Source organism: Culicoides brevitarsis, chromosome 1 (genome assembly GCF_036172545.1).
Source record: "Culicoides brevitarsis isolate CSIRO-B50_1 chromosome 1, AGI_CSIRO_Cbre_v1, whole genome shotgun sequence".
NCBI lineage: Eukaryota > Metazoa > Arthropoda > Insecta > Diptera > Ceratopogonidae > Culicoides > Culicoides brevitarsis.
In genome coordinates, this window is record NC_087085.1 from 20145928 (window position 1) to 20270515 (window position 124588).

The 124588-nt window shown below is 33.9% G+C and overlaps 21 protein-coding genes across 30 annotated transcripts; 10 read left to right on the forward strand and 11 right to left on the reverse strand.

The window, feature by feature from the left end:
• Positions 1-453: 453 nt before the first annotated feature.
• On the reverse strand, positions 454-6022 carry LOC134827455 (neuronal membrane glycoprotein M6-a). Of its 2 annotated transcripts, XM_063840091.1 has the most exons (4): positions 5903-6022; positions 5710-5807; positions 1159-1632; positions 454-1102 (listed from the first exon to the last, which is right to left on the reverse strand). In XM_063840091.1, exons 2-4 carry the CDS (start codon positions 5711-5713, stop codon positions 828-830), a joined length of 753 nt encoding a protein of 250 aa, XP_063696161.1. In that variant the 5' UTR covers positions 5714-5807; positions 5903-6022; the 3' UTR covers positions 454-827. The 2 variants fall into 2 exon arrangements, with proteins under 2 accessions (XP_063696161.1, XP_063696160.1); XM_063840090.1 differs by lacking the exons at positions 5710-5807; positions 5903-6022 and adding an exon at positions 3218-3621.
• A 42-nt stretch (positions 6023-6064) lies between these two features.
• Positions 6065-7777, forward strand: LOC134827454 (protein LTV1 homolog). Its single transcript, XM_063840089.1, has 3 exons — positions 6065-6156; positions 6217-7394; positions 7457-7777. Exons 1-3 carry the CDS (start codon positions 6154-6156, stop codon positions 7713-7715), a joined length of 1440 nt encoding a protein of 479 aa, XP_063696159.1. The 5' UTR covers positions 6065-6153; the 3' UTR covers positions 7716-7777.
• A 1320-nt stretch (positions 7778-9097) lies between these two features.
• LOC134837028 (NADH-cytochrome b5 reductase 3) lies at positions 9098-10868 on the forward strand. 2 transcript variants are annotated; one of them, XM_063852336.1, is made up of 3 exons: positions 9098-9193; positions 9891-10219; positions 10273-10868. In XM_063852336.1, the coding sequence occupies exons 1-3, from the start codon at positions 9122-9124 to the stop codon at positions 10865-10867; spliced, it is 996 nt and encodes a 331-aa protein (XP_063708406.1). In that variant the 5' UTR covers positions 9098-9121; the 3' UTR covers position 10868. The 2 variants fall into 2 exon arrangements, with proteins under 2 accessions (XP_063708406.1, XP_063708407.1); XM_063852337.1 differs by lacking the exon at positions 9098-9193 and adding an exon at positions 9433-9591.
• A 1965-nt stretch (positions 10869-12833) lies between these two features.
• LOC134836841 (calponin homology domain-containing protein DDB_G0272472-like) lies at positions 12834-20112 on the reverse strand. The gene is made up of 8 exons (XM_063852083.1): positions 19838-20112; positions 17318-17922; positions 17013-17261; positions 16785-16951; positions 15820-16138; positions 15610-15758; positions 15426-15545; positions 12834-15313 (listed from the first exon to the last, which is right to left on the reverse strand). The coding sequence occupies exons 2-8, from the start codon at positions 17718-17720 to the stop codon at positions 13472-13474; spliced, it is 3249 nt and encodes a 1082-aa protein (XP_063708153.1). The 5' UTR covers positions 17721-17922; positions 19838-20112; the 3' UTR covers positions 12834-13471.
• A 260-nt stretch (positions 20113-20372) lies between these two features.
• On the forward strand, positions 20373-24395 carry LOC134827839 (cap-specific mRNA (nucleoside-2'-O-)-methyltransferase 1). Of its 2 annotated transcripts, none has more exons than XM_063840684.1 (3): positions 20373-20640; positions 20703-23019; positions 24016-24395. In XM_063840684.1, exons 1-3 carry the CDS (start codon positions 20480-20482, stop codon positions 24172-24174), a joined length of 2637 nt encoding a protein of 878 aa, XP_063696754.1. In that variant the 5' UTR covers positions 20373-20479; the 3' UTR covers positions 24175-24395. The 2 variants fall into 2 exon arrangements, with proteins under 2 accessions (XP_063696754.1, XP_063696756.1); XM_063840686.1 differs by having other exon boundaries at positions 20706-23019.
• On the reverse strand, positions 24228-25652 carry LOC134827840 (uncharacterized). The gene is made up of 3 exons (XM_063840687.1): positions 25428-25652; positions 25233-25361; positions 24228-25174 (listed from the first exon to the last, which is right to left on the reverse strand). Exons 1-3 carry the CDS (start codon positions 25433-25435, stop codon positions 24277-24279), a joined length of 1035 nt encoding a protein of 344 aa, XP_063696757.1. The 5' UTR covers positions 25436-25652; the 3' UTR covers positions 24228-24276.
• Positions 25653-26697: 1045 nt separating this feature from the next.
• On the reverse strand, positions 26698-27701 carry LOC134838101 (protein Gemin2). The gene is made up of 3 exons (XM_063853557.1): positions 27510-27701; positions 27395-27456; positions 26698-27339 (listed from the first exon to the last, which is right to left on the reverse strand). The coding sequence occupies exons 1-3, from the start codon at positions 27533-27535 to the stop codon at positions 26717-26719; spliced, it is 711 nt and encodes a 236-aa protein (XP_063709627.1). The 5' UTR covers positions 27536-27701; the 3' UTR covers positions 26698-26716.
• A 533-nt stretch (positions 27702-28234) lies between these two features.
• On the forward strand, positions 28235-40092 carry LOC134838240 (uncharacterized). 2 transcript variants are annotated; one of them, XM_063853738.1, is made up of 7 exons: positions 28235-28375; positions 31350-32632; positions 32705-33662; positions 34626-35204; positions 35265-39165; positions 39233-39446; positions 39514-40092. In XM_063853738.1, exons 2-7 carry the CDS (start codon positions 31759-31761, stop codon positions 39792-39794), a joined length of 6807 nt encoding a protein of 2268 aa, XP_063709808.1. In that variant the 5' UTR covers positions 28235-28375; positions 31350-31758; the 3' UTR covers positions 39795-40092. The 2 variants fall into 2 exon arrangements, with proteins under 2 accessions (XP_063709808.1, XP_063709800.1); XM_063853730.1 differs by having other exon boundaries at positions 31350-33662.
• A 7441-nt stretch (positions 40093-47533) lies between these two features.
• LOC134838277 (dual specificity protein phosphatase Mpk3) lies at positions 47534-52669 on the reverse strand. Its single transcript, XM_063853777.1, has 6 exons — positions 51452-52669; positions 50983-51268; positions 50565-50664; positions 48709-48892; positions 48236-48365; positions 47534-48176 (listed from the first exon to the last, which is right to left on the reverse strand). The coding sequence occupies exons 1-6, from the start codon at positions 51563-51565 to the stop codon at positions 47743-47745; spliced, it is 1248 nt and encodes a 415-aa protein (XP_063709847.1). The 5' UTR covers positions 51566-52669; the 3' UTR covers positions 47534-47742.
• Positions 52670-55206: 2537 nt separating this feature from the next.
• LOC134833118 (cationic amino acid transporter 2) lies at positions 55207-59016 on the reverse strand. Its single transcript, XM_063847339.1, has 5 exons — positions 58899-59016; positions 58428-58785; positions 56715-56870; positions 55613-56649; positions 55207-55558 (listed from the first exon to the last, which is right to left on the reverse strand). The coding sequence occupies exons 1-5, from the start codon at positions 58917-58919 to the stop codon at positions 55340-55342; spliced, it is 1791 nt and encodes a 596-aa protein (XP_063703409.1). The 5' UTR covers positions 58920-59016; the 3' UTR covers positions 55207-55339.
• Positions 59017-61203: 2187 nt separating this feature from the next.
• LOC134837418 (cationic amino acid transporter 2-like) lies at positions 61204-66974 on the forward strand. Its single transcript, XM_063852793.1, has 7 exons — positions 61204-61550; positions 63244-63420; positions 63479-63841; positions 63899-64003; positions 64070-64201; positions 64258-65223; positions 65271-66974. Exons 2-7 carry the CDS (start codon positions 63261-63263, stop codon positions 66851-66853), a joined length of 3309 nt encoding a protein of 1102 aa, XP_063708863.1. The 5' UTR covers positions 61204-61550; positions 63244-63260; the 3' UTR covers positions 66854-66974.
• Positions 66975-67346: 372 nt separating this feature from the next.
• Positions 67347-69040, reverse strand: LOC134827597 (uncharacterized). Its single transcript, XM_063840315.1, has 2 exons — positions 68947-69040; positions 67347-68883 (listed from the first exon to the last, which is right to left on the reverse strand). Exons 1-2 carry the CDS (start codon positions 68974-68976, stop codon positions 67522-67524), a joined length of 1392 nt encoding a protein of 463 aa, XP_063696385.1. The 5' UTR covers positions 68977-69040; the 3' UTR covers positions 67347-67521.
• A 1416-nt stretch (positions 69041-70456) lies between these two features.
• LOC134827595 (zinc finger matrin-type protein CG9776) lies at positions 70457-74199 on the reverse strand. 2 transcript variants are annotated; one of them, XM_063840313.1, is made up of 2 exons: positions 74124-74199; positions 70457-73484 (listed from the first exon to the last, which is right to left on the reverse strand). In XM_063840313.1, the coding sequence occupies exon 2, from the start codon at positions 73446-73448 to the stop codon at positions 70587-70589; it is 2862 nt and encodes a 953-aa protein (XP_063696383.1). In that variant the 5' UTR covers positions 73449-73484; positions 74124-74199; the 3' UTR covers positions 70457-70586. The 2 variants fall into 2 exon arrangements, with proteins under 2 accessions (XP_063696383.1, XP_063696384.1); XM_063840314.1 differs by lacking the exon at positions 74124-74199 and adding an exon at positions 73548-74117.
• A 756-nt stretch (positions 74200-74955) lies between these two features.
• On the reverse strand, positions 74956-76091 carry LOC134829443 (acyl carrier protein, mitochondrial). Of its 3 annotated transcripts, XM_063842513.1 has the most exons (4): positions 75825-76091; positions 75730-75741; positions 75460-75582; positions 74956-75392 (listed from the first exon to the last, which is right to left on the reverse strand). In XM_063842513.1, the coding sequence occupies exons 1-4, from the start codon at positions 75978-75980 to the stop codon at positions 75213-75215; spliced, it is 471 nt and encodes a 156-aa protein (XP_063698583.1). In that variant the 5' UTR covers positions 75981-76091; the 3' UTR covers positions 74956-75212. The 3 variants fall into 3 exon arrangements, with proteins under 3 accessions (XP_063698583.1, XP_063698591.1, XP_063698599.1); XM_063842521.1 differs by lacking the exon at positions 75730-75741; XM_063842529.1 differs by lacking the exon at positions 75460-75582 and having other exon boundaries at positions 75628-75741.
• A 288-nt stretch (positions 76092-76379) lies between these two features.
• LOC134827427 (ATP-dependent helicase brm) lies at positions 76380-86006 on the forward strand. Its single transcript, XM_063840047.1, has 6 exons — positions 76380-76774; positions 76834-77057; positions 80729-80910; positions 80968-81212; positions 81825-85505; positions 85567-86006. Exons 1-6 carry the CDS (start codon positions 76669-76671, stop codon positions 85722-85724), a joined length of 4596 nt encoding a protein of 1531 aa, XP_063696117.1. The 5' UTR covers positions 76380-76668; the 3' UTR covers positions 85725-86006.
• On the reverse strand, positions 77065-78084 carry LOC134827428 (inositol monophosphatase 1-like). The gene is made up of 3 exons (XM_063840048.1): positions 77844-78084; positions 77524-77788; positions 77065-77466 (listed from the first exon to the last, which is right to left on the reverse strand). The coding sequence occupies exons 1-3, from the start codon at positions 78041-78043 to the stop codon at positions 77092-77094; spliced, it is 840 nt and encodes a 279-aa protein (XP_063696118.1). The 5' UTR covers positions 78044-78084; the 3' UTR covers positions 77065-77091.
• On the reverse strand, positions 79403-80433 carry LOC134827429 (inositol monophosphatase 2-like). The gene is made up of 2 exons (XM_063840049.1): positions 80195-80433; positions 79403-80140 (listed from the first exon to the last, which is right to left on the reverse strand). Exons 1-2 carry the CDS (start codon positions 80392-80394, stop codon positions 79519-79521), a joined length of 822 nt encoding a protein of 273 aa, XP_063696119.1. The 5' UTR covers positions 80395-80433; the 3' UTR covers positions 79403-79518.
• A 2226-nt stretch (positions 86007-88232) lies between the features above and the next one.
• On the forward strand, positions 88233-90332 carry LOC134832707 (maltase A1-like). Its single transcript, XM_063846830.1, has 4 exons — positions 88233-89029; positions 89090-89613; positions 89681-90055; positions 90115-90332. The coding sequence occupies exons 1-4, from the start codon at positions 88277-88279 to the stop codon at positions 90260-90262; spliced, it is 1800 nt and encodes a 599-aa protein (XP_063702900.1). The 5' UTR covers positions 88233-88276; the 3' UTR covers positions 90263-90332.
• Positions 90333-90344: 12 nt separating this feature from the next.
• Positions 90345-93387, forward strand: LOC134832716 (maltase A1-like). Its single transcript, XM_063846842.1, has 3 exons — positions 90345-91229; positions 92243-93138; positions 93188-93387. The coding sequence occupies exons 1-3, from the start codon at positions 90471-90473 to the stop codon at positions 93327-93329; spliced, it is 1797 nt and encodes a 598-aa protein (XP_063702912.1). The 5' UTR covers positions 90345-90470; the 3' UTR covers positions 93330-93387.
• A 10191-nt stretch (positions 93388-103578) lies between these two features.
• On the forward strand, positions 103579-105951 carry LOC134827220 (T-related protein). Its single transcript, XM_063839801.1, is given in 4 exon segments — positions 103579-103787; positions 104290-105322; positions 105379-105554; positions 105617-105951. Coding segments are annotated over 4 exon segments (1632 nt in total). The 3' UTR covers positions 105831-105951.
• A 1726-nt stretch (positions 105952-107677) lies between these two features.
• On the forward strand, positions 107678-120101 carry LOC134831348 (patatin-like phospholipase domain-containing protein 2). Of its 3 annotated transcripts, none has more exons than XM_063845068.1 (7): positions 107678-108422; positions 117399-118281; positions 118414-118566; positions 118694-118918; positions 118982-119141; positions 119199-119316; positions 119395-120101. In XM_063845068.1, the coding sequence occupies exons 1-7, from the start codon at positions 108263-108265 to the stop codon at positions 119682-119684; spliced, it is 1989 nt and encodes a 662-aa protein (XP_063701138.1). In that variant the 5' UTR covers positions 107678-108262; the 3' UTR covers positions 119685-120101. The 3 variants fall into 3 exon arrangements, with proteins under 3 accessions (XP_063701138.1, XP_063701154.1, XP_063701146.1); XM_063845084.1 differs by having other exon boundaries at positions 119199-119320; positions 119395-119566; XM_063845076.1 differs by lacking the exon at positions 118414-118566.
• The last annotated feature ends 4487 nt before the right edge of the window (positions 120102-124588 follow it).

Genomic DNA, 124588 nt, shown 5'->3' on the forward strand with positions numbered 1-124588 from the left:
AGAAGATGTTTTTGTTTCATTTACGTTTAAAACAATTGAATGGAAGGTGATTGTGAGAGGTGAAACGAAGGAAAAATAGTAATTGGGTGAGTTAAGAAATTTTTTTAACGGTTCAAAATATAGCAAATTAAATATTTTTTTGTTTGAATGCCAGTTTTTGAACATTTTGAAATATTTCTGATGATTTTTCATTCAAAAATTACAAAATTCGATAAAAATTTGCTCAAAAATTAAATTTTTCGTCAAAATTTGTTACAAACATTTGTTAAAATTTAGATTTTTAAGAGTTTTTTAAAAAAATTTTGTTAAAAAAAAATCAAAATGTTCAAAAAGTTTCATTTTTCTAAAAAAAAAAATTATTTGAAACGTCATAATTTGAATTGTTAAAAAATTGTTTCAACTCACCCGTTAAAGAGTTGCAACTTAACGATCTAACTAACTAAACGGACGGAGAACAAATTTTCTTGTAAACTTATTATTATCAACTTTATCTCAAGGATTCTTACGTTCTAAGGCAATTTTTCTATATTTTAGTCGGCAGTGAGTGATTTTCACTTACATGTCTTTTTTTCAGTTTCTCTCAAAAAAAAATTTAACGAAAAAATATACGAAGCTCTAACTTAACAACGAATCTCAATGAAAATTAACTAATTTTAACGCAAAACGTCACCATTACACACTTACACTTAAATTTAGTATCGCATCTCGATTTTTTTTTAGACATCAACCATTTTTCGATTGTTGTAGTAGCGTTGCTGCTGTTGTTCGATCCTTATGCGGGATGCCGACGGATGCGGATACTGATACATCTTCTGGTCAAACTTATTCTAGAAACGTTCCTTGGACGACTGGAACTCGAGTTCGGTCAAGTTGTGCATCTCCTGGAGCTCCTGGAATTTCTCGTGGTCCCGAATGTGCGCATAATTGGCTGCCAGACACATGAGATAATGCACGAGAGACAAAATGATCAAGAGACAAGCCATAAGTGCCAAAATGAACATCGGGACAGCTGCTTCAACGCCGTCTTTGCAAAAAGCTTTCACTTCGTGCGCTTGACATACTTTCATGTCTTCTTCGCGTTGTCCAGCCGGGAAGAGGAAATCTACGGAAAAACTCATGAAAGACTTTTTTCAATAAAAAAATTTAAAAAAAACTTACAGAATTGATTCAACTCAATGCAATTCGAGTGTTTTTCAGCTACATCCGGATTGCTACACATATTCCAGAAAATGACAAAGATAAACACAACAATCGCCATGACGCACAATATCACGATCCAAATCAACTTCAAAATGTACGTAATGCCCATGAACACAGCACAAGAAATCCTTCCGCCGACACGGGAGCCCCATGCCCGATAAACCTTGTGTCGCGTGGCGCCAGTCGCCAAACATCCAACGAACAATATCATGAAACCCAAGGCAGCCATCGAGGCGCCCACAATCACGAAGATGATCTGGATGGCATCAATCCACGCAAGACGCAGCCGGAAGACGGTGTCGAACATGATGATGGTCAGGGAGGTGCCGCGATACATTGTCCCGCAGAAAATGCCGACACCGATGAGACACATCACAGTTGCGATTAGCGTGGCGTACGGTATTCGCGTAACACATGACTGACAACAATTTCCTGCGAAAAAAAAAAAAAAAAAGTTAGAAATTTTGTTTAATTTTTTATGGATTTTAGTGAAAAAAGTGGTTTTTGTGTGTTATTTACATGGCATGACTTATTCACGGAGCGATAAAAACGAGATGAAAGTGAATTGGCTTGCAAAGTGATTTGCATAAAAAAATTTGCAGTAGAACAAAACAAATAAAGTAGTTTAGCATAAACGAGGTACATTTAAGTGGTCGGAATAAAAAAATCACGTAAGCGCATTTATTTTTTTTTTAAAGTTTAATTGAAGAGAAATTAATTTCCAAAATTTTCTTGAATTTTTGAATTTTTAAAAAAAAATTTGTCTTATTTTTTTTCTCTAAATCACTAGTTTTTAGAAAATTATTGTAAAAATTTAGATTTTCCTCGATAATAAATATTAGGAAGAAGAAGAAAAAATTTTTTTCGGTCAATTAATTTTTTTTTTTAATTTTGGCTTTCGCTCGGTATTAAAACAATTTTAAAAAATAAAAAAAAATATTTTTTTTTAAATGTTTCTTAGATTTTCATTTAAAATTAAAATTAAGGAAATATTTTTTTAGACAACTATATTAAATTTTGGTTTCAATTTTATGGTATTTTCAATTTTCGAAAATTAGAGAAAAATTAAAAATTTTCGCCATAAAATTTTAATTTTATTTTTTTTTTTTTTTATTAAAAATTTTTTTTTTTTTTAATTTTTTTAATTTCTAATTTTTTAAAAATCAAAAATTTTTTAATTTAAAAATGCTAAAAATTTTAAAAAATAATTTTTAAAAATTTTTTTAATATTTGGAGCGGCCTTATAAAAAATGTTTTTTTTAACAAAAAAAAATAAAAATGAAAAATTTTTTAATTTTTGAAGATTTTTTTCAAAAATTAATTCACAGACAGACTTAAAAACGTCTAAAATACCAATTTTCTCAAAATTCTTCAAAATCAGGTTTAAAAATGAAACAAAACAATAAATGCGGTTTATCATCCACGTTTATCGTCAGCGATGCAATAAGTAGACTCAATTATTTTAATAAATGCACAAAAACACAATAGAAGCAGCAAGAATGTCGTGATGAGCAACAATTATTTTCAGAGTTTCAGTGATCAGATGACAATGAACAAAGGCGACGGCACGTTAAATATGAGGAAAAATGGTAAACAAGTGATATCTCGAATTATTTTGTTATCTTTTGAAATCAGATTTCTTCAGAATTTCATAATTTTTTGATATATTTGACACTTTTGGCCTTATAATTTGACTTTTATGCATCCAAATTATCAATTTTTGAGCAAATTTGATTAAAATAATTCTCAAAATAATTTTTAATTTATAAATTTTAATCGTTTACATTAAAATCTTCAATTTTTAAGCACTTCAATACCACTTTAACATGTAATTTTTACGATTTTTGTTCACTCTATCACTGATAGATAAGCCAATTACACACAAAAAACTTATCAAAAAATGTGCTTCGATGAATATTTGTTGATGATGATGATTAATTCTTATTATTTTCACGTGAATTACAACAACAACAGTGAGTCACATTGAGAAAACACGGATTTTTGTGCATTTTTTCACCTGAGCTACGAACACCGTGCAACGTCGTATCGGAATATCTGTCCACGGACATGTTCGAACGGTAAGTAATGCGATTTCGCATATCACTTGCGGCACTCAAGTCGGTGGCATTCGCACGATTGCCATGTGTGTGAACCGTCGTCAGAGCACCATCTTCGTCGAAATTCGTTTCCAGCAGGAAATTGTCACGTAATCTCTGCTGTTCGTGCATTGTTTGCCACTTTTGGTCCGTTGTTGCCTTAACTGTAATTCTCTTTATTTTTTTTTAAATTCTGTTCTGTTTCTTTTATGACGAAATCCAATCAATTTAATCACTGAACTATGACATCATCACCGTTACCGATAATTATCACATTGGTAGTTGGTTGCTGCAAAAGCGAAAAACCAGTGCGTTTGTCTCAATGAATGAATCGTAACTGAGCTTAACGGAGAGAATGAGGCTCGCGCGTTACTATTTTACGGTGTGAGTGTGTGTGCTTGTTATCTATAACAATAAATAATAACAAGCCAGATGATAAAAAAGAGAGCTATTGGCGGCATATGGAACGTTAATAGCAGAAGGTGTGTGAATAATGTTCAATTTTTTTCGTTTATTGGGGAGACGTATCGATTTAACAACAGAAAGTTCAATGTTTTGTCTGTCAATAAAGAACTTCTTGATGAACTTGTAGATCATCGTTACTAGAAAAGTTTTTTTAAGATGAATATTTAATTTTTTTTTTCAAATTAGGATGATACAATTAGAAAAAATGTTTCGAATTTCATATTTAATCAATTAATTTAATCAATGTAGATCAAAAAGTGAAAAAATTAATGAAAACTTGTGAAAATAATTACATATTATTTTTTTAATTTGCAAAATTTTTGACACATTTGAAAAAAAATTCGTAACTGTTAATTCAAAAAATGACCTTTTAGATATAAAAAAAATCTGAAAGTCTAAAATTTATGACAATTTTTTTTAAAAATCAATTTAACAAAAAAAAAATTATTTTAAACAATAAAAAAAATTAATTTAAATTTTAAATGAGGTTTAATTTGTTAAAAAAAATGGTTTTTGACCTCTATCAAATCAATTTCAATCAAAAAAATTTTTACTAAATAATAATATTATTATTATTAAATTGATTTCTTTATTTCCTCGATTTTTAAAATTATGTATTGTTTGAAAATTAAACTTTTAAATTTATTGCTGATCAAAAAAATGTCAAAAAAGTCAAATTCAAGAGTTCTAACAGGAATTTTGCTCTTTTTAGATCAATTCTATTAAGGCCGTTCCAAACAAAAATCAAAAATAAAGTGCGATGTCCCATTTTAAAAGTCAAAAATCCAATGGGGCAAAATAAAAAAAAAGTTAAAAATTGATCGTTTTTTGTTGTATTTTCATAATTTTTCAAGACATTTTCAAAAAAAATTATAAAAATTTTTCAATTATTTTAATTTTTGTTTTGAAAATCGTATTTTAACTTGAATTTTCTTCTCTAAAAATAATTTTCATAAAATTACTGAATTTTTTTTTCAAATTTTTTTGACAGTTATTTTTTATGAAATTTTAATTTTTCAATTTTTAATTTGAAAGTTTCAAAGAAGATTATTAAAAAACAACAAAAATGTTGATCAACGATCAAAAATTGCTAAAATTTTGTCATTTTGTATGAGAATAAGTATTTCAAAAATTTTGCCCCCCCCCCCCATTTTATTTTCAAAAATTTTGGACTTTATTTTTGATTTTCATTTGGAGCGTCCTAAAAACTTTAAAAATTGGGCAACATTTTAAAAATCTTTCATAAACATTTCTTCCTCTTTGATAAAACATTTCGAATTTCAAAACTATTAATGACAAAAATTGAAAAAAAAAATTATAAATGACAGCTACTTTTAATTAAATAAAAAAAAAACTTTTTCCTTAATTGCTCAAAACTAAAAAGAATCCAATTATTTTAAGAATTTCCAAGAAATTTTCAACAAATTGCCTCGTTAACGCGCTGTTCGAGCAGTTAAGCAGGTCAAATTCATTGCTAACGAACGTGACTTTACGCAATTAATTTCTTTTCTTGCACTTTGCTTCGACAAACGACACTCCACCCATTAATAACCATATAAATTCTAATTAGATTCGCACTTTCCGATTAGATAAACAACAACACTCTCCTACACGGAAATTCACGTAATTTAACCACTTCTTTACTATTTTTTAACAAGTAGTTGCGTTCCATTCATCGCTTCCATTCGCGTAGAGTAGTATTTAGTAAAAAGAGACAAACAGCGTGTCGAGACAAAAAATAGTAACAATCCATTTGTAAACAAGTTTGTGCATTCCGTACGCGAGTAGTTCATGTCCACATCTCACATACGTCTCGTTTATTGTTTCGAAACCTATTTTTTTCTTCTTTTTACAAATGGCCCCACCTTGGAAGTTGCATGTTTTGATTGATTTTTGGGCACTTTTGGGGTCAATTTTGTAAATCTTGGAGAAAAGTTGTCTTTCTTACCCATTTTGGAGGTCCTTAAAACAGGATTTTGTCAGAAAAACTGCAGATTTGCCGATGAAATGATGTAAATAATCCGATGTCACGACTTTGATGGTTGTCTGGAAATGTTTTGAGGAATTTATGAGTAAAATTCAGCGATCCAGGGGGAATTTTGAGTGATTCCGGTGATAGAACACTTGAATTTTGCACTTACGAGCTTGTTTAATTGATAAATTTACACTTTTTTATGTAAAATTGAAAATAAATGCAGACGATTGAGATTGGAAAGGCAATCCCTAGCAACTTGTAGCACTATGGCACATTCAAAAATTTCTATCAAACGGTCCCACGACACTTTTTTCGTTCTTTTACGTTTCTGCAAAGGGTGAACACGTTTGTTTATTTTTTTGCAGCAAACATTTTTCATCAATTTCGAGGCTTTTTTGAGGATTTTTCGACTTAAATATGGTAAATTTCAATAAACTCTTGAAAAAAGATCAAAATTAATTCAAAATTTTGTCGTTTTAGGGCAAGAAAAAGAAGTTTATCGACAAAAAGAAGGCCGTCACCTTCCACTTGGTGCATAGAAGTCAACAGGATCCCCTAATTTGCGACGAAAATGCTCCTCAACACGTTCTGGTGCCCGCTGATGGGGCAACTCCCGGTCCAAGTACCTCAAAATCACAAAATAAACTCGATCCAGCAAAACGCAAGGAAGAACAAAAGAAATTTGGCATTTTCTTCGACGATGACTACGATTATTTGCAACATTTGCGCGATGTTGGACAACAAGTTGTCAGCTGGGAGCCCGTTGAGCCACGACAAAAGAACAAATCCGGTGAAGAACCAAAAGCGGCAAAAATTCAACTGCCATCATCGGTGTTCGCTTCAGAATTTGAAGAAGATGAAGGCTTGCTGAGACGTGCAATTCCCGTCAAAGGTCCCCGTCCCGACTGGGATCCCGATGTCGTTGCAGCTCTCGACGAGGATTTCAACTTTGACGATCCCGAAAATCAACTCGAAGACAATTTCATGGAACTGGCGATGCAAGAAGGCGAAGAATACGACGAAGATGACGAGAAAAATTGGAGCGATTATGATTCCAATGCGGCAGACGAGAGTGGAAATGAGTACGATGACGAGGAATATGACGATTTAGGTCCCTTGCGTGGTTTCGGAAACGAAGAAACAAAATCCCGCTTCACCGAATACTCGATGTCGAGTAGCGTGATTCGTCGAAATGAGCAACTTACCTTGCTGGACGACAAATTTGAGAAGTTTTACGAGCAATATGACGACATGGAGGTTGGTGCTTTGGATTGTGATGAAATTGAGGGCACAATGGATCCGAATGACGAGATGCTTTTGCGATTCGCCACGGAATTCAAGAAGGAACACAAAAGTATACCGTATGAAAAGTCCTACGACATTTGTCGCATGGTAAAAATGCAGATGAAAGACGAGTCGAGTGAAGAGGAAATGGTGGAACTTGAAGTCTCAGACGACGAAGAGAAGAAATGGGATTGTCAGAGTATCCTTTCGACATATTCCAACTTGTATAATCACCCAAAACTCATCCAGGAACCGTCGAAACGCAAGAAAAAGATTGAAATTGACCCGAAAACGGGAGTTCCGAAGAACGTTTTTTCCGAAAATACCTCAAAACTCACGGCAAAAGCTTTATCGAAGCTGAACACAAATTCAAGGTAAGAAAAATCCATTAAAATTTTTGATTTTAAGCGATTTTAACAATAAAAATTATTTTTAGTGAACCATCCTCCAGTCAAGCTGGTCCAAAATCGCTGTGTGCTCAAAGTGTCATCTCAACATTGAGCGTCCTTTCAATCCGCCCAAAGGATGAAACCCCCGAGGAAAAGAAGGAACGCAAAAAACTCCTCAAAGATTACCGCGCTGAACGACGAATTGAACGAAAAGCCAACACTTTAGCATTTAAAGAGGAGAAACGACGACAAGATCAGATCAAAGCCAATAATCGGAATAACATCCAAGGCAATAGAATACTGTAAAAGAGGAAAATTTTTCCTGCGAATGTTGAATTTTGAATAAACTGAAGTAAATTTCCATTAAAAAATGCAATTTTCGAGTTTTTTTTTTCTTTTTTTGTTAAAAATTTCATAAAGAGAGAAAATAATAAATCTATCAAATCTCTCATGTCATGAAAACATAAAAGTTATATAACTCAGACACAGTATAGGAGGATTTCTATTATTAAAAGAGACACAATGAGGGAAATGAAGAGAAAAATTTTTGCATTAAAAGAGGAAATATGAGCAAAAAATCTTAATAGACTATTAGGCAATTTGACGTTGAGTTGTAGTCAGGTGCAATTTACGAGAAAATTTTAAAAAATTATTAGAATTATGAAAAAATCAAGAATTATTTGAATTTCACTGAAAATCTGAATGTTTGATTTTTTTTCAGTTTTTGACCTAATTTAATTTTTTTTTTATTCGACCTAAATTTTATTTTTCATACATTTTTCGGTTCTTTTTCTAAATGTTAATCAGTTTTCAGCTCTTTTCCTAATTTTGAAAATTTTCTTAGATTTTCATTAACAGTTGAGGAATTTTCAACTCTTTGTCTAAATTAGAATTTTTTCAGCTCTCGATCTAAATTTGTTTAGCTCTTTACCTAGTTTTTAATAAAAACTCAGTTTTTACTCTTATTTTGTCAATTTTCTCAGTTTAAAAAAAAAAGATAATATATTCAGCTCTTGGCCTAATTTAGATTTAAAAATTAAAAAAAAAATCAACTTTTTAAAAATTATACATTTTTTTCAGCTCTTTTTCGAAATCTTAAAATTTTCTTAGCTCTTGAACTGATTTAAAAAAAAAACTCAGCTTTTACTCTAATTTTGTCAATTTCCTCAGTTTTTTTTTATAAAAGTTTGATGATATTTTCAGCTCTTGGCCTAATTTAGAAATTTTTCCAGCTCTCGACCTAAATTTAAAATTTTTTCAGCTCTCGACCTAAATTTAAAATTTTTTTCAGCTCTCGTTTAAAAGTTGAAAATTTTTCAAACAAATTTCAGCTTTTGACAATTCATTAGATTCTAATCAAAATTTGACAAAAATTCAGCTTTTGGCCTAAATTTAAAATTTCTTCAGCTTTTCTCCTATTTTTAAATAAAATTTTAGCTCCTGACCTAATTTTAATTAAATTTTCAGCTCTTGTCTAAAATCTGAAATTTTTATCATTTCATTTAATTTTTTTTTAAAATCCTTGCTAAAAATTTTCTCAGTTTTTGCTTAATTTTTCCTAGTTTTTCACGACATATTCTCCAAAAATGTGAAAAACGAAAAATTTTCCTCCGCAATTCCTGCCTAATTTCAACACATGCTCCTTTCTCAGCTGTTCTACGCACCGACAGACCAAATGCACACAACACACCTCGACCATCTACTTGATTTTCATGTTGTGTCAGTTCACCGGAGAAAAGAGAAGGGAACGAAGGCGAAAAATCATGGTAATCAGCACAAATACTGTAAGTTCCAATAAGTTTCTTCTATAATTAAAATACAGTAAAAGTGATGTACCGAACACTGATAACGTTTTTCGCGTTACGACTGAACAACTCCACTAAAAATAAGACAATGGAACAAAACTCGGCACACAACGGGGACCATTCAGCGATGATTCGGTGTCAATAATTAGCTAAAAACACAAAAATTACTCATATTTCGTGATAATTTGAGACGTGCGGTACCTGAACGAACCCTTTAGTAGAGCAAAATATGCATGTTCGGCATGAAATATTTTATTTATCAAGGTTCCGTCTACGCTAAGGTTGATATACGATTTCACACAATAGTAAATCAGTAGACGTTTGATCATCTAGACGCGTTGTCGGACCTTAAAACAAAAAATTAAATGGAGTTCGATGTAAGTTTTTATCGATTAGAGCATTGATTTGCTGCAGTCAACGCGTGTTTTCCACATTTTCTGGTCATTACGCAATCGGAGCGAGCATTTTCCTTTGTTTTTCTTCAAATTTTCTCTCGAGAGCGAAAACGAGTTAGCCGGTTTCACGTTTTTACGTCGAATTTCGAAATATTTTACGTGACTTGAGAAAGCGAACAGCGACTATCTCGCTACTGACCTTGAACTTTGAATATTTTTTCATCAAATCTCGCATGTTTTGTTTGCGCAACACACTCTAAACGAGTTTTAATCGTTTTCAGATAGTGCCCATCGCAATAAGTGCCGCCGTAATTTTGGTCGGTGCCGTTGTTCTGAACTTGTTCCTCAACAAAAACAAGAACAAAAGTGGAAATGGCAAACAAACGTCCAAAAAATTGCGAACTCTCGTGGAGCCGAACGAAAAATACCTGTTGCCATTAGTGGAAAAGGAGGAAATTTCACATGACACGCGTCGTTTCCGCTTCGGATTGCCATCGGAGAAGCATGTGCTCGGTCTGCCAGTCGGACAACACATCCAATTGAGTGCCATGATCAATGATGAGCTCGTTATTCGGTCATATACGCCCGTGACAAGTGACGACGATGAAGGGTGAGTGCAATTTTTTTCAATTAAAATCAATTTTTTGACGATTTTTCTTCCAGTTACGTCGATTTGGTCATCAAGGTGTACCAAAAAGGCGTTCATCCCAAATTCCCGGATGGCGGAAAGATGTCTCAACACTTGGATTCCTTGAAAATCGGCGACACAATGGGATTCCGTGGTCCCAGCGGACGTCTCGTGTACATGAGCAACGGAAAATTCAGCATCAAGAAGTTGCGTAAGGATCCCCCGAATATCGTGCAAGCGAAACGTGTCAATTTAATCGCTGGCGGCACAGGAATCACGCCCATGTTGCAACTAATTCGTGATGTTTTGAAACATTCGGACGACCCGACGCAATTAAAATTGTTGTTTGCGAACCAATCGGAGCGCGATATCCTTTTGCGGCCCGAAATTGAGGAACAAGCGAAGAAATATCCCGATCGTTTCCAATTCTGGTACACGCTCGACACAGTTTCCGACGATTGGAAGTACAGCAAGGGATTTATCAATGAAGACATGATTAAGGAACATCTTTTTGACGCTGCCGACGATACGTTGACCTTGATGTGCGGTCCACCGCCAATGGTCAATTACGCCTGTATTCCTGCCTTGGAGAAACTCGGCCATAAGCCAGAACGGTATTTCGCCTACTAAGTGCACACTAGAACAAAAAATTAGAAATTAAGATGCCCACAAATTGTACCAGTCTACATACAAATTTATCAAGTGTTGTTACCTTTAGATGTCAGCTTGCTTAAAAAATGGTGCTCTACCAAAAAAATAAAAAAAAGACAATAGATCCTCATTCCTCTAACAAATTTATCAGATAACAATCAATGAATCAGCAATAGATTACGACACACGCGTAGTATTATCGTTTATGGAAACGAGTAAAAAAAAGCATTTTTGGAAGCAAAATTTCATTCATTCAAATTGTGATTGTTAAATTTCAAACTTAACTTAAAATTTAATTATTATTGATTAATAAAAATCTTTATAGATGTATTTTGAATGTTTTTTTATCATTTTTAGTTGGTTTTAGTGAAATTCTAAGATTTTTCTAACCGTAATGTAATTATTAAACGGTTTGATTAAAATTTGGTTTGCAGTTTAAAATTTATTATAAAATTGATTTTTTTTTATTTTTAAAAATTTATTTTTTTTTAAGTAATTATTTTTTTAAATCGTAAATATTGAATAAGTTTTTCTATTAAACTTTTGATAGATTTCAAAGCTAAAATTGAATAAACATTAATTCTAAAGATGGTTTCCATCAAAATCTCCTTGATTTTTAAATAAATAGTAAGGCCGCTCCAAATTTATTTCGAACTTTTTGTCCCAAACACTTTTTTTCAAAATGGGGGGGGTCAGCATAAAAAAAAAAATTAAATACTTTTTCATACAAATGACAAAATTTTAACAAATAACTGTCATAACTGTAAAAATAACTGTCAAAAAATTTAAAAAAAAAATTTTTTTTGAAAAAAATTTTAAAGAAGAAAATTCATGTTAAAATACGATTTTTAATAAAAAATTCTTAAAAACTGAAAATTTCATAAAAATTTTGTGAAAATATAAAAAAAGAACGGTCAATTTTGATGAAATTTTTAACTTTTTTTTTATTTTGCCCCATTGGATTTTCGACTTTTTAAATGGGGCATGGGACAAAAAGTTCAAAAAAAATTTGAAGCGGCCTTAAAAGTATTAAATTCATTATTTTAAAAATTTTTTGATGAAATTTTAAAACTTTTTTCCAAATAGATTTTCGTTTTTTTTTAATTAGGCAAGAGACAAAAGCTTCATTAAAAAAATTGATCGTCCCAATATATTTTTCCAAAATTTATATCAGAATATTTTTTAGAATTTTCATAAAAAATTGAAAATAACGATTTTTTATCAAAAAAATTTTTTTTTACATTTTTTTTCTATTTAAAAAAAATCCTTTTTTTAAAGAATTTTGATATAAAATATAATCTCAAAGAATTCAGAAACAAAAAAAAAATTAAAAAGTTCAAAAGCAATACAAAATTTTTCATATTAAAAAGTTTTTGTATCAATAATGTATTACTGTATTTTTACCAATGCAAAAAAATAACTCACCTATTAGATTTTTTCCAAAATCAGTATCGCATGTGATTAATTGTTTTAATTTTTTTTTATATAAGGCAAGTTTTCATTGAATTTTAAGTCACTTTTTATATTTATCAATGAGAAATTCTACACTTCAAAGACAATATGTCACCAAACCGATCACATGTGTCCCTAATATTTCATGAATGGCATCACATTACAGGAAATCTCATGCTGTGTCGATGCAAAAATCTTCCAAAATTACTATGTTAATGAGAATTTGACAAAAAAAAAATTATCAGCAATTAAAAAACGAACAGATTAAAATTTCGAAAAGAAGAAAAAAAACTCAAATTGAAAAACCTTCAACTAATTTTTTATTATTTTTTTTAAATTTATTGAATCAATTCTCCTAAATATTCAATTTTTTAACAATTTTTTGTTTTATTTAAATTTACTTATTAATTAAAGCATTTCTCTTCAACAACATGTTTTTTTTAATGTTTAATCAATCAACGTTTTTATTGCAATTATTTTCATCTTCGTACATTTTTTTACGTACTTTTTTAATTATTTTTTTTTATCATATTCTTATATAAAATGGAGCATAATAATTAACACCTAAAGTTCTTATGAAATATTTTTTTTTTCATTATTATTATTAATAATTATTGCAAACGAATAGCAAAAAATCTTGTGTAAACTTCAAAATGTGACAAGTATTTTTTTATGGGGGCTTTTAAGTAATAAAAAAGAGATTACATGATGTTAAAAATCTACTCTAAGATGTTTCAGTGATTTTTTTTAGTAAATAATATTGATAAGAGAGATATTTCAAAACGAATTAAAAAAAGTGGGACAATCCAGGAACAAACTTCAACTTTGTTAAAAACGGTTAAAAGCTATGTATGAGTGATTAACGCTACAACGCTATGATATAAATGTTAAAAAAACTTCAAACTGGGCATAGGACGATGGCTTGTTACAAATTTTTGGTTATTTCATGTTTTTTTTTGGCTCTAAAAGTCTTAAACGCTAATTCAGTGAAAATTGTAACTAAACGTAGGTTATTAATTATTTCATCGGAGTCGTTTCTCATCAGTGACTGAGTGTGTGATATGAAATTCTGGTTCTTTGGTGACAAACACAGAAAACATAAAATGTAAAAAAAAATGATTCAAAAATTTTCTACATAATTTCACAACCAAAATATTTTTTAAGTGCTTTTTTGTGTGTGCTTCTAGCATTTTGTGAGGTATCGTCTTCGTCCTCGATGTCGTAGTCGCCGTCGGTAATATCACTTAGTAAGGAACTTAAACTACTAGCTGCACTCATGTGTGAATCGTAGCGGAAATTTTCGTTGATGAACGTGTCGAGACGTTGCAGTTCGTCGTCCGCGAAATACTGCGAAATTTCCGTGCAATGCTTCATTTTCTCGACGAAATCCGGACTCAGTGGAATTGTGAAGAGTGATTGTAGGTCGTTGTTGTTGAACGTGCTGAGCCACTTGTGCACCGCCGTTGTCAGAGAATACTTTGGAGGCTCATTGATTTCGAGGATGGCAGCGTCGGACGTCTCTTCCGGGCATTTTTCAACTTTTTCCGGGAGCGTTTCGCACGTGACATGATTCAATTTAGCACAAATTTCCTCTTTTACGGCAGTTTCAGTCTCAGTTGGTTCTTCGACGACGACGGCGATATGATTGGTAATTCCGTTTGCGAGTTTCGGCGATGATTTTTCTTCGGTGATTATTAGCGATTCCACAATTTCAATGGTCTTGTCAGTTTTTTGAAAATAAGTTTGGGATTTGTCCTCTTCAGGAACGACGACGACGACTTTCTCTTCGATTTCGTCCTGAACCGGCCTTGAGCAATTCGTGTCAGCTGCGATTTCCGCGACTTCAAGTACTTCAGCCTTCGTTTGGTCCAAAATTCGTTCGTGCATTGGTTCTTCATCACATGTTGGTTCCTGTTTTTGATCGTTTTGTGAGCAGTCTGTTGTTTGTTCGGGTTCAGTCTCGTTGATTTCCGTGTTATTTACAATGATGGAGGTCGAAGCTGACGATGCCTCGCTCAAATCCGATAATTTCTCGTCGGAAACGGCGTCACCGATATCTGCTTCGGTCCACGGGATGGCTTCGATTTGCGCTGCTTCGAGTAATTCCTCGGCGTCGCTTTCATTATCGTCGCCATTCGTTTGTGGAACTTGCGTTTTTTGCTCGACACTCGTAAATGTGGGTTCTTCGATTACGAATCCTTGCAGTTTTGTGTTTTTGCCTTGTTGTGCATTGCGTTTGTGCTGCGGTTTGTTCTTTTGTTTGGCTTTTCGACTGGGTTTTTTTGCTTGACCATTGTTTGTGGTAGTTACGACAGCTGGCAAAGACGGCGAAACATCGATGGAATTCGTTTCTGGCTCATTTTTTGTCTCTTCCTTCGTTTTTTCACGTTCAATTGGGATTTCTTCCTGGATCATTTTGCGTTTGCCGCCGACGACAACCCACGTGGTCTCGATGCGAACATCGTTGCGTGTCAGCGTTTCGATTTTGCTCTTCATGAGATCGATATTTTGCATTTCAATGTTCTTGGTGGATTCAATGAGGATCTTTTTTTCGAGCACCGGATTGGTTGGACGTTTCTTAATGCTAGGTTTTGTTGAATTGCCATTGTTTACGTTGTTAACGGTATTTTCTACGACTACGGGTATTTCGCTACTTTGAAGCTTTTTGTCCGCTAGTGGCTTCCTAACACTAATATTTGACTTTGTTTGCTTTGTTTTTTCCTCGACTAGCTGCGTTGAGGGTGTTTTTGTTGATTTTTCGCGCGTTGTCTCCCTATTGCTATGGTACCATGTCTTTTTGTTGTTGTTGTAGTAGTTGTGCTTATTGTACGACGAAGTATTGTAGAAACCGTTCGTTATCGGTTGTGACTGTTTTGGCCGAAATTCCGGAACTTCCACGTTCAGGGTGCTTTGGTGCGCGATTATTTCGTTAATACTTAATTCCGGAGTACATGGAGCCATTGGATGTTTCTCCTAAAAAACAAAATAAAAAAAAATTCCATTCAAGATTTCTAATCGAAAAAGCGCTAATTGCCTCATCACACACACATTGGTGATATATTTTCGAAATTAACACCTAACTTACCGCCGGCAATTCATTTTTCGTCGCTGTGGCATCCGTGAAACCCGAATCGCCCGAACCTGAATTCGTCATTGCCTCGTGCTGTCCCATCGATTCGTCCTCAGAATAGTCCGTGATGCTTGTCTAAAAAAATTTACGAGTTTCATTAGTCGAGCTACTACGTATTTTTTCGACAACGGAAACTTACACCAGACGAGCTTAGTGTCTTGCGATAACGCTTTTTGCGTTTCGGATATTTGTTGTAGCGACCATTCTCGACGCCGCCGCCGAATCCATTGGCACCGGCAACTACTTCGGGACTTTGGTAGAATTCATTTGGGCTGTAAGGACCCATTGCTAAAATAAGGAAACCGAAATTAATATAAAATTTTAATAAAAATTTGGGAAAATTACTCACGTGGCACAGGATAAAATGGCATCGGGTAATAGTAAACGGGAGTATAGGGGTTCAAATATGGATTTAACGAATCGTATCCGTTTTCAAAGCATCCTGGAGAGACATTAGTTACGACTTCTTCGGGATTTTCTTCGGTTTTTGGTGTTTCCTGGTCCTCAACTGTCTTTTCGACAGACGTTTCCTCAGGATTTTGTGCGGTCTCTGTTTCCTTTTCAGGCGCAGAGATCTCTGTGGAAGCTTCTGTTGGTTCAGTGGCTGTTGTTACGACTTCTTCCGAGCTTTCGCTTTCGTCGGAACAATTTGTGCTAGTGGCGGATGTCTGAAAAACGTAATTTTAGTATCAAATTTTTCATTTCGGACGTTTAAATTTTTTTTCTAACTTTTTTTACCAAGAGATTTTTTCGAAAGGCAAAATATTTTTTTATCGATACAAAAAAGTCATCGTTTTTTGGTCTTTTTTATAATTTTTCAACAAATTTTTATTTTTTTTTATTTTATTTTTTGTTTATGGAAAAAAAAATCGAAATTAATTTAAAAAGAAATAATTTTTTGATTGAAAAATATTTTAATAAAAATAATAAAATAAAATAATAATTTTTTATTTAAATATTTAAAATTAATGAAATCACTTTTTTATCTTTTTTCAATTTTTTATGTGCTTTTGATAATTTTAAATTAAAACTTATTCAAAAATTCTTTTTAAAAAACTAAAAAGTTTTACAAAAATGTGTATCTTATTTTGTTAAAAAAAATATTTTTTTATTTTTTTAAAAAAAATTTATGCAGTTTTCAAAAATGAAATTTTCTCGAAAAATTAAGAAAAATAAATATAAAACCAAAATTTTTGATAAAAATTTGTAACTTTTTTTCATTTTGCTCTATTAAACTTTCGAATTTTTAAATAGAAGAAGACACAAAAATTTAAAAATAAATTCAAAGCGGTCTCAAAAGAAAAAAAAACTTACCACTGGCTGCGAAACACTTCCGTCTTGCTCCTCCAAGAGCGGCGGTGAGTATAAATTATTATTGTACATGTTGTATGTATCACCAATTTCAAGGTCAGATGGCGGATAAAAGATATCCTGATGATAAGGCATAAAAAATACGGGATTACCATAGACGTTGTTTAAAGCTGCAACAAAAAAAATAATTTATTTAACAAAAATTCGATAAAAAAATCAAACGATGCTTACCGTCACTCATAAAAGCACCATGTCCAGCAGGAATAAATGGATAATCAGCACCATTGGGGGGAGTAAGGGCACCATTGATGGCAAGTGGGGGCGAATCGGCGGTAATATACGCGCCAGGGTAGAAGCCATCTACGGGAACGTTGTTGTAGGGCTGATGTGTGGGCGTCACGGGTTGTGTCTTTGGACGGGAAAGGTATCCTTTCTTAAAGAGAACATCCTGTCGCGGTGTGGTGATGCGAGTATATTCGTCTAAAACGATAAATGTTAGATTTTAGCACTTTTTTTGGGGCAATCAGGGCACTCACCTTCATTAAACTGTACTTTCTTTGGAAAATCTTTGTGACTTTGATGTTCTTGTTTACCGAGTTTATTATCACTATTACCACCCGTAGTGTTGTTGAACGAGTAGTCGTTCGTGTGATGCGATTTAGAATATGATTTAGAGGCACGTTTATCAAAGCGCTGCTGATGAGGATGATTATTGTTGTTGTTGTTGTAATTGTGATGCGATGCGGAATTTGCGTTACTACTACTAAGATTATTTCGATAATAATTATTTTCACCGTTGTGATTTATTTTCCACTCCATCTTGAAGGGAATCGACGCAGACTTGGCGTCATCCACTTTGCCCTCTTCGCCGTCTTTTGTGCCAGCAGCCAACGACAATGGATGCCACTTTGTCTTTTTCTTCAATTTCTTATTCACCATTTTTCTTCTTCTTCTTCCTTTTTACTTCACAAAATGAAAATAAAAATAAACAAAGAACTAAAAAAAAGTCTCTCTCGTTTTCTTTTTTCGCAAAAAAAGAAAAAAATCTACGCGAACGGTCCCTCTATTCCCCTGTAGATAAACGGAAAATACGGTCGTGCGCTCGCTTTCTCGATTCTCGTTAACTTATATTCTAAAAAATCTGCAAATAGAAGAAGTGAGAAAACAAAAATTAGCATATATGTACAGGAGATAATCGCGCGTTGATAGAGGAAAAAAAAGTGCAATCAACTAATTAACATGATGAAATTGTTGCGAGTGTGCTGCGTGTGTGTGCGATAAATAACAATGCAATTGATTACTGTTCTATCCGTTGGCCTGTCGTCGTTTTGATAGGTCAGAGTTCGACTTTTTCATTTATTTAATTAAGGAAATGCGAATTTGATTTTTCTTCCAAGGGGAATTGAGATTTTCATCTAATTTTTTGTATGTTGGTTTTTACATGAATTTTATGCCGAAAAATTTTAGATTTATCAAAAATTGTCAGATTTTTGATTTTATGCTAAATTTAGCATGTAAAAATAAAAAATTTAAATATTGTTGAAAAAATTTAGAAATTTATCATTTTTAGGCCATAATTAATGTTTTCATTTATTTCTTCGATTTTAACTTTCAATCTTAAAAAAATCCAGATTTTAGTATCAAAATTTGTCAGATTTAATTTTTTAGCCTTAGTTTTTAATTTTCTGACTAAAAAGTTAAAAAATTTGGTCGAAAATTCAGATTTTTTGAATATTAGGCCAATAAATTCAATTTATCGTTTTGTGGATTTTACGGCGATTTGTCACCAAAATTCGTCAGATTAAAAGTTTTTTACTTGATTTTTCACTTTTAGACCTGAATGATGTTAATTTGTCTTAAATTTAATATTTTTTATAATTTTTAGGTCAATAAAATTAAAAATTCTTTTTAAATATTTCAAAGAATTTTAGTTAAAATTATCACTTTTTGAGTTTTTTCTTCACTTATTATCAAAAAATTCAATTTTCTAAAATAATTTCATAAAATCAAAATTTTTTGCATGATTTTCTGAACGAAAACTAAAGAAAATGCTCGTTAAATAAGGTTTTTTCACACTTTGCAACGGCCTTAATAATTGTTTTGTTACTATTGTTTGCTCTCTTGTTATTATTTGCGTGAAAGTATATAAATACTGTCCACCTTAACGTAGAGCAGAACGAACGAGCGAGCATAGAACGACCATTATATAACTATAAATATATAATTGCTCACTGCTCGTTCGCTCTTCGTAGGCACCACCAAACAAAATTCGTCACTAATTGTTGTTTTTCTATTTTTTCATCCACCGTTAACTTTTCGCACACAATTTTCAACCAAAAATTTCGTTACAATGTGTCCCATGGAACGAATCGAGCTCGCGCACGTTCTAAAAATGTAAATCACGTGCTTCTAAAAAGTTCGCTTTACAATATTTTAAAATAACTTTCGAGCATATATGTGTGTGTCTCCCGAATGTGTGTGACGGATGGCAGCTTAGAACAATAATTTGTCGTCACATTAAAAAAAAAGTACAAAAAAAAATCATGGAAGCCGGTTTAATCAAATATTTGCTCCGAGATTTCTTTGTTTCTGTGTCGTTCGCATATCCTGTGTGTGTGTTCCCGTATCGGCAGCAGCATCACATGTAAAATGTAACACCTTACTCAATATGCTTTTATATAAGAACGAGAATTTTTCGGTCACACAAAATGGAGTCGCGTGGATTCTCCGGCATTTTTTCAGGCAATGCACCCGGAAGACATCCTTATCAGCTGAATTCGGGTGCTGTCACACACACGAAGCGCCGTAGCCATGGTATGCCTCGTACATATTTTACTCCAGTTACATAATAGAGAGACCTCGTTGTTGCCTTTTCTACGGCAACTGTTGTTCGTGTTATATGCCGTGTGCCGTGTGCATATAGAGTGCACAACGAAAGAAAATCAATTTTCCCGATTTTCGCATTAAGCATTCCACTTCACTTGCGGTTAATTTGATTCCCCGATTTTTAATTTCACCGGCATGCAGGTGGACAGGTGCAATCATATGGAAATTACCTGAGTAAATGGAGGTCAATTTTATTATATTTTTTCTGTGTTCACACACACACTGTTCAAAAAAAAATTTTTTTTCTGCTTGACTCGCTTATGACATCGTTATGCGGCGTATTTTGTCGTCCTGCGTTGCCTGCCGTCACGCGTTCGATGATTCGATGATGCAAGTGGGAATTTATTCGCGAAATTGGCCAATTTATTTGTTATGAAATGATTTTTTTTGCATGGAAATGTTCGCCGAGCGAGAGGTCCAAAAAACGACCGTCGGGAAACGCGGTTCAATCTTAACTGCGACTTGGGCACGAGAAATTTCTCGTGCTGCCAGAATTGAAACTGGGAATGGGGCTCTTCAGGGATTATTTTTCCTTATTTTTGACTAAAAATTAATATTTCTTTGAAATTTTAATAAATTTTGTCTTTAAAAATTATTTAAATTATTAAATTTTCAGAAAAAATTAGAAAAATTTAATTTTAATTAAAAAATTTGTATTTTTAAAAATAATTTGACGTTTAATGCGTGAACGTTCCCTGAGCCCTATTGATTGTTTTGGTTTCCGAAGAAGAAAAACAAAGTCTAAAAATAAAAATTGCTGGCGAAAATTTGGATTTTTCAGGATTAAGCTGAAATTCTGACTTCCGGAAGTCATGTATCGCACGTACAGCGGCAGCGATACGGAAGAGGGCACGCCGGCAAAGCAATTTAAGAGCAACAATTATTCGTCGAGTGCGAGTTACAGTGCCCAATCCGAGAGTGATGCCTCAAATCATGCCACATACCAAGAGGAATCCAATCGAAGTAGTTCAGAGTGAGTTTTTCCGTGTCTCCAGCTCAGATTTTTAATTAATTCGCGCTTTTTTTCCGTTTCAGCAGTGAGAGTGAGACCCCTTCCGCTACATTTCGTTCCTTCCAACAAAGCTCAAATGCGTCGGGCAGCAGCGACGACGAAGCCACGGCATCCACGAGTGCCGCAACCGGCACCCACTCAACTGCCAAGATGCCCCAGTACTCGGATTACGCGATGCGAATGATGCAAAAAATGGGTTACCAAGAAAACAAGGGTCTCGGTAAGCTGGGACAAGGTCGTTTGGAGCCCGTTGAGGCATCAGCGCAAAAAGGACGTCGTGGTCTCGGATTGCGTCTCGATGACTTGGATTTGGCGGCCCTCAAATGGGACCAATCCATGGAACCAGACTTGAAAATTCCCGAAGAAGTGAATTGGATCGAGAGTGCGAACGAGAATCCGAGCGAAGATGACTTGCTGATGTACGATGCCGACATGTTGTGGTCCTGGGTGAAGGAGGGACGTCGCAAACTCACAATCGATGACGAAACAAACTTTTGTGATCCGAATACAATCAACAATGTGCTGAAATCCAAGTCAATTTTCGACAAATTGGGCTCGATGGACATGATGAAGGCACGAACGCGCGCCAATCCCTTCGAAACGATCAAACACAACGTTTTCCAGAATCGTGCCGCAGTGAAAATGGCAAATATGGATCAAATGTTCGACTTTATGTTCACGGATCCGCGCGATATTAACGGGCAACCGCTTGTGCGGGACGATGATTTGTTGTATTTTGCGGATGTGTGTGCGGGACCCGGCGGATTTTCCGAATATATCCTGTTTCGGCGTGGATGGACAGCAAAGGGCTTCGGATTTACGCTGAAATCCGAGAACGATTTCAAGTTGCATGAATTTTACGCGGGCTCTCCAGAGACCTTTGATGCATATTATGGCGTGAATGACGACGGAAACGTCTTTGATCCGGAAAATATTGCGTCGCTCAAGGATTATGTGCTCAAACAGACAAAAGACGGCGTTCACATAATGATGGCTGATGGCGGATTTTCCGTGGAGGGCCAGGAAAACATTCAGGAAATCCTGTCGAAGCAACTTTATTTGTGTCAATGTTTGGTGGCGTTGTCGCTGGTGCGCGTTCAAGGTCACTTTGTCGTCAAATTGTTTGATCTCTTTACACCGTTCAGTGTCGGCCTTATTTACTTGATGTACAAATGTTTCCACAGTGTTTGCATTTGCAAGCCAAATACGTCGCGACCCGCAAATTCCGAGCGGTATCTCGTGTGTCGCTGGAAGAAATCCTGCACGGATGTCATCGAAAAGCATCTTTTCCGCGTCAACGAGTTCCTGTGGGAAAATAAATCCAGTCAAAATGACTTGTTGGAACTCGTGCCCATGGAAATCCTGCAAAGTGACACGAAATTCTTCGAATACATTTACGAAAGCAACAATACCTTAGGAAATCGTCAAGTTGACGCACTTCTCAAAATTGCCGCGTTCTGCAAAAATCTCGATATCGTCGACGATCGACAAGCTGACGTCAAACGCAGATGCCTGGATTTGTGGCGCCTCGATGACAAAATGCGCAAGGCACCGCCAAAAGTCTCCAATGACTATTACCTGAGTGAACTCTTGGGAAATTGGTCGGACAAGGAACAACGACAATTCATCGACTCGCAACCGCGCATCCTGACGTACCAGGAACTCAAAAAGGTCTTTCTTTCGGTGCACGATTGGTATTTCGTGCCATTGGAGACGCGCCAGAACTCCATAAGGCATTTGCGGACCTTTTTCATGGGCAAGGGGGGACGCAATGTGCTCGCCTACAACTTTCAAACGCATTCGTGGCAACAACTAAATGACCTGTGCTTGGAATTGTCGCCGCGAACGCTGATTTACGGCGAAATTGTGAAGGAGTACATTGGGGAGAGCAAGAAACAACGGAGTATTTCGGCGTTGCATATTATCGACGCGATTTGTCTCGGCGGCACGGATATCCGGAAGATGAATTTGGTCGATCGGAATAAAATGTGTTGGAAATTCGCGAGAGCACTGAATAAACCGTTGAAGACTCTTGTGGCAGATAACAATTGTCGTATGAGTGTGCCCGTGAGATGTAAGAGATTGTACTCGTTGTTGGATTTTTCGCGATTTGTTGATGGCTTGCAGACGTTCAGACTCAAAAATGGATGCACGCGATACGGGATTACGCTTCCGAATGAATGTAATGATGAGGAAAGGTATTATATACCGGAAGGGCTTTTGTTCCTGAACAGCACAAATGAGGCTTTTATGAAATGTTTTTCGAAATCTGCACGGAACTTTTACTATTTTGATAAGAGACATCGAGAATCGAAACCAGCGACGCCAGAAATCTTAGCCGTAAGTAATTTTTTAAACAAATTTTTTGATAAGAGTGAATTTGATATCTAATGAGACCCCAAGAGGTTAATTTTGGACCTCAAGAAGAAAATTTGAAGCCTTTAGACTCTAAATTAAGACCTCAAAGAGACATATTCAGACCTTAAAATTAATGTTGAATTTCAAGATACAATTTTGAGACCTTAAGAATTAATTTTGAGACCTTAAGAATTAATTTTGAGACCCCTACAGACATGTTTAAGGCCTTTATAGATTTAAGAATGAATCTTAGACCTCATGATATGCGATAAGGACCTCAAGAAATAAACTAGACCCCAAAAAGAAAATTTGGGACCTCAAAAGACATAAGTTTAAGACCTCATTAGATAAATTTTGAAGCTATCGAGTCAAATCATAGCTTTAGAAAAAAAATTAAGACTTTGAATGAAAAATTTTAGACCTCAAGGGAAACTTAGGACCTTGAGAAGTAAATTAGGAACCGAACTTAGACCTCAAATAGAAAATTTGGGACCCTTAAAAAAGTTTGAGACTTTATGAAGTAAATTTTAAAGCTTACAAGTCTTAATTTTGAGCTTTAGAAAAAAGTTTAAGACCTCAAAAGGAGAACTTAAGACCTCAAGAGGTGAAATTTAGACCTCAAAATAAAAATTTAAGGCCTTAAAATAGCCAAAGGTTAACGGAAAATTTAAGACCTCAAAAGAATAACTTAAGACCTCAAGCAGTGAATTTTAGACCTCGAAATGATAATTTAAAGCCTCAAAATAGCCATAGGTCCTTAAGAAGAGACGAACTTTAAGCCTAAGGGATAAAAAAAGGAAATTAGGGACCCCTAGAAACAACTTTAATACCTTTGAGAGACCAACTTTGAAGCTTACGAGTCAAATTGAAGCTCTAAAGGAAAATTTGAGACCTCAAGAGACAAATTCATTCCTTCTTAAATACTTTTTAATTCATAGAAACTCGAAAAAATGCTAAAATCTTAATTTTTCATTGTAGGTAGCAATCGCTTCCATGCGCAACACCTTCACAAATCGACACATTTGGCTTTGGAACGACGATCAATCGAATCTCGATGAACGAAATGACAGTGGCGAAGAGGATAATCAAGTTTATCGTCAGCACATCGATGATTTCCTGGCTCTCGTCACTAAATAAACTTGTAAAAACATTGCTTTTAACATAAAAAATTGTAAAAAAAAATTATAAAATATAATTTTGTCCAAAAAAGAAAACTTTATTAACAGCGTGGAAGCGTGTCTAACAAGCGAAATCTGGTTTGCCTTCGAAAGTGCATCCAGACCTTTGAATAATTTGCTTTGCAGCCCAAATGCCGCACTTGACACACACATCCATGGGTTTCTTTTGCACAAAACATGCAAGAAAGCCTCCCACGAACGCGTCTCCGGCGCCATTTGTGTCCGTAATTTGATGCGGCTCCAATTTCTCCACCGGATATTCCGTCAATGTGTCATTGTGCACCACCAAAACGGGCAAATAGCCCTGCGTGATAATCACGATGCGTTTCTTGTTGGCATTCGTCTTCGGGAGTTGCGCAATTTTCATGGCGATCTCCTTGAGATCTTCCGTTTCGAGTCCCATGCAGTGTTTCGCAAAGGTGAGTGCTTCGGATTCGTTGCCGAAGAGGAAATCCACGTAGGGAATGGCTTCTTTCAGCGGGTCCTTGAAGAACTCGCAGATGAAGGGAGCACTGAGATTCATCATGAAGTAACGATCCTTCTCGGCGGCATATTTCGCCACGTGCATGATCGTTGGCGGACTTACGGTAATGAAGAATCCCGAAATGTAGTAATATTCCGCATTTTCGACAAATTTAAAGTTTTCCTCGTTCTTCGTGATGTGGTCCGGCGTGAACAAGTTCGCTGCTGCCAAATTGGCGCACAAACTACGCTTCGTTCCTGTCACCAAAACGCCACACGTGCCAGTTGCTTCCTTCTCCGAGACCTGATAACGCACATTGACACCGTCTCCGCGCGCCTTATTCTCCAAAATTTTCGCATAATCGTCATTTCCGACGCATCCGAAGAACGTCGTCACATTCGGCCGCTGCAAAACCCACTGACACACGCGCAACGAGTTCTGTACGGATCCGCCAGCAATGAATTCAGCATTGTGAGTATCCACGAGTTCCTTGTACCTACAACAAAATTGCATTTTAAATTTATTGATTTGACATTGAAAGTTACGAAACTTACATCGGAATATGTTTCTCTTCGGCCAGAATTGCGTTGTCCGGTTTCATGTCGTACTTCTTGAGGAAGGCATCGTCCACGACGGCGGAAATATCGAGCAATGGATTCCCGAATCCACACAAAAGACCATCTCTGGAAGGTATTTTCATGTTACAAAGCACATTGCGAGAAAATAAGAAAAGAAAAAAAAATTCTTACCTTGACATTTTTTGGCTTGCTTGATTAGACAATCGGAAGAACTACGACTTGAATTGCTTTTGTACTGATGCTCCGACTAGCAGAACATAACAATGACTGGAATTAATTTAATTTAATAAAAAACTATGTTAGATTAGAGGAGATTCATTGAGCGAATTGACGGAAAAAAATAAATATTGCCAAAAGGTTATCACGTCTTCGCAACACAATGTGTGACAGTGTGCGCGAAATGTAAAAATTTGTCGTGAATTGAAAGGATCGATTGACGTAAGCGTATTTTTGTAATTTGATTTGATTTTTTTATATGATTTTTTTTATTTTTTGAATTATTTTTTTTAATTTTCTAAAATTTTACAACTTTTAATTCATAAATACTTCATTGTAATTTTTTTTCTTTTTTTTTAATTTTGGCATGCTATTTCGCCGATAACAAAAACATTCGCCGCACTAAACATTTGGTTCTATGCCCAGTCCCTAATTTTGTCTTAACATGCTCGAAGCTGCGTTGAATCAATTTTCCGGTTCGGACTACAAAAGGATAAGAGAGATTCACTGATCAGAGATATAACGTCACAGTTTCCCCAAATTTTCAATTCAATTAAGATTTAAAGGCTTTCGGCTTTTTATACTTATGTTAGTCCTACTTAAGCACTTAGATGTGATCCAGAGACAGTTTATGACGGTGTTGGAATATTCCTCTGTCATATCAACAACGGCTTTAGATACGAAGAAGGAAAACAAGGTATTCCAATTTTCGGATGCTGAAGATATCGATGAATTTATGATTGAGAAAATTGATTGGCAGGATTGCTAAATTATTTGAAGGATTAACAAAACTAGACTAAAATTACAAATAGGTATAAAGAGAAAAACTAAAAAAAAAATAAATATGTTAAATGTTGAATGTCAAAAATTATGAATTTAGGAATTTCTAATTTTTCTATTTTTTTTAAATTTCTTACAAAATGTTTTTGATGATAAGTCTTAATTTTTTTATGATGTAAGAAATTTAAAAATTTTGTAAAATTTTAAAACTTTTGGACATATGTATTTAATATTTTTCAAAATAAATATATTTTTGAAATTTTATTTAATTTTTAAATTTTTCCGAAAAATTGCAATAAAATTTTTTTTAAAAATTCAAACTTGGAAAAAAATTACGGACAGACATTATCTCCACTAAAAAATTCAATTTTTTATTGAAAATGCATTACAAAACACTAAATGTCTTGTTGACACTTTCCAGCAATTCAAAAAAACACAAAAAATGTTAAAAAAATTATTTATTATCAATTAAAAGTATCACTCAAATCCAACTGTCGAAAATACGTCGAAATGAGACAAATTAACAAACTATACGAGATATTTTCCTCCGTCTCTGTCGTATTTTCTCCGCGCAACGCGCGACAAGTCTTTGCAATTTCCCGTAAGACACTGCACGAATTCGGCTCTAATGGCGTAAACAAACACGAAAGACATCCATAAATCCACAAAGTAATCCACGACTTGGTCGCGATCTCCTCCTCCTTTAACCACGTCTCCAAATATTCGAGCAAAATTTCAATTTCGCGCATTCGAATGGACGTGATGATCTTCAGCAGCGGTTGATTCGTTTGGCAATACGTTTTCCAGCTCTCTGGCTCCTCGATATCTGGCAGTTCTTGTGGCGGCTCGGAAACGGAAAGTTCTTTGAGTTTCGTGATGCGATCGCGAAGTTGTGTGAAATTTTCCATTTGAATTTGTTGCCATTCGATGGTGCTCTGTTTCTGGCTCGGCGGTACGCGATTTGTGTCGTCGTTGAAAACTTTCAGAATACTTTTGCATGGCAGCTTTTTGGAGGGGGCGGGAACGTGAACGATGTCGGCGCACTTTTTTGTTCGCTCGTAAAGGACTTGTTGCAAATATTGCTCGCCTGGAAAGAGGTTTTTGATGAAAAATTGATTGAAATAAAAACTTCAGACTCTTACCCGACTCTGGTTGCACATCTGGATTAAAATTCGGTGGAAGGGGCGGAACGGGAAGAGCTTGTCTGTCAAAAATTAAAAATTAAAGACGAATTTTTGAGAAAATTTTAAAAATTACCTTTGAAAACTGTAATCTTCATCCATGACTTTCTTTGTTTAATTTGACGATCCTTTTGAATTTGCGTAATTTCAAGTGTTTCGAGTCCAAAAGTACCTTTTATGCACTAAATTAACATCTAAAAGGCCTAAAATCGCTTAAAATTACTGAAAAAGTCCCGAAATTGACCAATGTTATTGTGATGATGAAAGTGATAAGTCGCCAGATGGCGCTACAGGCACGTTGTCAATATCCTGGTTGGAGCCACCAAAACGGATGTGCGTCAAAAATTGGAACTAATTTTGAGACGAATGAAATTGATAAAGACGCCAGCGCCATCTGTGCTTCATTTATCACTTTCATTCGTCTCAATTTTCTACAAGTACTGTCATCCGGCGATCACAGCATACACGGCGGAGTTTATACGTCGCTGTGATACAGTACCCATTGCCTTTTGAGTCGGCTGAAAATGATAACACCCCAGTTCACAATCCAATTTTTAATTGTGCAATAGGACAAGCGGTTTGTGGCATCGGCTTGAGCCGCTTTAGTGAGCGGTTTGCGACAGCCATGCTGAAACTGGGCACCAACATTTCGACCAATCAGCGTGAAAGTTCACACAAATTCGGGCGTTTTGATTGGCTCTTATCGAGGATTGGTGGGAATCTTTAATTTTTGACAAATTGGAGGAAAAGAGGGTTCGTGAATTATGGCCTGGGCCTATGCCATTCTCGGGTGTTATTTTATTTAAGAGAAAAACCTTCTAAAAAAAATTGAATTTAGTGGTGAAAAAAGACGCAAAAAATCCCAAAAATATCCGCAAATTGGGAAACTGCAAGCGCACCAAGTGAAAACCATTGAAAATACCGCATACGTGTTACCTGCAGGTGAGTAATTGCGAATTTTACATATTTTGTGTGTATACACGATTGTCTTGCTTCTCCATTTTTTTCAATAATACGAACGAAAAAAATGTCAAAGCGCGTTGTGGATGCCCCGAAATTGCGTTTGCGGCAGGCAAAGTGTCGCGTTGCCGTGCCACACGGACCACTTCTGACACAAATCCGACAAAAGTCTCAAGGCCAAGTGTCGGAGATGCCGTCGAACAACAATATTATTATTTTCTACGCACCAATCTCTTTGCTACAACTCGACCAAAAAAAATTTTTTTTTCTCCCTCAAACATTTCGTAGCATCATTCGAGCCCATCGGCAATATTATGCAATGACATTTCCGTGTTGCGCCTCCCGAAATTTCCTGCCACGGGCGCCATCGAGCATCTCGCATAAGGATTAATTAATTTAACGCGATCCAATATTATGATGCTTAAAAATGGCTATGTAAAAATTTTAGTGAGCAATTTGCTTTTACATGTAGTACACATACACACATGAGCGTGTGTGTGTGTAAAACGCTCGTCAATGTGTGTATGGAGCAGGAAAAAAATTTTTTTCGTCTTCGAAGCAACGTTTCAACCTCAACAACGCAATTAATTGAATGATTATGGCTGATTTGCCTTCTGGAATGCTCGAGACCTCAGCGGCTCGTGTGCCGGAAAATTGTGCAACGCAACTTTTTCGCGGAAAATGTCGCCAAAGACCCAGAAAGCTCGATGTTTGTGTGTGGAAAATCTAGAAAAAAGATGGCGAAGGGCTGTCGTAGTGTTGGTAATACGTTTACATACGTCGATATTCGCGCTCCTCACTAACACACATGCACACTCGAGTCGACTCGACGACGATTGGCTGCAAATTTCAACGCCACACACCAACACTCGTCGGATGGATTTCCCGAAACCAAAAGGGAAAAATGAAAGCGGAAAATACATCGAGACCGAGGGGTTCAGAGTTCACTGTCTCGCAAGGCAAGCAGGAGCTTCGGTGTGAATTGATTGAGTGACGACGACGATGATCCAATTTTATCGTAAAATCGAATTTATTTAAAATTCGAAGTCGTTTGCATTTTAGAATCGAATCTAAATAATTAATTCTTTGTTTTTTTTTACTATTATTTAAGTTTGTTCGCGATTCATCGTCGTCGTCGTGCATTATAATGAAATGAATGTAAAATAAGACAACACAATATTATTTAATAGAGTACGAATAAAAATAAAACACACAGCGGATGTACAATTTGTGCAAGATATGTAGAGCCCTGTGGCTAAATAATGATGGAATTTTCAAAGTTGTCAAAAATTTTCATATTTTGAAAAAAAATTATGCTCTATGAAATTTTTGCTAAGAAGGACGAGTTCAAAGAAAAATATTTTTTTTATCAAAATTTTTTTTCAATTTTTTTGATCTTATAAAAAAATTGGTACAAGATATTGCCCTAGAAAAACTAGATTCCCAAAGTATTTACCTAAAAATTTTAACAAGTTTCGTAAAATCGAACTTTCTGATAAATTTTATTATAAAATTAAATTTTTTTTTTCCTAAAAGTTTTCAAAAATCATCAAAAAAAAAATTTTTTTTAAATTAAACTTGGACCATTTTACTTTTATTTATATTTTTGAGCGATTTTTTCTTTTAAAATAATTTTTTAAATAATTTAAATTTTTAAATAATTTTAATATTACGAAATTTAAAACGTCAACTTTTCCAAAGACTTTTTGCTCCAGATTTGAGTTTTTTTTTATATTGCGTAAAATTTACAAAAATTAAAAAAAACTAGAATTTCGAAGAAAAATCGGACTTATTTTTAAAAAATCGAAATTTGGTTAAAATCTTTATTTTTTTTTAATTTTTCAACGAATTTTCAAAGAAAAAAATTTCATAATATTAAATTTGTCAAAAATTTTTAAATTAAAAAAAAAAACTTTAAAAATCGAATAAATTATTTTTGTTATAAAAATTTGTTTAAAGGTCTAATTTCAAGGTTTAAAGGTTTTAATTTCGACCTTAGAAAAGATCTCAAATGCCTTCTATTTTGAAGAAAATTAATTTTTTGATCTACAAAAATTCTTAAAAAATTGAAAAATTGATCTTTTTTTTCAACACTATAATTAATACCTTCTTACATTCTGAGGCCCGAAAAAATGAGAAAATAATTTTCTGAAAAAATTTTTTTTCAAATTTTTGAATAAATTTTAAAATAAATAAATAAATGTTTATTTTGATCAAATTTTTAAAATAAAATCAAGAAATTTTTATTCAAAAAATTTTTTTTTAAATGCGAAAAATAAATAATTAAAAATTAAAAAAAATTCCAAAAAAATCACTAAAAATCAAAATATTTAAACCAAAAATTATTGAAAAACGTAAAATTGCGCCTTATTTTTTGCCATCCGGGCAGATAAATGCACATTTGTACGTCATGTAAATAAATAGAGTGTAGTACAAAAGCAGTAGAAGGTACCTCATCTCATAGAAGCAGAGAAGGCATCCTATTCGATTCGATTTGTGGCAGGCAGACATATTTTTCGTATATTGTGTGTTTTGTTACAAAAATATCTGCGCATGAACATTCGCTGCATATTTTGTTGTTGTTGCTGCTTCGTCGTCGTCGTCTCTCCTCGTCGATGATGTCGTCGTCGTCGTCGTCGGGTGGTATTTTGTAGCTACTTTGGCTCACGTCTCCTCACGTCGTCGTCGAGATATTATGCTGCTCCGTGTTGATACAATTTTGTTGTTATACATATTTTTTTTTTTGGTCGATTGTTATTGTGAGAGTTGTGTGGATTTTGCATGACACTTACTTTTAACAGAAAAAAAAATTTAATCGATCAATAATAATATAAATATAATACGCTCGCTCTCTCTCCGTCGTGTATTGATGTTCGTGCAAAGAAGCAAGACAATTTTTGTTTTGATTTTTTTTTTTCGTTAATGTTTATCTTTTTTTATGTTTTGTTATTTTTAGGAGGAACACAGATTTTTCTGGTAATGGCTAATTGTATGAAAATCGGTACGGATCAAATTAACAAGAATTCAGAAAAAATAGCGAGCATAGAAGCCGATTCTCCGCCGAGGAAGTTTTTGAAGTAAAAAGCCAACCACAACAGAAAACAACAAATTTCTTTCAAATTAGATGATAAGACGATAGAATAGTGGCACATACTATATGAAAAATAAGAGAGAAGAGTGAATCAAAACAAAATAAGGGAACAACAGAGAAAGTTCAAGTGGACAGTAATATGCTTGTTTATACTTCCCAATGTTCTTACACGAAAAAAAATAATAACAAGGTGAAAAATAATCGAGAGAAGATACCAATCTTGAGTAAAAGTGAAAAGTTCAAGTGAAATAAAAACCGTAGATCATTAACCAGTATGTCGACAACGACGTCTCATGCAGAATTAATTGGGCACTCGACGACACAGCAGCCCAGCGCTGCCACGGTAGACGGAGGCCCCAACATAATTATTATGGAGAACAACATAATCAATTGCGGCGGCGAGCCCAACAAGTACATCATCACGTCGCAGCCGTCATCGCAGCAGCAGCAACAAACCCAACCACAGCACATAATCCTTAGTAATAGCGGAGGCGTCCCGAAAAAGTCCGGCAAAATCGCTGCGTCGCAAAACAACCGTCACAAATCGCAATCGTTGGTTGTGTCGAGCAAGTCGGGTCCGCCGCACCAAATGATCATGACGACAAATACGGCGCCCATGGTGCCCCAATCGCCCAAGGAGCCGCAACGCATGTACACGGTGCAACAAAAAACCCCCAAAACCACCATGTACACGACGCAGCAAGTGTACGCCACGAATGTCGTGTCGTCGTCGTCGCAGCAGCAACAGCAAAAAATGCAACCGCGAAACGTGCAAGTGGTGAGCAAAAATGCCAACAACATGATCCTCTGTCGATCGCCATCCAACAATCACACGGAACACGCGCAATTCATCCAGCAGATCCACGAAAGCAATCAGCAGCCGGCATTCGCGTCAACAGCAAATAACGCGACCACGACAACGACGACGATGAAAACCATCTATGTCAACAACAACACAGGTGGCCTCAATTTGAACAAGTCGAGTAACAATAACAAGATTTTGACGCCAATCGATTACTCGGCCGTCGTGGAGCAACAACAGAAGCAGCAACAGGGAAACATTGCGAAATATGTCACGCAAAAAATCGTACAAAATAGCAACAGCACCGCTACGTCGTCCTCGAACGCGGGACCGGAATTGATTGACGGTAATAAATATACATTTAAAGTGCAAAATAAATACATTTCCACTAATGTTTCGTCATCTTTGCCCATCGTAGCGTCAGCGGCGAGCTCCTCCTCCACGACATCCAAGAAGAATTTCCCGAACAACTGCACGATTAGTGTGCCGACAACGACGCAGTACTACTACCAGCCCGCAACCGTTTACACGACAGACCCCAATAAGGTGTCCTCGTCGACGACAACTACCACCAAAATTATCGGAAACGCGAAAAATGTGCAGCAGCAGCAACAACAACAACCGCAATACATTCAGATACAAAATCACCGATTAACGGGCAACAATGCAAATTATGTTACCACTACAAGTAATCCGGCGCCGATCCAGAAACATCGCAACTCGACGTCGTCCAGCAAGTACATCATACAAAACGTTCAATCGAATGCCATCCCAGTGTCATCTGTCACGCAGCAGCAGCAGCAACAGAGTCAAAGTATTCGTCAGACGACGCCAACAGTCATTAGTTATAGCAATAGCAGCACAACAACTAACAGTAACGATCAACAACAACAACCCAGTGTCATACAGTCGCCCCTCAAGATGCGCACTGTTTTGCATCCCATCGAGAGTGGCATCGAGGATGGTGCTCGTATCTATACCGTGCATCACGGCAGCACCAGCAACGAGGCACCGGCCGACGAAGTTGATTCCGCCGCACGGAACAACGATCAGAACTACATGATGGTGAACGGTACAAAAATGACGGACGAAATGTCGGCTCGAATATTGCACGATTTGTCGCAACGCAGTAGTATTAAGTACAATAGTGGTAAGAGTAATCATACAGGAGGACCCAGTGCGAGTAACGGCGACATTGTGCAACTGTCGCAGGGCAGCGCGAATGTTTATGCGACACGACAACCCGATGGCACCGTCATTTGGAACGGAACACCACAAACACCGACATCACAAGAAACGCAATACGTTCGACGAACGTCCGAGTCGAGCAATTATGTTCCCCAGGAATATCAGAGGCAGTCGTCGAATAGTATAAGGTGAGTTTTTTTTGCTGAAACTTTTTTAAAAATTTAAATTTTTTAATCTGAATTAGAGAAAAGGCGATTTTCAAATTTTTAACGGAAATTTTTTTGAATTGACATTTTCAAATTTTTGCAAATTTATCGAACAAAAATTAAATTTTTAGTCTTAATTTTTAAATTTTTCAATCAAACTTTAAAATATAATTTTTTACCTAATTTAACAGAAAAGGAAATTTCAAATTTTTAACATTTTTTTTTTTGAATTGACATTCAAACATTTTTGGTAAATTCATCAAAAGTTTAGTTTTTGAGCTCAAATTTTGTGAATTTTTATTTATTTTTGCCTTAAAAACTGATGAAAATACAAATTTTGAACTAAATTTAACAAAAACATGCATTTAAAAATTTTTAACGGTAACATTTTTGAATTGACGTTTGAATTTTTTTTCCTAATTTATCAAAAAAGCCACACAAAAGTTAAGTTTTTTTTATTACTTTAAAAAATTTTAAAGTGAAAAATTATAAAATTTTTAAACTTAAATTAGCGAAAAAGTGATTTTTAAAATTTTAAATTGAAATTTTTTTGAATTGACATTTAATTTTTTTTTACGAAACTTCATGTTTTAGCGAAATTTTTGATTTTTTACAATTTTTTATTAAAAATCTTTAAATTTAAAACGCAAAAATTAATATTTTTTGATGAAGCCGCCAAAAATTTGTAAATGTCAATTCAAAAAATGACCGTTAACTTTTTTAATAATTTTTTTGACACAGAATTTTTAAAAAACAAATTGGATTGGCCTTGTCGGTATTTAGAACAAGTAATTAAAAAACGATTTCGCGGCTGTTTATCTTATCTCTCGCATGTCATTGATAAACGTTCCATTCAAAATTACCCATCATTTGCCTCCAAATTGCTCATCCTGTTAAAAAAACACAAAAAATAACAAAAAATTTTTTCTCTCTTACCTTTCACAGTGGTAGTGACTCACACATCATTTACCAATCGTCCGGAATAATTGTCGATCGAGCGCAAGCGGAACAAGATGAGGAAGTTATTGGCATCGAAGTACGTCCCAGTCCGATTCCCATCACGCCCGACGGCAAATTAAGTGTTTTGCATGCCGTCTACCAAGATCACACGTATTGCACGCCAACAACGACGCGGCTCGTTTCCATGGCGGAACAAACTTTCTCCACAATGAATCCGAATTTGGATACAAATACCGTGGCAGCTGCCGCTGTGCTGTCATCGATGCCTGGCGCAGCAAAATTATTCAATCGACAGAGCTCGGGAGTTGTGACATCCGTTCCTTGTGTGCAGCAGCAACAATCGCATCAATTGATGATTCCGATGCAGCAACAGCCGCGAGATGATGACGCTAATTCGACAATTAGCACGGAATCGCATGGCGGACTGTACATCGATCAAGGCGAAGATCCGGGAGAAGAGACAGAAACGGCGCTCGAGGGTGAGGGCGAAGAAGATTCCGAAACGCGATGCATTTGTGAGTTGACTCACGACGATGGATACATGATTTGTTGTGATTCGTGCTCGTAAGTTACTTTAAAAAATTGATTTTTTAGACATTTTTTAATGAAATTTTTATTTTTCAGTACTTGGCAACATGTTGATTGCATGAAAATCGATCGTCAAAACATCCCAGAGGAATATCAGTGTGTGAATTGTTTCCCGCGCGAAGTAGATGTCTTGGCAGCTCGCACTTTACAGTTGCAAAAACGCAAGGAGCAAAGTGCATTGCAGCTTTATCCAATGGCTAGCATCTACGAAGGTGCCCAAAACAAGATGCAGCCTGGCGCTGGAGGAAAAAATGACAAAAAGAACAATTTGTCGCTGAAGCAACAGAAGAAAAAGGATCTCCTGAGTGGCAAAAAGACGAAAAAAGATCTAAAGGACCCGAAACACAGCAAACGAAACGATTCAGCGAATCGCTCGAACGGCAAACGCAAGGACCCCAAACGTCTTTCAAAGAAAAAGCTCAAGCAGTTAAGTGGCGACCCAAGTTCGCATTCGACGCCCGACAAATTGACATCCACACTCCGCAACTGGATCGATAACTACGAAGTGGCGATGACAAATCACTATTCACCCGAATTACGTGCCCGCCTGCAGTCGTACGGCAAAAATATGAATCCGGCGGATCTCGCCAACTTGCCGCCCGAACCGAAAATCCAGTGGATGGACGTCGATCAGCCAATTTGCACGACAGTTCCGCATGCAGGTGCCAAAATTCTCATCTCCACACGAAATATCGATCCGAATGCCGCGATAATTGAAATTCGTGGCAAGTACATGTTGGATACGCAGCAAAACAAATCAAATAACGCCATGCTGAATGCAACACGGAAACCGTCGTCGGGTCCGTTTCTCTTCTATCACTCGATACCGCGCGGAAATCTCGATATTTGCGTAGATACGAGGACATACGGGAACGAAGCGCGTTTCATTCGACGCTCATGTCGACCAAATGCTGAAATTCAACACAAAATGGAGAAAAATAGTGTTCATCTGTACATCGTGGCTCGCTACAAGATCATGGAAGGCGCGGAAATTACAATTGCTCACGATGTCAATGTCGATCCGCTTACGAGGACGAATTCCATGTCACATACTTCAACTCTTTGTGCTTGCGGATTAGTGCGAGATTGTAAATTTGCAGCTGCTTTGGCAGCAACACCTCCTCTGAGTAGTCCCCCGCATCATTCGGCACCCCCGTTGTTCACGCAGAACGTGATAAAACGCAAAAATGGTGTCCACGTTGGTCCGGATGGCGTCAAAGAAAAGCGAAAGTACAAAAAACGCAAGGAAAAACCTCCAAAAGATCAAAAGGAGAACCGAAGTCGGGGACGTTCGACATCCTCAAGTACGGACAGTCACGCTGGAATGCTTTCGCCACCCTTGAAGAACTACGATATGCATCCAGATTTCATTCGATCGCAAATGATCCCGCAATCTCACCTACAAATCTTGCCGAATCACATAACAGAACCCCTGGTTGACGGTGTTCGATCAATAACGCCCGTCATGCAACAACATCACGAAGTTTTCTACGAAAGTGCCGGACTACTAAAGCAACAACTCGATGCGCCGCATCACGAACCCTCGATCGACGTACATCACGTGCACCAACATCAACATATTCTCCCGAAATCTCCTCCGGCGATCATCAGTGACGTCATTCAAGTTGTCAAGGAAGTGCCTGTGCATGTTCCCGAGCCACGAGCAATCACCCCAGTTCAGTTGGCGCCAATTGTGACGACGCCACAGCAGCAACAAGCAACAATTCTTCATAGTCCGGTGCCGCAACTCGTCAACAATGTCGTTCCCGTGCAGCAAAATAACGCAAATAAACCGGAAATTATCCAAAAATCCCCACCAACAACGCCGCAAAAGCCCCAGAAACGCAGCAGCAAGTCGCAACGCAACAGCATGCACGAAAATACAAACTCCGTGAAGGAAGAGGCTTCTTCATCAACGGTCCCGAACACTCCAACGAAAGATGATGCAGGTCATAATGACAAATCCGCCGCTACATCTCACGAGAAAAAGAAACTCACGCGAGAGGAAAGGAAATTGGAGGCTTATATCAAGGCCTTTGAGAAAATCGAGAAGAAGGAACAGCGGAAACAAGAGCAAAAAACCCACAAAATCACGCCGAAGAAGAATCGCAGTCTCAATTCGTCGTCGTCGTCGGCGCAAAAGAACAGCATGATGAGTGCCAATAAGCGTCGCATGATGAACCAAAAGCGTAAAAAACGCAAATCCAAAAGCCAATCGGGCAAAAAGGGTGACCATCATTCCGATTCGTCAGACGCCAGTTCGTGCGACGAAAAAATCACGAAACCAGCTGTCAGTGCATTAAATTTCAACTCGTCATACAACAACTCCCGTTCAGCCATGAGTAGTGCAGAGCTGTTGTTGTCTTATTCAAAGTTGAAAAATGAAGCGCCGACAAACCTTTCGGGCATCCCGCCACTGATAAGTCCCGCTTGCATGTTGGTCGAAGCAGCTGTGGGCGATTTAGAGCCCGCCAATGCCGTCGAAAGCAGCTTCAAATTTCCGCACAAAACGAAAACGAAGAAGGGAATGATGAACGAATGGCTCAACAACAGCGAAAATGACTTGGAATTGTCGGTGCCGAACAACATTCGGTATGGCGACGAAGAACCGTTGTCACTGGTGAAGAACGAATATGACGTGAAATGTCTCAAAAGTCTCACAACTCCGCCACAGGCCTCGTCACCGCAAGCCGAGTCATGTAGTTTCGCGGGATCCGAAAGTGCTGTGAAGAAACGATGGTTGCGCCAAGCAATTTCTGAGGAAACCAACGACGAGAGTGGCAATTCGCAACAAAATGAGTTCACAACGCCGCTCAAAAAGCGCAGAGTTGTCATTGAACAGCAAGCGGAAGAGGCGTCACCAAGTTCGAGCAATGATGTAAGTGCTTCGACGAAAATCGAAAAGGACGAGGCAAGTCAGGAATCGTTGAGTGAACATGTTAAAGAAGAGGAAGTCGAGGAAAATTCGGTTAAAAAGGAAGAACAGGAGACAAAATCGAATCTTTTGACGTTGGAAGATGTAAAAGTAGAGGATTCAGTCGACGAATCGTTAAAAAAGGAAGAAATTTCCGTCGAAACTTTGACAAACAGCATCAAAGTTGAAGAACCGGAGGACGAAAAAAGTTCAAATTCGGATGAAATGGCGCATTTGCATAAAGTTGTCGCTTCATTCCACAGCGAGAGTCTTTTAATGTTGCAATCGCGCAATAAAAAGACTTCTGGAACGGCTTCTTTGCCAGAAACGCCGAAAAAGGAGTCAAAACAAGGATCTCCCGTCATGAGTGACGAAAACGCATCGAAATCCGTGTCGCCCGATACCACGATGCAAGAGCCCACGAGCACTGTCGAGTCGCCCGATGCCAAAAATGTCGTCTCTTCAACGAGTATTCTTGCACAAACGTTAAGTGGCAACGCTCCAACCACTCCCGTCGCCGAAACAATTCCCTTTGGCAGCAGTCGGTACCTCAACAACATCCAACGGTCCGAAGTTCCGTCAATTCTCGCTACGGCGCCGCCCGTTATCGAAGAGTACACGCCAACAGCCGATTATCGCACAAGTTTTACGTACCGTCCGATGATGACGAATCTCACAATGAGCGAATATGGCAACGAATCACATCCGCAAGATCCCTACATTCCGAGTTACAACAAGGCGACGTTAATTGCAGCCACGACGCCAACTGGAGCAACGTTAACGGGGCAATTTGCGCCGGCATTTAGCAGCACGTATGCTTCGGGTACGAACGATGTTTCGGGCAGCAATACCGCATTTTTGGGAAAATCGTATTCTACGTTGAACGATACGGCAACCGGACCCGCATATTATGGGCAGAAGATCTTCACGAAGACCGCAAGTCATGATCCACGTTTGAATCCGAGTTTGGTGACGACGCCGGAGGAAGTGAAGCCCGCGCAACCGCCACAACCGAAGAAGAAGGTAAGAAATTTTGTGAAAAAAATTAAATTTTAACAGAAATTTAATGAAAAAATTATTTTTTTAACAGTTATCATTAACGGAATACCGCAAAAGAAAAGCCCAATCAACGGATAGCGCATCAAATGATGGCGAAAACAGCTCTGGCGTGAACAACATAAGTACAACGGACGACCTTAACACCTCAAAAGTTGATGAAGATTTTCCGAACAAGAAAAAATTCACTCCGAACGCAAGTCCCACGCGAAATAGTCTCGACGAAGATACAACTCGTAGTGGAAATGGTAATTTTTATCTTAAAAAAAACCTTTAAAAAACATAAAAAATTAAATAATTTTTTTTTTCGAACAGTAACACCAACACCATGCAACAACATAGACGACACAACGGAAAACGACAACCTGCCAAGTAGCTCAACGAGCGGCAATAACTCGCCAACGCGATCCGCCGACGATGAATTAACCGAAAAAGTAGCAAGCAAAATGACAAGTAACGCAAATGATACAGGAAATAGTCCCACACAAACCACTGAAAATGAAGAAGAAGTCACTGTTGCCGTCGCCGAGCCAATTTCGGCGGAAACGAATAACGACAATGCAGTAACGCAGGACGTTGATGAAGATAAAAAATAGAGATATTTAGAAATTTAAAACTTGTATTATAGAGTACATAACAAACACACACACAAAAAAAGGAAAAAAAATCCTTTTTTATTTCTAAGAAAAGAGAATTAAAAAAAAAACAAAACTCGCGTTGTAAATAATTAATGATCATTCGTAAGAAGTAGTAATTTATTATCGTTCTGTAAAAAGCTGTATTTAATCAAAAAAAATATTAATATTAAAAAAGCTATGCCTGCAAAAAAAATTTTTTTTTAAAGCGATAATGTTTGAATGGAAATCTTCTACATAAATTACTTCTTACTTTTACTTCAGATCTTTTTTTTGAAATTTTTTTAAATAAGAAATATATTTTAAATTCTAATTAATATTATATTATATTATTAAAAAAATGCTAATATATAGTTTTATATCTTCTACATTTTATTGTATGTATGTAAATAAAAGTTTACGCAAGACATTTTATTTGAAAGCATTAAAAATAAAAATTATTTCGATGTAAAGTTTTTGTAAATAATTCAAAATAAAATCGAAAAAAAAGAATAAAACAAAATGGAAGATGCTAAATAATTATTAAAAATTATTTTTGACAACATTCGGTCGGCCATTTTTGTGTCATTTTACCTACTTACAGAGGCATCCTCTAAATCATCAGTTTGTTTTTATTTAGAAAAAAAAAATTTTTTTTTTGATCCACCTGAACTACCAAAAAAATTAAATTAATTTACCAAAACTTAAAATCAAAAATTATAATCTTTAAAAGATTTCTTCCCATTTTGTGCTCATTTCAATTAGATAATGTTTTTTTGGCTACTTAGCGATAAACTTTTAGCAAGACCTTTTAGCGAGAATCATGTAACTCTTGGAGATTTTTAACTAGATAAAGAATTAAAAGTTAAATTTAAAAAAAAAACGTAAAATTTAAAATTAGATAAAAACAAACATTATGAAGTAAACAAAAATATGTTTAATTAAACGAAAAAAGAATTTTTAGTTTTGTAAGATTATTTTTAGGGACCCTTTTTTCTACATTTTATAAGCTCCATGCAATTTGCAAAAATGTGACTTGCAAAGAGCTTTTAATTAATATTAATTAAAAATTAAAATGATAATTTTGTAAAATATTTATCAAATATTTCGAATTGTTAGTTCTGTAATTTTTTGTATTATTATTATCTGTAAATATGTATTTACTAAAAAAAAAGAAAGAAAAACAAAAGTTTCTAAGAATATAAAATATTGAAAAAAAAATGGAAAAAAGATGATGAAATAAAAATTTATTTTACATAAGAATTCATAAAAAGAATAATTAAAAAATGAGTTTTTTTTTATTTTTTACCTGGTCATCAATGTTCTTATATTTTATAAAGGCTTCAAATAAATTCACAGAAAAATACTTACTTACAGTTTCGAGGATAACTTACAGGTGAGAAAATCGTTATGATGAAAATTGAATCGGAAATTATATTTAAAAATCAGGAAATTGTATTAAATTGACGCTACCTGTTGAATAAAATTATTTAAATAATTTAAAGAGCATGTATATAATTAATAAAACACAAATTTTCATTCAATTAATATTTTTCTTTTTATTAGTTTCGACTTTTTTTCATTAGTGTTTTTTTTTTAAATTTGTTTTTTTTTTAATTTTACAATATTTAATAATAATATAATATATTTCTTTTAATTTAATAATTTTTCATACATTTTCGCATGTGTGCAAACATTCTCTCAAGTAATATAATTAAAATTTTATATTATTATCTCATTTGTGTCGCATCCTTATTATCTTAGAACATTATATTTATCATCATGATAATAATTGCGTATAAATTTGTGATACATAATAGAAAAATAAAATTATAAAACAACACGCAGACAAAGTACATAAAGATTTAATATATAATTTCTACTTTTTTTTGATCTTGCAAAAGATGTGAATGATGAAAAAACAACATTAATGATAATATAATAATTTTTTTTTTAATTATTTATTATTATTATTTTATTATTAAATAACGTTCATAAAGTGAAAAAGAGATGAATTTGGTGTTGCTTGACATATTCTTATTATTTAATTTTAATTCTTTCTTTGGTAGAAAAAGCTCAGAGCCAAAGCTTTTTCTCTCAAAAAGGAAAAAATAAAATTTTCAAAAATATATTTTGTTGTTCTTAAATAATTATATATTTTTATTTATTTAATTTTATTTTATTTTCATTAAAATAGATTTTTTTTTCTGTATCTACTTTCATTTTGTGGCCACTAGTTAACCTGCTTTTTTGGAATATGCATTTTTGTTCTCTTTTCACTAAAATACGGTTAAAAATAAGTGCTTTTTGTTTCCTTTTACAATTATTTATTTTTAAACAACTTTCTCTCTTTCTAATAATATAATGATATAATAATAAATTAATTTTCCTTTTCTATTAATATTATTGTTATTAATATTTATTTTTATATGGCATGTGGATGTTTACTTAATATAATATAATAATAACGTTTTTCCTTTTTTTGTGTTTGTTCTCTTATGGCTTAATATTTACTTATGTTTCGTAAATCTATATGGGGGTAGTTAAAATCTTGTTTTTTTTTCTTATGTATACGTTCATATACTTATATCTTTTTTTTTTACTTTTATATATGAAAAAAATTGTATGACATTGATTTTTTTTCTATTTTTATTATAATGCATTTTCTTTTGTACGGAATTATGTTTTTTTTATGTTAGAACGTTGTTTTGTTTTTGTTTTTGGAACAATTGCTGTCTCTTCTAGATTTGTCGCGTTGAAGGCTACTTTTTTTTTATTACGGTCTAATTTTATAAATAGCTTCCTTTGGATTTATTTTTAGAGAAAATTAAAGCAATACCAAGAATCAAGAAACAATTTTTCAAGAAATTTTCCATTCAGCGTTCGAAGAGGGATTACAAAAAAAAACAGAACTCCCACACACAGTAAAGGTAATTAGAAGAAAGCAGGAGAAATGCCATAAAAACATTGAAAGGGATAAAAATAAACATAAGACGTGATAAAATATTAATAAATCGCACACACTCCTTTCGACGATTTCCGAGAAAATGATTTTCTTGACAACTTCGATCGATTTTTTTGCGATTATTATGTTGCGTAATTATTCATATATCGGAAAGTTACCAAAATACATGAGTATTTATGTAGATTTATGATTTTGATCTTTTTCTATAAGATGTTTGGTTGTTGCTCGAAGATGACATTGATCAACAAAAAGATTTTACGGAGATTACCGCGAGGCTATCTTCGTCCAAAGAGTTATAATAACAATACGGACACTGAAACCAAAAAAATCTGTGATAAATTTAAAGATTTTTTCTCATCCGTTTACGAAAATTCACATGAAATTAACGACAATTTTGACGAAATTACCTCTACGCGAGATTCTCTTTCGAATATAACTATTGACAAAGATAAACTTTTGAAAGAACTAATGAATCTTGACCAATCCAAAGGTCCTGAACCAGATGGATATCCTGCTATCTTCTTAAAGAAAATCGCGGAAGTAATAGTGGACCCATTGTTGTTTATTTTCAACAAATCATTAAATGATGGGCATTCGATTCAAGACCTGAAGGAAATTTCCTTACGACTTGAAGACAGGAAACAAGTCGTAAAGCTCCCAGCTATCCAACTCATTAAGTTCAACGGAGAACACCAAAATTGGATCCCATTTAAGCAGTTATTCGAACAAATGGTGCACAACCGAAAGGATCTGTCAGAAACGAAAAAAATGGCCCATTTGAGGACAAACGTCACCATGGAAGCATGGGATGTCATCAAACACTTCAGATCTGATCTGAAGGAAAATTACCACAAGGCCTGGACCCTGTTGAATGAGAGATTCTCATACAACAGAGTTTTTATATATTTTTTTCATTTTCTTTTCTATAAGTCTATATGAAAGGCTTCTGGAGACGAAAAGGCAATAGCGACAATTTCAACGTTCTGTCCGAACTTTCAATATGTTTTTGAAAAGTTCTAAAAATTCTAACGGAAACTTTAAACTAATCATATTCAAAATTTGTGAGAGTTTATGTTTATTCATACTTTTAAACAAAGATCAATTGGAACGATGAAGGTAGATGCGACAATTTTCGAACTATTTCCGAACTTTCAAGGTTTTGTTGAAAAGTTCTTGGTTGACGCTTCACTAATTAGCGCCAACCAATTTTTCCAAGTTAGTATTTATATAAGTAAATGGTATAAACATTTACTTATTAGTTAGCAGTAATTATAATAGCGAAAAGTTATAAAAAAAGACCAATAAAATAAAATAAAAAGTGAAAAAACAGGTCAAGAAGAAAAAAAATGTGGCCATTTTCCGCGACTGAAATTTCTAGTGATAAAACAGAACAGAATACGTTAGTGAAAATTCTGAATGAACATAAAAATTCGAGCGAAATGCTCATAGTAGTATTGATTTCGTTATTTGTGATTTATTATTTTATGAAATTATTATAAGATATAATATTAATTTCAATAGTATAACTACAAAATGAATTGGACGAAAAAGGCAATTGCGACAATTTCAGCGTTTTGTCCGAACTTTCAAGGTTTTGTTGAAAAGTTCTATTATAATTATGATTCACATTTTTTTTTGAAGTATTAAGAAAAGTGTTTAATTTAAAAAAGGTTTAAGCTCTCCATTAATCATAGAAATTGCAGGATCATCAAAAACTGTAAGTCAAAGTTTTTATTAAAGTTAAAATGTATCCGAACGAGAAGCGTCTTGGCTTATTGTAACACTCAAACCTTGATCTTCGAAAATTTTATTTACATGCCAAGTTACGTAGGACGAATAGGCAACAGCAACAATTTCAGCGTTTGGTCCGAACTTTCAAGTAGAAGTTGAAAAGTTCTAAAATAATTAATCTGAGCTTTTAGTATGACGAGCTCATGTTTATTATTCTTACAGTTTTTGTATAAAATCTTAGGTATTTATAAAATGCTTAATGAGAAAATGCGAGAAATTAGTCAGACATTTAGCAAGAAAAATTATGTCATCCTTTCGATTTACAGCATCGATGACTCGGTATTGGAAAGAGTACAATTGATGAAGAATCTTGAAGTGACTTTCAACACTACATTGGTGATAGAATTGTGAACAAAAGTCATAGCTCATAAGGGTTTTAATCGCTTTTTACGTTTGCGTTATGGGATTAAAGTCGCTAGCGCTGTTTTCCAAAAAGGCATTGACGAAATTCTGAAATATTTTGATTTCGCTTATAGTTTTATTGACGATGTTATTTTGAGCGCTGATTCCCAATCTGAGATGGAATTGAAGTTGATCAAAGTTGATTTTATGATTATTCTGAAAATTTTGACGGGCATACCATCGAAAAAATTTGTGACAGTGGGTATAAGGCTATTTTAGATTTCAATTTTAATTTTACATTTTGATTAGATTTTATTTTGAAATTTTTCTTGATTCTATTTTTAATCCTCAAATCAAATGAATTTTGAATGTGATTATAATCCTTAATTTTACTAGAAATTATTGAAAATTTTGTAGTCGAAGTTTAGATTTAATTTTTAAATAGATTAAATAAATAGTTTAAATAGATTTTTTTTTCTAATTTTGTAGTATAGATTTTTGTTGTAGATCAAATTTTCTTATTATTATTTTTTTTATAAAAACTAAAAAAAAATGTTTAACGAAATCACAATTTTTTTAATCGACAAAAAGCCGGATAAAAATAGGTCCTGATTTCTATTTTTGGAGCAATATCCAACCACGTGTTCAGCCGCTTTTCTCTGTTAATAAATACATAACGAGGGGAGACAGGAAAATGTGTTTTTATTATCTGTGCGTGGGTGTCGTTATACATTTATCTTTCCCTTCTCTTCTTACATTTACTCCAACATTTTTTTTCTGTTATTTCAACATAAATTGTAGCCATGCACTTGAAAATTTGATTCATACACAAACATAGCCTTGGCGAGAAATGTCTGCGTGGGCGTCGCGAATAAATAGAAAATGAAAAAGTTTTTTGCCGCCTTTTGTGCGAATTGTGAAGAAAATTTTTTGTAATTAATTACTTTTTAAATTTAACTCGCTCTCGTTCCCTTTTGTGGTGACGCATTACGTCACTCACTCACTCAAAAAAAAAAAAATTAATAATTCAATGTTGTGTTATTTTAGGATGCCATGCAGGAAGACGTCAATTGACGTCACACGATAACAACAACGAAAAAGGAGATTCCTAGAAAACAAAACATAGCCAAGTCGTCGTCGTCGTCTTGAAGCAGAAAGATCAAACGTGGAATTTATGGTTTTTTGTTACATTTATGAGCGATATTTTAGGAATTTAAATTTGGTTCGTTGGTGTAACGTCATTTCGATCTACCCACGCACGTGATACGCGCCAAAGGTAAATAAATATGAAAGATAAAGGAGGCTGTTATATTGAAATTTTGAGGTAAATAAGGGAATATACACACAAACAAAGTACTACGAAAAAGTAAGTGGGTGAGATTTGGCGGTTTTTGTTCGTTTCATTTCATTTACATTTTTTTTTTTGTTTTACAAAGTTTGATTGTTTTGTTACGGTTTAAGGCTTCTGCGAGTGCTTTGCGTTTGAATGGGGATTTATTTTATTGAATGAAACACCGAAAAGCAGATACCAGACGTCTCCATTGACGCGATGAAAAGCAGCACACGTGGGAAGACAGACAAATTTTCTTCTTTTATGAATTTTACGAGAATTTTTCTCAAGTCATTAATCGCTTTTTCTATGATTTTTCATGGGGGCTGAACCGATCCAAAACTGCCTGGCAAATTTTGGTTCAACAAACAACCCTTATATAATTTGGACAATTATGCACAAAATCTTAAACATTCTTAGAAAGTATCATATGACTTGATACATGATATTTTGGAGAAAACAAAACAAATATCAAAGAAATATTATGACCGTTCGACAAACCCTCTCATTGTCTCTCCAGGTCAAAAAGTTCTTCTTTTAGACAATACCGCACATAAACTTTAACCTCAATATAAAGGACCATATGTGGTCGATTCTGTTGACACACATAACGTTTTTTTGAAGATCAAGAATAAAATACAAAAATATCATAAAAATTTAGTTAAGTTATATTGAATCATTTATCCCATTAATGTATAAGTTAGTCTAATCAAAATTTAAAAATTATCAAATCAAAACTAATCACACTGATCCGGGTTGACTTGATTAAGTACAACCCTTAAGTTAATTCAGATAAGAAGTCATCAAAGTATGTCTTAAACAAAAAGTTATTTCAATTTATAAAAAATCCCTAAAATTCATTCTTCAGTTCATCCATACTTTTTTTTAAATATTTTCTGATTCTAGGTATTGATTTGCTATTTTTCTCTTGTTTTTGTGGAAGAAATCGCGTAGCCTTGAACAGCCCTCGTAAAATTACGCTTAAAATGTGTTACACTTATTTATGACGAATGAAGGCAATGTTGTTCTGGGAATATATTATTTTTAATAATTGTAATAATTTTCCATTCATGTGTTCCAAAAAATGCGTTCTTAAGGTTTAATCTTAAATTTATGAGCCAATACTACGATATTTTACGCGTACACTAAAAAGGTACTGGAATCATCTTGTTTTTCTTCTTTGTATATCACTGGGATACATGTTACTCTATTTTTATAGCTATTTATTATTAATAAATGTTAAAAGGAATGCAATAGTAAATTGCACATTCTTAATTTTTATGAGTTGCTTAATTTTTGTTCAACAACAGGCGACTTAAGGACAAGTGCAGGGCACATTTCGGGAGAAATATCTTAATAATTACGAGATATGACGCAAAAAAATTAACAATTTGCTTGACTACAACAACGTTTACTATCTACACTTACTTGCCAGATGCCCCTGCGGACGACATTTCCGACGTGGAAGCTGCCGACGACGAGCTCTGATGCATGAGGTGCCTTCATTTGGGCGTATTATCGCTGCTCCATCGATCAAATTCGATGCCCGAATCGGGCGAAACGCCCGTAAACGGTCCAAATAACGTATCAACGGTCACACACTTGCAATCAAATTCCAAACAATTGCATCCGTATTTGTTGTGACGTGCACGCCCGATGCTGCGACGATCGCCCGACTGCGGTAAACTGCTGTAACCGGACAACGGCGTGCTGGAACGTGTTGGATCTTTCTTCAGTTGTCGCTCGAACGAGTTTAGTTGCTGCATAAAGTGAAAATTCGGCGAAATATCGGGCTTCTTGGCACGCACGAAGGAAAAGGCGTCGTTCAGGCAGAGCGAACGGGCGTACATGAGATACGCGAGAGTGATTGTGACACTACGACTGACGCCTGCCACGCAATGCACGAGCACGACGGAGTTTTTGGCATGTGCATCCTCTGTAAAATGATCAAGAAATTAGTCAAAAAAATTAAAAATAAAAAAAATAAGTAATTACCAATAAATTTGATGGCTTCCGGAAAATGTATCGACAAATCCTGGGAGCAATGATCCGTAATCTTGATTTGCAGATACGTTATTTCGCCTTCGAAGACATTTTTCAAATTTGGAGTCACGTTGAGGATATACTGCAAGCAAAAATTAATAAAAAACTAAAATTAGACACCCACATTGTTACTATAAAAATTGCAGTGCATTCACTTTCTAAACCCGCACACTTTGTATTTATGACAAATTTAATCTATCTCTGTGACGGTGCCTTGCACATGGTCTCAAATTGTTGTGCAACCAAAAAAAAATGAAATAAAAAGTGTATCAGACAGACAAGTAATTATTACGTCGTTTGTCGTTGTCGGTCATAGAAACGCACACACAGGAACAAACTTATAAATAAATAGTAAACACGACGACGACGACTGTAATTTTTTTTTCATTCATGAATGCACCGCACTGAATATGAATGAAACTTACTCTAATATTGTATTTCTGTAACGCCTCCAGGTCCTGGCTATTTTTCTCATTGCCCAAATAAAGCCATGGTAATATCTCGACCGGTGCCTCGCTTAGGTCATGCGTGCCACCTGACTCGCAATCCGACGATTCGGTCGAACTTGTGCCAGCCGAATCGGAAAATGGGGTTGAGATGCGCAGAGATCTGCAAAAAAAAAGTCGTTGTAGAAAAGAAAATGCGAGAAAAAATGTCGTAACCTATTCATTAGAACAGAAACTCTTATGGTGTAGGTTCGTGTTCCAGATCAATTTGTTACATAGTTTGTAATCTAGCAACTATTGGAATCCAGAAAGCGATTGAAACGACTTTCTGAATTTGTCTTAGATGCAAATTTGGTGTTTTCTAATTGAATTCCCTTGAAAAAAGGTATTTTTAATTTTTTTTTATGGAGTTGAGATTCGAACGCACATCTTTGGATATGACAAGCAGGCATGCTTGCAATGGGTTAAGAACGTCATAATTAAGATAATGGTTAAGAGTCGATTAAAAGTTGTGGGGTTATGCTAAGAATTTTATTTATGACTCCATAAAATTAATTTTTTTAGAAAAAATTAAGGGTGTCAAGGTCATTGAAAATATTTGACAATTAAAAATTTGACAGATTCTATTAAAATCTTAAAATTTGAGATATTCAAAGAAATTTGACAAAAAAATAATTTTGAACTGCTCAAAAAGTATTTTTCATTCAAATTTACTTTAAATTTCTGATTATTTTTGATTGAAAATGACAGATGTCAAAAATTTTGTAAAAATCAACATTTTAATTTTTTTTTAATTAATAAAAAATTAACATTAAGAATTTGACATTAATATTTTTAAAATTTGTTAGAATAGAATGAAACGCATGGCTTTCGATTCTAAACAAATTTATGATGGAAAAAATTTATTCTATAAAACTCATGAAATTAGTACAAATTATCTTTAAATTAAAAGTACAAAATTTACCTCAATGTAGAGGAATTAATTTTCAACACAAATATAGACTTTTTAGACGAAATTTACGATAAAAATAGTGAAAAGATTCTAGTGCGCTCCACACTTGTCGAAATTCCAGGAATAAAAGAATGAATTAACATTCAGAATGAATGAATTCGCGAATGTCAAGAATTAGCTATTTGGCAATTAATTAATTATTTCAAAATTGGCCGTTGCATAATTTTCTTAACAATTATTTTTAAAAATAATTTAGGCCGCTCCAAATGAAAATCAAAAATTAAGTCCAAAATTTTTGAAAATTTTTTTGACAGTTACTTTTTATGAATTTTTTTTCTTAAATTTTTAATATGTATTTAATTAGCAAATCTCAAAAAAAATAAATAAAAAATATTTAACACTCAAAAATAGTTAAAAATTTTGTCATTTTGTATGAAAATAAGTTTTCAATTTTTTTTTTCTTTGCCTCCCCCCATTTTATTTTCAAAAATTAAAAAAATTGGAATTATTTTTGATTGATGAAATTTTCAACTTTTTTTTCATTTGGACAAAGCGGCCTTAAAATATTTCAAAATATTTTATTTATTTTAACTAAATTTTTGACAAAAACAAAAGTGACTGATGTCAAAGTTTCTTTAAAATTTTAAATTTGAAGTTTTTTTAAAGTTCTATTTTTGGCTAGTTCATTAAAATTAAATAATTCAAGACTAAAACCTCCAGTTTACTGAATCAAAAAAATAACCATTCTTAAAAAAAAATAAATTTTATGAAACTTTCTGCTTAAAAAATTTTAGAACTGTCAAATTCTGAACTGTCAAAATATTTAATTTATCGGCTCGTTCCGTAAAAATTTCTTCAAAAATTTATTAAAAATTCAGCTTACCTCAATCCCATCAATTGTTCCGTTGGATTGTAGTCCGTCTCAAGTAATGCCTCGTTCTCGCACCATTCTGGATATCTCTCGGAAAATGTTTGAAAACCACCTGGTAACAAAAAAAAAATGAAAAAAAGGTCAGATTTTCCTCAACTTCTTCATGCATCATGGAGAAAGACGAAAAATTGTCTTAACAACAATAACAACGAAAAAAAAAGTCATAATAAAAATGCAAGCGTGTGCAATGAATGGCCTTGACCTTCTCCACCACGACACGTATGGCACGACGACAAACGCACATGCACACAAAAAGTTTCTACATAGAACTTGTCATGCTCGAATGTGTTCTCCACCACCACGTATTTTGTGTGAAATGGCAGAAAGAAGCAAACAAACAAACGAAACGAAAAAAAAATCGACACTTTACCTTCAAGTGTGACCAAGGTGCAGCCGTCTTCCCTTAATATTTTTTTGAGCACATTATAGGAATTTATTTCTGTGTTATTTGTATTGCTTGCATCACATCCGGCGGCACTCATACTGCCCATGGTGTTGGTGTAGAGCACAAATGTGAATTTTCCGTCTTTGCTGCTGCTGTAATTGGACATGATGCGATTCTTGAGGTGGCGACACTTGATCGTCGTGAACAAATCCAGCTTTTTCTGGTGCAATCTCCTTAGAATTAGCGTTGGAAGGAAGAAATTAAGGCTACCCTGGAATGTTCAACATTCGGTGAGTATATTTTTTTTTCTCTTATGACACAACACAGAAAAAAATTATTATTTTATTAATTTTTTTTCGCAGGAAAATCCCACACAGACTTTTGTCTTTGTTTTTCTCGGAATCGAGATTGACGAAAGAAGAACAAAAAAAAAGGTGACACGTGAATCTCTTACCTTTATGTGTGACTCGATAAAGTCGGACTGTAGGCGACAATCGAGAATGAGCAAAAAATCCATCCAATTTGGTTTTAGTAGCTGGCTTTGGAGCCATTCCGCTGGAACTGCCATTCTTAGCTATTTTTTTATTTTTTTTCTTTTCGCACAAAAAAAAAACACTTTGCGCTTGTTGTAACAATGGTTGGGCTGCTGCTGCTAAAATCAATCACCACACACTATATTGCCGTTTTTTTCGCTTTTATAAATATGAATGAAATAAAATTCGCCCACGCAAATTTTTTTTTCACTATACGATAGTCGTTTTTTGCCTCTCTCTCCCGTAGTTGCTGTTGTTGTTGTTGTTTTGGTGTTGTGTGAGTTGTTGCTGCGAACACTGTTCGTAAAATTAATCACTACACTTTCTTCTTTCCGTGCATCAAAAGAACATTGATTATGATTTTTTCATAAAATTGTGCAGAAAATTTCGATTAATGGCACTGTTTGCATGGTTTTTCGGAGCGTCGTTGGAATTTTTGTGAATTTTTTTTCCGAGAGAACCGAATTTTTCGCTCGTTTCGACAACACAGCAGCAAGGTATACTAATGATTTTTCTTCAATGTGCAAGACGACGAGAACGACGAGTGAGTGTTCGTCTGTGTGTATGTGTCGATGGATATTTTGCTGGCTTTTTTTATGAATGGAATGATAAGTTTTGCGTTATATTATTGTTTAGGGAGCACACATGCCGTTTTAAAAGCGCAGGCGTACATATTGCTCTGGTTTTGTGAGTAGGAGTGCCACTTTGTGTGTGTGTCGTATAGCGCAGCACTTGCATCGATATTTCACTCTTTTTCATTCACTAACACAAAAACTTGGTATTTTTTTGCTGTTTCTTGCACTTTTTTGTTCTACTTCCACTTAATTCGCAGCTTCGTTTCCACTATCTCCGATGCTTTGATGACACCACAACATTTTTTTTTTGTTTCCACAAATAACTTTTTTTTTATTATTTCATTTCCTGTCGACGACTTACTTATAGCACAAATATTTTTACCATATACAGATTCGACGACGACGACTACTCGTACACGGCGGATGATTAGTCAATGAATGAGTTTTGTGTCTCTTCACTACTTAGTACTTAGTGCTTTCCTGTCGTTCTATAGCAAGCTCAGCTATGTGTAGCTGTAGAGAGTTTCAAACAAAAATACGCGTGTTTGTGCCTTGCCCGTCCGATTCAATCTACTAGTTTATCGGAGAGCTCAGTTCGAGAAATGTAAGCGTTGTTGTTTCTTCGCGCGGGCACGCATACATCGTCACCATTCATCATAGGTAAGTGAGTCAGTTCAGTGCAACAACTAATCTTTTTTTTTCTTCATACCAATACACTCGCACGATTCATAACGTCTTTCGGAGTGTGGCTGTATGAATGGCGAATGGATGAATGAAAAACTGTTGATATGGCCACTCATAGGCACTCATGGTTACTCATACTCACAATCCGTGACTGGATTGCACGAGGAAATCCATAGTGACTGAGTGAGACGATGTGAGACGAATGAAAGTGAACTGTTATACAGCTGTCAGCTAAGTGGAAGACTGGTACACTTACCTGACAGCTGTATAACAGTTCACTTTCATTCGCCTCATTCAGTCACTATGGATTTCCTTATGCAAGCCGTCACGAGCCTCATGTATACAGATATATAACAGTATCAATTTCAGCCGACTCAATGCTCACATACGGGTTTCTGTAGCGACCAATCACGTCACAGACATCATCGTACCGTGTATGTGTGTGTCGTACAGGAATGGTTCATGAGAAAAATGAACAAAAATCATTCGTTTTTTGATGGAAGTTAAATAATAAAAAAATATGATTAACTTTATATTTAATACAAGATATTGATGAGAACAAGGCTTTATTTTGGAAAAAGGCAATTAATATACCTGGGAAGGGATCACTGAATTATACTATTTTTTATTTACGTTGTTTCTACTTCATGGCTGAAGGAAGAATAAAATTAATTTTGATATTTTGAGAAAAAACTGTTAAACCCAGATCCTATGATTAATTTTCTTTCGCCGTTAGTTGATCGTTAAACACGTAACAGATATGTTAACTATCGTTCAATTTTTGTCAACTTCGTCAATTTCTTATATGGAAATTTATTTTCCTACAATTAATTTGACATTTTAAATATCATTCTAATCAACAGATTCATAAATATTCTCTCCTTGCTGCCCCTTGAAGCCACCTCTGATGCAAACTGTGATATTAGTTTAAGTTTTCTTTCCTTCTCTCCATCTTATAAAAATCTTTCTTTTAATTATGTCGTTTATGAATTAAGAAAAGAAATCCCAACAAGAGTAGGTAGAGCACTCAAAAATTCATTTCATGTTGTAAATTATCGTTATCATGAAAAGTTATCATAAATATTCTCTTACCTCTTTTTTAATCTTAGGAACAATGTATGACCGCAGTAAACAACCGATAGATAACTGCTTGAAGATACCTTAATTGATAAATTCTGCAACATTTTGATTGGCTTTTTAGTCTATTTTTAGCTAATTTTTCAATTTGTATTGTCTTTTATTCGATGAGCTAAATTTTTCATGAAACTATTGAATTTCAAGAATATCACTAAGATATCAGTAATATCAGTGAGTAAAACTAAATTTAACACCATGTGTCTCATATTTTCTTTTGCTAGAAGAAATTTTTGTATGATCACGTTGGCTGATTGCAACGTACTGATTCGTATGAAATAATATCTAACGGAAGTTACTCTCCTCGACTTTCTTAATCTCTTAAATATTTACATACTACTACTTGCAAATAATTATAAATGGTTCTTACAATCATTCTTCAATTGAAGGGTTAATGTGATAAATCGCACATTTTTTTAAAAGTTTTTTCATTTGTTTACACAGAAAAGTCAATTGGAATCAAAAAATTAAGTAGTTTTTACAATTTTTTCTTTACCTAATTTATTTATTTTTTAATATCCAATTTAAAATTTATTTTAATGATTTTTTATGAAAATTTATTGATTTGTAACTGACCTTGAACTTTTTGAACTAATTGTTGGGAATAACTTTCATCGAATGCTTTCTGATGCCTTCAAAGTTAGGCCAAAACAACAATCCCAAATGTTTCAGGTTTCCTCCCACCTAATTTTTTCTGAAAATCATAGGTGGGATATCGAGTATCGAGTATCTAAAATGTAAGAAAAAATTCAAATTTTAGTACATTTTTGACCTAAATATTTTTGAAAATGATCAAAATTTCTGTTAAAACCATTTGAAAATTCGATATTTTCATACATTTTCAAATTTTTAGTGAAAAATGATCAATTTTGTAAAGAAAAATATTCATCCCTCCTAATTTTCAAAATTTATGTTCAAAAACATGTAAGCTTCTTGACAATTATAGAGAAAAGTGAACGTTTTTACATTAAAAGATACTCGATATACATCCTACCTAATGTTCAGAAGGTCTATGAAACGTGAAACATTTGAGTATCTTGTTTTGGCCTTATCAATAAAATGACGAAATAGCCGAAAATGTTTGAGTCATTGCAAAACAAGACAATCTAATGTCTTTGACATAAAAATTATCAATTTTCATTCTATATGAAAGTGATTTTTAGTAACAAAAGCGTATTTCTTAATTTTTATAATTAGCTAAAGTCAGAAAAAGAATGTGTTTTCTAGCACAAAAAAATAGTACAACAAAAAAAAAATAATTTTTTATTATTATTTTAGTATTTTAAAAATTAGTGTGTTATTTTTTATTATTTGTTGTCATTTTTTTCAAGCAATAAAAATTAATAAATATAATCTAAAAATTAAAATTAAGTACACGTGACACTCACAAACAAATAATTTTTCCGTATTTTTTTTTTACATCTTTTCATTTTTCTCTTTCGTTTCTAGCACCAAATTTGACGTACTTGCACTAACATGACGTTCCTTGCTGTTGAAAATGCCGTAACAGAAGTAAATTACTAATCCAATGGCGATCCAGACGACAAATCGCACCCAAGTCCACGGATCTAAGCCGCACATGAGGTAAATATTGATGAGGATTGACGTCGCTGGCAAAAATGGAGTGAAAGGAGTCTAAAAAAGAAATTTTTATAAACAAAATTTAGGAAAAATTTTAAAAGAACTTACAGAAAAGGGAATTTTCGCAATAGATCTCGGTTGGAAGACAATGATCAAGATCGAAAGTACAAGCAGGAGTCCAAAAACGACAAGTAACGTAATTGCCCACCAATCACCGTTCATAATTTCCGTTGTGTAAAGTGTAAAAGTGCCCGAAAACATGAGGCACCAAAAAAGGTAGGACGTCACCATGACAGTTACGATGCCCGATGTCAGTGCAACGGGATCTCTCAAGCGATTTCCGTTGAAAAGTTGTTTCAACATAACTTTCGGCGTCATCTCGATCGTATTTAATTCCGAATGATTCACATCTTCCTCCGTCATTTCGAATCGCAACAACATGACGCATGCCGCAACAATGGAATAAGCCATCAACGTTCCAATCGACATCATGTTCACAAGTTGACTCAAGTCAAAAATTGCTGCCAAAATTCCCGTAAGCGTTCCCGCAATCAAAGTACCCGCAAAAGGTGTGTTGAATTTTGGATGTACGGCACCCATTATTTGGAACACCAATCCGTCCTTGGCCATGGCGTAAATGACACGCGGCAAGGGGAACATGGCACCCATTAAACTCGCAGCAAGACCAAAAATCGCTCCGTAACTGACGATGCCTTCAGCTACGGTCCATCCTAATTGCTTGAAAACATGGGGCAAGGGCGCATTTTCGTTTTGTTCGTAATACGGCAGCATCATCGTCAAAACGGTTGAGATCCCGAAATACGCCAAGAAGATGATTGTGAGGGAAATTACAACTGCAAAAGGGATGGAACGTTGAGGAGTCTTTGCTTCTTCGCCCGCTGTCGCAATCACATCAAATCCAATGAACCCATAAAAGCAAATTGCTGCTCCTTTGATGACTCCTCCAAGGCCATAGGGGAAAAATCCGCCGTCTCCATACCCAGCAGGGACATTTTCGAGTTTCCAATTTGCTGGATCAGCTTTGAAGGCACCACAGATAATCACAAAAATAACAACACTCACATTTGTCATGGTAAAAATGTTGTTCACCAAGGCAGACTCGCGAGCGCCAAACGCTAATGCCACTAAAAATAGCACAAAAGGTGAGTGATCTTATCATCATTTCAACAAATATCATTAAGATACTTACGTGTAAATGCCATTATAATCCCGAACGCGAAAAAATCTGGATAAGCACCGAGTCCGGAGACATTCATGGGCATCGTTTCCAAAAACCAACCGCTAATCTGATTGTTTGTCAGTTCGTCCACGTAGTTGCTGAGACCCTTTACGACACTCGCGGAACCTAAAATAGCAACAAAAACAATGACTTGAACATAAATTTGCTTATCGCCAGGCCCAAAAATAAGAAATCTTAAAAATTTTATCAAAATGATTGCAATTGATTAAAAATTTTTGGCAAAATCATCGTGTAAAAATCGTGACAAAGCAACATTTTTATGCATAGGTCAGTGTCTCAATTTCTTATCAAATTTTTTTTTGTTTGATAACCTCGTTATCGAAGAGATTATTTCCTGATATATATTTAATAATTGTATGTTTGTGATGCAGATTATGAGACAACATGCTACGTTTTGTGACAAATTTTGAATAAAAATTTCGATTAATGGCAGATTTACTTTGTCACTGAGATGTTTTGAACAAAAATTAATGAAAAATAGTCAGAAATCACTTTAAATGTGTAATTTTTCGTTTTATAATGAAAAATATACATTAAAAATTATTTTAAAAAATCTATATGTTTTTATATTTTTTGTCATTTTTAGTATTTTTTTTTTATTTGACATAAAAATTGAATTAATATTTATAATTTGAAAAAATTAAATTAGGCCACTCCAATTTTTTTGTAAACTTTTTGTCCATGCCCCATTTTCGATGAAAATCCAATAATACCCAGGGGGCAAAATTAAAAAAAAAGTTAAAAATTTCATCAAAAATTACCGATTTTTGGTGTATTTCCATAATTTTTCTTAAAACTTTCAAGAAAATTTTTCAATTTTTTGTAATTTTTGTCTTAAAAATCGTATTTTAACATAAAATTATCTTCTAAAAATATTTTTTGTAAAAATTATTGAATTTTTGTTTTCAAAAAAAATTTTGACAGTTATTTTTTTAAAATTATTTTTTGAAAAAATTTTAATTAAAAAATTTTTAAATCAATACACAAAAATCAATTTTCTTCAAAAATCAAAAATGAATAAAAAAAATTGGCATTCTGTATGAAAAAATGTATTTCAAAATTTTAAATTTTTATTTATTTATTTGTTTCAAAAATTTTGGACAAAATTTTTAAAATCAATTTTAAATAAGAAATTCTCAATTAAAATATTGATTAATGACGAAAAACTTTTTAAATTTTGTCATTTTGTATGAAAAAGTATTTCAAAACTATTTTTTTTAAATTTTGCTCCCCCCCATTTTGAAAAAAAGTTTTTGGGAAAAAATCGTTTGAAAAAAATTTGGAACGGCCTTAAACAAAAAAAAAATTATTAATTTAAAAATAATAATTATTAAAAAAAATAAATTTAAACAAATAATGAAAATGATTAAATTAATAAAATTTAGTAAAACAAAGTTTTTAAATTTCAGTGAAAATTGTGCATAATTTTCTCGTTAATTTTTGCAATTTATTTTATTTTTTTTTTTTTGTTTTTGTTTAGAAATTTCTGAAAAATTTAATAATTAATATTTTTTTTAATGATAATTCACAGATAATTTTTTTTAATTTTTTCAGCATTTCGAGGTCTAAATAAAATATTTTTTAAAATTGCACTTCCGTTTTCTTGAAATGTCGGAAATCTCATCACATTTTTTTTAAATCAACACGGAAAAAAACACTCACCAATGGCATATTCCAAGACGAGATTCCACCCGATGATAAACGCAATAAATTCCCCAATTGTCACATAACTATAAACATAAGCACTTCCAGCTTTCGGGACACGAGCTCCAAACTCCGCATAACATAACCCGGCCAACATTGACGCAATTGCCGCTATCGCAAAACTAATTACAACCGCGGGACCTGCTGTCGTCTTCGAAACTTCACCCGCTAGCACATAAACTCCCACGCCAAGGGTACTGCCGACGCCCATCGTGGTCAAATCAAAAGTCGAAAGGAACTTCGAAAGACGAGTTTCGGTGTTGTCCACCAAGGGTTTCTTCCGACTCAGGATATCAAAAGACTTTTGAAAAAAATTCTGAAAAAAAAGAAACGAAGGTTATTCAATCGCGAATTTAAAAAAATTATATCAGCAAGGTCATTCATGCCTTGAATTTGTGTCAAAAATGCTTGATTTGAAGAAGTTCATACCTTTTCACTAGAGGCCACCATATTTTCCCTCCGTTAATTTATAATTTTATCTTATCGAAAAAAAATAATTGAAAACAATAATCAGCGTGACACACGACTTGAATTGACAAATTTTGACGAAAAAGTGATCGTTCTTATGATATAACGCGACGTTTTATGGTGTCTTCGCGGAGTCGTTATCTTTAAATTTATCAGATAGAGCAGTGAGATAAGTCTTCGCATGCATTATCTTGCCGCGATGCGATAAAGAGGTGACAAAATCAGTGATAATTTCAAAGGCAAATCTTTCCAGTCGTTTCATCAGTCGTTAATTACCACTCCAAACGGTCGGTGAGTCGCTGCAAAAAAAAAAACAAAGAAAGAAAAAATATTGAATTTCTTATCAAAATCCGGAAAACAAACACAAAGCAAGGAATTTTCCCGTAAATAGATTAAAGAGCAGCGTCTCTTGTTCTCGGGACGTTGATGATGATGATGACATTTTAAATAAATATTGAATAAGATTGATTAAAAGCAGCAATAATATTTACGTTCAGATAGTTCAGTTATTGGTTTCTTAAGGACAGCATTCCATCAGCATCTCCTTTTCACGCAAATTTTTTTTTAATTGACCTTTCGATGCAATGTGAGTAAATAAAAGTGATTGACTGCACGTATTTCCTTATAAATTATTTTAAAATTATCACAAAAAATTTATTTTTAAATTTAAAAAAATGTATTTAACGAAAAATTGCAATTTGTCGTAAAATTTGTAATTTTTTTTCGTAATTGGGAGATAAGGTTGCAATTATTTACAACTTGCACGAATGTTGTGACATGAAAAGTAGTTTTGAATTTCTTATCAATTTGAGTCTCGTGTCAAAATATTTTTTTTTGTTTTTGTTTAAATTTGTCTAGAGCTCTTGGACATACGCCGATGGGAAAGTTTTTGATTAAATTTATTGATAATGTGATTCGGCATACTTAGATTTCTTCTATTGTTTGGGAAAAATTGTTGTTGTCAAGCTAATTTTTATTTTTTTTAAATATTTAAAATTCGGTATAAATTATTTTTAATTAAAAATGATCTTTTTTTTATAAAATTATAGTAATATTATTCTGAAATTGAATTTATTTATTTAAATTGTAACCTCAATGACTATGAAAACTCAATCAATTAATTAAACAATCGCTTTATTTTTCCAAAATTAACCAGAATATCGTCGGCACGTCTTTCTTCTTTTCTCTCCGCCACAAAAGCGACATCTCCGCCTCGTAATAGCCACATTACCTGTCGCCGGTTACAAAATATAAATTTAATTTTAGTTATTTAATTATATTTTCAACTAAAAAATTAAATTTGTCTATTGAATTAAATTTATTTTAAAATAATATTTAAATATTTAAATTAGTAATCATTTCAAAATTTTCTGATTTGATTTCTAGTTAAATTATGTTATTTTATTAATTAATTAAATAAATAAAATTAAATTTGTAAATATATAAAATTTGAATATTTTTTGGAAGAAATTTGATTTTTTTTTTTAATGAAATTTTTATGAATTTTCAAATCAAATGAAATGAAAAATACCTACTTTTTAAATTTTATTCTTTAATAAAAACCAGGCGTCTCCATTAACTGTCCCTGAAAATACGTAAAGCCGAACGTTTCCTCTCATCGAAGCGCCATTGAGTCATCTTTTCCAACAATAAACTGCCTTTAAAGTGTATTTGTTGACACAGTTGTTGAAAAATTCGTCGTGGTTTCTGATTAGAGACACATACGATGACGCCTCACAATTCATATATCTTATCATAAATAATTTAAAATTAATTTTTTCTATAAATTTTTTGTTTTATTGAAATTCCATCGCAATTCCGATTACAGTTAAAGTTCAAGTCCATCCATCTCAGGGTGGCATCCCGAAGAAAAGATCGACTCGTAAATAAGCATCATGCGTTATTTACGGAAATGAAGCGGCAAAACACTCTTTTTACTGTGATTGAACGGCATTGAAAATAAAATGCGAAAATAAAATAATTAATAAGTTTCGTCAAAATAAAAAAAAAAATCTTAATCTCTCCAAAGATTTGTACGATCGTGAACGATTTTCGTGTAACTACGACCGACTTGCGATTTCTTATCAGCTGCGACGCACGTACGGGATGATCCATCGTTCGTCGGCAGTACAAGTGAATGCCTTGTGTTGTGGCTGAGACTACTGTTTGTCTTTTTGTCCGTCACACAAACACACAAAGGTGGCTTGCCGAAGCACGCGAGAGACTTTTAAATACATGCAGATGCCGTGCGAGAGTCAGTATTAGTTTGAAATTCGACGAGAATAGTTCCAGCTCCAGCGGAAAATATTTAAGAAGCGAAAAACTAATCAGAAAAAAATTAATCGGAACGGAATCTAGCGATGTTCAAAAATAATACTGCTCAAAAAAATTATTATTTAATCTGCACAATAATTAAATCATAGTAGGTCGTGCATCAACTGCAAAAAAAATATTATTTAACAAAAAACGGTGAAATGTGATAAAAATTACCTACGAAAAATAAATAAAAACAAAAATTAATTACCTAATTAAAAAAATAAACAAACAAAAAATCATTCTGTGATAATCTGCTAGAAAAAAACTTGTGAATTATTTTTAAAAACACAAATAAAGGTAAATTTTTATATATTTTTTTGTGGAACGAATCGAAAATTTTCTCACGTGAAATTCAGGATTTAAATTTCTCTGTGTTTGTGTCTCTCTCGGTATGAATGCAAGAACAGAGTTTATTTACAAGTAGATAAAATAAATATAGTATTAGTGATAAGATTGCGATCGCGAGTGGCTTATTTATATACACTGTTTTATCAAAGCACGATTTTTATATGTGTGATAAAAGTTTTGAGGGTTTTTCGTGTAATATTTTTTATTATGTGGAAAATATGTCAAGAATTCGAAAAAAAATTGATTGCAGTGTAAATAAATATTTGATTTCTGTTAAAAAAAATTATTTCAATATTTTTGTTTATTAAAAAATCTAAAATAAAAATTAAATTAAATTAAATTAATTAAAAGAATTTTTTTTTAAATTAATAAAAAATAAAATAATTAATTTTTTAAAGTTTTTGATAAAATTAAAGAAAAAAATTAAATTTTCAACTAATTTTTGCGGATAAATAATCGATGCTTCATTGTTGCAATAAATCAACAAAAATCAAGGACATGAGAAATTAACAGAAAACAAGGCAATAAAAATATAAAAGAATTCATTTATTTGCGATTAATCAAATTTTATGAATTTAAAGCAAGACGGTTCTTTTAAACCGTCAAATTTTAATGAATAGAAAAAATTAAATTAAAAACAATTAATTAGAAAATTAGATTAAAAATTTTAAAAATAAAAAAAATGTTTTTAATTATAAATTTATGATTTTTTATGTAAAATATGTAAAAATTTAGTGAATTGCTAAAAGTTTTTATATGTATTTTTTGTTATATTTAATTTAAATATTTATTTATTTAAATATTTAATTTATTTAATATTTTTTTAATTTAAAACTGTAACTTTTTATTTTTTTTCTATTTTTTAGATGTCTTAAAAAATTTATTTAAAAATTGCCAAAAAAAATCTTCTTTATTTTAAAATATATAAAAACCGGTGGATGCAAAAAATGCTCCCCATCAATCACTCAATTGATAACACCGCCTTGTCTAAAGATGTTTTTATTGAGTTATTATGAAATCATCTGAGAATTCTTGACACTGATTACAAAACGAAAACGACGCACAAAAAAATCTCTTAATGACGACAATAATTTTATTGTTTTTATTATTCAGGACAATATCAGTGTGTCAGAAGGTCACACATGTGACTAAGAGAGTGCAAAATCCTCCGTTAGAACTAGAATCGTATTTAACCTAATTCTAAATTATTATATTTTACAATGTAGCGCTGTGTTTTTTCTCATAGACTCTACTTGTCCATTGTTAGGTAGTCTACTTGGAAAATATTTACAAAGATGTGAAAAAAATCACGTTGAAGTGTGATTAAGTACTGCGCCGCTACTTTTATTTACAAAATGATAATTTTTAATTTTAATTCATCGGTTAGTAGCAGACAGGGCAAAATTTTACGTCCTCGATCTGCGAAACGGAAATAAATTTGTCAGACTTTTCGGAGTTTTTCTCTGTGGAATTCTAGATAATGAATTCTAAATTGACGTTGATTGACATTTTTGGATCGTCTCGTGCGAACATGTGTTGCGTGACCCCTTTCGAGAGTATATACATTTAGTCATAGATAAAGTTGATATCTTATCGTGATGATTCAATGCGATTTTCAAATATTTTTTCTTTTCGTTTGCAGCAAAAACCACAAACAAAATGACGAATGAAGTGTCATACTGGAAAATTCTCACGCGTAAAAAGGTCCTTCCCAATGACGAAATTCAATCGTCAAAGTTGGGACGTGTCCTGGGAACTCTCGATTTGGCAGCTTTGGGTATCGGTGCGACTTTGGGAGTCGGCGTTTACGTTTTAGCAGGTGAAAGTTGCATCAATTTTTTAAAATTTAATTTTTTCATAAGGTATTTTTTTAATAGGTCACGTATCTCGGGATCAAGCAGGACCCTCTGTGATTCTGTCATTCCTGATAGCGGCAGCTGCATCATTTCTCGCGGGACTTTGTTATGCCGAGTTTGGTGCTAGAGTGCCCAAATCTGGAAGCGCTTACATCTACAGTTACGTGTGCATCGGAGAATTTATCGCATTTGTCATTGGATGGAATTTACTCCTGGAATACATCATTGGATCAGCTTCGGTGTCGAAGGGATTGAGTCTCTATTTAGACACGCTGCTGAACGACACCTTCAAACGGACGTTTACAGAAATCGCACCTATGCATTGGGACTTCTTAGCGGAATATTTTGACTTTTTTTCGTTTGGAATTCCACTTTTGCTTGGAGGTAATTTAGAAAAAAATTAAAATTTTGACCAGAAATTTGAAAATTTTGTACTTACAGTTGCTATGGCGTTCGGTTTAAGGAAATCAGCAATTATAAACAACATTTTTACGGTATCGAACATCCTCATCGTGTTATTCGTCATCATCGCGGGATCATTTAAAGGTAAAATTTTTTAAAAATAATTAAATTTTTACTTAAAAAAAATAATTTTTGCTTACCTCGTTGTAGCTGACATCGCAAATTGGAGCATTCCAAAGCCCCCACCAGAGTACAACGCAGGCGAAGGAGGATTTTTCCCCTTTGGCTTCAGTGGAACGTTAAAAGGAGCAGCCACGTGTTTCTTCGGATACGTTGGTTTCGGTAAAAATTCAAATTTTTTTCACTAAAAATCAAATTTTAATTAATTTTTTGTTCAGATTGCATCGCAACCACCGGTGAAGAAGTTCAAAACCCCAAAAAAGCAATTCCAATGGCAATTCTCATCTCATTGTTCACCATCTTCATGGCTTATTTCGGCGTTTCGACAGTTCTTACCCTCATGTGGCCCTACTATTTGCAAGATGTGAACGCTCCATTGCCACATGTCTTCAACGAAATCGGATGGTATGGCGCAAAATGGGTCGTCGCGATCGGAGGAATTTTCGGTTTGATCGCCAGTTTGTTTGGTGCCATGTTTCCGCTCCCGAGAATTATCTACGCCATCGCGCAAGACGGATTAATTTTCCGTTTTCTCGGCGATGTGAATGCCAAATTCCAAACTCCGGTCACGGGAACGCTCTGTGCTGCTCTGTTAACGGGAACTTTTTCTGCGCTGTTTGATCTCAAGGCACTCGTGAACATGTTGTCGATCGGAACGTTGTTGGCTTACACCGTTGTCGCCATTTCCATTTTGATTTTGAGATTTTCCAACAATTTGGATAACGCGGAGCCACCATCGTACAACGACGCGAATGCCAATCAGCTCACTGAGGGATCTGGTTTGACGTCAGCGGGAAAAGTTCGATTGACATCGAGGACTTTTGTTACACAATTTTTCAATATTCATCGGATACAGCGACCGGATTCGCATTCCATGGCAGTTGCGGGAATTTTGGTGATGTTATATGTGTTGGCGGCACTCGGATTGGCACTGACGATATTTTTCGGACAAACAGCTATCATGAATATGGAGCCATGGGCTTTAGCGTTAACGGGAATTTTCTTATTTTTGGCTGTTATTTTGTTAGTGGCGCTTGGGGTGCAACCACGAGAACGAACGCCGTCTGAATTTACAGTGCCTTTGGTGCCGTTACTACCGGGCGTCAGCATTTTCATCAATATTTTCCTCATGCTCATGTTGGATTACTACACGTGGATCCGATTTGCCATCTGGATGGCCATTGGTAAGTGGAATTTTCGAGTTAATTGACAATTTTTGACTTTTACTAACACTTTGTGCATGTTGCATGTTTTAAAATATTCCCCCTCCTTCCCCCCGTAGGTGTTCCCATATATATTGCATGCGTTTTTTGTAAAGTTAATAGCAAGCGAAAGAGTAGTTTGCACCTGCGACATCTCCAGGATGTCGTAAAATTGAATGGGACCATCAACAAAGCGTACGAAAAAGAATTTGACGAACACCTGAAGGAACTTGAGCAAGAAAAAGTTCCTCAAATCACAGCAAATAGCACAATTAGTCGAACTGCTGCTGCCGAAATCGATGAAATTTTACAAAAAGCAGTTTTGACGGTCGAAAATCAATATTTGGAAGTTAAACCGCCATCGCCAACGAAAAGTTTCGATGAAATCGTGCCCGAATCGGAAGTAATTGATCAATTAACGGAGAAAAAAGCTGGGAACGGAGCTTTGTACTTCACGGACGAGATAAAAACTGATGACGAAAATGACGAGATCGATGATGGAGACACAACTAACGCAATTGCCATGCTAGATGACGTCTTAGAAGATGAGGAATTGATGGAAAGTCGCAAAATTTCCGATGCATCGAACATGATGCCGCATTCGCATGAAGCTATAGCGACTGCCGTTGTGCATCACGAGAACATGGAAGAAGAAAATGAAGAAATTATTGCAAAAAGTGATCAAAATAACAATGAAAAAGTAGTGGAAGACCCGAAAATTCTCGAAGAACCATTAAAAGAAGAAGAAAAACCAGTTTTTGCTTCGATTGATCCCGAAAATTCCGACAACAACAAAGAATTCATCAAGAAACTCAACACTTTGTTCCAACAAAAAACGGTTCCCAATAGAAAATTCGTTCCAAATGACGAGGATGACACTCTTCAGCAATCTCCATCGAAACGACCCTCCTTACTCCATTCGCGAAGTGAACATGTGACGCTTGAACGCCATCCCGCAATCGACAAAGAAACGGGCGAGCCATTATTCCTCAACGAATCAAGTAATATTCCCAAAGCTCCCGTTTTCGATGCCGAACTTTACAGATCTCTGGGACGCTCGAAATCCTCCGTTGTGTTGCGCGAACTAGACAATATTGACGATGAACCGCCTCGTTTGAGAAAAAAGAAATATTCCGCTCCACAACCCCCCGTATCGCCCGAAATCGCGGAAAAAGACGACAAAACTGCGATAAAAGAAAAATTAGAAGCAATTTTCCGGAATTCCCTGCCACGAATGCAGATGGAAGCGAAATCACTGCCACCGAATCCCGTCGTCGTCGCCAATTTGGAGCAAGATTCGAATCAAGACAAGGAAAATTCTAGTCCTCAAACGTCCAAAGATGATTCGCGCGTCGAGAGAGTTTCGAGTTTCAAAACAAAAGCCAAAAAATTCGACACAGTCGAGAAACAAAAAGCAATATTCGCGAATGTAATTCGGGAAATTAACCCGGACAAACCGAAAAGTTTGCAAAGAACGCCTTCATTTGACAGGCGACAACTGACCGAAGTATTTAAAGTAGATAATAGCGATAGTCGTAGAAGTAGTGCTAGAAGTAACATTAAATTGCCCGAAAATAGTGATAAGAGTCAAGAAAATGTTCCTAAGTTTTAGCTTTTTTAATGCATGTTTTTACTAATTATTTAATAAAAATAAATTAAATTTAATTAAAAATGGGGAAAAACTTAAAAAAAAAAATACTAACTTGCCAAAATTAATTCTAAATACAAAATAAAAAAAATTCTTAAAAATTTTTTAGGCTTTGCCCTTTACTTCGGCTACGGATTGAAAAATAGCGTGAAAGAAGTTAACGCTAAAATGCGTGGCTGGACTAAAATCCATCATCACTACGAAGCAATTTAAGCTAACGAACTGACGAAAATTAGTCCGTAAGATAAAAGTGTGAGAAAAAATGTTGTATTATTAAAAGTAATATTAAAGAATTGTTGTAAGGATATTATTTTCTAGGATAGATACGCATCTCAAGTCAAAACCAATGATGTCTTCTTAATATTAATTTATTAAATTTTTAATACCTACCAATGTGTTAATATTGTTAAATAAAAAAAATATAAATTGAAAAAATTAATGTTTTGTATTTCCTTTTTTAATCAATGAAAACTTTTGGTTCGATTTGCAACTCCAAAAAAATTTTAAAAAAAGTTCACAAAATTCTTGCAAATATTTTTGTTTCATTTTAGTTACTTTTGATTTTTTAAACAACTGAAAATTAAATTTGATAGAAATTATTTAACTAAAAATTTGCACAAGAAAAATTTTAATTAGTATGACTCTTTTTTGATTAGTTTTAGTTCAAGCCGATCTTTTGTTGGGACTTCATAAAAGTTCTTCAATTCTTCGTCTAAACAAAGTCCATTCAAAAATTCAATTTTTTCCACGTTTGGATAAATTATATTGATATAATCCTCAACAAGGCCTGATGGTAATCTCCACAAGTGTATTCTAGGTGGAGGATCCAATATTTCCAACTTTAATTCGCGCAACGAGCTCAAAGGATTATTTCTGAGATTCTCTTGTAGCTCCAAGTTGAGCTCGAAGCATTTAAGATCCATCTTTTCCAATTTTGGCCAGCTATTTGCTTTCAAAAGAAGCTTTGAAGCAGAAATAATACAAATATTCTTCAAGTTTTCGAAGCTTTTTGTCAACGCCGCCAAACATTGATCACATGTCATAAAGCTGTTTGTTGAGACGAAGCTCTCTAGTGTATTATGTTGAATTGCTTCATGACCAAACCAGCATTCATTGAACATATTTGGAAAAATGCATTTTATGGATTTTAAATTGGTACACAACTGCAACCATTTTGAGGCATTTGACAGTTTACAGAATCCTACTTGCGTTATTCTGTGAAAATTGTTAGGAATCGGTGGAAAAACATTTGAAAACGGCAAATTTAGTGTAATATTGCTCGCCTTCAGCTTGTCCAGAAAGCTGTCGTATTCGAAGTTATTATTTCCGGTAATATCTAATTCAAAAGTTTCATAATTTACGTCACAAGCTAAAAACTTCTCGATCGTTTGTTTTGTGATGTTTTTAAAATTAGCATGAATATAGTCGATGAAGAACGTTGTTTGGTCTGTTGAAAGAAATTCCGCTAAATTCTCTATATTTTCCTTACTAAACAAAAAATGATTAAATTTCATGTGACAGTTGACTTTGCAGGCTGACGGGATGATAGTTTTTAGTTGCTCTAAGTGTTTTTTTGAGTTTTTAAATTCAATGACTTCATTAAAAACTGAATTCTTAACAGGTAAACTCAAATCTCCCTCAATAAAATCAAGAGACTCAAGCAATGGAGCATTTTCTAAAATAAGCAACATCCACATTTTTTTAGTCCCAATGAAGTTTAAGGTCTTAACAAAGCTTCGGATATAGTTTGCAGATTTTTGGAAGTCACTGATTTGAATTATATCACCAAATTTCAAATTCTCATAGGGTCGAGTTGCATTGAGAAATATCGACATTGGCGGAAAATCATCTTGTAATTGGCAATTTGTTAGGAAAATATGACGATCCGCTTTGAAAACTGGCGATTCCATCAGTAAAATGTACCATCGCTGACAAACTTCCTTGCAAATGAGACGATCGTGATGTGGGAGTTCTTTGAAAATCATCTCCAGAATCTAAAATGTAAAAATTTATTTGTAAATCAAGAAGTTTTTGTGTTTCTTTTATAAATATGTTACTTCGTCGAGCAAATCGTGAATCGAAGTCATGTTGAAAACTGAGTTATTGATGAAAGTTTGTGTAATTGTGATGAGCCGAACGACACTATTTAATAATTTTGGAGGGAATTCCTGTTTACAAATTTTTTTAGGCCGTGTCAAATTAAAAAGTTTATTCCCAAAACTTAAAAATCAAAAATTTAAACAAAATAAAATTTTGGAGAAAATAAAGTTTTGGAAAAAAATTACTTAAATGAGTTTTTTTATTTTCTTCTAAAAATGATTTTAATTTTAATTGTTTTTTCAACATCAAAAATAATAAATTTTAATTGTAGAGCAACTAATTTTCGAAAAAATTTGAAAATAAAATTGGGGGCCAAAATAAAAAAAAATAATTTCTATTTTCATACAAAATAACAAAATTTTAACAATTTTTGAGCGTTAAATAATATCTTTGATGTTTTTGTAGTTTTTTATTTTGACAATTTAACCGACGATTTCTGAACGAATACTGAATTTTTTTCGATTATTTATTTTTTGCTGACATATTGTTTACTTAATGCTAAATTTCAAAAGACGAAATGTGACTTCCGGCCCATCTAAACTTAAAAATAAAATTTAAAAATGTCATCAAAATTGATATTTTTTTATCTAAATTTTTCTTCTATATATTGTTAAGCAATTTTCAAAAATTTTTAAAAATATTTTCAATTTTTACCACACAAAAAGGGCCCATTTTGTGAAACGCCGAAATTAAAACATCCAAAAATTGTCTAAAAAAGGCGATTCCGGCTTCACAAAAAAAAATTATTTTTTAAAATTTTTGGACAGTTATTTTTATGATTTTTTTTTTACATTTTTAACTTGAAATACTCTGAGATCAATTTTAAATCTCCATACATACCACGAAAACTACTAAAATATTCATTAAGGGCCCAAATTTGATAAAATTTTGTCATTTTGTATGAAATAGTATTTCAAAACTTTTTTATGAGATTTGCTAATTTGAAATAGATTTCAGAATTTTTTATATTTACAATTTCATAAAAAAACTGTCAAAAAATTTTGAAAAATAAATTCAGTAATTTTAAGAAAAATATTTTTAGAGAAGCAAATTTATGTTAAAATATGATTTTCAAAACGAATACTACTAAAACTTTGACGATTGAATTTAAGACATCCGCTATTGAAAATATTTTTTTTAAAAAGCATGATTTTTTTAACTTAGGTAATCTAATGATTCGTTTTTTTTTGAATTTCAAAAATTGGACAAAACTGTTAAATTTCGTTTGGAACAGAAATAAAAATTTTAAATAATACCTAATAAATGTTTGTTAAATTCTAAAATAATGTAATTTTTCACAAAATTTGATAGAAATTGCAAAACCAAAATTTTTCTTACCTAAATAAATTTTCGATTTTATTTGCAAAGTGAAACACTTTTCCTAATTGTTTGAGCCTCATAAAATAAACAAAAAAAACTTTTGAAATAAAACTTTATTTATCTCCAAAAAGATTAAAATATTTCCAGTTTATTTTTTACATTTTCTAACAACTAAATTAACGAACAAAAATTAAAAGTGAATATTTTTTATTAATTTTTCAGCAAAGATCGATATTTTTTGAATAAATCGAATAATAAAAAAGGAAAATCAAAATTTTCATTTGTACATACATTGAGCCGCTAAGTCACTAGCATCAATACCTAGCATCGCGAGTTCCAAGGCATCCATTTGCTCGGCGGCATTCGGTGCCTTTTTCGGCGGATCTGTCGGTGGCAAAGGAGCGGTCTTTGCATTTTTATGACTATTATGGTTGTTGTTCGTTTGCGGCACTTGCATCGTCACATCTGCTGGCGGCAACACGATTTCACCGAAATTCTCCGTGGCAAAGGAATGACGCGACAGATCTTCGTGTGTGAGCATTGTTGGGGCATCGGGATCGTAAACGTATTGCGGCTCGATTTCCTCCACAGGTTCGGGTGGCGCAACGGGCGACGGAGGCTTTGCACCATCGAAGATGATATTGAGCGCCGTTTGGAAGTCATCGGGCAGAGGACCTTTGCGAGGAGCCGGTGCTTCCGAAATCGGCTGTGGAATTAACTCGTGATCTTCTTCGGTGAGACCGGGCGGAAGAATTTCCTCGCCATCGTCGACAACGGTGTGATGTGTTGTGTATTGTTGCGGCGTGTCTTCGGGAGGCATTTCGTAGTTTTGAGCGGGAGGGGGCGGCGGGGGAGGAGCATTGAGGAATGCATAGTGCATCGGATCTGGCATTAAATCGTCACAATCGTTCGATCTGCTGTCCATGTCGTAATTTTGGGCTTCCTCGCGATTTTTTTGCTCTTCCTTCTCCATTGCTTGTTGTTTCTTGAACACCGGCATCCTTCCGATGAACGGCAATTTCTTGTTCAACGACTGTTTTTTCTTGTCCTCTTCATTTTTTGCCTTTGACATTTCACGAGCTCGTTCCCGGGACTTTTCCAGGGGCGTTGGAGCGTTTTTACTCGACTTGCTCGTGTCAATTTTGATGGTTGTCTTCGTGCGATCTTTATCTTTGTCACGTTTCTCGGGCGTTCGGGCACGACGTGCACTGGAACTTGTAGTGCGATGTCTCTCTCGACTACTTTTACGTTCACGCGGCTCGCTACTTTTCTCCTTTTCCGAGGAAAAAGAGATTATTTTCGGTCCTGGTATGTTAACTGGCGGACTTTTTGGTTTCGTTAAGCGTTTTGACTCGATCGCACTCTGTGGCACGGACGTCCATCCGCCTTGCGTTTCCTTTTCGCGCTTCGCAATCGCTTCGGATTGTAATTTACGTACAATCGCAATCGGATCGAGCTTTTTCTTCGTCTCATCTTCGCTATCGGAAGACGATGACGACGAGCTGCTCGAACTACTGTCGCTGGAACTTGAACTACTGGAGCTCGAACTGCTACTTGACGAATGTTTCCGTTTGCGTCGCTTCTTTTTGCTCTCTTTGTCGTCCTTTTTGTGTTTTTTCTTGTCCGACGACGCGCGATTTTTCGTTTTTTCCGGCGATTTTCTCTTCGTCGGCTCAATACTTTTCATCACCTTGTCCATGAGATTTTGCACATTCGTTTCCGTCGTTTTGCTACTATTTGTCTTCAGCTGCAGGGGGATACTGTCGAGGAAATTATTCGTTCCGCTGCCGCCACTTTCCTGCAATTGCGACTCACTTTCGTCGAAGGCAAGTTGACGTTCCGTCGCCCAATCAATCTCGAAATTGGGCGCTTTTTGCAGGACTTTGCCGAATTCGATCGCATGTTTTTTGGATTTCAAGTGCACCGAAGCGCAATGCAAGTCTCCCATCCAGAAATTGCACAATTTGCAGAACCAAGCGGTAGCGGGCACGAAAAATTGCAATCCACGAATGGGAGTTCGTTTTGGCGGCGCATCTGGATGCGTTGGGAATTCATCGGGAACGAGTTTTTCGCGCCACGGCATCTCGGGCGGTTGTTGTTTCGCCTGATGTTCCTTGCTGTGCAAGTGATTGAGATAGTCTTTTGCTGTTTTGGGGAAAACGTTGCATAATTGACACCAATGGAGCTCGGGATCGTAATGTACGATGTTAAAAACCCCGTTTGAGGAGTCTTTTGACGTCTTATCTCGCGATTTTGCGGGACTTTTGTCATCTTTGCGTGAACGTTTGTCGTCTTTCTTGTCCTTTTTCGGTTTTTCTGACTTTTCTTCGGACTTTGACATGTCCTTGCTGATGATATCCGTCAACATTTCGATTACATTCTTGATTGTACTCAATTTACCCTGTATCTGCTCTTGCAATTTGTCGTTTTCTCGGATGAAATTCATCGTTGTCGGACTCGGGGATCGTTTCGATGACGAAGTCAAATCTTTTCTCTGATTTCGTAATATCTCCAGTTCGCGTGTTAGAGCGGTAACACGTTGTTTGCAGTCGTCTCGTTGTTTTTCGAGTGCCAAACGTTGATTTCGCTTCTCTTCGGCGATTGCTGCTTCCTTTTTCTTGCGCGTTTCTTCGTCGTCGAGCGTCGGTGGCGGCGGAACGCCACTTATGCCCAATTCGGAAGCTGCATTCCACACGGGAGCTGGCGGAGGTGCGAAATCTGTCGCTCCCGGCGGTACAGGTTGCGAAATACTCACGGCATTGTTGATTATCGGTGGTGGCGGAACAGCTCCATATCCCCCGTATGCCTGAGGAGGCGCATATTGATACGGATTTGGGGGCCAGGCGTTGTTATAAGCTGTGGGATCGACTTCTGCGCCGTAATTGTTGCCGTAACCGTCCATCATGTGATTATTTTCGTTGATTGGTGGTGGTGAAGTGCGTCGACGATCACGATCGCGCGAATCATGACGCTTGGAACGACCTCGGGAACGATTGTACGAACGATCGGGACTCTTGGTGCGTGATCGGCGATTGTAACGACTGCCTTTTCGTGGACTACGACTGCGGGAACGACGCGAAGATGACGACGTCGACTTGACACGCGGGTCATTGGGATGCGCGGCACGATGATAATCCATAATTTTGCTTCAAAAATCCTCAGTAGCGGGGTTTATCTGAAAGGAAACAACGGAAAAATTAACAAGCGGCTCCACAAACACGGGAAAACTCATTTGTACCCTCTCTGTCTAGATCGATAGAGAACCTCGTGATTTTTACTCTACTAGAATTTCAAGTAAAGAGAGCTCAAAAAAGGATTTTTCTTCGGCCACAAGAGCGTGCGAACACAAATACAACTCTCTTGTGTGGCCACAAAGAGCCATTGGAATCTCTGATGGCCATCTACATTTGCTTTATTGATAATACATAACACACAACAATTTCCAATTAATATTTCAAGAACAAAAAAAAAGTATATTTATGTGTAAAAATCGTACAAAAATGGTGTGAGTCAGCGAGAAATAAGTGCAAAACGTATTAGACGCCACATTTGAAGCAACAAATAACGATGAAAAATTCAATTTTTATTTAAATATTTTAATTTAATTCCAAAAATGACCCAAAAACGTGCCACTTCCTGGTTCAAAAAAATTTTTTTCTTGCCAATTCTCGCAATTTATCATACGCCATCTTAGTGCGAAAAAAAATTGTACCGACAAGTTATGAAATTCTGATTTTCCCGGAGAAATAATACATTTTACACTTATTTTCCACTGAAAACACGTAAAGGATGAGGGAAAGTCACTGTAAATTACCAGATTTGCATAATTGGAGCTAAAATTCACACGAAATTGCTTGAAATTTGCCGGACTCTCAAACGCAAGATGCCTTTTTTTTTTGGTTATTTGACAGTTGACAGTATTGATGACCTGGAACAATAATATTTTTTAGGTCACTCCAATTTAATTTTAATTTTTTTTTTCAAAAGCTGAAAATTCAATATGAAAAAAAAATTTTTATTAAAGTTATTTAAATGAAAATGAAATAAAATCAAAACTAAATTAAAATTAAAATAAAATTTAAATCAAAAATTAAAAAAAAATTTAAAAAAAAATTAAAATTAAATTAAATTAAAATTAAAATTGAATTAAATTAAAATTAAAATTTATTAATTTAATTAATTTTTTTAAAATAATGTTTAATTATTTTAATTTATTTAATTAATTGGTTGAAAAATAATTAAAAATTACCATTTTTAGTATTTTTTAATTTTTTGTAATTTTGATGAATTTTTTCCTCCAAAAATATTTTTCATAATTTTTAGACTAAAATTTTAATTGATTTTTTAATCTTTTTTATTTTAAAATGTCCTGAACTCAATTTAAAATTTTATTAAGAAAGAAAAAATATTTTTAAATTTTTTATTGTTTTTTAAAGAGGGCATTTATTTAATTTTTTAAAGAAAGAAAAGAAAAAAAAATGAAAAATAAAAACTTTGAAATAAATTTGGAGTGGATAAAAAAAATCGACAATATTTAATTTATTTATGGCAAAATACCTACTTTTTGTGAATATTGAAAAATATTTTTTCCAAGATTTGGCACACCAGCAGAATTTTTTCAGAAAAAAAAATTAAAATTTTGAAGCTTTTATGTGACAATGCTCAAAGGAAGTCCTTTTTTAAATTCACGAAATTAATCCAAGAAATGCTTTTATTTGATACAAAACTGAAATTGCAGTGATCTCACATTTATTTTAAGGGCAGAAATTCTCGTAATGACTAAAATTTTTGTATATTTTTAAGACTAATTATCTACATTTTTCTCATGTTTATTGTTTATTTTTGGGTCTTTAATCGAAAATCCCATCTGTAGCATGGGCATGAAAACTTAAAAACTGCCATTTTACTCGTAAATATCCTCCTTGTCAGCCACGTACTGGACGACGTCGCGAGGCCTTAACAACTTTTCGGCATCCATGTCGGGAATCTCGAAGCCGAATTCATCTTCCATCGCCATGATCACCTCCACATGATCCAGGGAGTCCAAGCCGAGATCGTTGATGAAGTGCGAGTCCAATGTCAACTGCGGAAAAAACGGAAAATTTTGTTAATTTTGTGCACTTTTTGGTCGTTGGCAAAAAACTACGGACCTTTTCGGGATCAACTTTGTCGTATAGTCGGAGAACTAAGAGAACACGGTCGGCGATAAACTTAATGGTAAGCGGATCCTTGTCGCTGTAGCTGCGTGTTTGCACTTGGTTTTGCCAACGACCCTAAGAAAAAACGAAAAAAAAGAAGGAAAAAACGCAATTAATCACCTTATCAGCGGAAACTTTGTCGTAGGCCGCGACAACTTTCAACACACGTTCCTCGATTTTTCCCACATCTTTGGTCGCGGTTGAAAAGTCTTGTGTGCTTACCAGCAAGCGAGTCTGCGAGACGAAGATGGTTATCATGATGCGGTTGCGAGTAAGTGACACGCAAAAATCGCAGGAAAAAAGAGCAAAATTCTCACCTTGTTTACGGCAAATAATGATGGCTGCTGTCCGGCCATCTGATGCAGCATGAATTTTTGCGAGACGGGCACCGTCAATGCACGGAGCGACACATTCCGGAGCAACGGTGCGTTTCGGCAGATGAGGTGCCGCAAGTTGTGAGCCAAGGATGCCATAATTGTTGGAGCGATTTACCACTGAAAATTGTGGAAAACTTTTGAGGAAATTTGATTTTTTCAAAGTGTGATGCAACAACTCCTACAGCACAATCGAAAATTCGCATTCGGAACTGGTCACAATTTTTTTCAACTGTCAATGTCATTTATCACTTTCATTCGTCTCACACCGGTTTATGGAGTTTCCAAATATCCGGTAAAAAAATTGATTTTTCTTTAATTTTTCACTAATTTACATGAAAAAACTTTTAAATTTTTATTTTTTCGCGATAGAAATTAAATTTTAAATAATTTTTCATCAAAATTTCACTGAAAAAACTAAAATTTTTGTTATTTTTTAGAATTTCGAGTAAACAAAGGACACTTGATTGGCATCCCCGGTTCAATGACAGAAGCTTGCTTTAAAAAAAATCGTCTCAAAATACAAGCCATCAATTCAAAGTGATTTTAAGGCAGTTTTTCGTCGAATTTCCCTCAAAATCATTGTGCAAAGGTGAAAACTCGTCAAAGGCAACAACTACAAGCCGAGCATTACATTGGAATTGTGTTAGTAACGCAGTGAGATGCGTTTGAAAATTCTTTTGTAGTTGTTGTTTTGCGTCGTCGGCCATTATACATTCTAGAAAGTGTCGAAAAAAAGTGAAAACTCTGTGAAAAGTTGGGAAAACCCGTAAAAAAATCGTATAAAATGGCAAGTCCGTCGCCACAAAATAGCCCAATGCCGCCACCGCAGGCTCCCTCGCCATCGGCACATCAATCGCCGTATCCGCCTACACAGGCATTGCCACCACCAGGTAAAAAATTATTTGTTTTTCGAGGGAAATTTCAGTAAAAAATTACTTTTTTTTTGTAGGTCATCACATGGCACCTCATCCTCCAGGCCCGAATCCCGGACAACATTTGCCTCCGCAAGGTCCCATGCAACACGGGCCTCCACACATGAACGGCGCTCCGCCGGGACATCACATGCCGCCGCATCCGGGAATGCAACAACATCCCCAAGGACCGCATCCGGGCATGCAAATGCCGCCGCAAGGACCTCCCATGGGATATCAACATCCGATGCCGCCACAACCGGTGAGTGAAAAAAAATTATTTCGCGAAAAAATCTTTATTGCTTCAGTTTTTCGATAATTTCATCGGAATCGCGGACAATTTTCAACATTTGCTCACACAATTCCGGAGTACAAGCGGTAATGACATCCGGTTTCATGATGTCGTATTTTCCCCCATTTGCGTTAATTACCATTCCTCCGGCTTCCTGTACGATCAAAGCACCCGCGCAAATGTCCCACGGATACAAATCTTCGACATTGAAGCCGTCAATGAGTCCTTTGGCGACGTAACATAACGTAAGGGCTGCCGATCCGAAACAACGGATGCCCAAAGCGTGTGTCACAAATGCTCGTGTGCGTTCAATTGTCTTTAAGCGACGCGATTCCAAGCCTGCTAGCGAAACTTCTTGTCCTAAAAGTGCTTTTTGCATCTAAAAAATTTCAAATTTTTCAAGTTTTTTTTTTAATTTTCGAATTTTAAGACTTACATCCTTGACACAATTCACGGAAATTTTGTTCCCGTTCAAAGTCGCTCCCATTCCAGCTCGCGCCGCATAAAAATCATCCGTGACAGGCGCATAAATGATACCCAAAACTGTCTCCTTGTTCACGACAAGCCCAACGGAGATGCAAAAATACTGATTATTTTTGACAAAATTTATTGTTCCATCGATCGGATCAATAATCCACGTCGGTTTCGATGTCAATGCAGGAATTTTATCATCTTCACTCGATGACTCTTCTCCAATGAAACTGCAAAAATTTTCAAATTATCATTTGAAGTCTTTAAAAATTGTATCTCTCTCACCAATGCTCTGGATATTTCTCTTTGATGCCGTTGATTAGAACATTTTCCACTTCTTTATCGTATTTTGTGACGATATCGCTAAAAATAGTTTTCGCATCGACTTTTCCGATGTTTTGCTGTCCAGCTTTGACAATGGCGCCACATTTGAGCACCAAGGCTTTGACAAAATCGAAACATTCGTCAAGTTCGGTAGAATTCATGTTTTTTTCTGGAGCAGGTAAATAAACGTCTGATTGGAAGAAACTTTGACAAAAGACTGATAAATGCGATTTTTTGTGTACTATTCATGTACGATTGACAGAGAGAGTGCGTACAATGCAAAAAATGGAGAGCGAAGAAAAAAATAGTAAAAAAATAAATTTTTAATGAAAATTTTTTTTTTAAAGAAAACCAAAATTTTTAAATTTTTTAACCGTTTTTCGGAGTTAGTTTAGAAGAAGTTTAAAGAGTTTTCGAAAATTTAAAAAAAAATTTACTGGAAGTTTTTAAAAATATTTTTCGAAAATTCGAAATTAGTTTTCAAAAATTTTAAATTATTTTGAAATACTTTTCGAAAATTTTAAAATATTGTTCAAAATTTTAATTTTTAAAAGATTTTCGATAAAAAAATTTTGTGTTTAAAAAAATTAAAATTTTTTTATAACTTTTTAGGCAGAAGTTTCAAACAATTATTGAAAATCAAAAATTCATGAAGTGTTTTTGAAAATTTTCTGAGATAATTTTCGAAAATTCGAATTTTGAAAAATTTGATAAATTTTCGAAAATTTGTCAAAAACAAGAAAACAACTTAAAAGAAATTATTTTTTTTTAAATTAAAGAAATCATATCTATTCGAATATTTTTTTTCGATAATTTTCCAAAGTTTTAAAATTTTTTCGAAAAGTCTTTTAATTTTATTTTTTTTTTTAAGGCGAATAAATTTAATATTTTCATTGGGGGGTAGGAAATAAAAAAATAAATATTTTTGAATTTTTTTTTGTAATTTTTTAAAATTTTTAGACGTTTTTGATTCTTAACATTTATTCAATTTTAGTTTATATTATTTTAAAATTTGAACTTAAAAGTCATGAAAAATCAAAGAAAATCTCCACAAAATAAAAATTTTTGAAAAAAGTAAATTTGGTCACGTGACTTTCAAAAAAAATTTTTTCAACATTTCAATAGAAAATATCCTTTGCAAAGGATATTTGCAAGCGAATTTCTTTGGTTTTTTTGTATTATTTTATTATAAACATTAATTTTTCATGATTTTTTAATATAAAAATTCCAAAAAGTGTCAAAAATATTTGTATTTTTAATTTAATTTTTATTTTTCCCCCTGAATTTTTTCGACAAAATCGGAGGGGGGGGTGACAAAAAATGAATATATTAAATTTATTCGCCTAAACAAGTTCTGAAACATTTTCAAAAAATTTTCAAAAAAAAAAATAAAAAATTTCGAAAGCTGAAAATTTTTAAAAGAAGTTTTTCGTAAATTTTCTACCTAAAAATTTAGAATTTTTTCGAAACTTTCGATTTGAGGAATATTATCAGTGAATTTCAATAAAAAGCATACAAAAATAACAAACAAAACATTGGGAGAGAGAAAATTTTCAAAAGTTCAGTTGAACCTTATCTTATATCTCTCAACTCAAGTGTTTTTTATTGTCTTCACACAAAGATAGAACCTTCATAATCAAACTTTTTCTTTTTCTTCCACCTTTTTTATCATCTGAATCATTTGATCGCAGAGCTCTTCCGTGGCGGCAACGACCATATTCGGTTTCATAATGTCATACGGTCCTCCCGAGCTGCTTTTCACGACGCCTCCCGCCTCTTCAACCAACAAAACGGCACCTGCTGCATCCCAAGGAGCTGCATTCTCAAAGTTGTAGGCATCCATCAGCCCACTTGCGATATAACACGTTGCCATTGCAATCGACCCCAAAATCCGGATGCCCATACTTTGTCGCATAAATTCCATAATACGCGGCATGTAATTAACGTTTTTTTGTCTGACTGGGATCAGTGTGAAGGAGAAAACGGCATCGCGGAAATCTTTGCAGTTGCTCACGTGAATTCGTTCCCCGTTCAGGAAAGCGCCTTGACCTTTTTTCGCGGTATACATCTCATCCATGCACGGATTCATGCAAATCGAGGCGACAAGTTGCTTGTTGACCGCCAAACCGATGGAGATGCAGATGATTTTGATGTTGCGGGTGAAGTTTTGGGTGCCATCGATGGGGTCGATGATCCAAGTTGGGTCGTCAGTCAACTCAGGGAGTGATTTTCCGTAAGCGGATTCCTCAGCAACGACTCTAAAAAGATAAAAATCATTAATTTTTTGCTAAAAATTAATTTTAGCAACTCACTTGTGATGCGGATATTTCTCCAAAATGCCTTTCATGAGAATATCTTCGACCTTTTTGTCATATTCCGTGACAAAATCACATCGATGCTCCTTTGTCGTGATATTTTTCGCCTTGCTGGCGGCTTCTTTGACGATTTTTCCGCACTCCAATGTCAATTTGTAGACATAATCGAAGCATTCATCCAATGTTTTTGCATCCATTTCGTTGTAAACTTCAAAGTTAACAATTAAAGACTGAAACTTTTGAATTATATGCAAGCGCTATATGTTAAAAATGAATGAACTCACCTTCGTTTGTGTTTGTAAACCGATTTAACGTGTATTTGTGAGTAATTTTCTCTCATTCTCGTCTCTTATCACATTCCGCTCAACTAAAACGTGTACAAAAAAAGTCATTTTCATACGCGATAGATGTCAAAGCACTAAACTTCACTTGAAAAATATTTATTTTGCGGGATTTTTTCGTATTTACTCGCTTTATCTTCATTTCACGAGCATAAAAACACATTTTTAATCACTTTCAATGTCACAACAGGGTCCACCAGGTCCGCCGCAGAATGTACAGCAATCGGGACCACCACCACCGCAAGGTCCAAATATGCCTCCAGGTGCTCCGGGTCAACAGGGCGGTCCTCCAGCGCCGGGACAAGAGAATTTAAATGCTTTGCAACGCGCTATTGACTCAATGGAAGAGAAGGGATTACAAGAAGATCCAAGGTTTGTTGATTTTTTATTGAAATTTATGACTTTTTTAATTGTTTTGTGTTTTTTTAGATATTCACAATTGTTGGCGTTGCGTGCGAATTCTAAACATCAACATCTTAACCAGAATCAACTTAGTTTATTGCGTGCGCAAATAATGGCGTATCGTACATTGGCCCGTAATCAACCTTTGAACAAACAATTGCAGGGCGTAATTGCTGGGCATCGAGCTCCCGATGGAACTACGCCTCCTCCGAGTTCGACGCCGCCAGCAAGTCCTTATCCAGGACAACAAGGTCCTATGCCGCCAACAGGACGTAAGTTTTTTCGAATTTTTTTTTAAATTTTTTGTCTTTTGAAAATTAAAAATCTTGAAAAAAAGTTCAAAATTTTTTCGAGAAATTAAAAAAAATTAAATTTTGTTAATTTTTGCATCGAAATTAGTAAAATAAAGATAATTTTTTGCTCTAAAATTATTTTTTACGTAATTTTTCCAAATTCCTATTAAAAATTATTTTAATTTTATCATTTCATAAAATAAAAAAATATTTCAAAACTTTAAAAAAATTTACCCAAATTCCAAAAAATAGTTTTAAATGAAATTTTAACTGATATTTTAATTTTTTTTTAATTTTTTGTCTTTTAAATGTTAAAAATCCTAAAAAAAAGTTCAGAAATCCATCAAAAATTACCTTTTTTTTCAAAATTTTTCAAGAAATTAAAAAAAAATAAATTAGTAAATTTTTTTCATCGAAATTAGTAAATTGACAATAATTTTCACGTAATTTTTCAAAATCCCTACGATAAAATTTAGTCATTTCATAAAATAAAAAAAATATTTCAAAGCTTTAAAAAATTTTACCCTCATTCGAAAAAATAATTTCAAGTAAATTTTGAGCTGCCATTTTAATTTTTATTATTTTTTTTAGCTCCCGGAAAGCCCTCTGGTCCCCCAGGACAACAAGGAATGCCCGGACAACCGCCCCAAGGCCCTCCGCAAGATCACAAACAAGGCGGCGTTCCTCCCGCTGGTGGCATGCCTCCAAACCAAAGCCCAGTCCCGGGCATGACAAATCCGCAGCAAGGCCCAATGGCGCAACAACCGCCCCAACAACAAGGTCCTCCCCGCCCCGGCCAATCAGCACCCGGTGGACCCATGCAAAAGCAAAATCGCGTCACGACAGTCGCAAAACCCGCTGGCTTGGATCCCATCGTCTTGTTGCAGGAGCGCGAAAATCGCATGGCAGCCCGTATCGCCTTGCGAATCGAGGAATTGACAAATTTACCGACTACAATGCCCGAAGATTTACGCATTCAGGCACAAATTGAGCTACGTGCGTTGCGTGTCTTGAACTTCCAGCGTCAGTTACGGAGCGAAATTGTGCAATGCACGCGCAAAGACACGACGTTGGAGACAGCGGTCAATGTAAAAGCCTACAAAAGAACCAAGAGACAGGGCTTGCGCGAAGCTCGTGCCACCGAGAAACTCGAAAAACAACAAAAATTGGAAGCCGAACGAAAACGCAGACAAAAACATCAAGAATTTTTGGCTTCTGTGTTGCAACATGGCAAAGACTTTAAGGAATATCATCGCAATAACACTGCTCGTTTGGGTCGCATCAACAAGGCAATTCTCAATTATCACGCAAATGCCGAGCGCGAACAAAAGAAGGAGCAAGAACGCATCGAAAAGGAACGTATGCGTCGTTTGATGGCCGAAGACGAAGAAGGTTACCGTAAACTTATCGATCAGAAGAAGGACAAACGTTTGGCTTTCTTGTTGTCACAAACGGACGAATATATTAGCAACTTGACCGAGATGGTGAAACAACACAAAGTCGACCAACAAAAGAAAAAGGAAGACGAACTCGATCGCAAAAAGAAACGCAAACGCCAAATTTTGGAAACTGGCGACTTTGACAACATCGAAGACGGATGCGAGGCTCTCGATTGTCACGTAACCGTTGTAGAGACCGCAACTGGCAAGACATTGACCGGAGATGATGCCCCCTTGCTGCGTAACTTGCAACAATGGCTCAAATATCATCCCGGATGGGAATTTGTCATTTCCGACAACGAAGATTCGGATAACGAGGACGACGAACGGAAACAAAAGGAAGAAAAAGACGCGAAAGACGGCAAAGATTCGGAAGACAAAGCCTTGGAGGTCATCAAAAAGGCAAAAGTTGAAGATGACGAATACAAAACGGAAGAACAAACATATTACAGCATCGCTCACACGGTTCACGAACGCGTCACCGAACAAGCCAGCATCTTGGTCAACGGTAAACTCAAGGAATACCAAATTAAGGGCTTGGAATGGCTCGTTTCGCTGTTCAATAACAATTTGAATGGAATTCTCGCTGACGAAATGGGTTTGGGTAAAACTATTCAAACGATTGCTCTCGTCACGTATCTCATGGAACGCAAAAAAGTCAATGGCCCATTTTTAATTATTGTCCCACTTTCAACACTGTCTAATTGGGTGTTGGAATTCGAGAAATGGTCACCATCGGTGATTGTCGTTGCTTATAAGGGATCCCCACAAGGGCGTCGTTCCGTGCAAAATCAAATGAAAGCGACAAAATTCAACGTTTTGCTCACGACATACGAGTACATCATCAAAGACAAGGCAGTTTTGGCGAAAATTCCGTGGAAATACATGATCATCGACGAGGGACATCGTATGAAGAACCATCATTGCAAATTGACGCAAATCTTGAACACGCATTATATCGCGCCATTCCGTCTTTTGTTGACCGGTACTCCGTTGCAGAATAAATTGCCGGAATTATGGGCTCTTTTGAATTTCTTGTTGCCCTCGATTTTCAAGTCTTGTTCCACTTTTGAGCAATGGTTTAATGCGCCCTTCGCCACTACCGGTGAAAAAGTCGAGCTGAATGAGGAAGAAACGATTCTTATTATTCGTCGTTTGCACAAAGTATTGCGTCCCTTCTTGCTGCGACGCTTGAAAAAGGAGGTAGAATCGCAATTGCCGGACAAAGTTGAGTATATCATCAAGTGTGAGATGTCGGGATTGCAACGTGTCTTGTACAAACACATGCAAAGTCGTGGAGTTTTGCTGACAGACGGTTCAGAAAAGGGAAATAAAGGCAAAGGAGGGTCCAAGGCACTCATGAACACCATTGTGCAGCTCCGTAAGTTGTGTAATCATCCCTTCATGTTCCAACACATCGAGGAAAAATATTCCGATCACATTGGCGGCTCATCGGGCATCGTTTCCGGTCCCGATTTGTATCGCGTTTCCGGTAAATTTGAACTTTTGGATCGTATTTTGCCGAAACTCAAGGCTACCGGTCATCGTGTCCTGCTTTTCTGTCAAATGACGCAATGCATGACCATCATCGAGGATTACTTGTCGTGGCGTAATTACGGCTATTTGCGTCTCGATGGTACCACAAAGTCGGAAGAACGTGGCGATTTGTTGAAAAAATTCAACTGCAAAAATTCGGATTATTTCATTTTCTTGCTATCGACACGTGCCGGAGGTCTCGGTTTGAATTTGCAAACAGCCGATACGGTTGTCATCTTCGATTCCGATTGGAATCCGCATCAGGATTTGCAGGCGCAGGATCGTGCCCATCGTATTGGGCAGCGAAACGAGGTGCGTGTGCTCCGTTTGATGACTGTCAATTCCGTGGAGGAGCGTATTTTGGCGGCAGCTCGTTACAAGTTGAATATGGACGAGAAAGTCATTCAAGCTGGCATGTTCGATCAGAAATCCACGGGAAGCGAACGTCAACAATTTTTGCAGACAATTTTGCATCAAGACGAGGAAGATGGCGAGGAGGAAAATGAAGTCCCTGATGACGAAACTGTCAATGCGATGATTTCGCGGTCTGAGGAGGAGCTCGAATTGTTCAAAAAAATGGACGAAGAACGCAAGGAACGAGATGCTGCCGATCCGACATTCACAAGTCGTTTGATCGAAGAGTCCGAGTTGCCTGATTGGCTTACAAAGGAGGAAATTGAGGAGGAAAAATGGGACTTTGAGGATGAACAAGCGATTTTGGGACGTGGATCGCGTCAACGCAAGGAAGTCGATTACACGGACAGTCTCACGGAGAAGGAATGGCTCAAGGCGATCGATGACGGAGCCGATTTCGACGAAGAGCTCGAGGAGGAAGAGCGTGAAAAGAAACGCAAGAGTCGTAAAAAGCGCAAAAAGGAAGATTCGGATGACGATAGTGTGCTTTCGACCATGGTAACGAAACGCAAAAAGGGCATTACAGACCCGAAAATCAAAGATATGATGAAAAAAGTGATGAAATTGGTTGTCAAGTACACCGACGAGGATGGACGTGTCTTGAGCGAGCCTTTCATGAAGCTGCCATCACGCAAAGAACTTCCCGATTATTATGAAGTCATCAAACGACCCTTGGATATCAAGAAAATGATGGCGCGCATCGACGAAGCAAAATACGTCGATTTTGATGACTTGCAAAAGGACTTTTTCCAGTTGTGTCAAAACGCACAGACCTATAATGAGGAAGCTTCTCTCATCTACGAAGACAGTGTCGTACTGCAGACCGTTTTCACGAATGCCCGAGCAAAGGTGGAAAGTGGACAACCCATTTCTGAGTCGGAAGGTAAGAAAAATTCAATAAAAAATTCAAAATATAAATTTTTAAAAAATATTTTTAATTTTAGATGAAGAAGAATCTGACGAGGAATCGAGCAGTGTGAAAATGAAGATGAAAATGAGCAAAACCCCAGCTCCATCTAGTTCTAAAAAGTCAACGCCACGCCGAAAACGCGCCCAGAAAAAATACGCAATTTCAGACGATGATGACGATGACATGGATTAAAATTTAAAAATTTACATTTAATCAATTTTAGTCTTTAGGAGGTTTTTCCTTTTTTTTTAATTCTTAATTTTTTTCTTGTCACACCGACTATTGTAAAAATATTTGAACATAAAAATGCGTATTACCAACTAACGGATTTAATCTCGATCATTGATGAAAACTAACACTAAGGATAATATTTAGAATTTTTAGACTTAAAGTAATCAAAAACAAGATATTCACAGTAGAATTTATGTCAATTGACTTGCAACATGGGATGTTGTTCGTCAATTTATTTAAAGAGAACTTATAAATGTATTGCTTGCAAAATATTTCATTGATGTTATTTATTAAGAATTGTATGCGCGAAAAAAAATCAAGGCTTCAATGAATTGAAAGGTAAGTCATTATTTAAAAAAAATATTTGATCAAAAATTGACTCAATATGAACAGAAATCAATTTTAGAATGAATATTTATTCAATTTTAGGCTTAAAACTGGTCAAAAAATGACTTGTTAAAAAAATCAGCGTTTGAGCTTCAAAACGCTGATTTTTTTGTTTTGTCAAATATCGACCCAATATGAACAGAAATAATCTTTAGAATGAATATTTATTCAATTTTAGGCTTAAAACTGGTCAAAAAATGACTTGTTAAAAAAATCAGCGTTTGAACTTCAAAACGCTGATTTTTTTGTTTTGTCAAATATCGACCCAATATGATCAGAAATCATCTTTAGAATGAATATTTATCCAATTTTAGGCTTAAAACTGGTCAAAAAATGACTTGTTAAAAAATCAGCGTTTGAGCTTCAAACCGCTGATTTTTTTGTTTTATCAAATATCGATCCAATATGAACAGAAATCAACTTTAGAATGAATATTTAATCAATTTTAGGCTTAAAACTGGTCAAAAAATGACTTGTTAAAAAAATCAGCGTTTGAGCTTCAAAACGCTGATTTTTTTGTTTCATCAAATATCGATCGAATATGATCAGAAAACATCGTTAGAATGAATATTTATTCAATTTTAGGCTTAAAACTGGTCAAAAAATGACTTGTTAAAAAAATCAGCGTTTGAGCTTCAAAACGCTGATTTTTTTGTTTCATCAAATATCGACCCAATATGAACAGAAATCATCTTTAGAATGAATATTTATTCAATTTTAGGCTTAAAACTGGTCAAAAAATGACTTGTTAAAAAAATCAGCGTTTGAGCTTCCAAACACTGATTTTTTTGTTTTGTCAAATATCGACCCAAATTTATGAACAGAAATCAATGACTTTAGAATGAATATTTATTCAATTTTAGGCTTAAAACTGATCAAAAAATGACTTGTTAAAAAAAACTTCAAAACGCTGATTTTTTTGTTTGTCAAATATCAAAACTTCACTGTCGTTGCGACAATTCCTCAACCACTTTGCTGCAGCCAGCAAGCAAACTGATTTTTGATTGCTAGCTAGATTGCTAGAAATCAATTTTAGAATGAATATTTATTCATCATTGATGAATTTAAGTTTTCGAACACGTTTCTTCCTTTTGTGCTCTTCAGAGTTTTCGCAAAATTTGTTTATTTTTTGCTTCGGTTGACGAGCTAAACTTCGCAGGTTTTTTGAAGTTTGCACACATGCCTCGAAATTGTTGAGGATTTTGGCGAAAATTTTTTTTGATCATTTTTTTTCGCTCTAAACATGCGTCGAGTCATGAAATCAATTTTATGCATTTAAACTGTATTTCAAATATTTAGTTTCTCGATCATCTTTAGAATGAATATTTATTCAATTTTAGGCTTAAAACTGGTCAAAAAATGACTTGTAAAAAAATCAGCGTTTGAACTTCAAAACGCTGATTTTTTTGTTTTGTCAAATATCGACCCAATATGAACAGAAATCATCTTTAGAATGAATATTTATTCAATTTTAGGCTTAAAACTGATCAAAAAATGACTTATGAACTTAAATCATCTTTAGAATGAAAAAAATCAGCGTTTGTACTTCCAAACGCTGAATTTTTTGTTTTGTCAAATATTGACCCAATATGAACAGAAATCATCTTTAGAATGAATATTTATTCAATTTTAGGCTTAAAACTGGTCAAATTATTTTATGACCTAAAAACAACCGATCGCCTCCACTATCAAAACTCATAAATCATCAGCTCTGATTTGAAATTGATTTTTTCCTATGAAATCACTTCTCTTAACTTTATGATTCAATATGCTTTATCTTATCAGTTCTTTGTTACGTTAATCGTCGCTAATCCCCAATAAACAAATAACGAAATTCAGTTCAAGTCCAGCGCTTTTTCTAAATTTCCTTATAAAATTGTTTCGAGTCTACAGCAAAAAAAGTCATGAATTGCTCTTTTATCTGCTGATTAAACTGCAAGTCGTTCGTACTACTCGGTAATTATTCAGCATTGTTGCAGCGCGATTATCTATCACACGCGTACTAATCTCTGCTCTACCGCAACGCCAGCCGATAAAGCGATAACCATGATTTATAAAAAGACGCGAGCGCAACAGCATGTCATCAGTCACTAATTTGAATCGTCGTTGAATACAGGAAAAAAAAGATGAAATTATTTGCCAGTTTTTTGCTGGTCACGTGCCTCGTCACGGGAAATCTCGCTCTCGAGTGGTGGGAAAACGCGAATTATTACCAAATTTATCCGAAATCGTATGCGGACGCGAACAACGATGGAACGGGCGATTTGGCAGGCATCCAAAGTAAAATCCCCTATTTGAAAGAGCTTGGAATGGACGCTGTTTGGCTTTCGCCCATTTTTAAGTCTTCCTGGAAGGATGGTGGTTACGATATTTCCGATTTTAAGGCAATTGATCCCGTTTTTGGTACAATGAAGGATTTCGAAAGTCTTTTGGCGACGTGCAAGGAACACGGAATAAAGCTAATTTTGGATTTCGTGCCGAATCACTCGTCGAACGAATGTGAGTGGTTCTTGAAATCCGAACGCAAAGAAGCTGGCTTTGAAGATTTTTACATTTGGCATCCGGGAAAGCCTCAAGGAAGTGGACAACCTTTGCCGCCAAATAACTGGAACAGCGTCTTCCGTGGATCCGCCTGGGAGTGGAGTGACGTACGAAAAGAATATTATTTGCATCAATTTGCGATTGCACAGCCAGATTTGAACTACCGCAGTGAAAATGTCGTCAAAGAGATGAAAAGTGTGCTGAAATTCTGGTTGGACAAAGGCGTTGACGGGTTCCGCGTTGACGCAATTCCACATTTGTTTGAAGTTGAAAAAGATAAAGACGGAAATTATCCGGATGAGCCATTGTCCGGTGATTGTACCGATGATTCATTAAAGGTTTGTAATTTTTTTCTCCATAAAAAATCTAAAAAAAAAAATAAAATTTTAATTTCTTAGCATTGTTACTTGAGTCACATTTACACACAAAACTACCCAGAAACGTACGACATGGTTTATCAATGGCGCGAAGTCCTGGACACGTACAAAGACTCTCCGCGGCTCATGATGACGGAAGCTTACACGCCTCTGGAGAACATCATGAAGTACTTTGGTGACGGCAAAAAGAACGGAAGTCACATTCCCTTCAATTTCGAGGTCCTGACATCAACTAGCGCCACTTCCACTGCCAAACAACTCAAAATTACGTCGGAAAATTACATGAATCACCTGCCAGCCGGACGTTTCGGCAACTGGGTCTTGGGAAATCACGATCAACGTCGCATCAAGTCACGCTTGGGAGGCGAGGCGCGTGCCGAAGTCTTCAACTTTTTCCTGCAAACGATGCCGGGACATGCCATCACGTACCAGGGCGAGGAAATTATCATGGAAGACGTTCACATTTCGTGGGCCGAGACGCAAGATCCGCAAGCTTGCAACACCAACTCGACTGTTTACGATGAATATTCACGTGATCCAGCAAGGTCAGTCCGATTTTTATCTAAAAAGATTATCTTATCTCATTTTTTTTGTTTTTCGATCGATCGATAGAACGCCGATGCAATGGAATAACAGCACGAACGCTGGTTTCAACAACGGAACAAAAACCTGGCTGCCTGTTGGTTCAAACTACAAAACTTTAAACGTCGCTTTGCAAGAAAGCGCTGAAAATAGTCACCTGAAAATCTTTAAGAAACTCGTTCAATTACACAAATTACCGGCTTTCCGTGAAGGATTGTACGAAAGCGCGAATAATTTGGATGAAAATATTTACTCTTACATCCGAACTCATGGCGAGGAATCGTATTTGGTGGCCTTGAATCTGGCGAAACAAAATAAAACGATCAACTTTGGCAACGTTTTTCGTCATTTGAAGCCATCTGGAGAAGTGGTCCTATCTTCGTTGAATTCTAAAATTGCAGAAAAGTAAGAAAAATTATTTTTTTAAAAGAAATTTTTAAATTTTTACCAATTTTTCCTTGTAGAACGAAGATTGTGATGCATGATAACGTCGTTTTGTCACCGGAATCTGCACTTGTTGTTAAAATGAATGGAGCTTCTACGTTAATTGTTAGCACAATTGCACTTTTAGCTACTGTCGTGATGACTTTTTTCAATAATTTCATGAATTAATGCAGTTTTTTGTTTAAAAAAATATTGTTTTTGTTCATTTTCTAGTAAAATTCAATCTTAAATTATCTTATTTGTGTAGTTTTTGTAACTTTTCACTCAATTTTTGTTCAAACACTTTAAGATTTTATCGAAGATAAGCCTCAATTTTCATGTTTATATAAAATTCTGTTGTAATTTTGTCGTTTTCAGTTGTAAATTGGCGTTCGTGATGAGTTTTACAATAATTTTCTACGTTTTTCTGTCAGTTTTTTTCATTTCCGCATCGAGTCGTGAATGGTGGGAAAGTGCCAATTACTATCAAATTTATCCGAAATCTTACGCGGATGCCGATAACGATGGAATTGGCGACATTGCTGGAATTAAAAGTAAAATTCCGTACCTCAAAGAGCTCGGCATGGACGCAATTTGGTTGTCGCCCATTTTTAACTCCTCCTGGAAAGATGGCGGTTACGACATTTCCAATTTCACGATGATCGATCCATTATTCGGGTCAATGCAGGATTTTGACGACCTCTTAGCGACTTGCAAGGCGAATGGAATAAGATTTATCCTTGATTTCGTGCCAAATCACTCCTCGAACGAGTGTGAGTGGTTTTTGAAGTCGGAACGCAGGGAAATTGGCTACGAGGATTTTTACGTTTGGCATCCGGGGAAGGAGAATCCCGATGGAGGGAGAAATTTGGAGCCCAGTAATTGGCGAAGTGGGTTTCGGGGCAGCGCGTGGCAGTGGAGTGAGGTTCGCGGAGAGTATTATTATCATGATTTTGGTGTGGCGCAGCCAGATTTGAATTATCGGAGTGCGGCGGTGGTACAGGCGATGAAAGATGTTTTGAGATTTTGGTTGGATAAAGGTGTCGATGGGTTTCGGGTGGATGCGGTGCAACATTTGTTTGAAATTGATGTTGGGCCGGATGGGAATTATCCGGATGAAGCTCTTTCGGGGAATTGTCAGGATGATCCAGATAGCGTAAGATTATTATTTTTTTTTTTTGCTAAAATGTTGATAAAAAAAAATATTTAAATAAGCAAGAGTACTAAAATCAGAAAATTAATTATTTTAAAGTTTTTAAAGTAAAAAAAAAATTTAAAAATTAAAAAAAAATAATTTTTTGAAATAATTTTTAAAGAATTTTTTAAAATTTCTTGGGAAAAAATTTTTTATTCGTAAAATTAAAAATATGTTAGAATTTCTTAGAAATTTGCATTTTCAAAAAAAAAAAAAAATTTAAATAAATAAAATTAAATGAAAAATTTATAATAAGTTTTTGAATACAAAAGTAATTTAGAAAAAAAAACATTTTAAAGTTTATCAATTTCGTAAAAAAATAAGTTTAGAGTTCAAAAATACTTTTTTGATATGTAAAAATATTTGCTGAAAAATTTAAAGAAACTCAAGCAATTTTAACAATTTATTTAATTTTCAATTTTATACTATTTTTTTTTAAATTTGAAATTAAAAATCGGTAATTTTCGAGTAATTTTCAAATGAGTTTCATTTTGTAATATTTTTTTTTAAATTTAATTTAACAAAAAAAAAAAAAAAAAAAATAATAATAAAAAAAAAAAAAAAAAAAAAAAATAATAATAAAAAAAAAATAAAAATAAATGAAAATATTTATTTTTTCAAAAAATGTTATTTAAAAAGCCTTGATTAAAAAATTTCAATAAATTCCAAAAATACTTTGAATTTAATTAAAAATTCGTTGGACATTAAAAATATTAATTAGGTAATTTATAACATGAAACATGAGCCAAAACAACAAAACAAAATAATTATTTTATTTTTATTTTTTCAAAAATCAATAAGAAATTAATAGAATGTCTCTATTTTACCATATTTCAAGCTCAAAAACATTAAAAATTGAAATTGCAAAAAAAAATCCTCTGATACTGTTTTTTATGAACCAAAATTAATAATTTTATCAAAACTAAAAAATTAAAAAAAATAATAATTTGCATATAATTTACCTTCTTTTTTAGTATTGCTACACAAATCACCTTTACAACCAAAACCAACCGGAAACGTACGACATGGTCCAGCAATGGCGCGAACTCTTAGACTCCTACACCGACTCCCCTCGTATCATGTTAACTGAAGCCTACACCACACTCGACAATTTAATGCTCTATTACGGCACTTCATCTCGCAAAGGCAGCCACATCCCCTTTAATTTCGAAGTCCTTCAAACAATTAACGTCAATTCAACGGCCAAACAGCTCAAAATTGTCTCAGAAAACTACATGAATCACATTCCAGCCGGTTTAAAGCCAAATTGGGTACTCGGCAATCACGATCAACGTCGCATAGCAACACGTTTAGGCGAAAATCGCACCGATTTGTACAACATTTATCTCCAAACGATGCCCGGACACGCCATTACATATCAAGGAGAGGAAATTGGGATGGAAGACGTTTACATTTCGTGGGCTGAAACGCAAGATCCTGCTGCGTGCAACACAAATCCCGAGATTTTCGATCAAGTATCACGAGATCGTGCCAGAACTCCGATGCAATGGAATAGCAGTGTGAATGCCGGATTTAATGCGGGAGCGAAAACCTGGCTGCCTGTCGGAACGAATTACAAAGAAGTAAATGTCGCTAAACAAAATGCCGATGAGAGGAGTCATCATAAAATTTTTCGAAAATTAGTCCAACTTCACAAGAAATCAGCGTTCCGGGATGGAATTTACGAAGGTGGCAGCAATTTAGATGAAAATATTTACACCTACATTCGGTCGGATGACAAGGAAACGTATTTGGTGGCACTTAATTTCGCAAAAATCGAAAAAGTTGTGAATTTTTCTACGAATTTTCGTGATTTGAAACCCGATGGACAGGTCGTTGTTGCTTCGTTGAGCTCAATTTTGCAGGAAAAGTAAGTATTTTCTTCGAAAAATGCAAGTTTTAAAGTAATTTTCTTGTAGGGCATCCATAAAAACGCATGAAAATGTGGTCCTGAGTGCCGAATCTGGAATTGTAGTGAAGATAAATGCAGCTCCGTGTATTTTTCTGAGCATTTTAACTCTTTTGGCGGCAATTTTCGTTCATTTTATCAACAATTTATGATCTTGACGTAAAATAAACAAAGGAAATACCTTTCAAGAGGACTCCTTCAGAAGCGTGACAAAGAAATTTATCGCTCTCGTTAATATAAAGTGACGATAAACAAACGACTTGACAGCTTCTGTGTTTGTCGAGTCGTTTATTACCGAGATAAGGATTCACTTCAACGAAATTTATTCAAACAAAATTCATTTTTTTCGTAATTTCATCCAAATTTCGGTGAAAATTTCTCATTTCCATGTCCAACGAGTTGATTTTCAAGCTTAACATTCGAAACTTTCAAGCGATTTCTGATTCCCGCACGATCTCGTGTCACTTGCGTGTAAAATTTATCCTTCGGGACACACATTTCGCGCATTTCGATTTGTTGTCCTGCATGAGTGACCCTTAAATATGGAGCATGATACTCGTCTTCTTTCTCAATTAATTTTGCTTCACGATGATTTTCTGTAAGCACCTCGAACGGCACTTGGTGCTTCATTAAATAGTCCAGGGGGACTTTTTTGTCGTTGATGATGAAAAATGACCCAGAGTCGTTCGTGAAATTGGTGCAAAGGGAACTCGTGACGGAAGAAAGACATGAAGCAGCGCTAATTTGCTCTCGGAGAAGCTCCTTGCGGTAATTTTCGGCTTCTGGGAATTCATAGGAAGTTTGGATAGCAGTGCCAGTTGCTTCGGTGAGATGTTTTTTGAACGTTGAATGAATGAATTCCGTAAAACGGGACTTTTCGGCGTCTTTTGAGGCTTCGGAAAGGATTTTTTCATCTTTTATCATCTCTTCACTTTGATTATTCGAGACATTTTCACCGAAATTCTCAACCAGGACCTCTTCTGGAACGAAACGAGACCAATCTGGATTCAAATTTTCATTTTTTATGGGAAATTCGATTGATTCATCTCTTTTTGTTTCATTTTTCTGTTGATTTTCTTCTATTACAGCAGCATTAATGGTCTCTTCGAACTTTTGCATCTTCGGAATATACTTGACTCGCACCATTTTTTGTTGTGTGTGGTCCAAATGATCATGATGATGTCGATATTTGATGTTATTGATCTTCGTTTCGGCCAAATTTGATTTTTTCATGGCATCAAAGTCAAGTTTTTGTAGACGAGGGACGTTCAAAGGGGCGCGAGAGTCATTTTCATTAATTTTTGATGATGATTTTTGTCTCAAACGCCTAAAAATGATACACAAATTTTACTTTTTTGTTAAAAAAAATAATTTTCTTTACCTTGGATGACGTCTCAAAGTTGGCTCTCGATGATCAGGTGCTCTCATATTCGACACAGACAATGGAATTTGTTCAGTTTTAAGGTTGATGGTGGATGGAAGTGACAAATTCGGTACAAGAGGTTCTTCTTCTGGAAGCCAATCGCTACCAGAGTCAGTTTTACTGACTTTTTTCTAAATTTAAAAACATTAAAATTTATAAAAATGCAATTTTTTGCTTAAAATTTTACCTTTTCATAAATTTTTGGTTGAGATTTGAACCCTAAATACTTCATCCGTTGCTCTTTAATGACTTTTTGTTGTTCCTCATCTTCCTTTTCCAGCTTTTAACTTTTCCATTAAATTATTTCCTTCTGTCTGAAGCTCTTCATACAATTTCCGGTCACCATCACCCATTTTCTTGCCTTTTTGTGATCCAAACAGAAAATCCGTCAAGTTAAAATTCTTCACTTTTACGTAATTTGGCATTTTTACGTTCAAATTCTTCGTTTTCGTGAAGGCTTCTAAGATATTTTTCCCTTCCACATATTCTTTCACTGGACTTTTCACGTCTTTTGGTTTCTCGTACCTCCATTTCCGATGAAAAATATCGTAATTCTCATCTGTGACGTCATTGGTGACATAATTCACCTTTCTCAGAGTCTTTTTTCTCTCGCACTCGTTGAACGTCGATTGAATCCACTCGTCGCGATTCAAACAAGTCTTGACAGTTCGACTTTCAGCACGATTCAGAAATTTTCCACGTGGTTCATTGCTGAATTTATCATGAAAACCGCGAACAAGAAACTCTCGGGAATTTTTGTAGCCCATTTCGAGACCATCTTCGCCGTCGGAGGATTGAGTACTCATAGAATTGACGTCAGAATCCGAGAAATCATCAACTTTTAAGAATTTTTCTTGACAAAATGTTTCTTTTCCGAGCTCGTTAAAGAATTTTTCACGTTCAAGGCATTTATCACGAGCTTCTCGACGTTCCCGATTGAGCTTTCGACGAAAGGAGGCAAGTTCTTTGAACGTATTTGGATATTTTCTTGGCGGCTTCGGCTCTGGCGGCATCACGAAAATCTCCTCAGGCTTCTTTTCTTCGTATAATTTGTGAAAATCTTCGTTGGCGAGTGTCGCGGAAAGCTCATTTTGGACTTTTTTCTCGATTTCAGCTCTTTCCTCTTCAGCTAGTTTCTGTTTTTGCCACAATTGAGTCAAACGGTTTTGTAAATTTTTCGTTCTGCGATCGGATTCTGCTTCGATAATCGCTCGATTGAGTGGTTTGTCCTTCGTTCGTATCAGAACGACATCCGGTTGATACTCTTCTTCGTCATTTTCTTGCAAAATTTCCTCAGTTTCTTCAATTTTTTCACATTTTTCGCCATAAATCGGATCAATATCGATGTTAAATAAATCCGGCAGCTTAAATTTCTCATCGCGCACTTCCTGTTCGTATCGATCTCGTTCCATTGCCGTAAATCGTCTCTTATCCAATTCTCGTTTCATGATTTCATATTCCCTTTTTGCTTGAATATCTTGCTCGTCATTTCGGTAAGTTTGCATCTGATCGATTCCCTGAACGTCCAATTTTTGTGGATTATTGAAATCGAACTCGATTGTCGCATTTGAGGTTTTTTCGAGGTCTTTGTGATTTTTCAAGAACGGATTGTCCGCTAACGACACAATTTTCACGATTTCTTTGAGACATTTTTGAGTTGCACATAATTCTTTTGAAAAATCTTCCTTTTTTGCGCGAAATATTTTTTTATATTCTTTAAAATTTTTTCGAGGCTCTGCTACAAGTTTTCGTCCCTTGTAAAGACGAGGCACGATATTTTTCGGCGGAATCGAAATATGGTTGTTGTAATTTTGAATGGAATCATCGTGCTGCATTTTAATTTAATTAAGACAAAAATTCGATTTGAAATATTTCTCAAGGTTCACTAAGCACGTGAAAAAAAAAATTTTTATGTGAAATCAATTCAAGGCTGGTTTTATGTTTTTTTTTGTTTAAACATGAAATTACCCTGCGTCATAATACCTTATGCCAACATAAATCAATGAATGAAACTTCATTAATGAAATTTATTAATGTGGATCGATAGCCGCGCGAGAAAATAAACGTAAAGAATTAAAAAAAATCTTCTAATTGACGCGAGAAGTTGTTCGAAACACACAATGAGAAGAAATCTTATTACACTTTTATAAAAAAAATCGAACGTTCTCATGGTGGTCCATCGAATTCTCGCTCTAAAAGTAACCTGACGTCATATTATGGCTGGAATAGTAAAAGGAAAGGAATGCGATCATTGATACATCATCATCACACAGAAATGCCGTCAGCCGCAAAAATAAAATTGAGTGAGTGCATTGTTTTACCGGCATCACTTTGGTAATTTGTTTGAAAGAAGATCTCGGCAAAACGTGTTTTTGTTTGCTTTGGTACCGAAGCGAAGGGAAAAACTCGGTGTTTGGAGTTCTAGCAGCAGAAAAGTGTTCATTAGACAGTTGAAAGTTTTTTTTTTATTTATTTGAAAGCCTAGAAATGAGTCAAAAATAAAGATTTTTTTTAGTATGAAATATCAGAAAAAAATTATTTATTTTTCAAAAACTCCAATATTTAAATTTTAAAAAACAAATTTCTACCAAAAAATTATGTAGGTATATTAATTAATAAAATTTAAAAAATAATTAAATCAAATAAAAGTTCTAAAATATTAAAAAACTAGATGAAAAAATTTTTTTTCACTTTTTGACCCTAAAATTAGGTAAAATAATTGAGTGATTAAAAAAAAAAATGGATTTTTAATTTTTAATTTTAAAAAAAAAAAAAAAATCCAAAATTACAAAAAAAAAACATAAGAATTTAATTAAATAAAAATTTAAAAAATTTATAATAAATAATAAATTAATAATAATTTAATTTAAATAAAATTTAAAAATTTAAGAAGCCTTAAAAACTTTTGTAATTTTTTTTTTAATATTTGGAACAAAAGTTTAGAAATCGTTTTTGATATTAAAAAAAATAAATAAAATTAAAATAAATTAAAAAATTAAGGCTTCAATTTGATGCTTGAGTATTGAAGAATTTAGTATTTAAATTAAAGATTTTTTTTAATTTTTTTTTTTTATTTTTGAAAATTTAAAATAAATATTAATATTTAAAAAAAAATAAAATAATTTTTAATAAATCTGACTCAAAAAATTTTAACAAAATAGATACCTGCAACTCCAATTCAAATTCTCCACTCATATTTTTGTTTCATTTCATTTCACTTTCTGTAATAACGCAATAAACGAACTTACCGAGCAAGGATAGCTCGCTCGCTTACGGTAAACAAAGAAAAAAGATCAAAACGTACCGACAATAATTTTTAATAATTTTTATTGCAGGTCGTAATCATTATACTGCAAGCACACTGCTTCCAAAGCGTCGGTCTTCTTTTTCTTTCCTTACCTCTTTTTTCTTTTTATTAAACCTCCCTTAATCCCTCAAATCCCACTTTTCTGAGCTGAGGGCTAAAGAAGTCTTCCCTTCCGGTTTTTCCCAAAAATAGGAAAAAAATCAACTTGCTCAAAAATTGAGTTTTTATTGCGTCAGGCATCACGTAACAGGTTCAGCAAAAGTAGAGCAGAATTCCATTGTGTCCTATCAAAACACAATAAATGGAGTAAAATGTTTCTGATTTAAACAAACAAACGAGGATGTAGTTCTTTCTTCTCTTACCTTTTGTCTACTCCTGTGTTTTATGGCTCTCAAAAATGCGTTTATGGTGGTCAAGCAAACAAAAAAAAAATAAAATAAAAAATGTAAGGAAAAAGCGGCATTTCGGTATTTAAATGAAGGAATATGAAATGGATAAAGAAACAGGAAAATATTCAAAAAGGATTTTTTTGTTTGAATCCCTTTTTATGATGCAATTTAGTAATTATATGCATATCTATCTCAGGTCAGGTCCGAGGATTATCTCTTACTGATAAACGTTTATTGCTTGTTTTTATAGGTCGTGATTTAAAAAAAACACCGACGGATCGGCGATTCTTGTAGGTGAGTGAAATTTAATATTTTTTATATTTTTGATTTTTTAAAAAACTTCAAAAAAAAAAAATTTTTTTTCATTTTTTCTTTTTTGTCAAATTTTCAATGAAAAGTGATTTTCATCTCGTTTCATTGAATAATTTACCAAAAAAAAAAATTCATTGAAAAAAAAATATTTTTTCATCTTTTCATTGAACATTAAAGTTCGAACAAAATCAAAGAGTAAAAGAAACAGAAAATGGCAAGCATCATCGTAGGTACAGGTGAACGGGAAGTGGGCGTTCCCAATTTTACTCGATCATGCACGAAATTGATCGTTCACAGATGAATTTTAAGAGTTCGGAACTAATAACTTGCTTAGTGAATATCAAATAAATCTCAAAAACTTAAAAAATAATAATTTTCACTCAACTCCGACAGAGCAACGTCCCACTGAACACTGATTGGCTGAAGATCAACCATCATAAATCACTCATCTCGGCATTTCATAATGGCTATTCATACACTTGTCTTCCGTTCTGATGGTCAGTGCACAGGTAGATGTCGATAAGTGCAAGCAAGAGAGAAGATTTCACAGGTATTGAAAGGTGATCTTCATCAATCACTGTTGCATGTTGTTAGTCAGTTAGCAGGAGGTCGTGAAATGAAGACGTGTTAAATTTGGATCAATCATTTTTTGTTTGAGTTGGAATCCCTTGTGATAAAAAAAAAATATTTGAATTGATTTATAAAAAAAATTAAAAAAAAAAACTTAAGTGCAAAAAAAAGGAAAAAACTAAGTGAAAATTAATAAAAAGGATTAAAAAAGGAAACGAAATTCTGTGATTAAAAGGAAAATTCAATAAAAAATTGAATGATATCTATTAAAGAAGGTGTGTAATTTAAATAAAATTTATCTTTTTTCGAAAGTTTTTCTTTTAAAAATGTAAAAATTTATAATATTTATCCGTCGGATGTTTTGTCTCAAAAAAATAGTTGAAAATTAAATAAAAATATCTCACGTGTTTCTAACCTTCATACTAAATAATTTTTAACTTATCTAAATTTTAGTATTTGAACAAATATCTGATTTTAAATCAAACTTTAGAGTTAATTGAGTCCAAAAAATTATTTGAAAGATAAATTTTTAGATTTTTCTAATGAAAATTGATGTAAAAATATTAAATTTTTATAAAAACTTAAGTATCAGATATAAATTTCCTTCTTCCAATCAGAAGTGAAAAAAGTTTATTTTTTACCGGGAATCAAATTCATTTCCCAAAAATATGTTAACCTCAAGATAATAAAAAAATTCCTAAATTTAGTAAGTTTTTAAGTAATTCTACAAATTTTAATTTTAAAATTTCCCCATTTTTCTCTTAAAACATGAAAAGGTTTTCAGTTCCTGCACTTTTTCCAGGATTGCTTCTATTAAGAGGTAAAAGCTAGTTGGCATTTTATTCAGACGTTAACTTTGTTAAAGATGAAGAAATATTTCGAAAAAAACAAATTAAAAATTAGAACTCCAAACTTGTTTCTAAAATTTACAAAAAAATCTTTAAAAAATTACATTGAATCATAAAATAAATTAAAAATTGATTTTATTAAATTTTGCGCTGTCAAAAGTTATTTAAAAATTCCTCAAAATTTTAAAATTATTTGTTGGAGTTCGAGATTTTTATCACTTTTCTTGACATCTTCTTCCTTAGAATTGACACCAAAATATAAAATTTGCAAAAATTGTCAAAATTTTATTAATAAATCTTAAAACCCTCTTTGACATGAACAAACAAAACTTTTAGAGCCATTCTAACAAATCGCACGCGACAACTTTGATAAACATCAAACACCATCCTTTGTCTTGTTTTTTTTGTTACTTTTTTTTTGACAACATCTCAATTCACCTCTGCACAAACTTTTTTATATATTTAATGAAACATTTGACAAAGCTATACTAATTAATTACTCTGAAACGCTGCCATGTCACTCGTCATACGCTTGTTTAAAGTAGAGAGAAAAAAAAAGTAATATTTGTAGAATTTATTACAACAAACATTACTCATTTAGTGTTTAGCTGACAACGATGATTATGTGGCTCCTTGTTTTCATTCGATTTAATATTCATGATAATTGTAAAGGAAAACTCTCTGCTTTTTTGGCGGTGGCTTGCCACCTACATGTTGACAGGTTGACAGATGCTTGTGAATTCGTTTCATTGTTTTGTGTGACCATTTTTTTCAACAACTGCCGATTATCAAAGTGTGAATTTTTGTGGGAACTATCAAAGATAGAGTCATAGTGTCAAATACTTGGGGAAACTCTTCTACTTCTTCTGAAACAGCTTTTGGGTAAATAAACAAAAAAAAGCAGTGTAAGTGATAATTTTGATGGTCAAGTGTGATGATAACGGATTTTAATTGGGGTGCAATATTTGACAATTTATCGTGCGTCCAAATTCTACAAAAGATTTGTTATTTTGATGACTCAAGCGAGGAACCCGCATCATAAAAAAATGTTTTTACAACTTTCGGTACTTTTACCTCTCACCTCGTGCGATCGTTGTTCCTCATGGACGTGATAATTTCTTCCTCTTCCCATCATTCAGTATCGCGTGAGACAATTAAAAATAATAAAATCAATATTATGACATATTTTGGGTGAGAAAAAAAATCTTTTTTTTTTCGGAACTGTTGAAAAGGTGTAAGGAATGCAACATTAATGACGCTGAATTTACGCTGTGTCGGTAAAATGTCTAAATTGGACGCTATATAATCCCATATTATCAATTCAAAACTGAAAACTGCCATAAAAAAGATGTTCTCTCTTTCTTGCCGCAGCCGAAGACGAAGAAGAGAGATGATGGAGAAACAATACGATGAATAATATGATCATAATATCATAAAGCAAGAGCACAATTTGTATCGTAAACTAATAAAATTAAAATTGAAATATTTTTATAAAGAGACAGAAGACTGTAAAATAAAATGTTTATGCATAACGGGCAATGAAAATTATAAACAGACAAATATTTTATATGACTTTAAGGTAAAAATTATTAGTATTTATGAATTAATTGAATCCGTACTTGTCTAAGTTTGGCTCGAACAATTCAACGTTTAATTTAATAAACGCCATAAAAAAACATTTTATTTTAAAAAACGTGAGATTCGAAAAGATTTTTGCTTCATAAAAGGCTTTTCCCTAATGAAGACGATTGATTACAAAAAACTCGTGTATCTTCAATTAAATTTAATTTTTAAAAAAATCTTAAAATCCACGTGATTACAAGTCAAAACCACTTTAATTTGGTCCAAACTGTATCATGGCGACTTGACTTAATTAAAGAAAAAAAATGTATTTTTTTTAACAAAACACAATTCAAATAATGAAGACGACGCGTCTTTAGTCAAATGAGTTCATCACGTTCGTTCCAGCCACCATCTTGTGTCACCATCGAACAAAAATTTGTTGTTTAACCTTCGTTTGCTCGAATTTCGTGCGTGTGTGATCCACATGACGACACGACAAATTTTTATTATTAGCTTTTTTCATAAAATTTTTTTAAAAATATAAAATTTGTCCAGACTTTAAAAATTATTTGCTTTCTATATTATTTTTTTTTTGAGGTGAATGGAAAAAAATAAAATCAATTTTGTTTGTGAAACTCAAAAATTAATTGTTTGGATACACGATTTATTTTTTGCTTTAAAAGCAAAAATATTACAAGTTTTTAAGAGGTTTCAATTGGATTGCCTTTAAAATTGTTATTTGTCGTCGATACAAGAGAACTTGAGGAAATTTTTTGTGTCAACATTGATGGGTAAATAATATCGACAAGTTGAACGCTCAGGTTGTTGTTACGGGGAAATGGAGACTGGTACAGTTTGCTTTTTGTTGATGGGAATTTCGAATTGATGAACTCATATTTTTGCAATTTTAAAGTAGTTTTGGCAAGAGTCCATGATTTTTGGTCAATATCAAATCTTCGAACCTTTTCAGTTGACGAGTTCACGAACCTCATGAACGCTTTCCATTGTATACGATTGGAAAATCGTATTTAATGGACGGCAATAAAGGGAGAATCTCACTTTTTCAGTGCCTCATACAACTGCACATCGAGAGAATGTTACGAGATTTTCAAATCTAGTAGATTAGAATAAGCATGTCTTTATGGAGATCCCTTCCCGAGACGCTACTAGAGGAAATTCCAAAGGCTATTGAGACAGAAGTCTTTCGGTCGATGACGGCAGCAACAAATGTTGCTTTCGGCGCGAACAAATCTCCTTGTTTCCGACACTCGCCGGACTTCCTTAGTTAGAAGTACATTAGGACTCTTCGGACTCTTAGGAAATCAGTTTCATTGTTCAAAATCAATATCGAGCTGCAGTAATCAATGCATGACCAAACTATGCATTTATATAATATCAGTCTTGTATCTTTGTCTACCTTCTTTCTGTTATGTATTGATCGGATGATTTCGTTCCTGAACTCAAGAAATTTTAAATTCACCTTTATTAGTCCTTATATTAATTCAAATATTTTTAATGACTTACCTTTTTATTCCACGTTTAAAAGAAGGTTGTTGCTCTGTCCACTTTACCATTCTTTTTCGTAACAAGAACTCATGTAGATTTTTTTTTATGTTGAAGAACAAACTGAAAAACGTCCATATTTGTTTGCCCAGCAAAGTAAATCAGTGTATTTGTAAAGCCATCCTGTTCAATAATAATTGTCCATTTTGTACTTGTGTCTCTCGCATTGCCTGCACTGTGTCATAATATTTGCGTTGGAATATTTAAACACACTAATGACAAATCGTTTGAACAAATAAAATAAAATATAATCAGATACCACACGCAAATGCCAGTATACGAGCTGGCTCTATTTGGTCTTCATTAATAAACATACAAAGATTTTTTTTCTCTAAATTAATTTTTTTCTTACCTTTTCTTTCAGAAAATACTGAAAAGCAATCATCCGCGTCGTCGCCGTCTTCATCAACATCATCAGCTTTACAAATGAGATCCGTCGAAGAGATGGCCGCACCTCACATTTTGTCAGCGATCGAGCCAATGATATCAGCAACGGGCATGTCAATGGGACATCATGGCACATCGAATCGCAGTCCGGATGTCGATCGAAATTTGAGCATCGTACTTGACGATCGTGATTTATGGATGCGATTCCAGAATTTGACTAACGAGATGATTGTTACGAAGAATGGCAGGTTAGTAGTGGTGCGAAAAAACGCCTAAAGGCACGCATAATTAATTACTTTGCAAAACGATTTATTGCTGCCATTTATTTTTTTTTTGTGTTGCTTAGAGAGATATTTTATGTTTGTACTCTTATTAGCGGAAAACGGATTTTTTTGCATTCTCATGCACTTTTTCGAAAAAAATGCCATTTTTAAATATTGAAAATGCACGATTTTTGTGTGCTCTCAAAACACGAAGCACAAAAACGCGAGACGAGAGAAAATCAATAGCTTTGCATTTTGTTGTTTGAATAGAGTTGTGGAACAAATATGCAATCGAGCAACTTACTAATAATAATTAACGCCTATTCCAGTTTATTTTGTTTCATTTAACACCTCAGCATGGTACTAACTGGTTGAGACAATAAACTAGTAAATGTAAAGCAAGCAAAAAAAAAAAAACATAGTTTGCACGTGTATAGCTATAAATGTGTACTAATGAAGGTTGTTTTTCTTATATTTTCTTACCTAGACGAATGTTTCCCGTAGTAAAAATAACCACAAGTGGCTTGGATCCTGCGGCGATGTACACTGTCCTTCTGGAATTCGTGCAAATTGACAGTCATCGTTGGAAATATGTAAATGGCGAATGGGTTCCCGGCGGAAAAGCTGAAGCGCCTCCATCAAATCCGGTCTACGTTCATCCCGAATCTCCTAATTTTGGCGCGCATTGGATGAAAGAACCAATTTCCTTTGCAAAAGTCAAACTTACGAACAAAACAAACGGTTCTGGACAGATAATGTTGAATTCTCTGCACAAATACGAGCCTCGTGTGCATCTTGTGCGTGTTAATTCTGAACAACGACGCGTTGTGACATATCCTTTTCCGGAAACGCAGTTCATTGCTGTCACAGCGTACCAAAATGAGGAAGTGACGTCACTTAAAATCAAATATAACCCCTTTGCAAAGGCGTTTTTGGATGCTAAGGAACGTCCTGACTCGACATATGCGCGAGAAAATCAAACTTACGGATGGTTTTTACCTCATACAGCTTATTCGGCGCCTCAACCGACGTTTAGCACATCAGATCGTTATCAATATTCGTCAGCGGCGTCATCGCAAATGAGAAGTAATCGAGTTACGCCTTATACGACACAACGTCCCTCGAAACAAACGTCTGTTTCGCCGTCTCCCGTTCCAACATCGAGTAAGAAAATCAATTTTTTGTATAAATTCTGATTTTTCAATGCTTTTTTTGTAGAATCAAGTCCCGGAACATCTTCAACGGCATTTTCCGCATATCCCCCGAGTTCGTCAGCGTGGCAAATGACACAATCGTCTTCCGGCACATATTGGAATAGTCCTGCCCCGAGCAGTCCGAGCTCCATTCAAGCACATAATTCGTCACCGACGCCGTCAAATGGCTCGCCACACTATAACACAGCGTCGCCTACATACAGTCACTCACATTTGACGTCGCAATATATTCCGGCGGTGAATCAAGCGGAAATTTATCAAAATGCAACGCCACCACCGCAGATTTGCACAACTGGATCACATCAGGTAAGGATTTTTCTTACAATTTTTAATTTAAAAATTATTAAAATTGTATTTTTCAGATTTATCATCCTCCACCAGCGGTCTCTCCATCAACATATCAAATCTATGGAAACGTTTTGAACCCAAACACAATCACAAATTTGAGTTATTCGACTTCGTGGCATCCCGGCGATTACTTTCAATCAACTTACCATTATCCAACGGGAGACTACATTCCAATAATCGGTGATCTAAAGTAAGGAATTTCTAAAAACATAAGAATTAGTCAAAATTAAAATATTTTTTTTAAATTTCCAGCACGTACGCTCAAACCGTAGAACCAATCGAGCCAGTTAAAATTCATCCTGGATTGTCACCGAGCTCATTTTATCACAACAATAATAACAACGAAGCAGTTGTTGTTGGTGAAGCTTCCGTCATTCAAGAAAATTGCAATAGTAATCGGACTCCAGAAAGAGAAATTAAAACTTGGACTCCTTTGACGCCATCAACGCCTGTTACTAATAGCTAAGAAACGTGCAAAAAGAAAAAAAAATATGAAAAAATGATCTGAAGTTCTTGTAAAAAGTATTAGATAGTATGGAAGTTAATCATTGTTGTTTAGACTCAAAAGTTAAGTTTTAGAAAAAAAGTTAAGAAAAATATTTGATTAATATAAAAGTTTAGTTAGTGAAATATTTTAAAAGATTGAATAAAATTTTACAAATTATTGTAATAAATTTAAAGTTTTTAGGTTTTATCTTAAATGTAAGTTAAATTAAACGAACAAATATCTGGATTAATGTATGTAGCTTGTAAAAACAGAATTTAGGCGTTATCCATTAACATCAGATAAGACGGCCAAATTTTGAACCCCCCTTATATGTGTCTAGTGGACACGTATCTTCTGTTCAAAGAGGCTTTAAGTTTAAATAAAAACGTGGTAGGTTTAAACTTTAGCTTTATAGTATCGCGAGGACCAAAAGAAACGACGCAATCGAGTCTACAATCCGCTGGCTGATAAGCAATTGTAATATCACTCACGTTGAACCTTAAAATTTTACTATTCCCGTATTTAATTGAAGTATGCTTTGAAAATGATTTTAGTCAATTAATAATTAATAAAATAAAAATCAGTCGAGTAATTGGACCAAAGAATGTGAGATGTGTCAGAAAGAAAAAATCACAAGGCATATTAAGACACCAATTCAAAATATTATAGTTCCAAAATACAAATTCGATCATATTCATATTGACATAGTTGGACCTTTTCCTCCTTCAAACGACTTTAAATATGTATTAACTGAAGTAGATCGTTTTTTTCGCGTTGGCCAGAAGCTTATCCAATTAAGAACATAGGAACAAAAACTTTAGTAGACGAATACTTTTCGAGATTCAGAATTCCGACAAAAATGACGACCGACCATACTTGGCTTATATGTATTACTTGGCATTAGAACTTCAATTAAAGAGGATTTAGGAACGTCTCCTGCTTTTCTCATGTATGGACAAGATATAACTTTACCTAATGAATTATTTATCCCTTTTGACTCTTGTCCAGATCCTCTTGATTATGTTAATGAACTTAAAAATATTTTTGATTCGATATAACCCACCCAACCTAGGAAACAAAAAAAGAAGATATATTTATTCCAAAATCTTTAATAGGAATCGAAAAAGTTTTAATTAGAACAGATAAAATTAAAAAGCTTAGATAAAAAAAATTGAACCATGAATATGAACCATGTACAAAAGCTTCATCAGGGAAGTTCTCTTGACATATATTGCTAAGGAATTACTTCATCTCAGTTAAATTGAAGTATCGAATGTAACACCAGCTAAGTAAAATACTCTGTACATCAAACACATTCCCAGTTAAAACCCCAGTGAGCAAGCGTCTCAACGTATAAAAAATCAGTATTCCTCAACGATTTCAAAAATACGTTAAAATTTATGCTCCTGAAAAACCGTTAAAATGCAATAAATCACAATTTTTTGTTTCAAGAACTTTTTCCAACTATCTGGAACAAAATTGAAAGTTCTCGAACATTCTAAATTATTCCACAAATTTCCATAAAATTGCAATTTTCGACCCTTTGTTTTCCTTAAAAATGTTTATTAATGTTTCCTTAAAACGCAACAAGGAATTACACAATATTATTATAATTACATCAACAACCACCAAAATTTTCCCTTTTTCCTATAAAGTCAACATACACAAACGAACATTCATGTAAAGTAACAACAACAACAACATCATGAGACACGAAGTTACCCGAATGACTCACCGACGTTGTACTTTTTTCCCGTTTTGTATGTATTGGCACATCATCATCGTGAATTGTTCATACAGCAAATCAGACCATACCGAAGTTTTCGAGTAAATAGACGTATAAATTTGCGCTCCTAAATAAATTTTTTATTAAAAAAAATATCCAAAATATTTGTGGAAAAAGCTTAACATACAAAAGAGTAAATCAGCAGTAAAAAGATATAATTAGTGTAAAAATTATTCTTTTTTTGTACCTGTTTGTGGAAAAGTAAAAAAAGCAAAATTTGTTTTTATTGTTTCGAAAAGATATATCAAGCGAAGTGTATTTCACCAACTATGTAACTCTAAAGCTCTAGAGCGCTGTGTGTCGTGTTTCGTAGTATATTGTACATGTTGAAATAGAGAGAAATAAATAAATATACTACGCATTTGTGGCTTGTGCTTAAAAAATACACTCACAACTAAGAAGTAGACGACGACGTCGACGAATACTGATAAGACGGTAAATAATAAGCGAAATAAAGTAATCGAATCGAATAAAACATCTGTTCCGTAAATTCACGCAGTTAATCATTCGAACGATACCGAAGTGGAAACATCTCAATAACGCTTAAAAAATTAAATTATTAAATCGAGAATAAAAAAAAGTCGTCTACTTTTAACGAAACAACAACAAAAAAAAAATATTAAAAATGAATTTATCGTTTGCTGGATGCGGATTCCTCGGCATTTATCATGTGGGTGTCGCTGTTTGCTTTAAAAAATATGCCCCTCACTTGTTGCTGGACAAAATAAGTGGAGCATCAGCCGGTGCATTGGCTGCAGCATGTCTCCTCTGTGACATGCCGTTAGGTAAGTCATCATTTTTTACATACAAAAAAAATTACAAGTGTCGAAAAAAAAGAAGAAAAATCAGTTTTTTTTTGTTGTTGTGTGTGTTCCATATTTGTTTACGCAAATCAATAAAATAAATTTATATACAAAGTGTGCCTTTTATTGGAAAAAAAAGTATAAATAAACTGATAAATAAATTTATTTAAAGTAAATAGAATAGAAAACGAAGAAGAAAAATAACTAAAAGGAATGCATTTAATTGTAATTATACTCGATGAAGTGCACTGCTCGCCATAACAGGTCATTAAACATGATATTTACATTTGTTATAAAATTCTTTCCTCATATTTCTATTTTTTGAAAATTAATGTCCTCGGTAATTATTCAACCAATTATGGGACGCCATCGTCACGGAAATCGAAAATTTTTCGGATTAAAATGCCCTTCAAAGGCTTTCAAAAGTTATTTTTGTGACAATAACTACATTCACGTGCAAGAAAAAAATCAAAAAATAGACAAAAATTACAAAGTAGCAAGTGGTTTCTTGTATAATTTGTAAAAAAAAAATATTTCTTTGTCTTTGTTTATTTTCAAAATCACAAAAACCGGTTTCTAGTCGAGAAATTTACACACCCCCAACTTCTTAAAGGTGACCTTAAAGGAGATTTTTGACACTTGCAAGTGTTTTACGTGCAAATTATTTTTTAAAAAAAGTTTACCTAAGATTTTTTTATGGATGGTCGAAAAATAGATTAAAACTGCAGGTAAAAGTACATACCTGTAAATCCCTTTTTTTGTTCACATCAATCAAAATAAAGCGAAGTTCGTTGTTGTTGATGATGATGAACGACTATTAATCATTATTTTCTCATCTATTCTATTAAAAGGTGATGGGTGCATATAATTGCATCACTGCACTGCCTCTGACGTTCTTTGTTGTTCTTTTTTGTTCGAAGAATGACTAGAAAAAAAAATTAAATTAACTTTTAGTGGTTTTTTTTCCCAAAAATCGGTTTAATTCATTTTAAATTAAAGCAAGATTGTTACGAAATAACGTTTCGTTCACCTGTTCTTGTCTCAAACGCCCCAAAACTCGCGTATCAGATAAGATTCTGGACGCTCAATCAATTGAAGATAAGCTAAAACGTACCCTAAAATGATATCATTTGTCAAAAAAAAATTTTTTTTTGTTATTTTGTTTAAATCACGAACAACTAACTTATCAATTGGCGAGATAGTCAATGTCACAAAAGTATGAATAACAATCAACAAAAGTTCATTAACTTTTTTTCACGGAATTTTTAGTATTTTTTTGCGAGTAAATTAATACAATAAATGTTAACATGTTGTAATTACGACGAGTCAGTTACTCACTGAGTTGGTCAAGTTGCACGAGTTCAACAAGAGATCAAGCCAATTTGTCCGTCATTGTTCGACAAAATTAACAAAAATATATATTTTTTTCGTTCATATTGACGAAATGTGATGCATTCTCCTATCTCGTGCAAAGTAAAGTGTGTTATAAAGTAATAAAAAATTTGAGTGCAAAGTCTTATGAATCATGTCAAAAACGTAATAAAATTGTTGATTGACAAATTATATTGATTTTTTGTGTTCTTTTTACACATTTAGCCTGGATTGGATTTTTTTAGAGGACTTTTTATCAGATTAACAATTAAAAATTATTTAAAAATAAATCACGAAAATTATAAAATTTTAAGTAATTTTTTAATAAATTTTTTAAAATTATTAATGATAATTTTTTTTTTAAATATTTCTAATCATTTTTATTTTTTTTAAATTTTTCTAATTTAATTTAATTTTAATTTTTTTTAAATAATTATTTTATTTATTTTTTTAATTAAAATATATTTATTTTTAAGAAAAATCTAGAACTTTTTATTTTTTTTTTAATTTAAAATTATGATTTTTTAAAAATATTATTCCATAAAACTTTTACGTTTTGTTTACAAATTTTTAAAAACAATCCTCAAAATCCGGCAAAAATGATGAAATTTGTTTCTCTGCTCGCTATCGCCAGGAATTACGTTTTATTTATTATTATTTATTTATTTCATGCCTGTCCGCCTTTCACATTTCTCTCTGTCTCTCTTTCTCTGCGATATTTTTGTTTTGCCATTTTCTAAAAAAAAAATGACAAGAATAAATATTGCCGCATTCCGGCAAATCAAAGCTGTCAGACTTTCGTTATCACAAGTTGTTTTCTTAATTTTTTTTGTAAAGAAAAAAAAATTAAAAATGACGTCAAATTCTTAATTTTTTTTTTATCAAAAATCTGATCAAACAGACAGACAGTCTGCAGCTTTGTTCTCTCGACAGCGGCGTTTGTGTTTTAGTTTCGAGCATATCGGTCAGTTCTTTTGTCTTCGGCAAACAAACCTAGATGTCTTTATCAAGTCCGCCAGGCGAAACAAAGAAATCCATGCATGAACTTGATAAAGCAATAAACGATGAATCAATTAAATATTGTATATTTTAAATATAAATTCAGTTATCATGCGTTTCAATCGCTCCTTATTATCACTACACAACGATGATAAATATTAAAAATAATGCATCGAACATCATTGTCATATGATACGATGTGTTGAGCTAATTGTGTGTTTTGAACTATATTTAGAAATGCCACGAGCATTGACAGAAAAAAACTGTAAAAAAATAAAAATTATCAATTTATTCCTGTAATGTAGGTCAATTTGAACAAAGTTAGCTGATAATCCAGTAAAAAACACTATTGTGCGATTGTGAATGAAAATCAGTGGCAAGCAAGCTTTTTGTTTACAATAAGTGTGGTATGGTAGATAACCTCTAAAAAAATTTTTTATGAGGGTTTACTTCCAGTTTTTTGATCCTTTAAAATAATTTTTTGTCTAAAATTTCAATTAAAATTTTAATAAAAATTTTATTTTGATCATTATGATCTCTACATAACCTCAAAATCAAGCAAAAATTAATTTTAAGTAAAATTTTAGACATATTTAATTTTTTATGGAAAATTTTACAAAATTTTTTGATCAAAATTGATCACATCGATCTTATAAGAGAACAAGAGAAACTTTTTCAATGACAGCTCAGCTGATAATTTTGCGCATACACAAAAAATATGTAATAAATAAACGAAACCACAACAATCAAAGCGCGAAAAACGAAGAATTACGACCAAATGACGTAAATAACTCTCACATGTGTAAGTAATTAAAAGTATATAATTGTTCTAAATACAAACAACTACGGAAAAAAAAGGTTAAAAAGGGAAAGAAAAATAAAATTATTTTGCGGTTTCTTTGTAAATAATCGTCGTTGTTATAATCGCCTGTTACTTGCACACAATTGCAATTGCGCGAAAAAAAAATCCGCTCGCTGATTAGAAATTCAAATTAATAATCGCTTGACCTAAAATGTCATGAGAAAACAAGATGATAGTAGTACAAATACGTCAATATTTCAATATATTGCGATCTGAGAAGCAGAAGAAGAGACTCGATGACTGACAATGGATTTCCGTTCCTGAAATGCAATGAGGTCGCATTTTGTGCTGATTTTGATTTTTTTTACTATGAGTCATAAAAAGTTTTGAAAATTGTCGAAGAAACAAACAAATAAGCAGCGATCGCTTAGGTATTAAGTTACGGAAATTCAAATATTTACCTACTTTTTGTTTGTTTGAAGGAAATGGAAATTCAATTACGAAATAATTTTTTCGTTTGCATATCAGTTACTTTTAACTTGATACTTTTTAAGTTTCAAATTTTCATTAAAATTCTGATTTTAAACAGTTTTGAGGTTATGTTTGGATCGTTTTTTCTCAAAAGATCGTAACATAACCTCAAAATCGCTAAAAACAAAGTTTTTCTTTTAATTTTTGAAAATTGTTACAAAATGTACAAAAATTTGAATTTTAAGCAATTTTGAGGTTATGTTTTGATCATGAGATCAGCTGAGATCATAACATAACCTCAAAATTGCTTCAAATCCAGATTTTAATTGAAAATTGTGTTATATGTCAATCATCAAGTATCAAAAATCACTTTATAAATTAATATGTTAAAGGTGTCAATAACATAAAACAACCCAACTTTCGTTCTCTATCAATCAACAACATACCACTGCAGATGCATCGAGAAACAAAAGTTGTTTACATAAATTTTTAATTCCAAAGAAGGAATTTTGTTTACAATTTTGATACCAAAAACCTATTTCTATTACGTTCTTGTAAAAGGGCTACGAACTCGATTTTTTGTTGTTGTTTTGATTTCATGTGGAAACATGTTAGACCGAAAAAAAGAAACAAAAATTTCGTAATATGTTTACTTCTCGTTTTAAAAGTAAGACGCAAATAGCCGTGCCTTTAAAAACCGAACGTGGTGTGATTTCTTGGAAAAGTTCCCTGACGTTCTGTGTTTATGATAATCAGGCAGTGATAAGAAATTCTAAGGTCAAGTACATGCGAAAAATGTGCGCGGATGACGTCAATTGAGAGGAAAGAGGCGTGTAAATCAATCAAACAAGCGGTTGTTGATAAAAGAAGAGCGTTTTCTTCGAGAGGAAACCTTCACCTTCACATTGCACGTTTGCTCTTCAAAATAAACGTGACACAATTACCTTTGTTTCTGCTCGAGTTTGTGACAGTTTTGCACGAAAATGTAGGTAAATGTGAGCAAAAAGACAATAATATTCTCGGCGATGAGGCGCATGGAAACCGTACAAATGTACGATTTGTATTTTGTTGTCACTTTTTACGGTTTAGATACAAAATATTTATCATCATGAGTCGTACAACGATAAACAAGTGCTTTGATGTCATAGATAACGATATGCATTAATTCTTATTGTCAACTAAAAATTTTGGATTTTTGCGATGATAGGGAGGCTATCGAACTTCCTGTAGCTGAAATTATTTCGAATTCACGATTTTTAATGATATTAGTTCATTTTTTAATATTTTGGTTTTTTGGCATCCCCGGGTAATTGGTAATTGGCATCCCTGGGTAACAAGATCCGTTGTCTCTTAATCAACTCTATAGTCAAATTAAATCATTTTATCAATATTTTTTTCAAGAAATTAGACTTTTACAAGAAATTCTTCTAAACTCATCTGATTCTTGTCTTTAGGAATGCACTTACAGTCCTTCAGGAATTACATAATTCCCTAAATATTTCATAAAATCCAGCTTTTTGTTGATTTCCTGTTAAAATTAACTCAAATTAATAGAAAAAACAACAACAAACAAACCAGTTTAGTCGTGCCCTTTTCATATTAAAATAACTTTTGTGTGGTAAAAATAAAAACAAACATACTGGTCATAAAATACATCGCTCGTGTAAATACTGATGACGCTATCCAAACACATCATCTGCGAAAAATAAACTATCAAAAGGGCCCTGAAAAAAATAGAAAAACAAAATTCTTTCGAACTTATGATTAGAATATTATTTTTTTTTTCAAGTAGGTTTACCGAACTGTTTTTGTCGTTTATTCAAGGCCATTTCACTACCGCTCTCGTCGTCGTGACACACATATAAAAATCGTACAAACGTAAATTACGCACTTTTTTTTTGTGTAGCCGAAAAACAACGATTATGTCACAATTTGTGGTGTGTGGCAGTTACGATGTTGTCATGCTCGCTCGACTTAAGTACTTGAGCTACGTTGAACGAATAAACGGCAAGACAGGCCCTTTTTTATCTGGGGCTCGTGTTTTAAATTAAATTCAATTTTTATCAAACTATTCGAGATAAGAATTTATTTACAAAGATTCTGACAACGTGGTCAGTAATAATTGAAGGCTGAAGGTTGTAAAGCAGTGAATTGTGAAAAATTTTCCTTTCACTTTCAACTGATTTAATTAAAACATTGTGCAAATTCTTTGCAGTTGAAATTAGTTTAGTAGGTTAATCAGCAATTTATAAAGAGAGTTTTGAACTCTTAGTTGTTGTTGTTTGTTTCACAAAAGATACGTCTTGTATTTCAAATGCGCACATTTTTGAATAGTAAATAAAAGTTGTTGTTGTAAACATGTTGATCATCAACAAAACAACTGGAAACTGGCGAATGCTATGGAATTCAGTGATATAATGTACAAGTCGGGTGTGATGCAACATAATTTTTGTCAGTTTTGGTCGTTTAAGGCAATTTAGACAAAGTAGGTGTAATTTAAATATGTATTTATCTATGGTCTAGACAAGAGTTTAAGTTTTTTCAATGTAAAAAGGTCTTCTTTTTGTAAAAATATTTTAATTTTTATCAAAAATACGAATTTTTCACATTTAGTGACATTTTTGAGCAAAAATTTGTAAATGTCAATTCAAAAAGTGACCGTTAAAAATTTAAAAATAATTTTTTAAACACAATTCTTTGATTTAAATCTTGTTTAAAGCATTACATCAGCTTCTAACGTTAAATAACTTCAATCTGAAACCCACTAGTTCACTGTAATCACAATTTATAGTAAACAACACTTGCTGTAGCTTCATATCTACAACTAGATAATAATTATTACGTTGGACCTTGCACTTACCCTTTGTCATGACACAACTTTTTTCTGCTTAAACTGCGATTTACATTGACGTAACCCGTTGATATTCTTTCTTTACTGGGTATCGATCTTCATTGATGCAGAAGTAAATTAACTGACCTTCCTCATTCTTGCAAACAAAACATGTTTTACATGCAAAACAGCTTAATTTTTGTCTTGTTCATGTAAAAAACTACTCTTTTGTGACAAATATAATTAAATATATCATTGTAAACATTTTTACATTCCGAATCATTATTTATTTTAATTTATTTGCAAAAACATTGTGCATCATAAGTAGGTCATATCAGTATTTAATTGTTTATTTTTTTTATGAAGTTGTCATTTTATTTGCAAAACATTGATAAAGTTTGTGACAAAAGCTTGAAGCGATGAAAAATATTCGCATTCAATGTCAACATTTATTGGGTTTTCACACCTCCATGGTGCCTTGGAGTGCTAAAGAGAGTACGCGTGACCGATTAGATAAGACAAAAAATGAATGAAATACCGGAAAACCCGTAAAGTAAGCCGCTAAGATGATATTTGAAAAAAATTACGATTAAGAAACACTTCTAACCTAACACAATGATGATTAGAAGGTCGTTGCGATAAAATCTTATCAAATGTGTGCTAGAATGTTATCGGTGAGGTTGCGCGCGGATTAGAAATGCGAGTTAGTAAACACAATCATAAATAAGCGGTTGATTTTTCGCATTTTTTTGTTTGTTTGTTTTTGCTCATATCATAAAAAAGTAAGCATATGCTGATAAGGAGCCGATGATAATGTCGGTCAGTAGAGCAGCGGGAATGTTGCGGGATCACAAACTGAGTAATTGACGTCAAAGCTCGATTGTGTTGGACGTAGAAAAAAAAAATGAGAGTGTTTTTTGTATGCCATGATTTGAAGTAGATTAGGATGTTATTGTTTTACGAGGGCACTTTGTTATTGTCAGTGGTTCTAATCGGTCCGATTTCAAGGTTCTTTTGCGTATGTTATCAGCGGTGTTGGAGAGGGTTTTGCGCAGAAATTCGAAGTTCAAGGTAGTTGTAGTTCGATAACTTTTTTTTTATTTTGTTAACTCGATCAATTGAAGTTCAATGATTGGCCTTGCCAAAAAATTTAGTATTTTACAGATAATTTTTTCATGAGTTGACGAATTTTTGAACGTTTATTCGAATCTGAGTAAAGAGGCTTTATTGCGAGATTAGTTTTGTCACTGAAGATTTTGATATGTTGTTGATATCTTATGGTCCTCAATAAAGTTTTTGATACAGATGATGTTGACCAATCAGTTTTTTCGTTTTGGTGATCTCATTGTTTTGTCATTTAGTGCGAATAAAAATTGGATTTCACATACATTTTCAAGTTCTCTAAAAATTTTCTTGAGTCAGTCAATAGTGTTTAGCGCTTTACTCGTCATTTGGTTTGACAATCTTAAATCGTTTTTTCTTCAAAGGTCGTAAGGTTGTGATTTGCCCACCGTTGCCAATCTTTCTGTCAAGTATTCCGGGAGTAGATCATTCTTGGCTTTGTCGATAAGTTTCAGAGCGTTAAAGTAAACTCTTTGCTTCACGTCAAGTAACTCCGCGTCATTTAGCATACTCTCCACATTCGCATATCTGTCTTTCAGTAAAATCGCTTACAGGTCCTCATCACAGATCTTCATCATCTTTTATCAGGTCTTAAGGTTAACATCACAAGTCATAAGTTGAAGAGTTGATCATCAATTGATACATGAAATAAAAAATAAAATTTAAAGGCCATCAAGTTAATGTGATCGCTACTTACCAATAATTAATGCATGCACCGAGAAATTCACTTTCATGCAAGACTCGTCAGTCGGCAGATAAAAACCAGTTATTAATTTCCGATAAACGTCTGTCGTTGTTTTTTTTGGTCATCTGTCAACAACAACAATTTTTTTTTTATCTCTAAAACGGTCACTTTTACAACGTTACACCCAAATACAATGCACAATGAATCGTATGATGTCTGTCGTATGATAGTTGCCGTTAGAAATAACAACATAAATTTTAATGTTGTTTATGTTTCGAAACATTGCATTTCGTGCGTTTGTATGTTTGTGTGAGCTAAAAATAGAATCGCCTGATGTTTTCATGTACGTTCGGTGCATTCCCCTTTTCTCGAAAAACGAATATTTTGGTGAAATGTTCGGTTGTGCATTTAAAAAGCCGAAGGTAGAAAACAGCCGAGGGTGTGTCTGTGACGTAGCATTTCACTTCTGCGTGCGTGTTGTGAAGTTATTGAATGAATTTTGAGCGGGAACGAGGGATGCTGTTGTATGTGTGACTGAGTGGTAAAGTGCAACAGTTGTGAGTTCTCTTAAGAAAAAAAAAATCTCCAGGTGGTTTACCTGGAAAAAAATCGTGTTAGAACGTGTTTTTGTGATTTTTTTAAAAAGTATGTTAATGATTTCCTTTTTTCTCGTTGCAGGTGAAATGACATCTGATTTCTTCCGCGTTGTAAACGAGGCGCGTTCACATTCCCTCGGACCGTTCAGTCCGTCGTTCAACATCCAGACATGCCTGCTGGAGGGCCTGCAAAAATTCTTGCCGGAAGATGCCCACGAACGTGTCAACGGCAAGCTCCACATCTCGTTGACGCGCGTCTATGACGGCAAAAATGTCATCGTGTCGCAGTACAATTCGCGCGAAGACCTGCTCAATGCGCTGCTCTGTGCGTGCTTCATACCCATTTTTTCGGGCGTTTTGCCGCCACGGTTTCACGGTGTTCGATACATGGATGGTGCATTTTCGGACAACCTTCCCACAATTGACGAGAACACGGTAACCGTGAGTCCCTTTTGCGGCGAAAGTGACATTTGTCCGCGCGACAACAGCTGGCAAATGTTCCACGTAAACTGGGCCAACACGAGCATCGAAATTTCCAAGCAGAACATCAACAGATTCCGTCGCATTTTGTTTCCGCCAGAACCGGAAGTGCTCTCGAAAATGTGCCAATCGGGCTTTGATGATGCCTTGCGGTTCTTGCATCGAAATAACTTGATAAATTGTGCGCGTTGCTTGGCTGTGCAATCGACATTTGTCGTGACAAATCCGAATGCGAACAATTCCGAGTCGGAATCCGAGCAGGCGGACCACGATCCCGAATGCAAAGAGTGCATTGAGCAACGGCAGGAGGCGAAGGAAGGATTTATGCCGGAAACCGTACTAACTGTCTTCCAAACGTACATAAATCAGGCGAACAAGGGACTCATGAACTGGATCTTTCGTCACAAGAGTACTAGGCTGCTGAAAACGGCGCTTGCCTTGCCAGCAACGTTGCCAGCTGACATTTTGTGTGCCACACTTACAAAGTAAGTTACTTCCCATTTACTTGCATGCCTAATTTTTTTTTTCAAAATTGCATGAAAATTAACATTCGGCCGTAGAAATTTGATTTTAATTTTTTAAACCGCTCGTAACATCCTTAAAAACTTGATTTGTAGGCTCTTATTAACACTGAATCGCATTGTAAGTCTTGTGGGTGACACTATTGAACACACAGAATACAAATTCCAAACTGTTGCCCGTCTTATTGAAAATACGATGTTGGCAACGTCCGACAGTAATGTCAAACTCGTTGAGGAAGACATTCGACGGTAAGTCTTGGTTGGGCTTTGTTTGGCTTAAATTTGGTGTTATGGGCAAAATTTTTGTACAAAATTTAATTTTTTTCTGAATTCTGAATTAAATAACTAAACAACAATCTTTTTTTTTTTGTTACAGAATTATGAAAACCGCTCCAACGGTTGGCCACATGGTGTACAGCTTGACCAAATATCTCATGGAAAGTTTGAATATCATCCTTGTCCAATCTAGAAATAAGCATCAAAAAATGACTGCCAATGTGACATGCGAACTCGAGTTAACCGAATACGATAGACGGGGCTCGTCGCAATTCAAGAAACTCGGCAGGCATGAATCGAAGGTCGATATTGTGGTGGATAGTGGGTGAGTTACTTACTGATTTGCGTGAAATTTCCAGTTCTGATGAAAAATTTTTTGATTTTGTAGTCAGCCAAATATCACGGAATACATTCCGAATACCGTAACAAATACTCCGTATCACACACCAGGTTCGTCCAGCGATGTGGATGCCTTTGATCACATACTTGAGGTGACGACAAACCAGGAAGCTGTCTACGCCTTCTATTGGATGGATGAAAATAATAAAGTAAGATATTTAAAAAAAAATTATTTTTACAAATTTACTTACGATTTTTTTCCGTAGTTAAAAGTGACTGAGATATTTGACATGACAAACAGTAATGATCCGGCGATCCAGGGAACGATGCCGTCACAAGAGCAAAACAATCAAAACGATGCCGAGTGGGATGCGAGTCAACAAAGTAGGTCCTCTCGTAGTTTTTGTCAATTTTTCCGAAAAATTTCTAATTTTTTGAATTTTTTTTTCACTCTTTCAACAGGCTATTCTCATTTGCCCGAATCCCAAAGTCAACCTAATCTGTATTCCTACAATTCCTCGGACAGTATCAATAGTGATGGCAGATGGCAGCCACATAGTGTGCAGCCGGTGCGACGTTTTCTCGATGCGCATATCCGCATTGACGACGACGAAGAAGCCTCTCTCAGCGAAAGTGATGCCTTTTTCCAGCCGGAAGCCGACCAATCACGCCTTATCGAGATGAACAACAACAATAATAACAATTCGTCGCTTCGTACAGCAAATAGTCGATCTCTCATTGAACAACCATAATTTTAAGATTTTTTTTTTATTTTAAATCCTACACATACTATATGATTATTATTTTATTTTTATGATAAAAAGCAAAAAATTATTTGAAACTGTAATGCAATGTGACATAAAAATGTTTTATTTTTTTTAATTTTTAAGGCAATCACCATATTTTAGTGTCTAAGTAGTTGAATATGAATGAAACACAACATAATTTATTACAAAAAACGTGTAAAAAATATGTAAAAATCGAAAAAAAAATCTAAGTTATAACGTGAAGTATCCTTAATAAAATAAAAAATCTAAAATAATAAAAAGAAACTGTAAAAAGAGCTTTAAAAGAAGCAGACAAAAAACTGTTTCTTAAAAAAAAATAATTAAATAGATTCCATTCGACGACATCTCCACAGAATAAAAAGTCAAATCCAATTAAAAAAATGAATTAACTTTTATTATTGTGAATAAAAGTGAAGAATTTTGTTACCAAAAAACAAAAAAATAAAATTTAGAAGTAATAAAACTTTTATAAAATATATTTTAACAAATCAAAAACAAAACAAGGCTGTGCTCTAAATAAATAGAAGTAAATTGTTTTTCATCCATTTTTCTTACAATTAAAATAAATTAATAATCCAAACCAAAAAATATAATAGTGAACATAGCTAAAAATTTTAATGTGGAATGGAATTTGTAAAGTTGTTTATTTATTATTAATTAAAAATAAATAAAAAAAAATATAACGATAGTTATAAACAGACGAAGTTTTTATTAATAAATTTGTAATTTAAAGTATAATTATGCAAATAAATAAACAAATGAAAATAACGAAAAATTGTTTTTTTATTTTTGAGGATTTTTGTACCAGTTTTTCTGTTTTGAACAATTTTTGATATTTCTCTCAGAAGTATGAAAGTTTTTGAATTATTAAGAAATAATAACAAGGTGCGCAAATTTTCTAACTTGCTCTAACAAAACTTATTGGAAATAAATAATACAGGTTAGCTGGTTATTTTTTCTATGAATTTTTGTAAATTGAAAAATACTTTAAGGTAGATAATGCTAAGAAAATTTTCAAAATATTTTCTCTTAATGAAAATTTAAATTTTTTTGAACTTTTTGAAAAGTTTTTAAAAGTTATTGTTTCGAATTCTTATTTTTATATATTTTAAAAATATATACATATCTTTCTTATATATTTTTTTAAAATTATCATTTTAGTATTAAAAACATTTAAAATTTTAACTGAAAATTGTTTAAAAAATCGAAAAAAATACATAAAAAAACGTCAAAAATTTAAGAGAAATTGTGTTCTCTTACCTCCAAAATTAGCCATTTCTTAATTTATCTATATTTTTTTTGTTTCATTTGAATTTTAACGTTTTTTTCTCTTGGCATTATATACATTACGGTAATCCTTTTTTGATTTTTTTTTATTTAAAATGGTGCCTTAAGGTCTGTACACTAATAAATCTTATCTAAAAGGGAAGTTTTTTTTTTAAATGATAATATTAAGACAAGCGATAAAACCTAACGGGAGCAATAATGTATAAAAGTTGTACATAGTGTTTATTTTTTTTTAATTTTTTAAATTTTAACGTTTTTTCTTATATGAATAAATTCGTCTAGTTAAATTTTTAAATGACATAAAAGTAAAACTACTTGAGGTTTATGTAAAAATATTTTAGATTTACTCTTTTAACACATTAATTTAAGATTTTTTTTTCTACAAATGTAGATTCATTGAGACATCCTACAGTTATTTATCAGATAAATTTTTGAAATCTTTTGATAATTCTATTACTCACGTTTCTTAGAAAAAAAAAAATAATAATAATCTTTTCTTTTTGATATCGATAAAATATAAACGATAATTTTTAATCATTAATTAAATATACGTCTTTTATTGAAAAATATGTTTTAGTTTAATTCGAAATGTCGTTTACAAAAGATTTAAAATCGAACATTACCTCAAATGAAAATAAGGAAAAGACTGATTATAATACATCTGTGTCAAAATTGAAAGAAATTTTCGAACAGCAGTCACAGTACTATAATAAACAAAAAGCCTCCTGTACCCACAAGAAAAGCTAACTACTATAGACGTCGTTCAAAATCAATTTCCCGTTCCAGGAAAAGCAAGAATAACCGGAAAAGTATTCTTCTTGAAGGTATTAAATGTTTCAACTTCATATCCGTCTGTGTGGTGTGCCAATTTAACTTTTTTAATTAGCATGCAATTCTTTTCAATTGAAATTTGACAGCATATTTAAAAAAAGTTGGAATTTTATTTTTCGTTGGAAAAATTTGAAAATTTGAAAACTCGGGAAAACTCGAAATTTAAAAATTTCAAAATTTTTAAATGTTCAGGGGAGTCTCGTGAGTAACATGAAAAGTGAAAATTGATGAAAATCTTCGGGAAAACTCGAAAAATTTATGAAAAATCATGGAATTGAACAAATTGAAATGCGGTCAAGTCATTCGCTTTATACACGAATGCAATTCATTCTCGTTTTTTTATTTTTTTTAAAATTATTTAAAATTTTAAATTAAAGTTTCGACGAAAACAAAGCCAAAGATTAAAGAAAGGACTCTTCTTAACGTCAAGGGTTTGAAGGAAAATCTTGTCGATAACAAAGTAGATCACAAAGAATCAGACCCCACAAAAGCTGTACGACAGAAAATTCAAGTCGTACCAAAGCCAAGAAATATAGTAAGACACGATACGACGAAAATCAGTGTTTGCGATGACGATAAGAAAAAAATTGAAGAGACTGCTGAACAAAAGTATTTTTTTTACTGTTTCACTTTCTGTTTAAATTTAAAAAAAAAAAATTTTAGAAATGAACATGGAGTCCAGAAAACGGTAGGACAATCAAACATTTGTGATGACGACAAGGACATAAATCAGACAATGAATAAAGACGAAATCATGGCAACTATTGATCGAAAATCTATCAATAGTGCGAAAATGGTCGAAACACTTTCAGGACAAAGTCAATGGTAAAGTACATCGAATCGATGAGACGAAAAAAAGTTTTCACAATTTTTGTTTATTTCAGTCAACTTTCCAACGTGGTCTCAGAACTGATAGAAAAGGAGAAAACTTTTGTCGACGACCTGGAATGTGGTATTAATACTTATGTGAAGCCTTTTGATCGACATGCACGCAAATTCCAAGCTTTATTGGGCAAAAAATACCACATTTTCAGCAACATCGAGCGATTATTTGTCTTTCACAAAGACATTTTTCTGCCAGCTCTGCTTGATTGTGATGCTGACGTTATTTCCATAGCCACGCTTTTTTATACCTTCTTTACAAAAAACTACTTTTATGGTCACTTATTATTTGGGTTGAATAAAACGCGTGCCAAGAAGCTTTTGATCGAGTACAACGAATTATTTGAAAGCATCAAAACCGAGTCTGGAGCTCCCTATGGCGTTGACACTTTCTTAATGAGACCAATTTTTTTGCTGGTGCATTACAATACACTGTTTGACAAAATTATTAAAGTGAGGATTATACGATGAAAAAAGAAATTAATTTAATTTTTTTATTTTAATCTTTTAGACGCTTACTAAAGATAATGACGCTATCCAAAGCGTCAAAGACATTATCAATGCGTGTTGTATTGTGGAAAAACAAATACAAAAATTTTTAGGTAACATGAATGAGGTACTCTATTTGAATGAAATTGAAGAGGCTCATAAGGTAATATATCCTGTATTATATTGTAGCAAGTAAGGCCGTTCCAAATTTTTTTCGATGTTATTTCTTTTGACCCTTTTTAAAAGTTCAAAATACAATGGGGCAAAAAAATATATAAACTTTTTGATTCAAGAATTTTTCAAAAAAAAAAAAAAAATATTCAAAATTTTTAATTGTATTTGAAAAATTGTATTTTTTCATGACTTTTCTTCTCTATAAATAATTTTCATAAAATATTTAAAATTATTTTTGTTTTAAATTAATTTTTAGCGAAAATAAAAAAAAAACTTTGAAAAAAAATTTTTTTTATACAGAATGTCAAATTTTAATAGTTTTTTGATAATCAATATTTTTGTTGTTTTAAGTTGAAATTGTTTTAAAAACATTTAAATAAAAATTAAAAAATTAATATCATAAAAAATAACTGTTTAATTTTATGAAAAATAATCTCAGAAGTTTTCAAGTAGTAGTTTTCAAGAAAATCTTTGCTAAAATACAGTTTATACCTAATACATAAATTTTACTAAATTAATTATTTAATTAATTAATTTAATTTAATTTAATTTAATTTTTAATTTAATTTAAATAATTAATTTTTAAATTTTTTGAAATTTTATGAAAACTATTGAGTTTCATTTGAAACGGTCTTTATCTAAAAATTTAAATTTAGATTTAGAATTCTTATAAATTTAGATTCTTAAATTATCCAAATTTTTTTTTTATTATAGATCGAACTGTGGGAACAAGGAAAATTTCAGAAAATGGACGAGCTTATGGTTAGAGAAAAATATGGTCGATTCCAGAGCAAAATATTCCTGTTTGATAGAATGTTGCTGTGCACGGAATCAAATGAGAAGACGTCCATTTTGAAATATCGCACGCAAATTTTTCTTGATGATGTGAAGTTTATTGACACCGATAACAAAAGTTTATTTAAGATTTCAACAAAAGAAAGCAGGCAGGAAATATGTTTCGCCTCAACAATGATCGTAGTACAAGAATGGACAAAGCTTTTGATGGAATTGACGAAAAATAGTAATTTTATGAATTTTTTACTTTAATTGATTTATCTTAAGGCGTCATCCATTTACGGCGTCGGAAGTTTGAGGGGGGGTAGGGGTCTATGAATTTCCGATGGATTTCGACGTAGGGGGAGGGGGGTAAAAGGAAAATACGACGTCGTATAAATTCTCTATAGTTAAGATTTTTTGTTTTAATT

Bases quoted from the DNA above. Each gene is read 5' to 3' on its own strand.
- LOC134838277 (XM_063853777.1), bottom strand. From the start codon at position 51,565: ATGGCAGTTCCAGCGGAATGGCTCCAAAGCCAGCTACTAAAACCAAAT. The intron at 50,665-50,982 runs GTAAAGTGTCGA...TTTTGTTACCAG, and splicing joins CACCTTGGTCACACTTGAAG to GTGGTTTTCAAACATTTTCC. The intron at 48,893-50,564 runs GTAAGCTGAATT...TTTTTTTTGCAG, and splicing joins GAACAATTGATGGGATTGAG to ATCTCTGCGCATCTCAACCC.
- LOC134827839 (XM_063840684.1), top strand. From the start codon at position 20,480: ATGTATCGCACGTACAGCGGCAGCGATACGGAAGAGGGCACGCCGGCA. The intron at 20,641-20,702 runs GTGAGTTTTTCC...TTTCCGTTTCAG, and splicing joins TCCAATCGAAGTAGTTCAGA to CAGTGAGAGTGAGACCCCTT. The intron at 23,020-24,015 runs GTAAGTAATTTT...TTTTCATTGTAG, and splicing joins CGACGCCAGAAATCTTAGCC to GTAGCAATCGCTTCCATGCG.
- LOC134827429 (XM_063840049.1), bottom strand. From the start codon at position 80,394: ATGGATGCAAAAACATTGGATGAATGCTTCGATTATGTCTACAAATTG. The intron at 80,141-80,194 runs GTGAGTTGCTAA...TTATCTTTTTAG, and splicing joins GAGAAATATCCGCATCACAA to AGTCGTTGCTGAGGAATCCG.
- LOC134827597 (XM_063840315.1), bottom strand. From the start codon at position 68,976: ATGACTTCGATTCACGATTTGCTCGACGAA. The intron at 68,884-68,946 runs GTAACATATTTA...TTTACATTTTAG, and splicing joins TTCACGATTTGCTCGACGAA to ATTCTGGAGATGATTTTCAA.
- LOC134832707 (XM_063846830.1), top strand. From the start codon at position 88,277: ATGAAATTATTTGCCAGTTTTTTGCTGGTCACGTGCCTCGTCACGGGA. The intron at 89,614-89,680 runs GTCAGTCCGATT...ATCGATCGATAG, and splicing joins TATTCACGTGATCCAGCAAG to AACGCCGATGCAATGGAATA. The intron at 90,056-90,114 runs GTAAGAAAAATT...TTTTCCTTGTAG, and splicing joins AATTCTAAAATTGCAGAAAA to AACGAAGATTGTGATGCATG.
- LOC134837028 (XM_063852336.1), top strand. From the start codon at position 9,122: ATGTTGTGTCAGTTCACCGGAGAAAAGAGAAGGGAACGAAGGCGAAAA. The intron at 9,194-9,890 runs GTAAGTTCCAAT...AATCGTTTTCAG, and splicing joins TGGTAATCAGCACAAATACT to ATAGTGCCCATCGCAATAAG. The intron at 10,220-10,272 runs GTGAGTGCAATT...TTTTTCTTCCAG, and splicing joins ACAAGTGACGACGATGAAGG to TTACGTCGATTTGGTCATCA.
- LOC134827455 (XM_063840090.1), bottom strand. From the start codon at position 3,428: ATGCACGAACAGCAGAGATTACGTGACAATTTCCTGCTGGAAACGAAT. The intron at 1,633-3,217 runs GTGAAAAAATGC...TTTTTTTCGCAG, and splicing joins GCACGGTGTTCGTAGCTCAG to GAAATTGTTGTCAGTCATGT. The intron at 1,103-1,158 runs GTAAGTTTTTTT...GTTTTTCCGTAG, and splicing joins CATTGAGTTGAATCAATTCT to ATTTCCTCTTCCCGGCTGGA.
- LOC134831348 (XM_063845068.1), top strand. From the start codon at position 108,263: ATGAATTTATCGTTTGCTGGATGCGGATTCCTCGGCATTTATCATGTG. The intron at 118,919-118,981 runs GTGAGTTACTTA...TTGATTTTGTAG, and splicing joins GATATTGTGGTGGATAGTGG to TCAGCCAAATATCACGGAAT. The intron at 119,142-119,198 runs GTAAGATATTTA...TTTTTTCCGTAG, and splicing joins GGATGGATGAAAATAATAAA to TTAAAAGTGACTGAGATATT.
- LOC134827454 (XM_063840089.1), top strand. The intron at 7,395-7,456 runs GTAAGAAAAATC...AATTATTTTTAG, and splicing joins AAGCTGAACACAAATTCAAG to TGAACCATCCTCCAGTCAAG.
- LOC134827840 (XM_063840687.1), bottom strand. The intron at 25,175-25,232 runs GTAAGTTTCGTA...ATTTTGTTGTAG, and splicing joins GAAGAGAAACATATTCCGAT to GTACAAGGAACTCGTGGATA.
- LOC134838101 (XM_063853557.1), bottom strand. From the start codon at position 27,535: ATGGATGAAGATTACAGTTTTCAAAG. The intron at 27,457-27,509 runs GTAATTTTTAAA...AATTTTTGACAG, and splicing joins GAAGATTACAGTTTTCAAAG to ACAAGCTCTTCCCGTTCCGC. The intron at 27,340-27,394 runs GTAAGAGTCTGA...ACCTCTTTCCAG, and splicing joins AGATGTGCAACCAGAGTCGG to GCGAGCAATATTTGCAACAA.
- LOC134837418 (XM_063852793.1), top strand. From the start codon at position 63,261: ATGACGAATGAAGTGTCATACTGGAAAATTCTCACGCGTAAAAAGGTC. The intron at 63,421-63,478 runs GTGAAAGTTGCA...TTTTTTTAATAG, and splicing joins CGGCGTTTACGTTTTAGCAG to GTCACGTATCTCGGGATCAA. The intron at 64,202-64,257 runs GTAAAAATTCAA...TTTTTTGTTCAG, and splicing joins CTTCGGATACGTTGGTTTCG to ATTGCATCGCAACCACCGGT.
- LOC134838240 (XM_063853730.1), top strand. From the start codon at position 31,759: ATGTCGACAACGACGTCTCATGCAGAATTAATTGGGCACTCGACGACA. The intron at 33,663-34,625 runs GTGAGTTTTTTT...TACCTTTCACAG, and splicing joins CAGTCGTCGAATAGTATAAG to TGGTAGTGACTCACACATCA. The intron at 35,205-35,264 runs GTAAGTTACTTT...TTTATTTTTCAG, and splicing joins ATTTGTTGTGATTCGTGCTC to TACTTGGCAACATGTTGATT.
- LOC134827428 (XM_063840048.1), bottom strand. From the start codon at position 78,043: ATGAATTCTACCGAACTTGACGAATGTTTCGATTTTGTCAAAGCCTTG. The intron at 77,789-77,843 runs GTGAGAGAGATA...AAATTTTTGCAG, and splicing joins GAGAAATATCCAGAGCATTG to TTTCATTGGAGAAGAGTCAT. The intron at 77,467-77,523 runs GTAAGTCTTAAA...GAAATTTTTTAG, and splicing joins CCGTGAATTGTGTCAAGGAT to ATGCAAAAAGCACTTTTAGG.
- LOC134833118 (XM_063847339.1), bottom strand. From the start codon at position 58,919: ATGGTGGCCTCTAGTGAAAAG. The intron at 58,786-58,898 runs GTATGAACTTCT...CTTTTTTTTCAG, and splicing joins TGGTGGCCTCTAGTGAAAAG to AATTTTTTTCAAAAGTCTTT. The intron at 56,650-56,714 runs GTAAGTATCTTA...TGCTATTTTTAG, and splicing joins GATTATAATGGCATTTACAC to TGGCATTAGCGTTTGGCGCT.
- LOC134832716 (XM_063846842.1), top strand. From the start codon at position 90,471: ATGAGTTTTACAATAATTTTCTACGTTTTTCTGTCAGTTTTTTTCATT. The intron at 91,230-92,242 runs GTAAGATTATTA...CTTCTTTTTTAG, and splicing joins GTCAGGATGATCCAGATAGC to TATTGCTACACAAATCACCT. The intron at 93,139-93,187 runs GTAAGTATTTTC...ATTTTCTTGTAG, and splicing joins AGCTCAATTTTGCAGGAAAA to GGCATCCATAAAAACGCATG.
- LOC134836841 (XM_063852083.1), bottom strand. From the start codon at position 17,720: ATGGTGAATAAGAAATTGAAGAAAAAGACAAAGTGGCATCCATTGTCG. The intron at 16,952-17,012 runs GTAAGCATCGTT...TTTTTGTTGCAG, and splicing joins TGGTGCTTTTATGAGTGACG to CTTTAAACAACGTCTATGGT. The intron at 16,139-16,784 runs GTAAGTTTTTTT...TACGTTTTTCAG, and splicing joins GAAGTGTTTCGCAGCCAGTG to ACATCCGCCACTAGCACAAA.
- LOC134827427 (XM_063840047.1), top strand. From the start codon at position 76,669: ATGGCAAGTCCGTCGCCACAAAATAGCCCAATGCCGCCACCGCAGGCT. The intron at 80,911-80,967 runs GTTTGTTGATTT...GTGTTTTTTTAG, and splicing joins GGATTACAAGAAGATCCAAG to ATATTCACAATTGTTGGCGT. The intron at 85,506-85,566 runs GTAAGAAAAATT...TTTTAATTTTAG, and splicing joins ACCCATTTCTGAGTCGGAAG to ATGAAGAAGAATCTGACGAG.
- LOC134829443 (XM_063842513.1), bottom strand. From the start codon at position 75,980: ATGGCATCCTTGGCTCACAACTTGCGGCACCTCATCTGCCGAAACGCA. The intron at 75,393-75,459 runs GTCCGTAGTTTT...TTTTTTCCGCAG, and splicing joins ACAAAGTTGATCCCGAAAAG to TTGACATTGGACTCGCACTT.
- LOC134827595 (XM_063840313.1), bottom strand. From the start codon at position 73,448: ATGGATTATCATCGTGCCGCGCATCCCAATGACCCGCGTGTCAAGTCG.